At 43.9% G+C, this 144,179-nt stretch overlaps 1 protein-coding gene and 1 long non-coding RNA gene across 3 annotated transcripts; one reads left to right on the top strand and one right to left on the bottom strand.

The window, feature by feature from the left end:
- Positions 1-79,331: 79,331 nt before the first annotated feature.
- On the bottom strand, positions 79,332-120,290 carry LOC125358448. Its single transcript, XR_007212306.1, has 8 exons — positions 119,960-120,290; positions 114,991-115,052; positions 97,921-97,964; positions 97,497-97,545; positions 97,228-97,414; positions 95,402-96,052; positions 87,153-87,303; positions 79,332-80,092 (listed from the first exon to the last, which is right to left on the bottom strand). It is a non-coding gene; the product is annotated as an uncharacterized LOC125358448 (long non-coding RNA).
- Positions 120,291-121,947: 1,657 nt separating this feature from the next.
- Irx5 (iroquois homeobox 5) lies at positions 121,948-125,697 on the top strand. 2 transcript variants are annotated; one of them, XM_048355578.1, is made up of 3 exons: positions 121,948-122,646; positions 123,734-124,139; positions 124,325-125,697. In XM_048355578.1, exons 1-3 carry the CDS (start codon positions 122,398-122,400, stop codon positions 125,119-125,121), a joined length of 1,452 nt encoding a protein of 483 aa, XP_048211535.1. In that variant the 5' UTR covers positions 121,948-122,397; the 3' UTR covers positions 125,122-125,697. The 2 variants fall into 2 exon arrangements, with proteins under 2 accessions (XP_048211535.1, XP_048211536.1); XM_048355579.1 differs by having other exon boundaries at positions 122,635-122,639.
- Positions 125,698-144,179: the final 18,482 nt, after the last annotated feature.

Here is a 144,179-nt window from a genome sequence, read left to right as displayed (position 1 = left end):
CATCTGTTCCCAGAGCCCAGCTAATGGGTCGGAGGCGAGGCTCAGATCTAAAGTGCCTGAAAACCCATCCTGCTTGAAGAGGAGCTGGAGAAATGACCTCTAGCGAGATCTGGCCCTTGTTCTATGCAGCAACGAGATTTTTCTTACAGAAAATAAATTAAAAAGGCGTGACCTTGCTGAAGGCTCGGGGAGAAAATGAGGTGCATGTTGTCACCAGCGAGGAAGCTATTTGTTCAATTTGAAAGGCTGCTGCTTTGCTCCGATTAGAAGTTAAGATAAAGGCCCAGGATAAAAGGAGGAGAAAGATTTCCAAGCAAGGAAATTAAAGAGCTACATTGGAGACCCTTTCAGCACTACAGAGGGCTTTTTGTGGGGGGTTTATCGGGTCCTATCAGCCACACCTTGTCTCTGTGCCTGCAGTTTCCCCCTCCTGCAGGACACAAAAGGCTGCCTTGTCCAGAGAAGATGAGAAGCTCTCGGGCAAGGAAGGCCTCCTCCCTCCCCCCCAGCCCACCCCACTGCTCCCCTTTGCAGGTCATGGCTACAGAAAGTGACCCACCCGAATTTTAATCTCTGTGTGAAAAGATTCAAAAATTATTTCATGTCCACTCAAGCTTCAGACCTAGTCTAGAAGCTTCCTATCTTCTCCAGTAGTACACCTATCACATCGTGGAGGATTTCTTGAAATAATGTCCTCCCCCAAATTGTCATAGAAATGCCTTTGTTTCCATAAAAGTTTCAGGTTCACATAAATTCTTACCCAAAGGCCTGACAGCAAATATGCTTTCTTTCAACTCCCGGGTCTATTTTCCAGGTGTCTTTTATATTCCAGAATGTCTTTCAACTTTTAAAGCAATAGTTCATGCAGGAAAGGAAAGGCAAAGAGAAAATGCTGGGCTTTTGTACATACTCTCGATTGATGCCCAACATATTGGTGCCCTGGTTCTCTTTCTACAAGGAGAATCAAAAGAATAGCTGGGCAGGGCTGGCCTGACTTTGGGTATATGAGACCAGGTCTCTATTCCAGCATCATCTATCTCTGATGAGTCCCTCTTCCACCCCACAGCAAACATATTTTCTACCTTTCTCCCTCCCTGCCTCTAATCAAGTTGGTAACACTGCTAGAACGTTATTCCTCCTTGTAGGATCGTCCTTTCCAACACCTGCTTGTCTATACTATCCTTTGCTTATTTGTTCTAAAGTCTTTTCAGACAAGCTCCGGTGGCTCAGGCCTGTCAGCCTAGCTACTCTGGAATCTGAGATCTGAGGATAGTGGTTTGAAGCTAGCCTGAGCAGAAAAGTCTGTGAGACTCTTATCTCTAATTAACCAGCAAAAAATGGAAGTAGAGTTGTGGTTCAAGTGATAGAGTGGCAGCCTTAAAGGGAAAAGCCAGGGCCTGAGTTCAAGCCCCACTACCGGCATAAAAATAAATAAATGGAAGGAAGGAGGGAGGCAAGAAAGGAAGGAAGTCTTCTTCATAGATCTGCAAAATCTACTTTTTTGGGGAAATACCACCTTAGAGGCATTGCTAGAAGGAAGGCATCCAACCCTAACCCACTAGGAAAGCTACAAGGACAAGATTTTCCCTCTCCTGCTCCTGGCTGTGCATTTGTGGGCATGGGACTCACACTGCCCAATCAAAAGGCTCCATTTGGGACTTAATTTTATTTTTTACAGGAGCCAATCAAAGATGCAGGACACCAGGGAGCCACTTTGAGCTCTAGCACTACCTCTTAGGATGGCCTTGCAGAGGCATGCCATTGGGCTGTCCCACTCAGGTTGTACACTGGATGTCCTTGGCCATGGTCCTCATTGCATGGTCTCCTGCCATTTCTGCCTATTTTTTTCTGGCCTAGTCAACATGAAAGTTTGAGTCTGTACATTGTTGTTAATAAATTCATTTCTCTTTTAAAGTGAACTGCAACTCGTTTCTATCACTTGTCACCAGGAACATCAGTTAATGCACCTTCTTTCAGGGCACCACTGTACTCCTGCTATGGCCACAAAATGGTGGCTGGTGGATGGAATCTAATGTAATCTAAGCTACGTAGGAGGCTGGTAATGGGGAATCGTGATTTGAGGCCAGTCGAGTTTTAGAAACCCCTTCTCAACCAATATCTAAGTTCACTAGTGTGTGCCTGTCATCCTAAACTATTTGCGAGGTTTGGATAGAAAGCCTCCACACTAGTCTTAGAAGAAAAGTCTTTGAGACTGACTAGGGAGGAAAGCTGGGCACAGTGACATGTCATCCTAGCAACTACGGGAACCCTAAAAGTTCTGTAGGTGAGCTGAGGAATCTGGGGACACACAGAAGTCTGGTGAGAGAGAATCAAAAGAATAGAGAAAACAAAGCAGAAAGTAGAGTCAAATGGAATGAAAAACAAACAATGAAACCAAACCAAGCCATCAGCTACTCTCTCCCTGACCTCTGGAGTCCCTGAAAGATTAGAATGGTCCTAGGGCTCTCTCCAAGCTGGGATTGAGCCAGACCAATCTCTTTTGATTCTTAGGAGACATTCTTCAGCTGACATCTGGATTAGAGTTTTTTTTTTAAAGCCACAATTGAAGGGATGGATCTTTCTGGATTCTTCCAACACTGACATTCCAAGATTTAAACAATAATTACCTAACACTGTGAGTTTTGAGACCATCTTTTTAGAAAAGAACTTTGTCTCTCAGCATATTTCTCTCCCCAAAATATTCTCTTTAGATAAATGTATCGTACTACAAAGCTTGTTCTGAAAAGCAATTTGTCTACTGAATGAAGCCCCCAAGTCCTCTATCAGCAAAACATCTCTGGGCCTGACCTTACTATGTTTCTATTACTTAGCATTTTGGCTGCCTGGCTAGCTGCAAGATCCAGGGGAAAACGCTACCAATTACTGAAAAATATCTGCTCCTGGAAACTACTGAGGGAGAATTTCATCTCCTCAGAAGACCACTAGCCATTGTCAAGAATATATCACAGGGTCCTACAGGCCATTAAACAGCCATGATGAGGGACAGTGTCACTGATCCCGAATGACTTGCCATATTTGAGTCTATGTCTCATGGATGCCTAAGGACCCAGCTGTCTTACTCTTGGCTTCTCCTGACTGACAACAACAGCAGTACAGGTTGAGCGTTCTTCATCCAAAATGCCTGAGATATTTTGGAGATGAGAACCAGGTCTAAACATGAAGTCCATTTATAATTCGTGTATGTCTTATTCACAGAGGCCAAAGGCAATTTTATACAATACTTTTTAGCATACCTGTGTCTTGATTGTGATCTATCACAAGAGGTCAGGTGTGGAACTTCCCACTGAGGGTGCCATTTGGCACTCAAAAAGTTTCAGATTTTAAGCTGAGCACAATAGTACACACTTACAGAAGTTGGGAGTTTGAGGCAGGAAGATTGAGAATTCATGGCCAATCAAGGCTTCTTAAGTGCTTAACCATATTCTAATCACATTGTATGCTTTATGTATTTCAAGCCTGGTTTAGAAGGATCCTATGAGTTTAATATTGTTACTTCTCCGTTTTTTACTTGCAGACAAGGAAGCTGAAAGGCACTAAGTGTCTTTCCATAGCTAGGAAGAAAGGCTGAGAAGAGTCCGATCTGCAGTATGGGCTTTTCTCCCTTTTAGCACACTCCCATATTGCTGATGTAGGCGAAGCATGGAGTGGCCACTCCCAGTCTATGCTCATAGCTTCTGGACTTCGACTCAAACCTGCTTATATCTTTCATGGTCAACCACAGCCAGCACCAGGCCAGGGTGGGTTCTGGCATGCACTCGCACCTGCCTTCCTGTACTTCCTTAGAACAGGGTGAACTGGAACCATAGGTATTGAACAAGCGTTGGTCTCAGGGTATAGTGTAGCATGTGCATTGGAAATACGAGTGTCAGAATGGGTCAGAACTCTTGTCTTACCAAATAAGTACTTCTTATTTGAAAAAAGAAGGAGAATTTTTTGGTCACAGAACCAGAATAGCTGCTTCATAGGGACAACTGTGAAGGGTCTCAGAAGTGGACACCCGGGCCTGATAGGGGCAGCAGGCAAAGCCAACACAGGGAAATTACCTTGATAAAAACAAATGGTAGACCCAGGCACTGTTGGCTCACACCTGTAATCCTGGCTACTCAGGAGGCTGAGATCTGAGGATTATTGTTCGAAGTCAGCCTGGGCAGGAATGTCTATGAGATTCTTACTTCCAATTAATCATCAGAAAAGCAGAAATGGCGCTGTGGCTCAAAGTGGTAGAGCAATAGCCTTGAGTAAAAAAGCTCAGGGATAGTGCCCAGAACTGACAAAAAAAAATCCCACAACAGAAAAAAGAAAGCGTTCAAGTCACACACACAAACATACACACACACACACACACACACACACACACACACACACACACACACACACCAGGAGTGGTGCTGTGAAAATCCAAGAGAATGAGTCAGTAATGCATCAGACAGGACTAGACACCAGAAAACAAGGAAGCACACAGAGAAAATGTGACCCTAGCCAAAATAACCTGAGCCTCACTCCCATGTAAAAAGCATAGTGTTCTAGAGAGTGTATTTTGCTAAATGTTCTTATTTCTAGATTGTGTTTTGTTTTTCAGTAATGCCCAACCGATGTGACTAAATTTTTGTTGTCTTATTATAAAGCCTTGGTTATCAATAAGGGGAAAGCAGATATTGTAAAGCTTTTTGTAATGTTAAAAAAAGAACAAAATAAAGCAACCAAGTTAAAAAAAAAAAAAAAAAAAGCATAGTACAGAGGTGGCCCCAGTCTCAGTCCTCATGATAACTTTGCTAAAAGGGGACTTTGCAGCTTTTGCTTTTCTGCCTTTTTTTCTTTACAGTTTCCCTTCAGATCCAACTTATATTCTAATTTCAAATTTTAGTTTAGGTCTCTAGAATACTCTCTCATAATCATTGCCAAGCAAATGCATTGATTCCACAAAGCCCAAACATGTGTCACATTAATTCTCTCAACTAAAACACTTTTTAAATTTTGTCTTGGACTCTAAGCAAAAGGGACCAGACGCAAAGCGTTTGATAAAATGACAGGTGGAATTCCATCCAATTAAGACATAAATATTTTTCCAGAGGCTAACTTCACTGCAAATAATAATCTTCACTCAGCACATCCTTACATGTCTTTGGCAACACACCTGTCTAAAACTGTTAACACTAAATATTTTGGGAGCTCTGTACTTCAAAGACATCCCCTAGTAGATCAGGCATTGTTAAAAAATGTTGGAGTAATTTTGATTAAATGCTTCTGTGACAACTGTCGGACTTGATTTGTTTTAACTGAATACATTCTGAATATGATTTGGAATCAATGAATCAGTCATTTGCCAAAAAAATGAGAAACTGGAAGAAGATTGCAGCATTATATGCATCAAAGAAATGAGTAGAAATGGGGTGGGGGTGGGATCTTCGGGTATTTAAAAAATGCAATTTATCTTCTAGGTTGGAAACTTCAAAAGAACATTCTTATACCCGTTGATAGCATTTGTGGTAAAACTACAAAGTGTCCAGTAATATATTATATTCTTAGTCAAATTTATACATACAGAATCACACTACAGTTCTTTATGGAGGGGAAGAAAACATACTTTAAAGTACTTTAGAAAAAAAAAAAGATGAAGCAATGTAAAATTGAGATGTCTTCCAAGAATTTTTACTAAGTTGCTCACCAAGTGCTGTAGAGTCACAGAAGAAATGTGAAGGAATCCCGTGTTCTTCTTCTCCCATGCCCAACTTTTCTTTTCAAATTGGTAAATTAAGGCCCAGAGACTTAAGTCCATTCACAGCTAATGAACAAAGGGTCTACTGCAAAGAGTTTAAAAGTTGCCAGGTGCCAATGACTCACACCTGTAATCCTATCTTAGGATCACAGTTTGAAGCCAGCCTGGGCAGAAAAGTCCCCGTGAGACTCTTATTTCTAATTAACCCCAGAAACAGGAAGTGGAGCTGTGGCTCTAAGTGGTAGAGTGCTAGCCTTGAGCAAAAAAAGCTCAGGGACGGTACCCAAGCCTTGAGTTCAAGCCCCATGATCAGAAAAAGAAAAAAAAAATAGGACAAAGAGAAGGTGAAGGAAGATGTTTTAGGATGAAGCATGGGAGATGGGAAGATACTTGTAAAGCACATCAACCTAGGGTTAAGTGGGACACAAATGTCAAAGAAGTATCACAAGATCCCTAAGATGAAACAGTGTTAATTGGGTAATCACCATGGCAACTATCATGCTAAGTACTTTACATTTGTTATCTCATTCATTTTTGTAGTTACCAATGCACAGTTGCTGTCATTACCATATTACAGATAGAGTCTCTTAGCAACTGATCCAGATTAGCAACTGACAGAATCAAGACTTGCAGTCTAGTCTCTTCAACTTCAGTCTTTGTTATTGAGTGTGCATTGGACTTTGTTGCTGTGTTTATGACTGTAGCTTGCTTCTTTTCCATGACTGCAAGTGAGCCCCATTATAGCTTGTGAACTCTAGTGTGCTAATGGTTTAGGGAGTCTGGTCTAGCTACAGGTCACACCTAAGCTGTGACACCTGAGGAGACAGTATTATAAATTCATGTTAAACAGGTAGAAGCAGGAAGGGGATGCAGTATCTTGGTGATATAAAAACTCTCAAGGCAGGCCTGTCTTCAGATATAACTGGACTCAGGGACTCCATTCCAGCCCACAGGACTTCATTCCAGCTCAGGTTTGCTTGGGTTGGGGACTTTGCCTCCTTCCAGAAGTTCTAGGCTTACACTATTCCTGATGGCAGCAGTCCTGGCCAAAAGAGTGTCTCTCCCTCAGCTTTACTAGGTTGGCTCTCAGAACAGCTGGTGATGTGCACACTACTGAACCAGTCACTGGAAAGGCAGGAAATAGAACATGCTGATTGGCTGATCCTGGATCACATGTCCACCCCTAGAAGTGTGAGGATGTTGGTCTGATCTCAAAATCAAGAGCAGACTGGTTTCTCAGAGGAAGATCTGGGACCAAGCAGAGATCAATGGCCCCTGAAACAGGTAAATTCAGCAGAAGCTCACATCTGAACCATCTGTGGCTGGGAAACTAAAGGAGAAGATTCTTGAACTCCTGTGGCTCTAAAATCACAGGGTGAATTTTGTTAGAGGTGAAGAGCCCTGCTGTTCCCTGCCGAAGAGTCATGAGAGTTTGCATTTTTAACAAAGTCGCCTACAAGACTGAGATACCGGTGGATGCCTATGACCTGTTTTTTTCCAGAGAAATTGGCTTAGATCTTAGATGGGTGCACTGGTTATTGAGTATTAAATGAGTCTCACTAAGTCCCAAACAACAGCCAGGGGGGCGGAGGCGGGGGGGGGGGGGGGGGGGGCCGGGAAAGAATGGATGTTGACAGTCATGGTCTGGGAATTCCCTCACTCTGTATCTGCACCTCTTATTACCTGTGGACACTGCCAGGTACCTAAATGTGTCTGGGAAGGGCAGAATCTACACCCAGGTACCTTGCTGAGGGCTGGCTTGTAGGCCAATAACAGGAAGATAGATACGCCTTTCAAATTGCTCTGAATACCAGCTCAGACATGCTATGGCTTGTTATCAAAGACACTGGGCCTGATCATGGGAATGTAGGATTTTATCAAAATAAGCAGGATTGTAAAGCTTTCAGAGAAAGGGAAGGAAAGGGCACCTCTACCATTTGAGAAATACTTAGAAAGGAGAAAAGCAGAAACAAAGAATTGTCATTTAAATCCTCTCTCCTCCTCCTTGCCTCTCCCCTTTTTTAAAGGCATTGTGGGTAGATTTCCAAGCCCAGAGCAATCTGGGAAGCCAAGAATCTTTTTCAAGTGTTCCCTACCAGGGTGATGGGATAGGAATCCCAGGAAGAGTCCAGAAAGCTCCTTCCAAAGAGACTCTGTTCCCTGAAACCTGACACGTGGGGAGTGCTATCACTTCAAGGCACACAGACTAAGAGGATTAAGGTAAAAGAGTCCCTTCCAAGAGCCTGAAAAAACAAAGCTTAGTTTTTAGCATTACAAAGGAACATTCATTTATCCAGGTTCTGAAGGACTGGAAGTATTTTAAGACTTTCTGGGGTGGTAGAGCTGAGGAAGGACTGGCCTGCCAAAAAGGCCAATCATCCCTAGGCAAAGCAAAGAACATTCCTACAAGATTATCCACTGTTTACAAAGAAATAGATTGTAATTGAGATTTATAACAAAGAAGGCTTAGACAGTGGAACCTCATATAATTTAACTTAAGTGTGCAGTCGATTGGACCAAACAGTAACCCCATACACACCCACATTAGATCAGAAGGGAGATGGGAATTATTAGGATAATTAATAATTAAGTACAAGGAAGAACTTAGTCATCTTCCAGACAAAACAAACTTAGTATGTTATGTGTGGTACTGGAGTTTGAACTCAAGGTGTTTGTAAGGCAGGAAATCTACCACTCCAGTCCTTACTTTCATTGTTTTGGGTTTGTTTGTTTGTTTGTTTGTTGGCAGTCCTAGGGCTTGAGCTCAGGACCTGAGCACTCTCTCTGGCTTCTGTTTGCTCAAGCCTAGCACTCTACCACTTGAGCCACAGTGCCACTTCTGTCTTTTTTCTATATATGTGGTGCTGGGGAATTAAACCCAGGGCTTCATTTATGCAAGGCATGCAGTCTACCACTAGGCCATATTTCCAGCCCCTTCATTGCTGTTTTGAATACGATATTGCTTTTTTGTTCAGACTAATGCTTCTTTTTACTATTTCTGTGTAGTTGAGATGACAGATGTACACCACTGTCCCCAGCTATTAATTGAGTTGGGGTCTTAAAACTTTTACCCAGGGCTGGCCTGGAACTGCTAACCTGATCTTGGCCTCAGAAACCAACTTCATTCAATAACTTCAAAAATAAGCAGACTATACATTCACAGTGAAGTAAATGAATTAAGCCTAGGGCTTCAAAGGAACTAGACTAACTCAATCATTAAAAATAAATTGGAGGGCTGGGAATATGGCCTAGTGATAGAGTGCTTGCCTCGTATACATGAAGCCCTGGGTTCCATTCCTCAGCACCACATATATAGAAAAAGCCAGAAGTGGCACTGTGGCCCAAGTGACAGAGAGCTAGCCTTGAGCAAAAAGAAGCCAGGGACAGTGCTTAGGCCCTGAGTTCAAGCCCCAGGGCTGGCTAAATAAACAAATAAATTGGACACTGCAAATTGATTTGAAAATCTAGTGGGCTCTCTAAACTTTAGGAAACGCGCACAGATACCTCACGTATTGTATTGGGCTGATATATTTATATAGCCTTAATAAAATAAATCTATTCCCATTAACTTTTTCAACCCAAATTCTCCTCCCTAACAAAAGTTCCCTCAAAAGAAACTAGAAACAGATTGCATAAATAACACAAAAAATAAACTAATTCTGTTCTTTTGATTGGATTAGAAGTTAAATCTGTGGAGTGACCTTCTGCGTGAGAGAAGGTGTTCCCACTGACATCATTCCATCTCTTGTTTGTACTGAGCATGACAAGTGCTGACAAAGCCCCTCACAAATGAGGACATGCAGGGGTGGGGAGAGTTCTGGCCTCTGGGGCCTCCTGTGGGTGTGGAGAGGCTCCAGGCTCACCAAGACTTCACCCAGGTGCATTTAGATGGGCTCCTTTGCCAGCTTGAGAGCTCATCTGTGGCTGAATCTGCATGGCTGACACCTGTGGAGCAGAAGGTGGCCCATGTCCAGCTGAAGACCGTGCAGAGCCAGGTACCGGCGGCTCATGCCTGTCATCCTAGTTGCTCAGGAGGCTGAGATCTGAGCATGGAGGTTTGAAGGCACCCCACGCATAAAAGTCTGTCACTCGTACCTCTCATTTTGCCCAAAAAACTAGAAGTAGAAGTGTGACTAAAGTGGTAGAGTGCTAATCTTGAGTAAAAAAAAAAAAAAGAAAAACCTAAGGGACAGCACCCAAACCTTGAGTAAACCTCAGAACTGCTCCCCCACACACAAATCAAGAAATAGGCAACTGATGTCCTGCTGATTTCCTCATCCACAGCACGAGCACAATGGCTTAGAATTTTATTTCATTTTTGCAACAGTTTTCAAAGCAGGGATGGCAATGTCTTGGATTAAAAGATTTACCTTGTTCATGTGGATTATCAAATCTGGTAAGAATGCTAAGAGATCCAGGCTTTTTTTTTTTTTTTTTTTTTTTTGCTTTGAGAAGGAGCACTTCTCTTGTGCCTGAAGGTCAGGCAAGCACACTGAGACTTGCCCCTGGAAACCTGGGAACTTGAGAAGATTAGAGGAAACTTCCCCAGTCCGTTTCCATTTCCACTTCCTGACAAGCTTACAGGATTGAAGGGCTGAAGTGGGTCCCTCCCCCAGTATCATGGATATTCTCCCCTGAGGTGGGCTGACTGTAAATGAAACAACAATGAAGAATAATGTATTTCCATACCAACTAGTGAAAGCTTTGTAGATGCGTGATATATATGGGGTTTTTGCCCCTGCCTCCCCAGAGGACACAAAGTAGCATTCTTATCACCCATGTTTTCTTGGAGTAAAAAAATGCCTTAGTGCAGTTTGATCCAACTCCACCCTCTAAAGAAGTTAATTTTTTCAAAATTGCAGGGAAGGACATTGAAGGGAATATATTCTTTTTAATATGTTTTATTCTCAATTCTGCCCAGACCTCTATGATCTGTGAGAACTAGCGTGCTACCTCTTCCTCTTTTTCTCCTCCTGCTCCTTTTTCTCCTTTCCTTCCCTTTCCTCTCCCTCTTCCCCTTTCTTCTCTTTCCTCCTCTGCTTCTTCTCCTGGATCTTCTTCTCCTTTTCCTCCTCCTTCTTTCCCTTCCTCCTTTCCTTCCCTCCCTTGTCTCTTCTTCCTCCCTTTCTTCTTTTTCTTCCTCATCTTCTTCCTCTTCCTCTATGTCTCTCATACTCATTCTCTCTTTCATCAGTACTAATTAACAATCTATTCCCGTGTCATTTCCCCATTGATGTCTTTTGAAGTGAACCTTTTTTTTTAAACAACTTCTGTCACCTGTTTTTTATAACCTTGCAACTTCTCAGTGTCAGTTTAATTTGTAATGAAAATTATGAACTAATGAAATAACACAAGGCTTGTTTTAATAGGGTGATTTGCTTGTTTGTTTTAAAAAGGATACCAATTTGCCAATTTACCAAATTCACATTTTTTTAATGAAAGCTACATCTTCACTATCACAATTTGAAATGAGACACTTCTCGGACTTGTTGCCTACAATTAAACCACAACAAAAGGAAGCTTAGGACATTTCACTTTTCATAGGCTGTAATTATTCTTTAACCGATGGAACAGAACATCCCCCAGGAGCTAATTATGGAAAAGCTCTCGTCACACATAGGAAACACACAAACAAATCCTTCAAGCACAAAGCAAATGTTCAGTGTTGAAGAGCAGCGTCCAGAAAGTCAGACCAATGGCGGGGGGAGGGGGCAGCTAATTGCTAATCTGAGTTTTGGAGAAGTTGCATTAGATAATTATGACGCCTATCTGTGACATGAAAACCACAGTCTTTGAATGACTCTAATCAAGATCTAGCTACAAGAAAAAAAATGTACTAAGAACCATAATTTTAATTTTACATGATAACAGAACCTATGAAAATGGAATCAACATTTTTTAGTGAAAAACATTTTATTATCGAGTGATATAAATTTAACATACCTTATTGCATATTAATCACACTGAGCTATGACAGTGAGCTATTACATTGTTAGGATTTTTTTCATTGTTATTATAAATGTTACCACTACATAAGTCAGGAAATGAATACATTCCTTTCTGGACAATATCACCCTTTCTCTCATTCTCTCCCAGTTTTTCTCTCCCAACCTCACCACAAGTTGTATAATTCATTTCCAACGTAGTATCTATCTAGTGAGTACCACTGCTGCAGTTGTTCACCCTTTATCCTTTCATTTCTGTGCCTACTTACCCTGCCAAAGACAGATAAATGAACAAATAATACAAACAGAAAAGAAAATGAAAACAACAACAAAGAAATCTCCTGCTTCCAAATCCTGAAGTTCATTTCAATAAATGTTATTTTATAGGATTAGAGGTACATAGCCATTGTGCCTTTGTGTTCCTCCCCTAAGAGTATCCTCCTTGGGTTACATTGATATGATTTTACACGAGCCATGCAGTACTGCTTTAACCCAAGTTAGATATTTAAGATATGTATCAGGAACTGCTTAAATCAAATGAGATATGTAGCAAAGAGATATAAGAGACTTAAGAGAGATATAAGAGACTTAAGTATAGGTAAAGGAATCAAAGTCAATGTCATATATACAATACATGACTATCCTGTTCCTTCTTAAACATATTTCTGTATCAGCATACTTAAAACCCTCTTAGATTTTAATTGGTTCTAAAGCTAATAAACACTCTCATGTAGTGCTGTGGCGTGTGTATGGTTACAACATTTTCAGAGGGTGATGGAGCAACAATTATTTGAACAAAAAGACAGATGTGCAAGCCTTTGACTTCAGTTTATTTCTCAGGATTTTTATCTTTAGATAGGCTTGTATTATATTAGTGCTTGAAAATAATGCATAAAAATGTCATTATAATATCTGAACAATTAAAATTAAAATGGATAGTTAGTAATCGAATTGACAATTGATATGAGGCTATTCTTTGGTAAACCCATACAAAATGACAGTATGTAGCTGGTGACATCAGAAAGAGTCAGAGAGAGAGAAAGAGAGAGAGAGAAGCAAGTTATATGCCTCATTATGTAAAGATGAAATGGTAAATGTAAATAAGAAACCAAATATGAGACAATATGTATGGTAGGATCTCATTTTATTTTATTTTATTTTTGCCAGTCCTGGAGCTTGAACTCAGGGCCTGAGCACTGTCCCTGGCTTCTTTTTGCTCAAGGTTAGCACTCTACCACTTGAGCCACAGCGCCACTTCTGGCCTTTTCTATATATGTGGTGCTGAGGAATGGAACCTGGGGCTTCGTGTATACAAGACAAGCACTTTACCACTAGGCCATATTCCCCAGCCCTAGGGTCTCATTTTGGTTGTCTTAAAAGGTTAACTTTATATCCAGATAAATATTTTTTCTTCTCTATTGTCAAAGTAAAGAACAGAGGGGTTACAGTTTCATATGTAAGGCAAGTACATTTCTTATCCAACTTATTACCTCCTCCTTCACTTTTCCCCTGCCTCCCCCCTCCCCATTTCCCTCTCCCCCCATGAATTGTACAGTTGGTTTACACCAAATAGTTTTACAAGTATTGCTGTTGCAATGGTTTGTCTTTTTGTCTTTTGTCTCTCCATTTTGGTATTCCCTTTCCCTTCCCTAGTTCTAATACACGTATATACAATATTCAGGGTACTAAAATTGGTTACAGTGATAATAGGGGTAAAACCACAGGAAGGGAATACAAAAAAAGGGGTATGGTTTCACATGGCATGTTGAAAATAACTACAACAATGATCAATGTGTATGCATATCACATAGCCAGGTGTATACCTAACTACAGAGGTACTGAGAAATGTGCTGTTGGTAACTCAATCACACAGACTCCTTACTTCCCATCTCCAGGCCCCATCTTGTCTCTGACTGTCATCATTGCAGTCTACCTGGCCATCAACGTTTTCACTGTGGCATTGTGGCAAGGAGGGCTTACCATTCAAAACTCACACGACTGCTTTGGTAGTATCTATGTGTCTAGGATATTTCTAGCTCCCTTTCTGACACATCAGCCGCCTTGCACGAAGGTGAGGCTATGTAAGGAATTCTTTCCCAGTGTGTCTAGTCCACTTTTCTCATTTGTAGGTGCACTGGAGCCCTGAGAGAGGGCAGAGCCACAAGATGGAAGGATCCTGGGTCCTTGAGTCACTATATGGAAGCCCCCATCATCAATAAAGAGTATCTGCATTGGCTTATTCATTACATGTGAGAAATGAGCTTCATTTAACCCACATAAACATGGAAATCAATATTACACTACCTAGCATCTCTCTGTCTAGCAAATATGTCTAATGGCCACTTCAAACTTAATGCATTCCAAACTGAACACTCACCTTCTAACCCTGCTTTGCAATTTTCCCAGGAAATGTCACCCACCTGTCTTTATCTATTTTCTAAGCTACTAACTTTTATTTTTATTATCACTGTTGAGTTCTCTCTTTCTGTCATATACAGACTATTGACAAATACCTTAAAATATATGAAATAAATACCTTAAAATATAGGACCATCTAATTGCTTCCACACCTGACACCATGAAGTCACCATAATGGATCACCTGGGATATTACAATAGCTTTCTTGAGTCTCCAACTTCTACACAACCTTTCTCTCTGCCCATTTCTACATCACTTCTGATGTGATCTTTCCAATATAAACATCAGATCAAATCTCTCCCTTGGACAAAATCCATAGAGTAGTTTCTACTTACAAATAGAAAGAAGTCCAAGTTTGAAATCCTCTTTCAAGATGCTGCACAATCTGCTCTGTGACTGTCCCTTCAGTCTGTTCTTCCACATCTGCTTCCCTCCTCCTTTGCCACACCCTTCTGGTATCCTCCCTTCTCCTGGCCTTTCATGTTCTGCTTTCCTGGCTGTTTTGCTCTTTTATTGATTCTCTGTACACTTTAGAGAAGTCCTCTTTGTAAGCCGCTACCTTGGCTTGAGGCCCTTTCTGGACCCAGGGGGTTGTAGTGCTGGGATCTACTCATAATGTCTATGAGAGGCAGCCATGACCAGTGAGAACCAACCATCCTGACACTTGGTAAAGTAGTTTCAGACTGTGTACCTTTGGAAGGAAAAACAGCCAGTCTATTTTCCAGGACTCTGCTGTTTAATCTGTCACCTTACAAAGCAGATCAAACTAGCAAACATTAATAAGATTTTCAAGCCTTTTCCAAATGTCAGGAACTAGAACAAAATACAAATAAATTAATCCACTGAGAGCCTTTTCTATTCCTTCCACTGTCTCAATGAAAATACAGGACCAAAACTTGGAAAGTTTTAACAATCCCTTGCATACACAAGAGAACCCACCAGCCAAGCAAAGGATTCAAATGTGTTTGCTTGAGATTGGGTGACGCACTCCAAGGCTGCTTGGTGAGTAGGTAAGGACCACACGAGAAATCCAGGCCTTTAATGATAAGCCAAAGTCCCAGAGAGAAGCAAGGAATCTCTGCGTAGTGAAGCGGACCATGTGACCAGGGCAAAGCACTCTCTTATAAGACCTATTCAGGCCTTGAGCTACTCCGCTGTCTTCCAAGTGCTGTAAGAGCATATTTGTATCTCTAATTAAGGTCAAGGGCAAACCCCCCTCAACCATTGTTTTCTACATGACCAAGATGGGCCCTGGGTACTTGATTTCTCTTTAGAGTGCTTGATAGAATAGGTTTTAGTATTTGAAAGCCATGAGGATTCCTGGCTCTCTTTTAGTGAGTATGACACAGTAGACGACTTTTGGGAAGATACTCATTCTGACTCCCAAGGCCCTTTTACCTCCTCCACTAAGAGTGAGCTCAGCCATACTATTTGCTATGGACTTCTGGGAGGCTGGTGTAGCTCTGTCCACTGATGGCAGGCATGGCCATATGACTGCCATTGGCCAATGGATGTTGGTGGGTGGGGTTAGTATGATCAGAGGCTTTCCTTCTTGATCTCTGCCTTCATCATGACCAGAATGCTTCCAGACTTGGAATCGGGCCTGAGTCTAGCCTGCAGCTTGGAGCCACAACCACTAGAGACCAGATGAGGTTAAGAAGCCATGTAGCCAACAGATGTGTCAGCGAGAACAATTGGTTATTTTTTTAAGCCCACTGGGTTTTGAAGTGGTTTTTCTTTCTTTGTGGTGATAACAGATGCCTGGTAGAATAGACATGAGGCCCTGGGCTAGATACATCCTCAGTCCTTTTGGTTCTTCCTAAAGTGAGAGGATCCGGGAGCAGTGATTTCTTTACTAGATTGCTGTGAGGATCAGTAGAGACATCATCATAGTGACTGGCACAGAATAAACACTGAACAAGTACCTGTCATCATCAGAGTTAAGAGCACTGACTCTGGTTCCAATTTTCTTGGGCTCAACTCCTAGCTTTTGCTCTGTGGAAATATTTGCTACAGGCTGCTACAGAGTCAAGTGTTAGAGTAATTTCAAAACCAAGTTCGGTCTGCTCCACCAAAGGCACCTAGACCTGGACCTCCCCATTCAGGCACTTATGCCACAGTCATCACTAAGCATGGCTGGGCACAATGTCCTGGAATAGTGTGCAGGAAAGAGATCCATACGATCTCTAACCTTAGAGGAGCAGGCAAGTTGTGTGTGGGGCGGGGGAGCTGGAGACATAGGTGAGGTGCTGGGAACTCGGGGGTGCTAGGGGTCCTATGGCCGAGGAGGAGCCACAGATCTGGGGCTCACTTGGCAACCAGTTTCAGTACTGGGCTGCAAGAGGCAGGCTGCATCCTCTAGGGCTGTGGAGGCGAGGAACTGAGGGGTACTCAGTGGCTTCTCAGGGAATCAAAAGTAGCAACTCAGCTGCTTAGAGGAGTGCAACTAGAGGGACGAAATGGGGTGCTACTCTTTGAGCCAATCATTCAGTTAGAAGAAGCAAAATCATTCTGGCTACTTGGGTGGCAGAGATCCGGAGGATTATGATTTAAAGCCAGCCCAGAGCAAAAGTGAGCAAAGTACCCAGCCAACAAGCTGGGTGTGGTGGCGTGGGACTTTAATCCTAGCTATTCAGGAGACAGAAATAGGTCATGACCTGATGCCAGCTGGAGCAAATAGTGCAAGACCCTCTCTGAAAAATAACGAGAGTAAAATCAGGGCTGGAGATGTGGTTCAAGTAGTAGTGCACCTATCTAGCAAGCACAAAGTCCTGAGTTCAAACCCAGATATAACCTGCCTCATGCAAAAAAGGGGCAGGTTTCTCAAGAGAGAATGCAGGGAAAAGCCAGGCTTTGCTCAAGCCTGAAAAGTCCAGGCTGAGTGCTGGAACATTGGACACTTAATATACATATGTATCTATACATACAAGAAGCATGCTTATACATTTACATACATGCACATATACACACATATATACATTCACTCGTATATATACACATATGCAGATACATTTACTAAATGCATATGCATGCATATCTATACACTTACATACATACATATATAACTATACACTTATAGACATATATGCTTATGCATTTACATACATGCAGATAGGCATATGCATTCACACACATGCATATACGTATGCACTTATACATTTACATACAAGAACATACACACTTATATATTTGCACACATAACGTATATTCTTATACATTTACATATATATTCATACATTTACATGCATGCATATACATATGTACTTATACAGTTACATACATGCATATATGCTTATACATTTACACACACGTATACATACTTATACAGTTACATGCATGTATATGCATATATACCTATACATTTACATGCACACAGATATACTTGTACATTTACATGCATACATATGCACAAGAAGCACAGCAAAGAAAATGGGAACTTGGATTCTGCTAGGCTCCTATGTGTTCAAACTCCAGGGCAGCCACTTCCTAGCTGTGTGCTCTTGGGCAAGTTACAGGCATCTCTGAATCTTCCTTGCCAAACGAGCATGAAGAACACAGAAACTAACCTTACTGGGTTCTCATGAGACTTAAAACGATAAAATATGTAAACTAATATGAACTAATATTATTATTAGAGACTCACAACCCCATAACTGAATCCCTTGGGCCAGATGTGTTTTATAATTCAGAATTGTTCAGCTCCTAGAAGAGAAATATGGTGCACAGATCATTTATTATATAAAATCTCAGCAGGGGCTGGGACTACGTTCTGTAACTAATGATGAATATTTATGTAGTGCAATGTATGAATATTTAGATCAAATAAAAACTATAAATAACTCTGTGTCACTTTAGGTCAGGTTTTGTTACCTCCTAAGATTAAAAAAAAATCAAAACAAATAAACCAATGAAAACAGAAACAAAATTCTTAGACTTCCTGGAGCTTTGGGGATTTGGGAAACATCTAGAATGGATTGTTTGCTTGCTGGCAGTGACTACAGCCTGCTGAAGTGAGCTGGGCCAGGCAGAGCCAGGAGCAGCGCAGGGTTTTCTCTGGCCTAGCTGGTAGGAAGTGGTGGGTGGTGGAGGGGGCTTGAAGCCGTTACTGCCATTATTGACAGGGCCTCAAAGGCAGGACTCCAGGCAGCACTACAAAACAGTGACAATGGCAGAAATAGGAGCCCAAGATGGGTTGATAAGGACCTGTCAAGGCATAAGTGGTGGCTGGACAGTGAAGAGCTGTGAATGGCGAGACAGGGGTGTAGGGTGTGTATGGCAGGAAAATGGATTTCATTCTCCTTGCATTTTGTGTGTCCCAGGAGATTTCTGCCTGTGGTACAGAGCCGGGCAGTCCCTTTGAATAGAGACGGCCCCAGAGTTATTCCCCACGCTGGAGGTGCTCATCCAGCGTCCTCTCCTTCGCCTTTCCAGTCTTACTCAGCAAAGCACAACATGTAAATGTGTCTGTGACATATTTTGCTTATTCCCGTTGGGGGTCTATCTTTGAAGTATTCACATTTCCTTGGTACTCACAGGTCGACACAACTCTGCTCCTTTGCTTCTTCCTAATGCTACTGTGCCCTGGGGCACTTGCACAGGGCAAGCTGGGCATGCACAGCTAATGTAGCCCCAGATCGGTGATGGGCAGAGGGTGGAGAAAATATCCCCCATCCCTCACCATTGGTAGGGATAAGACCTTCCCGAGGAATGGACCCATGTGTCCTCTGCTGCTGTAACTGTCCCTGCTGTTGGCATCTTACTCCTTACCCCGTGTCTATGTGTCTCATGATCCCCACCCAAATAAATTAGTTACATTGAAATCTTTGGCTCCTGGGGAAAGCAGATGAGCCTCCTCTTCCTCAGAATGCCCACGCCATGCCTTGTTTTATGGATTTCTCTGGATGATGCCAACCTTTATTTGAAGACAGCATAAGGTAAGCAGCCCAAGCTTGTCTTCTGTCCCAGCTTCCTCCCCTGTGCTGGGACTGTAGGTAGGTCTGTACAACACACCTGTGATCTTTCTTTCTTTCTTTCTTTCTTTCTTTCTTTCTTTCTTTCTTTCTTTCTTTCTTTCTTTCTTTCTCTACCTTCCTTCCTGCCTGCCTTCCTTCTGTCCTTCCTTCCTTCTTTCTCTTCCTCCCTCCCTCCCTCCCTTCTCTTCCTCCCTCCTTTCTGCCCTCCCTCCCTCTCTTGCTCTCTCTTTCTTTCTTTCTTTTTTTCGTTCTTTTTTTTTTTTTTTTTTTTTTTGGCCAGTCCTGGGGCTTGGACTCAGGGCCTGAGCACTGTCCCTGGCTTCTTTTTGCATAAGGCTAGCACTCTACCACTTGAACCACAGCACCACTTCTGGCCCTTTTCTATATATGTGTTGCTGGCGAATTGAACCCAGGGCTTCATGTATAGGAGGCAAGCACTCTTGCCTCTAGGCCATATTCACAGCCCCCTCTTTCTTTTCTTTCTTTTTCTCTCTCTTTCTTCCTTCTTTCCCTCCCTCCCTCCCTCCTCCTGCCCTCTTCCCTCCCTCCCTACAGCTCCCTTTCTTTCTTTCTTTCTTTCTTTTCTTTTCTTTCTTTCTTTCTTCCTTTCTCTTCCTTCCTTCCTTCTTTCCTCCCTCTTTCTTTCTTTCTCTTTCTCTCTTTTCCTTCTTTTTTTCTTTCTCTCTTTTTTTCCTCTCTCTCTTTCTCCATAAAAGAACATCCAACTGAAAACTGATTTGTTAAAAGATATCTGTGCCATTTCCCCCCAGGGAGCTGTCTTTATGAACTGGGGTAAAGAGGAGACATTTATTTAAAAGTTAATACATGACAGTGTGTCTAGGCTTCCTGTAAGCTCTCTCCTTTAAATTCAACATTTTGAATGGGTTAGAAACTAACACATCAGAATTTGACCAAAGGTGCATTCATATGTCAGTTTAATGCTCCAGCTGTTTCATCAAAATATGAATAAAGAGTCTAAAGCTCAACAAGCCAAACTATCCTAGTTGTGGGATTCAGCGTTGACTTCCTCTTTGTGAGCCAATTACTGCGTAATTTTTCCCTGGGACTGAATAAGTAGCTGTTGGCAAATAATGAAAAGGCAATTATAGCGGTGCTTTGTTCCTATTACCCCTTCTCTTTATTCTAGCTATAATTATTGTCGGAGCTGGAGGTTTACTGTACCATGGGAGCCGCACCAGGCAAGAAAATGGAATGGACTGGTGCATGGAAAATTGCAAATGTCACAGCTACCTTCATCAGCTCTGTTGGACTTCAGAGATTAAAGAAATCAGAGGAAATAGCTCTCCCGTGTGTTTTTGCAAATTCCCGACCTCAAGCCGCTGGAGGCTGGTGGAGTGAGGGGGCAGGGAAGCAGTGTGGGGTCTGCTCTGTTTCCATGTGCGCAGTGCCCAAAGGGCTGGGCACTGCCACCAGTGCACCCAGAGCTGACTCGGGGAACTCTGGCTCTGGTCTGTGTTTATGAATGGCCTCCATGCTGTTTCAAAATGTGAAATGGTGTGTCAACGAGGTGTCTTACGGGGCTTGAACTATGCCACATACAAACAGATGCTGGAAACGCACACTCCATGTAATTGCCGGGACCCAGTTTTACAGGTTTGGCTTTTATTAACTATGTATTAGATCCCTTCCTTTCTAAAATTTCATTTACTTATATTTTGCTGGTCCTGGGGCTTGAGTGCTATCCCCGAGCTTCTTTTGCTCAAGGCTAGGGCCCTACCACTTGGACCAGAGCAGCACTTCTGGCTTTTTCTGAGTAGTTTATTGAAGATAAAAGTTTCATGGACTTTGCTGCCTGGGCTGGCTTCTAACCACCATCCTTATATCTCAGCCTCCTGAGTAACTAGGATTACAGGCCAGGCATGAGCCACCAGTACCTGGCTTAAATTTTTATTTTTATTATCTAGAAACTGTAAGGTATATGGCCAAAAGAGAAAGCCACATTTCTAACATTTTTGTCTTTTATTTATTTGATAAACATTTCCTGAGTACATACTGTGCACAAGGTATATATTAGACTAAGAGGCATGCCTCTTCCATAGAAAAGGCTCATGCTTAAAGTATTTGCACATACAAGTAAATGTATTTCTGCATGCAAAGCAACTTAGCATGGATAAAAATACATAAAACAAAAATATCAGGTTCTATTTCTGGCTCTGTCACTTACTAGCTGTTTTGTGGTAAATATGTCAGTCAGCTGCTGCTGTATAACAAGCATTTCTCAAATTGTGGTTTAAACCAATCACATATAATTAAAACTTATGGACCTGCAGGTCAGATAGGCTCATGTTGGATATGGCTGGGACATCATATCTGGGTCAGATTTGCTATTGATGTGTCTCATCTTTCTCATTCTTGTAACAATGCCTGAGATCAAGAAATGAAGCAGAGGGGCTGGGGATATAACCTAGTGGCAAGAGTGCTTGACTCGTATACATGAAGCCCTGGGTTCGATTCCCCAGCACCACATATATAGAAAATGGCCAGAAGTGGCGCTGTGGCTCAAGTGGCAGAGTGCTAGCCTTGAGCAAAAAGAAGCCAGGGACAGTGCTCAGGCCCTGAGTCCAAGGCCCAGGACTGGCAAAAAAAAAGAAATGAAGCAGAAACATTCAGGCACACATGCACAAACACACACACACACACACACACACACACACACACACACACACACCCCTCAGCATTCATCATGTCTGAAAATACTCTATTGGCCCAAACCAGTTAAACTGGACAGATCTGGAATGAAAGGTCTATTTCTCAGTGGAAGAGAAAGAAACTCTCAGCAGATAACACAATGATGTGTGTGTGTGTGTGTGTGTGTGTGTGTGTGTGTGTGTTAGTACTGGAGTTTGAACTAAGGGCTTAATGCTCTTGCTAAGCTTTTATGCTCAAGGCTGGTGCCCTCACATTTGAGCCATACCTCCAATTCCAGCTTTTTGCTGGTTAACTGGAGATAGTCTCACAGACTTTCCTGCCTGGACTGGTTTTGCATCTAGATCTTCAGATCTCAGACTATTGAGTAGCTATGATTACAGGCATGCTACAAGCACCCAGCTGACGTAAGGCTTTACATACAACTGAAGTCAACATGAGATTGCCTGAAGAGAACAGCTGCATAATGCATACACAGGAATTTAAATTTTTCATCTAAAATTTTTCTTTCTGCTGGGCACTGGTAGCTCATGCCTGTAATCCTATCTACTCAGAAGGCTGAGATCTGAGGATCACAGTTCAAAGCCAGCCTAGACAGGAGAGTCTTTGAGACTCTTATTTCCAATATATTACTCAGAAATGGCACTTATCTCCAATAAACTACTACTGGAAGTAGCGCTCTGGCCCAAGTGGTAGAGTGTTATCCTTGAACACAGAGAGGCTCAGGGATAGCGCCCAGGTGCTGCATTCAAGCCCTAGAACTGACAAAAAAAATTTTTTTTCAATTCTATTTATTTGTCCATTTCTGGTGAGGACTAAGGATAATAAATCCATACATAAGATAGGCTAACTACAGAGATTTTCTTTGGACTTCAAATTTCTGTAAGTTGAGCCATCAGAATATGTAAAAGTGGAAAATAGAAATTATACACTTATATCGTGTGTGTGTGTGTGTGTGTGTGTGCGTGTGATCCATGAAATAGGTCACTTTTCTAAGATCCTGAGCAGATTTGAAGACTCTCAGCAACTCAAAGCTATTGTTCCTGATTCCTGTGGCGGCCAGCCCCGAGATTCCCCTGTGTCTAAGACAGAAGAAGAAAACATTTACAGGCTCACTCTGCTTCTTGGGCAACTGGTACTCATGGGTTATTTCCATAGCAAAGGGAAAGCAGATGAAGAGGGGTGGGCTGGCCATACATAAATAAGCAAGATCTGACACTTCCAAGGACAAGAGAAGGTCAGATTTGTAATAGCAAAGACAAGGGTCTGAAAAACAAAACTCAGGGAATGAGACAGCTCTAGGGGGCCCTGCCTCTAGCACTTACTGGTTGGCTTGTCTAGCTTCTAGGAGCTTCAGTTTCCTTTTCTGCAAATTGAAGATGCAGTATCTATCCAATTGGGTTCTAGTGATAGCTAAACAAGACATAATATATAAAACTTTTAACATGGCAGCTGGTACCAAATAGATGGGAAATTATTTCTTCCTTCCCATTCTGATGTTTTCTTGAAGTTTCATTTCTCCCAAAATATGTCAGGTCACAAGTATCACTGCTAAAGCCAAAGAGCATGAAACACCAGTTTTTTTCATTTACCACATTTCAAGCTAGGATGAAATGACAATGTTAGTAATATCAAAGAAAAAATTTGATAAAATACAAAAAAAAGTGCAAAGTGTTCTGAGAAATGCTCAACCTCTATAGATGTCAGAGACACAAAGATCTATTTTTCTTCAGTTTCTTGACCCCAAGCCTCTGTTATTTGTATTTCCCATATCTTATTTGTATGTAGATTATCCATATTCTTCCTCCCGGCTCCCAGCTATTTCAGACTTCTCTCCCTCCCTTCACTTCCCTTCCCCTTCTTCCTCTCTCTTTCTCCTTCTTTCTTTTACTTGATTTTTTTTCTTTCTTCTTCCTCTCTTCCCCCCCCCCCCTCATTCTCTCACACATAAACACAGAATCAGTGTCTCCTGGCACAGTTAGACACATAAAGTACAAAGAAAAAAAATGAAGTTTACTTAAGAATAAAGGCATTATCACAGGAAACATAACTCCTTCAGTTTAATAGTACACTTTGAAAATACCACATAGGATCAAAATTAGGATACATTTGAAGACTTTAAGCACATTAAAAATCAGGAAAAAAAAATCAATGTAATTATCCGTACTAAGGAGCTGAATGAGAACAATTACATGACCATCTCAGTAAAAAACAGAAATTTTTATAACATTAATATTTGACTTTTTTTAAGTTCTATTTTTTACACAGGATTAGCAGAGAATTTCCACAATCTGATAAGAAACCTTAAAGCAAAAGGAAACCTTAACTGTATAAATCTGAATGTGCTCATTTTTAAGACAAGTGTAAACCAGCAGGAACATTGTATTAGCAAGCTAGAAAATGGTCATAAATATGTGATGTATTTAGAATAGCAAGTGCAATACAAAGCAGCAAGCATGTAGAGATTCTAAGAAGGAGAAAGGAAGACATCATACATCATTAAAGGGCATAAAGGAAATCTTGTGTTCAGGGAGAGAGGTACCATGTTCATGGATGGAATGGCCTAACAAATATTATAAAGATATAACATCTTCCCAAATACATCCGCAACAGGGTGGGGAGAGTTACGCTTGTTCTAAATGACCTTAGGCTGCTCTTTCTGCTAGAATTGTGTCCTCTTCTAATACATTCTTGCAACACTTTTCTGAAAGTCTTGCTTCTATTTTGCTTAGGAAACACTGCTTCTAATACAGTTAGTTATGTTACAGAGTAAGAATAACAAGGATTCCAACTCTCTGAGAGCCTCCCCTATACATATAAATGTTGTATTATGGACTTTAGTGGTTCAGATTGTGTGTGTGTGTGTGTGTGTGTGTGTGTGTGTGTGTGTGTGTGTTATGAGAGATTGAAGAGTGCTAGTCGTACTCTTCCACCAGCCTTTTTGTTTGTCTGTGTGTATGTGTGTGTGTGTGTGTGTGTGTGTGTGTGTGTGAGAGAGAGAGAGAGAGAGAGAGAGAGAGAGAGAGAGAGAGAGAGAAAGTCCTGGGGCTTGATTTCAGGGCCTGAGTGCTGTCTGTGAGCGTTTGTGCTCAAGGCTAGTGCTCTACCACTTGAGCCATAGCTCCACTTCTGGCTTTTTGCTGGTACATTAGAGATAAGAGTCTCATGGACTTTCCTGCCTGGACAGGCTTTGAATGGCGATCCTCAGATCATAGACTCTCGAGTGGCTAGGATTACAGATGTGAGACATCAGCACCTAGCTATATTTTGAGATAAAGTCCCAATGCCTTACTCATAATCCTTCTGCCTCCACCTTCTTAGGTTGTTCTTCATTTCTTTCCATTTTTCTGTGTGCTGGGCAGAGGGTTTACTTAGCTCATATTGGATATACCTATTCCAAAAAGCTTGATACCACAAGTGCTTCAAATTTTGAAGATTTTAGGGTTTGGGAATATTTACATAGATTTTGTTGAGTAAGGTTCCCTAACCTGAAAACACAAAATCTGAAATCATTCAAATTATGAAAGTTTTGAGACTACTAGTCTTTCCCACCCAGATCTAGCTTTGCTCTTCTTTGCCTTGCTTGTATCTTGGAAAAGTGATCCCTAAATTCATATAGTGTCCTGCCAGTTGAATTCTATGTCAGTTTAATGAAAGAGAGGCACCATGAGAATTTTGGAGAGTGAGAGGAAAGGGAACTTGAGGTTCGAAACTCTAGTTTTCCTTTATTAAGGCTGCCTTCCTCAAAGGAGTTGCCACCTTGGAAAACCAAGTCCTTCCTGTCTCATTGGCTCAGGAGATTCAAGATCTCATTGGCTCTGATAAAAATCATTCCTTCCCTTTGTCCTTTCAAGCTCTAACAGATTGCTGGGATCAGGGGCTTCAGCATCCCTTCTTCATTCCCATAATGCTACCTGCCTGTGTGAAGTTACCTTGAGCCACCTGAGTCTTCAGAGGCTATAGATTCAACACTAACTATTGAACCTAAAGCTGCAAACAGACCAATATGGTCCTTGTCCAGACAGCCTGAGTCTAGCAGAGGATAATGAGCAAGTGGTTTTGTGGCACATATTTATAAGAGGGAGTCTGGGGGACTATAATGGTGGTTTCTGGGTAGGAAAATGGAGCCCCCAGCAAATGTGACTAAACCAAAGCTCTTCTCCTCCATTTTCATCTAGATGTTTCTATCATCAAGGTCAAAAACCAACACAGGGAAGTGATCATCCCAGTTTCCAGAGTCTCAGGGAGATAGATGGCCGTAGGTCTCAAGGGGACAGTGAGAGGGGAGCCCAGGTCACATGTGCCCAGAAGGGAGGAGAGAAGGCCGAGTTGCACTGAAGGAACAAATCCCTTGACCTTTTCCCACTATACATTATGTGTCCTCTATTCCTCTAGACTTTTCCTGGATGCCTTCTCAGCTCCCTAGGGGACACTGCATGCAACATAAAATAATGATGCGCAATCCTGAGGTAAGAGGAAAGACATCATTACCAGATTAATACATCATGAAAAAAACTCACATTTCTGATAAATACTTAACGGGGCATTGGTGATTAAATTAATTGTACGTGGTGAACAGAAAGATAGCTCTTTAATGCCTGTTAACGATGAGCAATTTGAGATAATAAGAGTCTACACGTCTCCTCTTTGTAGCTTTCTTTGTCAATGAAATGTACTTTTGTGTGGAAGAAAGAGATAGTTTGGAATGTGATCATCTTACTCAATGAGGTGCCCCCGTGCCGCTCCCCCGCTATCCAAGAAACACCAGAAATCAGCCTAATTATAAATGACCGGAACCAAATGGATTCAGGCAGCCCTGCTGACTACTGAGCTTAAGAGTTTTATATATCAAGAGTCTGAATGCCAACTAAATCAAAACCTTTCCAGGCAAATCAAAGGGCCAGCAGCCCTCTCCATGCTTCTGTCAAAGGCTTATTATTATTTTTTTTGCATGGTCAATATGTGGTGGCCATTGTGGTAGAGTAGAATCTTGTCTAGGGACAGCCATATCTCACTGTCCTCCAGAACTGTCCCATCACTTTTTGCTTTGGGAAGGGGGAGGGGCCCCAAAGAAGCAAAACACAGGGATGGATGGCAAAGCCAGCTATGATGTCAGCGTGAATTAATGTTTCTCACAGGCATGCTAATCAGCTCCATGACATAATAACGGCATCTATTACACCCCAGGGACTTCAAAGTTATTCCAAAGATAACATAACACAACCCTTGAAACCCCAGGAAACTTCCCCGTGCTCTCTGATGTTTTATAAAGTTACCAATCTCTTCCTAGCTGGGGAAACAATTTTTTAAGGGGGGAAAAAGGCTGAAAGGAAACTCAATATTGAATTTGGGATAAATCAGGGCTGGAAAGTGATTTCATTACAAATTCCAAATGTTCAAAGAGATACTGGTAATTAGAAAGCTCCAAGTGGTCATCCCTGCTTAAAAGCTGCCTTGTGGCAAACTTGTCCAGCAAGTGGGTACATGGGCATGGTCTCTAACTGTGGAGGTAGAGGAAAGTCCAAGTTTGAATAAAAAAAAATTGCTATCTTGGATGGCAGATGAAACAGAAAATTGAAAACACAAAAAGTGTGCTAAGAGGAGGATGTGGAGACCAAGGGTGGTTCCTCTGCTCTCATCACTCCCAGGTATTTGTCTTGACTCCAGTGATTTCCTGTCACTGGGTCTTGACAACTAGCTCAAGAAATGGAAATGGTGGTGTCCATATATCTTTGGCAGAGCTGGGAGTTGTAAACCAGAGAACACCTCAAAGCACTGTGTCACAATGCTCCTATTTTCAGCTAGGCACTAGTGGCTCACATCCGTAATCCTAGCTGTTTAGGAGGCTGAGATCTTAAGATTCCAGACTGGAGCCACGCTGAGCAGACAAACATGAGAGATTCTTACCTTCAATTAAAACCAGTAAAAAAAAAAAAAAAATCCAGAAGTGGAGATGTGGCTCAAATGGTCGAGCACCAGCCTTGAATGAAAAAGCTAAGCCTTATAATGCAAGGTTCCAAGTGTAAACGCCAGTCCTGGAATACATACATACACACACACACACACACACACACACACACACACACACACACATAAACGACCTACCCCTGTTACTATCTGTAAGCATCCAGTATTGTTGAGTACTGTTACCACGCTTGGGCTTATGCATGTGCTGTCCCGAGGACGTTTTTGTAAACTCTTCTGTCACATTCTCCTGACCTTGTGTGTTAGGTACAATTGTGCAGAGGAGGAAGTTGAAGCAGAGATGTTCCAGCTTCCGGTCTAGGTTCACAGAGGATGGAGCTCCAGCCTATACCACCAGTACTTTAAATCTCTGCTTACCCCATGTGTGCACACACAAAAAGGACACATGCCCTCCCACAAGCACATGACACACTCCCAGACATCCACTTTTGCACACAGACATGCACATGAACATTCACATACCCACGGCCAGCCTGGAACAGACCCTGCCGTTCTCTAACCATGGTTACACACTGGGTCTGCACTCTCCTCTGCTGGATGGGGCTCGGGTGAGGCCACAGAACTCAGGATGGCTTTGGATGAGTCATTTAACCTCTGACCTGCACCCTTAACCTGTGCCATGGAAAAATTCGTAGAACTTTCCCCTCACAATGTTGTAACAGCTCAAGATCCGCAAAGCATCTAACAGAATGCCTGAAACAGGGAAAATGCTAGCTGAATTTTACCATCGTATTTATTAGAAATGATTAAGTAATGAACACTGAAATGATCTACGTATTGAGCATTGAAACAGTCTCTCTGTGTGTCTTTGTCTCTCTTCTCTGTCTCTCTCCCCCACATTCATGCGCACACACACACACACACACACACACACACACACACACACACACACACACACACAGATCTCAGCATCATTCAGTCTCAGGCAGGTGTGGGGTGGCCACTTCCATAAGCAGCTGTGCTGGGTATAGCTGTCAGTGCCAGTGGGGACTCCCTCAAAGCATCTGACAGTTACAGAGGAGAGAGGAAGGGAGGCTGTCACCAACCTCCTGGAGTCCCTTCGGCTCTCACCCCTCCTGTCCCTCTCTCAGCACCTCTGCCCTACCCACCAGTGTGAGCAGAATGGCAGATGTCCCCCAGGCAGATCCCAGCAAGGAACTACAGCCTTTGCCTCAGGTCCCATCTGGAGGCCCAACTTCCATGGCCTAGGGCCTCACAGGGACCCTCAAAAATAGGTGTGGCCAGGAAGCTGCCAACCTCTGGTGTGGCACCGCTGACTGCACAGCTTCTGCTCAGATATGGCAGCCTGATCTGGGATTTTCTGGGAGGGAGCCGTGGACACTTGGCCCCTTTAACCTCTTACTTGATAAAGCACGTGTACAGCCCATAGTAACAGAGGCCCTCTCCTGTTTGTCTCCCATTGGTACTTCTGTTGGTGTCCGAGGGAGGTGGTGAGTGAGCTGTGCCCTGCCCTGTAAGGCCTCACCCTTCACAGCTGCGCACTGGGCCTCCAGGGCCCAGGGCCCTGAGGTGCCTGGAAACCCCAAAGTGTCAATGTGGGAAAAGGGTCAAGAGTGGAGGAGGGGAGCAAAGGAAAGGAAGTCCAGGAAAGGAAGCAAAGGGGCAGTGGAAAGCCAGAAATGCCCTTGCCTCAAATCACGGCCATGTCTGGCACCCAGCTAGCTGGCTTCTTCAAGGAGATTTCTCTGAAAGAAGTCAATTGTCAGCCATAGTTTGGCCTCAGAATCTGTTGGTACCATCAAATGAAGATTTTCCACTCCATCTGATTTTCCATTGTTCCTGGAAACTTTAGAATGTATGTGCCTGTAAGGACTTTTCCTTGATGAGGTTGCTTTCTTAGAACATTCTAGAATGGGTCAAAGTGAGGAGAACAAAAGGCTCCATTGAGGACACCATCCCACCCACAGCACTCCTCAGCTTGGCAGAAGTCAGCCTTCCTGTGGCTGAGACTAGATTGGACGTGACCCACACTGAGGAGAAGGACCTGCACAGCCATTCCATGGAAATGGTGTAACACTGTATCTGGCTTAAGCACCTGTCTTCAAACCGCTTGCCATATAGGGGAGGAAGGAAATGGAAGTGACGAGTGCAGCTCCAGACACCCCTGGTAACCAGCTCATACCTGCTCATTCTGACCTTTGATCCCAAGTATGTGATCCCTGAGTGTCACACAACTGCACCATCAGCCCAGCACTGCAGGAAGTGCAGAGAGCTTGCTTAGACCATGCCACTGCCCAGCTGCCCAGCACTTGAGTGCCCAGCCCCTCACCCTTCGGTGGACATGCATTCTATGTGTCTTGCAAGAAGGTCCAGAAGAACCGACACCCTGAGCGGTCATCTCCTCAATGCACCTGTCAGTGCTTTGCTTCCTTCTTTGTTTGGCCCCCTCATTCTTGCACCCCACATTTATTGCTCTAGTAATCCATTTACACCCAAGTCCTTGTCTCCAGGTTTTGCTTTCATGAATAAACAAGTAAAGCAGAATCACATAGAAGGTCTGCTTAGGGCATTTGAACTCGTGGTTGGTGGCATCTTGGTAATGCATAAACAGATGCTACTCAGAAGGCAGAGTCAAGTAGAGCTGTAGAGAGAAGTGAGGCTGGCAAAAAATTAGCCCACGCAGAAGACATAGCTAGGAGCTAAAGAAAACAATAGCATTCTGGGGGAAAGATAATTATTTTGGATGGAAAATGAGGTCACTCAAAATTAGACAAATCTGATTATGGAATCCAATGGGAGAATTTATTCTCAGCCTCAATGACCAACTCCATGGTATGTCTTTGATACCACAGACAATCATGGTGGAAATGGCAGATGGTGTTCTTTTTAAAAGCACACCTGCAGGCTGTGAAAGATGTACAAGTGGACTTTTGTGTGGTAGGTGCCTTTGGGAGACTGAGGCTGACGAAGCAAGTGAAGCCCACTATGCACCAACAGAAACCCCTCTGAAGCATAGCCTCAGTTTTCTCATCTGTAAAATGAGTGCTGTATGTTTCAAGTACAGCATGTTGTCAGGAAGCAGTCAGTACAACCAACCTGGTGGGAAAAATAAACAGGTTTGGCCAAGAAGACAGACTGTACCCCTCCCAATCATCTCTTGGAAACCTATTCATAAACAGCTCTTCCAACAAAGCAGGTATTCCAATTTAACCCAACAGGGCGAGGGAAGGGCATGAGAGGAAAAGGCAGAGGGGCTTGGAAACGTTACCTACATTCTGACATTAAATGAATTACATGGAAATTATATGCAAACCATTATGTAAATGTGGCATATGTTGTTTTGATTTAACAGCTTGGACACTTTCAATAATTACAGTATTTTTCAGGGTGAATTAAGAGCCCCAATAAACAGTGTTTAGGCCCTACTTCAGATGAACAGGATTTAATGGTCTTTGTTTTTCATTTTAAGTGGCTGCAGTTAAGATGGAAACTTGAAATTTTCTCCCCAAGTCTTACAATATATTATGCAGTATTCTGTTGATCATGATGACAATCTATGACAATTAATAAGCACGTTAATACCTAAAGCCTTTGAAAATATGGACTTCTCAAGAGAGGCCTGGTTTATCTTATTTTATCCTTCTGTACCTTGTGAACAGATGTAAAAGATTAAAATGAAATATCCCTCTCTTTATTGCATTTTTCTCTCATAAAGAAAGAAATCATATATCACCTAATAAGAGGTGCTACCTTTCATTCCATTGCTCTTCTGTCTACACAGTTGCCTGGACACATCTCAAAGTAAGATAGACTTTTTTATTCTCTTCTCCCTGAGAAAACGTAGCCAAGGCCCATGTAAGCTGGGTTTACCATGTCCTTTGCAGATGTCCACTTGTGGGGATATCTTGGACATTGTGGGGATGTATTGAGTTGGGTGACCCTGAATGAGCATCCTTTCAAAATGTAAAAACAAGCTTGGGTAAAAAAACAAACCAAGAAAATGAAGACACATGCCGCAAGCTCACACCTGTAAACCTACCAACCTGACTGGGTAGGTAGGCTGAGATCTGAGGATGATGGTACAAAGCCAGCCCAGGCAGAAAAATCCATAAGACTTTTATCTCCAATCGATCAGTAGAAAGCTGGAAGTGGAGGCAGGGTTCAAATGGAGGAATTCCAGAATTAAGTGAAAAAGCCAAGCAAGAGTGGAAGGCCAGAAAGTAAGAAAGAGAAAGAAAAGACAGGATGGGACAGGAGGGGAAGGGAGGGGGGAGGAAGCAAAGGAAAGGGAAGGGGAGGGGGAGGGGAAGAGCAAGGGGAAGAGGAAAGGGGAAAGATAAAAGGAAAGAAAGGCCCATAGGCTTAAGGTAAAGAAGAAAGATTGGAAGACTTGAAGGTTATCTGTTCCCAGTATGGGCTCACAGTTGCCCAGCCAGGCAAAGTAGAAGCTTCAGCTCTAGAGTCTGAGCTCTGTGAATCCACAAAGCCAGGACACCAAGAGCCACACCTTCAGAAACAGAATGAAGTAGGAAAGCTCTCCAGTGTAGAAAGAAACAGCCAGGCACTGGTGGCTCACACCTGTAGTCCTAGTTACTCAGAAGGCTGAGATTTGAGACTCATTATTCAAAGCCATCTAGGCAGTGAAATTTGAGAGTCTCTTATCTCCAATTAGCCACTAAAAGGCCAGACATGGTAGTGCTCAAGTGGTAGAACACTAGCCTTGGGCAAACAAAAAGCAAAACGTTCAGACCCTCAGTTCAAGCCCCCAGGATCAGCACACACAAAAAAAGAAAGATTAAAAAAGCTTGACTGTCTAGATTCCAGCCTAGGTGGGAAAAATTGTAAATGTCTCTATGGAATTCATAGCAACAAGATTGCTTTTACTGTAGTTGGGGTTCAACTGGTTTTGAGGCACTATGCAAGGAGGGATAGAAGCACACATATGAGAAGGATATAGTCACAGATTAGGCCCTGCAAAGTTCCTACACATCAAGCTTCACCCATGATGAGATCACAGTGCAAAATTACAACACATAGGAATGAAAAAATCAACATCTCATGAACACAAAAATTTGAGCCTTAAAGCTTTTTCCTCTAGCAACCAGAACTAAAAAGGCTATGGCTGGAGGACATTTGTCTTTATCTTTCCACTGGCTGGATATACAAATCTGCCAGCTTTTTGTTGCTCTCATGAACATAACTTCCAAACCAGGACCCTTCATAAACTCTCTGTGAAAAACCAGCAAAACCAGGGGAGAAAAAGAAAGTCTCATGGTCATGAGTTCCCAGTCCCCTGATCTCACCAATCCTAGGTTCTTGTCCACTGGAAGTCCACCTCTCTCTACTTGGGACAGGTTCTGGCACTGAATATGCTGCCTCTTGCAGCCACCATACTAAAATGTAGAGCTCCAGAGGGCATGGATTCAGACTGATGGAATTTCAAACACTGTAAGGGGTATTCCGGACACATTTCTGGGCCTGACAATAAAGCCACCAAAATAGCTGGCCAAAGCTAGGAGGAAAGAACTAGTTTGGGAAAACACAAATTCCTATCCAACTCACAACCGCTCGCGTGTCTTACATATGGTTAGATATTTTTACTTCATACAGAAACGAATCAAGCCAGGTAATGATGGCTCATGGCTGCAATCCAAGCTGAGATCTGAGGATCACCATTTCAAACCAGCCCTGAGTTTAAAACCCCAAGACCAAACAGCAAACAATCAAAAAATGTTCTGAAACAGTCAGATTAGTTATTTGCCACATAACTATACACACATATGCACATGTGCGACCGTGTGTGTGTGTGTGTGTGTGTGTGTGTGTGTTGCTATTCAGAAATCCTGAATGGATCTCTTGATAACTTCATTGTAATGATTGTTTAAAAAAATAATAGAAGCAAAAAGGAGAAAGAAATTAATGCAGAAACAGACCCTATCCTGAGCAGCCTAGCCTGGTTTTATAAAGATCACTCCAAGAGATTTTTTTTTTTTTAACCTGACAAAGTTGAAAATGTCTCAAGTGTGGACGATCAAAGCTCTTCCTGTGGGATAGTGCTTCATAATTGAATCATGCAAACTGCCTAGGAGCTTCTACCAGCCTGCATTTTCTGTGATGTTAACCTATTATTCCCGGCCCCCTTGTGTACTTATATTATCCTCAAAGATATCTAAATAGTCCCTTACCTTCTATTTTACCAGTCAAACAAACATGTACAGGAGAAGCTGAATGCATAAATAGTCTCAGCTCATCTATTTGCAGTTCAAAAGACTGGTCTACAAAGGGGGAAAAGCAGACTTGAAATGTTCTCTTTAGAAATGTTTAGATATTCACAGAAGAGACAAAAACATTAATTTCTAGGAAAGACAGCTACTCTCTATGTACACACTCTGGACAAAGAATACATACAGGTTGTTTTATATTTTTAATTTTTAAAGACAGGTCATTATTTAGCTAGATCTTACTAATTCATTTTTGTTACAATCTTGTCAGAGGTGAAAAAAGCCAGATTCTCATTTAGGGCATATGATAATCTCCTCATGAAAGTCTTTCATCCTTAAGTCTGAATGGATCCCATATCTGAGTCAATCTCTTCTCCCAGACACAAGGGGAAACAGAGTCCTAAAGATATGAATGTACTCTTCCAAGTTCAAACACCAGGAGAGTAAAAAATGGGATTTGAAATCAGAATATCCTTCTTTTTTTCTCCTTCCTTCCTTCTTTCCTTCTTCTCTCTTTCCTCCCTCTCCCCCTCTCTCTCTCTCACCCAGCCTAGCCTTGCCTCAGCCTCCCAAGTGGAAGCCAGAGGTCTTAATTTGAGCTATCTCTATAGCTTCCAGATACAAGTGAGCTGAGGCATATTTTCCAGAGTCCCCCGGACTGGTGCAAGGATGGCCATGTCTAGTCAGAAGCTGGCTATAAGACATGAGTAACACCTGGCCATAAGACATGCAATCCCCCTGTGTGAGGGACTCTCAGCCTCCCTGGACTTTCCCAGGGGAGAGTAAGTCTAGGAAACACATTTTCAGAAAGGATTCAAGAGTTCTTTTAGTAATGAGACCCCCCTAGAAGCTGGGGTCCACAACACCCCTGAGAAACCAATGTTCTGTTTAAGTTAAGGACTGCAATCAGGCAAGAAGAGATAGGGCTGATAATGAGCCATGTCAGCACCAATCCCATCCCCAGGATGGACCTGAATCCCCTGAGGTTCCTGCTGGCCATGGCCGCACTGGGGTGGTCCTGCCGCCAGTTTGAATCACAGGAATGAAGATCTCTCACCAGGCCCCTGTGGCTTACTACTATGTGCTGTACAATTATGGCATGTTTCTGAGACCACAAAGGGAACACTTCATCCATAGAGTAAAAGCTGGGTACTGGTGGCACATGCCTGTAATCCTAACTACTTGAGATCTAAAGATCATGGTTCAAAACCAGCCTAGGGAAGAAAATTCCATGAGACTCTTACATCCAGCTCCACAACAAAAATCAGGAAATTGTGGGATGTGTCAAGTGGTAGAACAGCAGCCTTGAGCGAAAAATCCAAGCAAGAGTACAAGGCCCTGAGTTTAGAGCCCCAGTACTGACACTAGTTCAATACATAGATAGATAGATAGATAGATAGATAGATAGATAGATAGATAGATAGATAGATATAGAGATAGATAGATGAGAGAGAGCAAGAGTGAGAGAGAGATGTAAAATGTTCCTTCTACACTTAGGTATCTAGAAGGTAAAATGTTATCAGTGGAAAAATTGCACATATTCAAATCTTTCCAACTTTGATACTGTTCCAAAGGAAATGACATCATTTATTTCCCTTTGGAAGCAGCCAAAATCTCTCTAGGTCAGAAGCAGTTGCAATTAGTCAACTAATATGGACAAATGAGAGAGGGCCTGTTTGCCCAAATTATACAAATAATTGGATGTTGATAGGCAGGTCCCCCAAAATAACATCATCAGCTAAAGTCTGAATCTTGCTGGTGACTGTACTGAGGGAAATAACATATTACACTATCTTATTAGGAGAGGCTGTCTTTCCCCCCCTTTTTCTTCTTTCTTTCTCTGACATTAGATCGATTGGAAACCGTGGCGAGAGAATTCCATGTGGGGAAAAGAAAATGGGTTGCAATTAAGTTAGAAATGCTAACGAGCTTCCTAAGTGAGCTATGAAGCATGCCAGGAAAATACCATGTCCACAAAGAAAATATTAATTTTAAGCTCAAAGAAAAAATATCACAATGAGAATTTAAGTAGGGAAGAGAATAAGAAAAAGTGTCAGGATAGTTATATAAAGTGTCAGCCTGTGTTTTCATGAAACCTCTTGCCTCGAAGCAGTCAGTCAGCGCTCTCTATGATCTCAGCCTTCACCCTGATTGAGTGGGGAGCTGTCAGTCGAAGAGAAAAACATGTGGAAAAATCTGTTAACCACGTGTGTCATTCCGGATGTCAACACGGAAGGAAAGTCAGGAGAGGCCCTGCATTGGTGTGTTTCCATGCCAGCCCCGAGCATGTGAAGGAGCACTATTAGCCTTCTAAAATATCTATTTGTTAATAGGGCCTGGAACTACCTAAGACTTGTTTTGTTTTTGCATTTCTTGCAATGGAGTTCTAGGGACCAGATCTTTTCTTGGAATCAGTAGGAATTCTTTTCCATTCCCTGGTCTTGCTTTAGAACTGTTTTCCCAATGGGGCAGGGCATAGAACTCAAGACAGCTCCGGTGAGAGTCTTTGCAATAGTGATGTTCAACAGCTGTGCTGGGTGCCAGGGAGACCAGAAATGGGTACTCAGAGCTGAGCTCTGGTAGAGGCTGCAATAATACCTCGTCTTTGTGATCCTGAACCCTCTGAGCCTTGGTTTCCTACAGCACTTATCACACCATCATATATGTGTGTGTGTGTGTGTGTGTGTGTGTGTGTGTGTATGTATATGTATATGTATATATATATACACATATATGTATATATATGCATGTATATATGTAAATCACCTGGGCATCTTTCTTGTCCAATGAACTTTTTAATGTTTTTTTTTTTCCAGTAGTAGGAATTGAACTCAGGTCAGGGTTTGTTGCTTGAGTTATACCTCACATCCTTTTCCTTTAGGTGTGTTTTTGAGATGGGGGTCTCTTAACTTGGATTTTTTTTTTTGCTTGAATTGTGCTTCTCCTATCTCTGCCTCTCAAGTAGTTTTGAATTATACGTGTACACCCTGGACCCAATGTAGATTGTTGTTCACTAGGCCTGGGATGGCACCCATGACTAGGTACCCACGTGGCTGCCCTGGCTATGAGGAATAGATGGGTATCTGCAGTGCACACCTGCTGCTCGTGGCTGCCCAGCATCATATTGGAGAGCCACGCTCTCTCCTTTAGGGCACTGAGGTATGCTTGATGCTTATTTTTACCCCCAGCTCCAGGGAGGCTCCCATGTGTTGGACTGAGCCAATCACTTTAACTCTGTGATTAGCACACACGTAGGATCATGGTTTATGCAGTTGAAGACAGCATAGGTCTTTCATTGCTCTGACTAGAGCAAATATAATGTTGTGTTAGCTACAGTTCCTAAACTATAGCTAAGATATTAGGGATATGAAGACATCTTTAAAAAAGAAAGAAAGAGAGAGAGAGAGAAAGAAAGACTCATCAGGATAAAGATGCGCGAAAATAAATTAGAGAAGAAAGCAAAGCAGAGTAATCCAATGCAAATCTGAACCTTTAGCTACAGCCATTCCTGAAGACACCTATTCAAGCTAACCTGAAGTGTCATAGTTACAGACCTGATACTTATACATTTCATCTGTATTTCCAACATTACCACCTTCAGGTAGATCAGAAATCAGTGACTATTCTGCAATAGTGCCTATTTCAGGCTGGCAGCACATACAACCTGGGCAGAAATTACTTAGTTTTGCTAGGATAGCTTTAAAGTAACTGTAGACAAATGTTCCAACAATCTTTCTGCACTAACATAGACATCCAGACTGGAGACCAGAGTTTGCCAGACCTTGATCTAGATAATCAACAAAGCTCCCATTTGTAGTGCCTGCTCATTTTCCTGGTGCTTCTCCCCGACTCCCCGACTCCTTGCATGGCCGAAATCATCCTACCAGTGAATGCAACATTGCTGAGCACAGAACATGCAAAGCATAAGAACATTTGGCTGGGTGCCAGTGGCTCACACCTGTAGTCCTAGCAATTCAGGAGGCTGAGATCTGAGGATTGCTATTTGAAGCCAGCCTAGACAAGAAAGTCCATGAGACACTTAAAGCCCTAAGTAGAGGTGTAGCCCAAGTGGCAGAGCACCAGACTTGAGCACAAAATCCAAGTGAGTACTCTGGGCCTTAAGTTTAAGCTCCAGTCCCAGCACATGTACACACACACACACACACACACACACACACACACACACACACTTCACCATAGAGATAAAATAGCTAAATTTCAGAAATGAATATAATAGAAAAATACTTTTCAGTATTTTTGTTTTGACATAATGTGTTTAATTATAAGTTTATGACATTCTCTCCCCCACCCCCCGTGTGTGTGTGTGCCAGTACTGGGTCTTGAACTTAAGGCCTAGGCATTGTCCCTTAGCTTTTTCTGCTCAAGGTTGGCACTATACCACTTTAACCACACCTCTCCTTCAGGATTTTACTAATCAATTAGAAATGAAAGTCTCACAGACTCTCCTTCCCAGTGGCCAGGCTAGGTTCAAACCAGAATCCTCAGCTCTCAATCTTCTAAGTAGCTAGGATTGCTAGTACCCAAGTACATGGCTAAAGTTTGCTTCTTTTATTTGCTTATTCTTTTTGTTAGCCGTGGGTCTTGAACTGAGGGACGCAGGCTGCCCCTGAGCTTTTCTGCTCAAGGCTAGTGCTCTAACACTTTGAGCCCAGAACCACTTCTGGTTTTTCTGGTGGTTAACTGGACTTTCCTGCCTGGGCTGGCTCTGAACCACGATCTTCAGATTTCAGCCTCCTGAGTAGCTAGGATTACAGGCTTGAGCCACTGGTGCCCTGGTGTTAAGTTTGCTTTTTATTAATCACTTTATCTAAGCCAAATTCAAAATTTTCTGCAACTTTAGCAGTGAGCTCTTGTGAGTGGTATGGCCATCTCCAAGCCCCCTTCCCCCCATGTCACCCTCTGCACCTTTATGAAATAGTTCAAAAGTGAAACTAAGCCAGGGTCCAAAGATATCACGATAGCAGATCAAAGTTTGGAAAGGGATTACGACCATCTTCAGGAATTGCAGTTTAAAATTCCACTGTCTTACCCAAGGCCTTTTTGAAATGGTAATGTCTCCTACCTGAGTAGAAAAGACAATTAAGATAATGTGTTAATTTTCCCCTCGAATCTGACAGTAATATTTTGATCCTGTTAATTATCCAGAGAACAGAAACTCTATGTGATGTGATAGCTGTGTTCAGAGTTGACATGCTGGCTGCCTAGTTAAGCAGGCATGCTTAGCCCATAATTAACTGGTTGGAATGCAATTGCCATTCTTCCCTAAATACACATCCACTGAAAAATAAGCCTGCGTGGTGTTTCCGAGTGACTCCAAGCTGGCTTTTCCCCCACCCCAGAAGGCAGCCAAATGATTATTTACTAGAAGTTAGTCCTCTTTCAAAACTATCAGAAAATAGCAATCCATTTGCTAATGATTTCTGGCAGGTGAGGGTTAGTCGATGCCTTAAGCACACCATGAGACCATGTCATTATAACACCAGCAAGCTCGCCTTCTCCCAAGGATAAACTTATCGATGTCACTAACTGGGCATTTTAATGAGCGTTCATTACAGAAGGGCAACCTCTGCAGTGGGCAAATAAATCCATAAGAGGGTTAAACGTGGATGCCGAGTTATTTTTGTAAACTGAGAAATCGGGCCTTCTGCATAAGATTATGGGGTTCAGGACTTACCTGTTCTGATTAGAAATCCTGGCTGGTTTGGTTGTGCATTTCTCAAGATGCATCATATTTACTCTTCTTTAAAAGAAAAAGACAACACATTCCCTGTATTTGTGAGCATTTTTCTGAGAGCCAGAACCCGTAGGCTATGGATAGATATAAAGAAAGAGACTTATTATGGGCATCAGCTCACATGATTGTGGAGGCTGAGGGCTCATGATTTGTCATCTGCAGACTGGAAGAAAGCTAATGGTGAGGTTTCAGGTCCAGCTGTGCAGGCTGAGGATCCAGGAAGTCAATGGTGTAATCCCAATTACAACCCACATAAAGGCCAGGAACCTGGAGAGCTAGGCCTGTGGAATGGGAGCAAGGTGAATGCCTCGGCTCAAGCCGAGAGGGTGTGTTCAGCTTACTTCCCCCTCCTTGTGCTATTAGGCAGATTAAACAATACCCAGTTGAGTGCATCTTCTTTACTAACAACATCTTCTGGGAACATCCTCACAGACACACCAGAAATAATGTTTTATTTTATTGGAGTTTGAACTCAAGGTGGTACACGTGCTAGGCTGGTACCACTTGAAACATGCATCTAGCCCAGCTTTTGGCTGGTAGTGTAGAGATGGAACCTATCAAACTTTTCTGCCCTAGCTACTTTCAAACCATGATCTGCCAAATCTCAGCCTCCTGAGTATCTAGAATCACAATCACAAGCTACTAAGGATCCCCCTTAAGTCTATTTCTAATTGCAAAACTAAAGTTCTCATCTTCTGATAGAGGGTTCAGGTGACAGCATGTTTTCAAGACAAAGAGACCTTGCAGGTATCCCTAAATCACAGACATTCTGTACTTCTTTATTCTGCCTTTATTCATTAATCCAAGAAACATCTGTCAGGTTCTGCTCTATGTCCAGTATTGTTAAGTCTTCCAGGTGTAGAATGATAAAGAAAACCAAGTCCCTGCATGGAGTCCGGGGGGCGGGGGGGGGGGGGGCGGTCCTGGCTGCCCGGGGATACCCGAGGATCCAGGTAAGATTCAGGGGACTCTGTGGCTGGCTGTAGGCCCACTGAGGTTTACTGCCACTTTGGGGCCTGTCAGCTGGACTTGGTGATGCCTATTACGGAAAACCAACATTAATGACACAACAACTTTTCCTGCTCATATTCCTATCAGTCAGCCATGCTCTCAACATGGATCTGTGGAGTCCTGATGGCTCACATCTGTAATCCTAGCTACTTAGGAAGGCGACGTATGAGAATCCCAGCTCAAAGCCAGCCTGGGTAGAAAAGTCCATGGAACTCTTATCTCCAATTCAAGTAGTATAGCACCAGCTGTGAGTGAAATAGCCAAGTGGGAATGCAAGGCCCTAAGTTCAGGGTTTGTGCCCCAGTACTGGCACAAAAACTAAAATAAAATAACCAAACCCACAAAATTCTGTGTTGTCGTAAAGGCAGTCTTGTTTATATCTTGAAATCCAAGGGTGTTAAGGAATTTGGCAGATCTCATTACAAAGTGGCATTTGTTTGGAAGCCCAAGTCTCCAAAGGTAATTTTCTTGAAGGATGGTCAGTGATACAAGCTGTTACCAATGATTATAAACATAGCTCTGGGTTATTGAGAAATGGCTGAAATAAACCCAGAAGGACTGGGAAACTACCAAAAAGTATTCTAATAATGATAATTAAAAAAAAAAAAACCTGCAGCAATTAGATTTAACTGTCTAAGGTTTAGATCTCTTGACTTTTTCTTTATGTGAAACCTCTTACTCTTATTGATAGCAGATTAATGGTCTTCTCTGTGTATGCTCTACTGAATTAAGCCTCGCTCACAGTTTCTTAAAACATTTGTAAGAGCGTGGTGACAGAGGAAATGTCTGGATTTGAAAGGAAGTCTTTAGGGGTTGTGAAGTCTCAGGAAGGTTCTTAAATGACCTAACCAGACGTTTTGGAGTCTGATATGTCCTTATCCCCACTTGAAATTCATAACAAAGTCAAAAGCAATTGAGTCAAATAGATTCCAAGTTGCCTGTTATAACTAATCTGACTGTTGACACCAACTGACTTTAACACAGCCCAAGGACCACAAAACAGTGAAAGGCATAATAAAGTTTGAGTATGAATAAAACTTAAGTCCTGGGGCGGGGAGGGGGAGGGCGACTGAAAGAAGAATCCACAGTTTCAAGGCTCTGGGAAATCAAGCTGAAGAGCCAGGCTGCTTGTTTTACAGTCCTAGTTCTGCCATTTGTTGGCAGGGTGACCTTGGGCAAGTTGCTTGACCCTTAGGCCCCTGGGTTTCCTCATCTGCTGAGTTGGGATAAAAGTGGTATACACCCTATTGGGACCTTGTGGGAGGTAATGGAGACTGAAGTGATTAGAACACAGTAAGTAGATTTTATCAATTGTTATGATTTTATTTTCTTGAATGTTAGTGCTTATCAAAACAGTGATATTATGGACAAGTCTGGTATTTGTCACTTTATATTTAAATAGCAAATGTATTTAATTTTTTTCATGGTTATTTAAAAAACAAGAAATAAAAGGCTCCTTCAGTGAAGTGATTGGTCTTGTGGATTGGGAGGGGCTTTTGTTATTGCTTAGGCTTTCACAAACTTGTTTATTTATTTTTTAAAAGATAGATACCCTAATAGAAAAGAAAAACAATATGAATAGGCAAATTACAAAATAAAAATAGCTTATAAACTCATGGAAGATGCTTATTTTCATTACTAATGTATATAAATTAAGTTAAGGTAAAAACAAGAAATCAGTATTTTCTCCATATCTAGCTATAATTAACAAAAGAATTAAAGTACCACTGCTCTATCAATTAAAATTCTTACTTTCTCATTTTTGTAAACCTAAAATAATATAAGAGCCTAAAATAATACAAGAAAGTTCTAATAAAAATATTTCCTGAGCTCATGCGTATAATCCTAGCTACTCGGAAGGCTGAGATCTGAGGATTAAGGATTTCAAGCCAGCCTGGACAGAAAAGTATATAAGACTGTTATCTCCACCAAAAAGTCAAAATTGGAGCTGTGGCTCAAGTGATAAAGTGTTAATCTTGAGCATAGCAGGTCAGTGCCAGTCCCCAGGCCCTGAGTTCAAATCCTTGGCCTGGCACACATGTGATTTTCTGTGGTTTAAAAAAATACTGTTTATAAAGCCAGTTATATATACCAAATACTGTAAGTGCTTTGTACTTAAAAAAATTATTCCAACAGCTTTAGGTAATTTCCAAGGACTTTTGCATGTGTATATGTGTGCGTACTCCCGTGTGTACACAGATGATACTGGGGCTTGAACTCAGGACCTTCTAGCAGCTGATGCTCTGTACTTGAGCTATGCCTCCAACCTGGATATTATATTTTTCTTTGATGTTTATTCATTTGTTCATTTTTGTACTCTTCCTGGTGCTTGAACTCAGGACCTGGGTATTGTCACTTAGCTTTTTTGCTCAAATCTATTGTTCTACCACTTGAGCCACAACTCCACTTCCAGGTTTTTGGAGGTTAATTGGAGATAAGAGTTTCCTGACAGACCTTTTTGCCTGGGCTGGCTTCAAAACTCTATCCTCAGATGTCAGCTTCCTGAGTAGCTGGGATTACAGGCATGAGCCATCAGTGTCAGGTGGCTTATGCAACTTTGAAAACCTTTGCATTTCTAACCAATGAGTCCACATAACTCCTCTGCTGTCCACAAGGAAGGAAAGGAATGAAGAGAAGGCACTCTCAGTTTGGAAGGCACTGCTTCACTTTCTTTTTTGCTTGAACTCCTGACCTAACCTCTGGCTCGTGTTGTACAGCACTTGCTGTAGCACTCAAACTTCTCTTTTGTACATTTGCCAGATCAACTACATAGTTCATTGAAATTTGGCACTATGGAATGTGCTTTATCATTCTTGAGAGAAAATGATCTTAAGGCCATTTGGGAACACCAAGGGTATTGTCTCGGTCACTCTTCACTCTGGAGCTCATATCTCTAGATTTCAACTTTTCTGTAGCCCTCAATTCTACAGAGGTGAGGACTTCCAGAAAGAAGGATTCCTCACCCCATTTACACTCCACATTGAGGAGGCTCGGGTCCAGAAAACCTCAGTGACATTCACAGGAGCTCATGGCGGGATCTGCAGGACTGAAAGTCATAATGGTCACCCCACATGTCACCCCACGTGGGCTCATGGTGTATAGAGGCTCTGGTGGTTTTAGACACCAAAATGCATAGACAGTCAAACAAAATGGTATGGAGCCAGGTCCACTCCAGATTCAAAGCTAGGCTAAAAGATTTGTGCAAGGTGGAAGGCACTGAGGGGTCTGCAGACCTGATTTGCATCGTGGAATTTTCCCCAACTTGATGGGTGACCTTCCAGGCAAGTCACTTCTGGTCACCAGGACTCAGCTTCCTCTTCCAGAAAGCAAATGGCAGGGGCTAAATGTCCCTGCAAGTTCTTCAGGCTCTCCATGCTCCTGAGAGGCTGCTTGTCTATGAGTTCAAGTGACAGACTTGACCTTGGACTTGAGATTTTAGCGCTGTGATTGGTCGGGTCCACAGCCCATAGTGCACTTGAGCTGGCTTCTCACATCTCCCAGGAGTGTGAGAAATGATGGATCCCAAGTCCTCAAGCACCCCTGAGCAGCAGCTCAGAACACATGTCCTGCTGACTTGAGTTCAAGTGGTGTTATGGTCATAGGAAGCCCTGATGCCCCCCTGGTGAGAAGAGTGCAAACCACTTGACTTAAGTCAAGCTGGAGAAATAAATATGCGATTAGCAATAGCTCATTCTCTTTAGAACTCCAGGATGAAAGTCCAAGGTAGAAAAACAACACAACAACCGGCAGCATTTGCACACTGAATAGACATGAGCTGCCAGGAGCTCTGAAATGAAGATAGTGTCATCCTTTCTTTATTCTTTCTCTTTAAAACCTGCATTAATTCTGATTTCTATTTAAATAAGAATGATTAAATTTTATCAGCTGAGATGGAAATATTGTGATAAACACTGGCTCTTGGCCAAACTAATCTCCCAAGCCCACAGCTTAGGGCCATTGTCTTGTATAGATATTTGAATGGCAATGGGCTTTTATCAGTATTTCTAAAGGCACTCATTTAATTACGTGGTTGTAAGGATTTGCAAAACCCCAAAGAATACCATCAATACATATTCATTTCTTGGATTAATTCAACATTAACATCAGAAAAATATTGTTATTTAAAGGATGCTCTTACTTGTTTTGTTTGTTTTTTACAAAAATGGACGTGAGGAGGGGCTCCAATTCTGATCACAATGACATTTGAACATTTTTCTGTTTAACTGAAATTACGGAAGTACAGCTGGGATTTAGACATGTTGGGAGGAGTAAAATTCCACAAGTCTTTAACAAAGATGTATACTTTACTGAGGTGGGACAATGGCAGTGTCTGAAGGAGGAACTTTCCACCTGTATGTGGATCTTATCAAGGAAATAGAACATTTTTGAAAGGCTCAGAAGAGGAGTAAAAGTGTTTAAGTGTACAGACAAGCTTGGTCCAAATTTCCATGCCCAGAAATCTGAATGGTCCCTATGTTTGTCATCACTGAAGGGGATGTGACCTTTTCTCAAGAGCGTCTGAAAGACACAGAAGTCTATCTGATAGGCTTAGCAGGAATTTAGGTTTCTCAAAAGCTGATGTTACTTTGTACCATTACATGAAATCTCTTCCTGAAGCTGAGACTCACCAAGACTGTCTTCAGCCAGAAGTTTTCATGTATCAGATCAAGTGATGGGGACAAATCCATTCACTGGCCCAGCAGCCCACGGGACCGATGCCTGCAAAGTCTGCCCTTTCCATTTGCCCAAACTGCCAGTCAAGCCACCTGTACTCATGGTTAGAAGGTGGAGAGAAGATGCAAACCCAACAGGAAGGGGAGGTGAGGAGGAAATGCATGCTGAACCATGTCATTTTTGATGATGTTATATGGTAAATTATCAGAGAAGCCATATAATGAAGGATCAATTCTTGTAGTCTTTATTATTAGAGCATTAGCTGTCTACAGGTAGCCAGTTGTTACAAAGGCTTAAGCCCACAAACACACTTAACACTGTCAGGAAACAGGCCAGAGAGGAAAGATATAACAAAAACAATACCAACAAACCAATTCATCTCCAATAGAGAGCTGAAGTGGGACGCCATGGTGACTGGAGACAAGCCAGGAAACGGGACACAGGACATGAACACGGAGACATGTGGCATGGCATGGTGGCGCCAGAGCTGGTCTGACCCTAATTAGGGTCAAGTTTGCTGGAGGGGTCACAGGAAGCTCCCTCGCTGGCGGGGTCACAGGAAGCTCCCAGTCCCAAGCACTTGACTGACAGGTTCAGTAACCAATAAGCCAAGTACACACCCGAGATTTGAGAACACCCATCACCTAGGGGTGGGACTTCCTTTCCTCTAGGAATTCAGGTACATCCATGGAGACAAGATGCCAGACCCTACAGTTCACCGTGAGGCCAATGATGGCACTGGACAGATCTGACCTCCTTACTTCAATGACATTAATACATTTTTAGAGTGACTAACTGTCCTAACTTGCTTAGAGCTGAGGGGTAGAACAACTGTTCAGGTTAATATCAAGTTCCCCAGGCAAATAGGGAAGGTTAGCTACTCTATTCAGTTTTTCTTTTGCCCTAGGTTTCCAGGGCAAGCTTTCTATAGGCTCCCTGAGTTCACAAAAAAGACATTCAGATTTTCTTTAAGATAACAGAACAGTGGGACTCCTAGCAACACAAATGCTATCTAAAATCCATGGAAGAAGATTACTTTATAGTATCATGGAGATGAAAGAAATTTAAAAGACCGTTTCCGTTGGGTGCTGGTGGCTCATGCCTATAATCCTAGCTTCTCAAGAGGCTGAGATCTAGAGAAGTGAGGTTTAAATCCAGCTTGGGCAGAAAAGTCCATCTACAATTAACCTGTAAAAAAACTGGACTGGAAGCATGACTCAAATAGTAGAGCACAGCTGTGAGCAAGAATGAAAAGCAAGAGCAAGAAGCCCTGAGTTCAAGTCCTGGTACCAACAAAAAGAGACCATTTCCTTCAGAGTGAACTCAGTGAAACATGAATTGTACACCACAGTATTCAATTTTATGTAAAAAAAAAAAAAAGACAGAGCTCAAATTAGTTTGTGCTAGTTGAAACAGTTTCTTTATTGCAGAACTTACTGGAACCTTCAAATACCTCATAGACATGTTAATTAATAGTATATATTGTTAAATATCTTACCCCAGAATCCTTTTTATTCCAAGAAGCACATTAGCTTCATAAGCTTTGGGGGAAGCTACTTTAGGGCATACTGCTCTAAGCTGAATTCTTCATTTTAAAGTAGGAAGAAAATTCAGGTGTGACCAATTCCAGGTAAGTTTGGAATAACAGCCATTCCAGACTGCAGTGTACATAGGCATTGCCTGGGCATCTTATAGACTCCAGAGGTCTGGCCTGGAACTTCTGCATTTCTCACAACCTCCCAGGCAGTGTGACTACTGCGGGTCTACTCGCTGCCTTTTGACTTAGTGAAGTAAGACCCCAGCAGGCAAGTCCTGGCTTTGGCCTTGTCCCTCCCTCCCACCACCCATTACCTCTTTGTAAGAAACCCAACCACCTGTGCTTTTGTCAATGCAGGAAGGATGCTCGCTCTGGCTTTCTTTGCTGAGCTCACATTTCCAGTTCTTCAAAGCCAGTCCCTACAACAGAAAAAAGATCACATTGGGGTGAAGGAATTAATTACCAGGTCCTATTTTGTTTTCTTTTTGGTGGTACTGGGATTTGAACTCAGGGCTTGGAGCTCACTAAGCAGGTACTCTACCACCTGAGCCACAACACCTTCCTCTCCACCTCTTTAGTCTGGTTTTAGGTACACAAGAGCTGGCCTTGGGCCGCTTTCCTATGTCTATCTCCCAAGTAGCTGGAATTATAGGCATGTATCTCCATATTCAGCCCTTACAATAAAAAATATTTTTGCTATATTATAAATTTAAGACAGCCTAAAGCTTTGAAGCAAAGTGGTATATTCTAAGGCTCTATATTGAAATTTAGGTTAAAGCTAGGAATGGTGGCACATCCTTATGGTCCTGTCTACTCAGAGGCAGAGATAAGAGGACTGTGGTATGAGGCTAGATTGGGGAAAGTTAGTATAAGACCTTCAACTAAAATCAAAAGGGCTGGAGGTATGTCTCAAATAGTAGAGCCCTTGTCTAGCAATGGAGATACCCTGAATTTAATACCCAGTCCTGAGGGGAGGAAGGGAAGAGAGTAAAGACTTTAGATAAAAATCAATCATTCAAGATAATTACTTGACTGAATCGAATCGATAAAAGGACACATTATGGCCATTTTCACATAATTTTGGATTCTGGAAAAGCATGGCACCCAACTATGCAACCACTTGAATATTGCCAAAATCAGAATTGACAATGACCACCAGATGTGCCTTCATCTTGAAGAGCATGTCCTGCAAAGAGAACGCATCCACTCTTGACTCTGGGGGCGCTTTGTCCCTGCATGTGTCATCTGCGGACTTTGTTCTTCTTGGTGTTGCTAGGAAACATCAGTTGATGGAACCTCAGCCGCTTGAGGGGATGGGGGTGGCGGGAGACTGGTTAAGGAGAATGATCCAACGTGTCTGCTTACTGTCTCAATGTTTTTCTTTCCAAGCAATTTTTGTGGCAAAATTCAAAACATGGATGAGGTCCATGTCTCCATTTCACTGAAACCAACCAAAAATAAGCAAAGTTGCCACCAAACAGGCTGGGTGGGTCATGGATAGAATGTTATTCTTGCTTACAGGCCAGCCTCACCCTACAAAATGCTACACTCAGCTATTTCAGCCAAGGTCCATGGCAATGCAAATTTGCTTGTCACCCTACAGAGTCAGTAAAAGGGAGTGAATTTCCCAAGTAGCTGGTGGGGGAAGGAAGACAGAGTCTGCCACCGATCTGCAGGTACAGATCCTGAACACTAGCAGCAGAATTCAAACCCAGGGCCAATGGTAGTGGTACATACCTGTAAGCCCAGTTGTTCTGGAGGCAGAAACAGGAGGTATCTGCCTGCTATGTTCCAGGCAAAAGTGTAAGGCCCTACTTTGAAGGCAAAAGAGCTAAGGTGTGGTTCAAGCGATAAGAGTATCTGCTTACCAAGTGGGAAACCCTGAGTTCAAACCCTAGCATTACAAAATAACAATAATGATAATAATAACAACAATAATCCAATCAAACTCCAGCCAGGAAGTTCAAGATGCCTTCATTTATTTTATCTGTGGTACTCAGGGAGTCCAACAGCTTGTATCCTGGCTCTAGCTCTAACACTTCCTAGTCACTGCATCTTTTTTTTTCTCACTCTAAAATTGGAAATTGTGCTATCTCACCAGAATTAGAAGAGGGTTGAGTGGGGAAGTTTACAGACATCCCTGAGAGCTCATAGGTCAAACCTCCCTTCCCCTCTTAGCAGATTTCATGCTTGTTCATTGTCCATTTGTTCAAACCAGCCAGAAGTCAATGCTGATTGAACCCCAGCTGTGTCTTCAAGGATCTCCCTTGGATTCTGAAGGGAGGCTGACGAGGAGGCCAGCAAACTGAGGCAAAGAAGTAAGGACACATTGGATGGAACTGGCTGCCGGCCCTTCCTACTTATTCCAAACCAGAATATACCACTTTGCTCCAGAGTTTAACTCTGCTTGTTAGTTTATACCAGAGCAAAAAGGAGATTTCTTTTAGGAGGCAAGAAATACTGTCTTAATCTTCCTTGAGTTTCTGTCTCTGTAGGAATGGACTTTGAAAAACTGGAGGGAGGTGCAGAAGGTGGGAAAATGGTCTGGAGGAGGGGCTTTCTCCATCTTGTCCCAATCTCAAGATTTCTTGAGAGTAATGTCTGTGAACAATAGGAGTAGGGGTCTTATTTAGCCAACAGTAGTAAGAACTTCTGTTGTTTCTCTTACAAGGCTGCAGTCAAGCATCTGCTAAAGCTCTGGTCTCATCTCATATCTCACTTGAAGAAGGAATTACTTCTGGATCATGTGGGTGATCGTTGGCAGATTATAGAGCCTCGGGTCACCATCAGCTGCTGGTCAGAGTCTGCCCTGTGTGTCTGCAGCCTGTTTCATGAGAGGGAGCACACAGGAATAAAGCCAAGAGTATGCCAGGAAAACCAGTCAGTCTTCTGCTACCGAACCTCAGCAGTACCATCCCATCACTTCTGCTGGCTTCTGTCTGTTAGATGTGAATCACCAGGCTTGGTGACTCGGAGTGGAAGGGCTTGAATACTGGGGGGATCTTTGGGGGTCATCTTAGTAGGCAGCATAGGATGAGGGAAGAAGCAGTGCTGTCCAGGGAAAGTGTTTTATCCTGACACAGATCTGACTCTTGTGGAAGGAAAAGGAGGAGGAAGTGGGAATGAAAAGAGAATCTGAGACATGGTACTCATCTGATAAAGTCTTAGCCAACTCAACAAGAACTCCCAGAACAAAGGTCACCCACTGGAAGAGCACAGAACTACATGAGCAAAAATGACTAGGATTTGGTCTTTGGCTGAAGATGGCCCAGGAAGAGCCCTGGTCTGGCCAATGCTGAGGTGGATCCTGAAGACCAATTGTTAACTACCAAATACTGTGTGATTGAAGAGTAGTATAACTTCAGGGCTGCCATTCAGAAAATGCTTCCACTACATACATACTTGACAAATGCACAACTTACTGACAATGCTTATTCAGCAGCCAGTATTTATTATCTACATGGGATGAATATTCATAATCGCATCAAGATAAGTAGCCAATTGATGAGCCATGAGCTATGGAGACAGCCAATGTTGTTTCTCAGATCTATTTTGGTACATCCTCAAAAGCTAACCTCTTTACCATTCCTTCACATGAACTTGACATTGGCCTACAAACTAGAAATGGTGACTTGTGTGAACCAAGGCAGAATTTGATCTGATGAGCTATTGGACCTACCAACTTTTTTCCTGAGCATAGAAACTCCCCAGAGTGCTGCTGGTTGGATGAGAACGGAGCATCCTTCTCGTGGCAAGCATGTCAGACATCCTTGCACCCCAGGAGCAGGTGAAATGACCCATGTGTAGCCCAAACTGGCCTCCCTGAGAGCTGCATGGAAGTTTGGCTACCGCAAGCATCATGGAGGCAGGTACATCTCACCTCCCGCATCTTGTGGTGCATTCCACTGTGGAGTATAACTGTGCTGTCATAGTTGGGGATCATCCGTCAGACACAAGTTGTTTCTCTAGACTTCAAATGGAGGACAGGAAGAGCTCAAGGACAGTGCCCAGGCCCTGAGTTTAAGACCCATGACTGACAGGAAAAAAAAAAGTAGGGTTTTGATGTAGAGTTGTGAGATGTGATAGTCTTTGGTTTGGATTTTCATGTGTCAGAGCCTGGGTAAGGAGATGTTCTTTTTTCCCAGAATCCCCTAAGCATTGACATAAAACTCTTGTCTAACTCTAGGGCTCTGAGATAATTCACTTTTTTTTTTTTTTTTGGTGCTGGTCCTGAGGCTTGAACTCAGGGCCTGGGTGGCTATCCCTGAGATTTTATATTCAAGACTAGTATGCTAACATTTGGACCACAGCTCCACTTTCAGCTTTTTGATGTTTAGTTGGAGATAAGAGTCTCAGGGATTTTCCTGCCCTGGCTGGCTGTGAATTTAAATCCTCAGATCTCAGTAGCTAGGATTACAGGCATGAGCCACCAGCACCCAGCTATTGTAAGAATTTGATTAAGTTAATGATCATGCAATAGTTTGTTTCCATTTTGCATACTGACAAGCATCCTGATTTGCACCGTGTACCAATCTGAAAAGGGCGAGTGATTAGAAGTGCTTATGTCTCTTTTACCCTATTTAGTCATTTTCTCTCTTCATTTTTTGCACATTTCTGTGTCCATTCATATGTCCATTTGTTTATTTATGAACACCATACTTTATTCCAATTGGGATTAAAGGTTGATTCATAAAATATGTAACTATAGCATAAATTACAAGTAGGTTAGAAATGTAAAGGAAAAGCATGAGCTGAATAGATTGGGGCTGAGTCACTGATAAACTGACACACGACTCTAATAATGTGGACTCTAGCAATCACTGCAGACATTCACTTACTGTAAAATCCCTGTTCCCAATTTTCTTCATTGAACCATCAGGATACATCTCTTTTCTCCTTGTATTCTGGGTGTATTTCAGGGGCTTTTCACATTCCAAAGATCTCATTCAATAATGTATTCATTCATTCACTGGCAAGCATGCTTGTATTTACGAAGCATTTAATAAGAGCCAGGCACTGTGCTGCTAAGGAAAAGGTCAGATGATCACAGCCCAAGAGATGTCGTCAGTGTCTCCTGTAAGTATATGAGTGCTAACAACTCCTCAAGCATTATTACCTATTGAACCCTTTGAAAATGGGGTGGTGTTACATGTCTATAATCCCAGCACTTGGGAGCCTGGGGTAGGAGGATCATGAGTTCAAGGCCAACCTGGGCAACACAGGAAAATCTTACCTCAAGAAAAACAAAACAGTTCAGAGCCATGTTCTACCTACTCAGGAGGCTGAGATCTAAGGATTGAGGTTCAAAACCAGCCCAGGCAGAAAAGTCTATGGGACACTTATCTCCAGCTAACCAGCAAAAAGCCAGAAGTGGAGCTGTGTTTCAAGTGGTAGAACATCAGCATTGAGGAAAAAAGCCAAATGAGAGCATGTGGCCCTGAGTTGAAGCTGAAGAGCCAGTAGCAGCGTGTGTGCGCACATGCGTGTGCACATGCGTGCGCACACACGCACACAGAGTTCAGGACTAAAAGAGGTGCTTCTGTGATGGGAATTTATTCTTAAATTGGTAAGGATTTAAATGCAGTCATTGTATTTAAGTAGGCACCGTAATGATAGCACTCATGGAGCTTAGCAAAGTCTAGGCACTCTTTGAGATATTTTACATGCATCATTTCACTTTGACAGCTGCCCTATGGGACACTAATCCATCCCATCATCGCCTCATTTTACTGACAAAGACTTCTCACAGAGAAGTTAAGAGCCCATCTCACAAGGCAGACCTGGGATTTGAACCCAGAAACTGCCTCTTTTCCCATTAGCCCGCTGCCCTCCCTCCAGCGTCAGACCAATGGCTCTCTAGGCATTTTGGTTGGTTGTGGCTTTGCCTAGAGTTTGGTTATCATGAAAACCCATGCTCCAGAGAATAAAACAAGACCAAAGGTCACCCAGCTACAGGAACAACTTCTTACCGCTGATATTGACCCCCAACAATATAACTTTGATTCTCAATCAAAAAGTACACAAAGATACTTTCACTCTAACCTTTAGGTTGGTGACTTTATTAGTATTTTTTTTTTTTTTTTTTTTTTTAGTAAAAGGCCAATTGGCAAAGGTCTTAGGCTTCAGGACAGAAGATTATTGGTATAACACTTCAACTGCCATGATGGGGGAGATAAAATTTTAATTTTATGTGACTCTAATATGTCATAAAGTAATACTCTTCTTTTGACATTGTGTGCATGCGTGTGTGTGTGTGTATGTTGTGTGTGTGTGTGTGTGTGTGTTGTGTGTGCTGGAATTAGAGCTTGAACTCAGGGCCTTATATTCTCTCTTTGCTTTTCCACTCAAGGCTGGTGCTCTACCACTTGAGTCACACCTCTAGCACCAATTCTTTTAGTTTTTTTTTAAAGCCTTTTATAAATGTAAATAAAAAAAAATTCCTCCCTTGTAGAATGAACCCAATGGACAACTTTGGCCCTGGCTGGAATCAGCCTTCTCTGCTCTGTACCTTGTTTGCAATTGAAGAGAGAAGTAAGAACACTTCAGTCAATTCCCTAATCCCTTTGCAATATGAATCTACATTCTCTTAGCCACAAGTCCTTGTCTTTTCCCAGAGATATGAAATGTCATGGGGCTAAATACTTAACCATCAAAAAGGTTAAATTTCTTTTGAGCCAATCAGCACAAGTCAGGCTTTGTTGTCGATGCTTTTTAATTTTTTTTCAAAATTCAAACTGAAGACCAAGTAAAATATATTCCCAAATATCTCCTGACACACACATGAAATAGAGGTGTATTTTAAAGAATAACCTAGCAGAAAGTGCTTTAAATTTCCTCGGCTAATGCAGGCAGCTAATCCTATTTACATTCATATTAGTCTTGGTATCTTTTTCCCCTAAGATTTACCTATTTGTATGCTTGCATGAGTTAAACTGCCTTTTGCATGATATCAGTACTTTTGTAATTTAAATCTATAAAAGGCAATTTCTTTTAAATATACTTCCTAACAGTGAGTGAAAGCAGCCCCCCGAAGTTATTTGAGAGCTGTACACCCCAGTAAACATGTGCACAGAACTCGCAGCAATGCGGAGAGCAGGAATTAATCTCAGACGATAGAAGTGGAACGGAGAATAAAATCGAGGCTCCAAAGACACAGCCTTTGAAAAGAGGTCACCGGACGTGTTGTTGAAGGGAATGATGTGCTATAGAGTTGCTATTTTGGCAGAGGAAAACTTTCTCTCCTTCTGTGAAAGTGTTCAAGACTGTCTTCTTCTTTTCACAATGATAGATGTTTTTAAATTTTTTATATTTTTTGCAGGTCCTAGGACTTGAACTCAGGGCCTGGGAGCTGTTCCTGAGTCTTTTTGTGCCCAAGGCTAGTGCTCTACCACTTCAGCCACAGTGCCACTTCTGCCTTTTTCTCAGTAGTTTACTGGAGATAAGCGTCTCACTGGCTTTCCTGCCCAGGCTGGCTTCAAACTGCAATCCTCAGATCTCAGCCTCCTGAGTAACTAGGACTATAGGCAGGAGTCACCAGCTCCTATCTATCTATCTATCTATCTATCTATCTATTTATAAACATCCCAAATAACTTTACTCATATGATAAACAAGTTTGATAATTGAACGTAGGTGTTAGCTGACAGTGGCTGGCCCTGGGTGGCCAGAGTACCATTGGAAATGTCCATGACAGCCCAGTGAGAGGGAGTATAGGTGGGTATGCGCTTAATGTCCTGGGAGAGGGGGAAGAGGAAGGAAAAGTGGGAGGGTTCAAACCTACAGCACAGAGTTACATTTTCCTCACATAGAATTCCTATTACATGTTCGTCCTGGCCATCTCCAGTTGACATAAATGAGATGTAAATAGGTTAATGTATAATCTTGCTGCTGAAGAAATAGCATCTTCCTGGTATGTAGGATACACACCTCAGTTCTAAGCAGGGCCTGGATTTTCCTAGCAAAGGGCCGGAAGTATGGAATCCAAGGGGAGGGACTTCCAGATGCTGCTGTGGGTCTTCTGGCTCAATGACCATTGTTCTCTCAAAAGACTCAGCCCTGAGGCTCTTGACTGGTTCCTCAGGCCACAACATGGTGCTGGGGGTGGGGGGTGGGGGGGCTGGACAGGACTGCTTTGGCCTTAGAGGAACCAACCAGGAAGCTAGGAAAATAGTGTCCTAAGCTGGACATCACAGCACGACCTGCCTGAAAGGCACTCAGAGCCCAGGAAGGAAGATCCGCCTTCTAATCTCCAAACTTTGTCCCATCCCTTCCCCTCTGGGATGCTGTCCTCACAGCACTGAATAGCTAAAGGAAGTGGGACATTTTTTCTCTCTACCATGTGAGTTAAACAAAGCTTTAGTTACTCGTTCATGCCTACTGGACACACACACACACACACACACACACACACACACACACACACACACACCAAAAAGTCATCGTAAAGGTTTCATGTGGAATTTTCACAACCTGTCAGACTCACCAGAGTTTTAAAATTAACTCCCTTTCTACCCAAGGGGGGTGGGGTGGGGAGGGATCACTCTCTAAAAGATTTCTCAGCCTCCAACCTCCTCCTCCTCAAAAAAAAAAAAAAAAAAAAGGAAAAGAAAAAAATTCTGAATTTGAAACAGCATGCAAATAATGCATTTTGACTCCCTAATCAACAAATGGGATCAACTTGAATTGATTAAGAACCTTTGAAATGAGCTGTCTTTAATTCTCTCCAAGGCCTGCTGCTGGTGCTCTGAAGATAGGAGTGTGTGTGTTTGTGTGTGTGTGTGTGTGTGTGTGTGTGTGTGTGTGTGTGTGTGTGTGTGTGTGGTATTGGTCTCATTTTTTTTTTTTTCAGAACTCACATCATGGCCTTTGACAAAACCCTTTTTTTTTTTAATAATAATGGTAACACTATACTACGAACAAGCATTCACCTGGTGTAATTATGTGGCTTTTTTTGGGCTATGTTTCCAAGTTACTTGGCTTCAGTAAACCAACACAACTTTCGTGAAAAGTAAAAAAAAAAAAAAAAAACTATAAAAATCTGAAATGAATGCATAAATAATATGCAGCTGTCTAGACAGTATAGGTCACTTGCAAAGAGAACAGGTCGGGGGAAAAATTGTCCATCAGTCAGACAAGCATAACTGATTCTGATGCTAAATAATGGTGGAGATAGTCTGCTTTCTCTCTATGCCGAAGGCTCCACTGAGCACGCGCTCTTCTCAGGCCAGTGCTTCGCTACTTATCTGGCGCTTTATGCGGCCTTTGGAAAATGCACTTGCTATTTAAACATTAAAATTAATGCCCAAAGAATAGCAGTTGAGCAAGGAAGTGCCACTGGCTTATGCGATGGGCCTTTGGTGAAGCAAAAATAACCTTCCCTATCAACAGCTGGAGCTTCACGACGAATGCACAGAATCTTAAGCAGAGGTAGTTAATGTGAACTTAAGGCTAGCAAAGGACCAACACACACACACACACATGCACACACACACACTTCAAGAAATCTTTTTTGCTTTCTAGTAATAACCTCTAATGACATGTTCAGGCATATTAATGTTGCATTTTTAAAATATAATGATTTTTGTAGATAGCAAAAGAAAGATGCTTGCAAAAGAAAAAAAGCTACCTTAAACACATTAAATAATTCACAGAGAAACACAGTGGCTGCTTTGGTCCCTGCCCTCCAAGATGGCAGCATGAACAAGACTCAGCAGCTTGTGCCCACACAGCTCCCTGCATCCATCCTGACTGTCCTTGCTCACTTCTGAGAGAGGACTCAAAGCTTTAGTGCTGCGACTTAGGCCCCCACATCCTCAGGAAGAGGAAGGAAGTGAGAACAGGAGTTTCTGTCTCCCCACTCTGACCCCAGCCAGCCTCACTTCCCAAACTGCGCAGACTCTTACCGAAGTTGTAGATAATCCTAAGTAGAATAGCAGCTGTTATGTATTGTCCACTTTCATAGCAATAGACACAGAGCTAAATAAGTCTGTGATGGGGGTAGAGTCCCATGGAGCCCTTGCAGAAAACAGGAAGAATTGTATGATTTATTATTTTCATCTTATATTTGAGAAAGTTGGGGATCAGCAAGGTTAAATATCTTGCTTGAGGCCAAACAGCGAGTAAGTGGCTGGACACAAGTTTGACTGCAGGTTCATCAAGCTGAGCTCCCACTCTTAACCCCACGGTAATTCTTTCCTCTCCTGGCTGCCCAGAACTGCTCCTTCCCACACAGGACCAATCCCTCCCTGGGCTCAGTAGACCTGGGGCCACAAGAATGTGCTGCCTCTTGCAATAAACCAATTATACTTCGACTGTATTGGTATAAAAAAAAATGTCCAGTCACTGGTGGCTCACATCTGTAATCCTAGCTACTCAGGAGGCTGAGATCTGGAGGATCAAGGTTCAAAGCCATTCCAGGCAGGGAAAAAATATGCAGAAAAATATGCAATGAACCAGAGAAAAGCTAAGCTGGAAGTTTGGTTCAAGTGGTAGTGAGCCCGCAGTGAGGAAGAAACCCAAGTGAGAACGACACCATGAGTTCAAACCCATATCAAAAAAATCCTACATAGAACCCAAACTCATGCCCGATGCCTCTTCTATTACAGCAGTCATAAAGAATAATAATGTTTTTATTTATATTTTAGTGGTACAATGTCTGAGGACAAAAATACAAGACTCCTATGCAGTCCTGAGCCCCAGAGATCACTTGGATTCAGTCTTCTCACATTTCCCTGAGGGGAAACTGAGGCTCAGGGAGAGTACAGGATATGTCCTAGCTTACTGAGCAGGTGAGTGATACACTGTGTCTACACCGTTTGGCCTCCACCTCATTTCTGACCCATTTCCATTCCAGCTCAGTGAGTCAGAAACTGGGTCTGGTTTCCTGCCCCAGGCCTTCTCGTGATTTTCACTCTATGCTAGTTAGGAGTGGCTAGAATGACATTTGATCAGCTTTTGTTTTCTGTAATTTTTATTTTATTTTAAGTAGTTATACAAAGGGGTTTCAGTTGCACAAGTCAGAATATAGTACAATGCATGCATCTTGGTCAGTATCACCCCTTCTTGTTCTCCCATTTTTCCCGGTGTATTCTGTCATTTTATGGCTCACAACTTTGTCTGTAATTTAAATAATAATAATAATGATGATAGTAGAAAATGATGAATGAGGAATAAGTTGACTCCAGGTGTTTCTCCTCTTAAGTTTCCCCTTTGATATGAAATCCAATCCTGAAAGAGAAAGGCACAGAGAGGGCTACAAAGCCCTTAGGGCCATGAATGGGATTATCATGAGACAGTATTTACTAGGTTGCATGCTTAGAACCGAGAGATGAATGTGTTTTTCTTTAAACGCTGCCAGTGGATATTCTGGAATGCTAGCTTCTTTGGGTGTTACATTTATTAGGCATGCTGAGGTCTTCCTCAGCCATTTCTCCCTGCCTCCACTAGGCCTGTCCTGGAACCAGGCCCTTCTCCCCTCCCCACCCTCCCTCAGAATACCTCTGATCTGTTCTGCTCTTGTTTTGACCAGGCAAACAGCACACTTGTGCTGCCACCAGGAGGAGGAGGCCGTGGTTGGTTGATAGCATTCTATTTGTATTTCCCAAACCTATGGGGGGGTGGGGGGAGGTGTCGGATTCCCCAAAGCCTCAAAGCTTTATGCTGAGCTCTGGGCATTAAAGATTCACAGGCTGAATGCTAGCTTTCCTTGTTAGGGGAGGCACCATTATAAGGCAAATCATGTCCTTTCTTGGTTAGACAGATGGACTCTTATAATTCTTTCTCTCCCCCCCCTCTCTCTATCCCTCTCTCTCACTTGCTAAAAGCTAATTATATCAGTATCACCTGAGACCCTCTAACCACTAAGCCAAAAGCCCCACTTCAAAGCAGCCAGTTACCTACTGCCCTTTAAGGATTAACTTTCCACCAGCCAATGCCATTCCTCTCACGGGTCAGTTACACCTTTGCTTCTAACCTCTGCTGGTTTCCTGATGCTCCCAAAAGAAGTGTCCACTCCTCGCTGGGTTTTGTAAAGCCATTCATAGGTGGGTCTCAGCTGACCTTCCTCATTCCAAAGGCATTTCCCGTTCTTGATGCCAAGGGAGATCGGGCCTGACCCAAAGCATCAGCTTTTTGTACAAGAAGCACCTTCATGTTGCAATCTCTCTTTAGTCCTTAGATCAGATGATCCCCAAATGTCACTCAACCTAGGGTGGACAGTTTCCACAGGAATCTGGGGGCTTCAGGAATTCAGCATATCCAGCCACACCGTGTCCTCAGAGACAGTGGCTATATCTTACAATTTGTCACCAGAGGGTTAGGCACAGTCAGAAAAGATTAGCAAGTGAGTGAATGAATGAAGTTGCACAAAGTCAAGGGCATTGTGACCAACACAACAGAATTGTCAGTAACAATCCTGGCTAAGCCAGGCATGGTGGTATTCTCCCATAATCCCAGCACTTGGGGAACTGAGATCAATTTGGACTAAATTAATGAGATACTGTCAAAAAAGAAAAAACCAAATAAACCAATCATTGTTGCCAAAGACAGGGGCTCCGAGCCTTCGGATTCTCATATTCAGTAAGTATAGCAAAGCCTGCACATGTTCAAGGAATGTTAAAATTCCCTAGGAAAGCTTTTAATAGGGCTGTGACCACAGTTAGTGTCCCCCAAATACTGAGTCTATATGTACATTGACCTAATATATATATATATATATATATATATATATATATATATATATATATATATGTACATAGACCTCTTAGGTCTATGCTATGAAGAGGGGAGGGATCTAGGGATGGGAGGAGATAGGGGTGACCTGTCTTTAGTCTACATGAGTCACAGCCCTTTGGGCTTCTGTAAGTGTTAAAGTGTTAAACTTCTAGTTCTTAGGAAGAAGAAACATGACATAGACAAAAGCCATAGGAAAGTCAAGGCATAATGCAAAGGAAAGTCTGCCAGTCATGTTAGCAAAGGTATATAAATAATCTTAGCACTTGGGAGGCTGAGGCAGGAGGATCAAGAGTTCAAGGCCAACAAAGGAAAGTTTGTAAAGAAACAAGTCAGACAGGGCCAGGGTCTGGTAGCTCATGCCTATAATCCCAGTCACTTGGGAGGATTGAGAGGATCCCCCTTCTCCACTGAGAGCTGGGCACAGTGGCACACACCTGGAACTTGCACCATGATAGGAAGCCTAATATAGGCAGATGGGTGGCCTGGGCATGGGACCAGGCAGAAAAAAAAGGCCAGTCTCAAAAATAACCAATTCCCCAAAGGCTGGAGGCATGGTCCAAGTGGTAGAGTACCTGCCATAAGCAAGCAAGCAGAACTGGAACTTGAGGCCCTGAGTTCAAACCCCATACAGCACACGCGCGCACATGCACACATACACACACACACGTCATTTTCATTGGGAGATTCTGATCACTTGTGCAGTTGATCAAAAGGGGTGCGCTTTCTGAAGGAAGTCCAGGAAAGATAGGGACTGGGGGGTTAAGCCCAAGGGAGGCAAGGGAGGGAACCCCAGAACCCAAGCCCCAGACTCTAGGCCGTGTTTTCTTTCCTTTTCTTTTTTGTTTTTAAATATAACTTTATTGTTCATATCAAAGTGTTGTACAGAGGGGCTACCACTTCACAAGTCAGGTAATGAGTACATTTCTTTTCCTTTTTTTGGTCAATGTCACCCCTTCCTTTTCTTTTTCCCATTTTCCTCTCCCATCCCTGCCCTCAAGAATCATATGTGGTCACATGATCACATGTGTCCACCCTTCCTCCCTCCCTTTCTGCATCAAATAGAGAAAGGTTTTTTGTTTTTGTTTTTGTTTTTTTTTTTTGCCAGTCCTGGGGCTTGGACTCAGGGTCTGAGCACTGTCCCTGGCTTCTTCTTGCTCAAGGCTAGCACTCTGCCACTTGAGCCACAGCGCCACTTCTGGCCATTTTCTGTATATGTGGTGCTGGGGAATTGAACCTAGGGCCTCATGTATACGAGGCAAGCACTCTTGCCACTAGGCCATATCCCCAGCCTAAATAGAGAAAGTTTAAAAGACATAAAATAAGTCCAAATTCTCCAGGGGGATTCTAGCAAAGATACTGAGATCCCCGGGTCTAGTGAAACCCCTCAAAATCCTAGACTCCATTGTTTTCGTCTCTAAGGGTCCTAGTGTGAATTTGACACTCGCTACTTATCCCGGGAGTAACGTTCATCAGGAAGGGAGCCCAAGGGAACAACCATGTGATTAAAAGGCTTCTGTCACTTAACATGTGTTTCCTTTCTCGGTGATAATCACTGTCCTTAGCTTCTTGAATGTCCTTCTAAAGGTACCTAGACATGTCAAACTAAAATGCACTTTGTCTGCATTATCCTTTCTCAGGTGTCCTGATGCTCTGGCCTTCCCACCCCTGCAGACTTTATTGTGTCTACCCTGTTGGGATTTGAACGCATGGTCGGTAGCAGATAAGCCTTTTGGAATTGGACTGTGGCTTCTACCCATGTACTATAACCTATGCCCAATGTCTATGTTTGCCCTTTCTTGCAGGTATCTACAGATATCTTCTTCCCTTGATTTAGACCCATGTGCCTCCCTCGTAGTGATGTAGCCTGTTGATCAGTTGAGCCATGGGACTTCCTTTGGGCCAGTGTCTTTCTTGAAGGGCTGTAACATTAGAGCTATCAGCCAGTGGCCGGCAGGCCACGTTTTCTAACTAAGCTGTTACATCTGTGATGTATATAGTTTGATCTCCATCGGTTCCATTCTTGTGACTCTTTCCTGACTCTGATGTAGGGGGAAGGATTTCAATTGGCCACTTACCAATGTGTCACTGGCATTCGTTTAGCTTGAGTCAAATGACTGGCCTTTGGGCCACAACTAGAAGGCATGGAATATTCTCTTAGTAGAGCAAACATTTTGGATTTAAGGGGCCTTTTCCATTGGGCCCCACTTGGGAGCTCTGTTTGTGGTATTTGAAGAGACCTTGAGCCTTACCTAAGGGCCAGAAATCTGAACTAAATCAACATGTGGATGGCTTCCTCACTCCCACCACCACCCACCCCATACCCACACACAACAAACCATGTTACCACGGTGAGCTGTGAACCAAACTGGATTGAGCTTGAAATCAGTCAAGTTCCACGAACCAGAAATCGACATTAAAAGGTTACCGAACACAATCTAACCTAGGTATTCTCTTTTTTAAAAAACTGCAAAAAATAATCCAAGCTTTAAAGTATTTTTCTTAATTAAAGTGATATTTTACTTAGTTCAGTATCTAATACACAGAAGGGAAAATATTTTCCATTCATAGAAGCACTGGTCAATGACTTCAGCCATGCTTATTGCTTTTTTCCCCTCTCTCATTCTGTTAATTCCCTAAATTAAATCATGTTCCCTTTTGGGGATCGACTCTCAATTCTTTTCATTTTTGGCTGGACATATGTAAATGGCCAACTAGATTAGTGAAAAGATTTCTATCTAAGTTGGTATAATAAGTCATGTTTTCTCAAAGAAGAAATTTCGAAATTCATGGCTAAAGCCCATATCTTGATGGAATTTCTTCTTTTTAAGAAGCTTTAAAGCGTTTTTGAAGAATGATCTTTTGATAGATTCCAAAAGAGATGAATCTTGCACCACTGCCATCCATGCGGCTCGCCTGGGGGCTTCCAGTTCTGACACACACACACACTGCTCAAACCAGGAGGGAGAGGCTACGAGAGCAATTAGGTAGTGGGAGTGGGGGGAATGTCCCACTCCTGCTTGGCCCTTTGTTCATTTGCTGCTTCATTCATTCATTTGGAAATAATCAGCAAAGTGGAACAGGCCTGAGGAGATCCAGGGAACTCGGCAATGAGTTTTCTAACAGAAAAGGAGAAGAATTGATGCATAACTCACAGGTGTAAAGAAGAACTCTTCGAAATCATCATGTTTCTGGTTAATGATACTGATCATTTACTAGCCATTGATGAAATACCTATTTCTAGGGAATTCTAGTTCAAGGAAAAAAGTTTATCATCTCCAAAAATATCTCCACTCAGGAGATATTTTTAACCCCTTTAAAGCTCTGAGAGCGTTATCAGGTTACAGAAGACAGACAGCAAAGGAGCCCATGGTTAGAAATGACATAAACTAACAGTTGTAGCCAACTCACTATACACTTACTTTGAGCCAGATAGTTCACAGCTCTCTAATTCACTCACCCCTGAGAACACACTGAACAGTAGGTACTATTCAAATCCCCAGCACAGATGCTAAACCTGAGACAGAGACAAATGTTCCTGTTCTCAATGCAGTACCACTCACAGGGGCTCTCTTGCGTGAACACTTTGCTACCGTTCTCTTCTCAGTCATAAAAATAATCTTTGCCAGGCAATGGTGATTTACACCTATAAATCCTCTAGCTACTCAGCAAGTTGAGATCTTGAGGATCATGGTTCTAGACAAGCCCAGGCAGAAAAGTTATCAAAAATTCCATATCCAAAATAACCAGAAAATAGTAATAATAAATAATAATAAGAAGAAGAACAAGAACAACCAGGCACTGATGGCTCATGTCCGTAATCCTAGCTACTTAGAAGGCTGAGATCTGAGGATTGTGGTTTGAAACCAGACCAGAAATGAAAGTCCCTGAGACTTTGATCTCCAATTAACCACCAAAAAGCCAGGAGTGGAGCTGTGTTTCAAGTGGTAGAATACCAGCATGAGTGAAAGGGGTGCCCAGGCCCTGAGTTCAAGCCCCAGAACTAGCACACACACACACACACACACACACACACACACACACACACACACACAAAATAGAAAAAGAAAAAAGGTTTATCAGAATCAAATAATTACCACCACCATCACAACAACAACAACAATTCTACATAATTGTGTTTCAAAGATTTGATGTTTCTAAGTTAATAGAACATTTTTATTTTCTCCAAAAAAGTAAGCTTTTCACCTCTGAATACTTTCATGTGGGTATAAAATACACAGCATATATATATATATATATATATATATATATATATATATATATTTTTTTTTTTTTTTTTTTGGCCAGTCCTGGGCCTTGGACTCAGGGCCTGAGCACTGTCCCTGGCTTCTTCCCGCTCAAGGCTAGCACTCTGCCACTTGAGCCACAGCGCCGCTTCTGGCCGTTTTCTGTATATGTGGTGCTGGGGAATCGAACCTAGGGCCTCGTGTATCCGAGGCAGGCACTCTTGCCACTAGGCTATATCCCCAGCCCAACACAGCTTATATTTTTAAGAAGGAGTAACTTAGAATGAAAGAGTAAGAAATTATAAGTCATAAAACTTTGTGTAAAACATATAAAAGCAAAATCCTAATTTTCCCTTGAGGAGACAATTTGAGATAAAAATCAGTAAAGTTCAGATCCCTCAATTCATTTAAAAAATATGCACATTACGTAACTATATAAAATTCTAGGCTCTTCAAGAAGAACCTGTGAACAAGGCCCTTCTATACTTCATAGAAATGAAAAAAGAAAGGTTCATTGAATTCATGAAATAAAGATTTCAAGCTTCATCCAGCCTGGAGGACTGAATCGTACCCATCCTGCCCCAGATTCTCTGCATTGAAGACTCGACTTTAAATTACAACATCAACTCCCAGTCATGTGTTCGGCACACCTCTCCAGTGAGAGAAGATGATTCCCACAATGCATTAGTGACTAGTCGTAGTGATTACAGCTTCATTTGTCAAATTATCAAACTCCACTTTGGAAAGTGTTTAACAGATGTAAAAGAATGAAAGGGGCAAAGTCCATGTTTATCATCGGTGAATCGTCATAGCTTTTCGTGATCTTTTTTGAGAACATTACTTCTTGCTGATTTGTGGGAGCTCTTTATATATGTTAGGAGCATTTTGCTGGTTTTATTAGCTTTCCTTCTCCTTTCTTCTGGTAAGAGAATCTCTCTATATAATGAGAAATACTTACCAGGGTTTGCAAATGTACAGCTCTTAATTGTTACATTTGGATAAGTTCTAAGGTATCCATGTAGCTGGGCAACTCATTTCTGCTTCCCAGAAAGTTCCTTCCTGTCTTCTCAGTCAGTTGTTATCGGCAACCCTGCTCTAATATCACTATTGTTCAGATATCTGTCACTAAAGACTCAGGGTTTTCTTTTTGTTGTTGAGATAAATTCACATACCATAAAATTCAAACTCAGAGTGAAGAATTTAGTGGTATTTATTCTGTTCACAAATTACCACTTTCTGATTCCAGGACAGTTCCATCATCCCTCAAAGAATCCATATAACCCCCCCCACCCCACCCCATCTCCAAGTCCTTCCCCATCTCTGCCTCCTCTCATCCCGGCAGCCACTAACTTACCCACCCTCGTGCTGTCTCTCTGGATTGGCCTAGTCTGGACATCTCATGTAAAGGAGTCACATGATAAGTAGTATTCTGCGTTTGGCAGTTTACCATGCTTGTAAGTTTCTCTGTATAATGTGTATCAACCCTTCGGGTCTTTTTTCTTTTTTTGTGTGTGGAATATTTTGTGGTATGGAAAAAATGCATTTTGTTGAAGCCTCTCCATTGGTAGATACTTAGGTTGTTTCCACTGTTTGGTGATTATCATTAATTCAGTTATGAATGCAGGTTTACACACTTTTCTGTAACCACATGTTTTCAATTCTCTTGAGTGTGTACCTAGCATCAAAGGTGAATGTCGCCTGTTATAAAACTTGATATAAATGCAGTTATACCCCTGTGTCCCGATTCTTAGCTTGGGTTTCAGCTTGTTTTTGAGACAGAATTTTACTGTGTAGTCTAGGTTGACCTCAAACTCAAAATCCTCTTGTCTCAGCCTCCCTAGGGTTGGAATTACAGGCTTACACTGCCACAAGCTGTGGCAAAGACTGAAACACAAAGGGAGGTCAAGTAGGGGTGATCAGTTCAAGGACACACAACTCATCTAGTTGGTCCTACTTTTTAAAACTGAAATTTTGGGGTGCTTCTTTGGACAAATAGTCAGTCAAAATATTAGTCCTGTGTTATCCTTTGTGTGGTACTGATTTCCCCAAGACTTCAGTAAAATCTCGTTAGATGTCTCCACTCCCTCTTAGCCAAGATGTGGACCTGCATTGTGTGTGGGGGGGGGGAGCAGAAGTCTGGGAAAGAATATGGTAAGTAAAAGAGGAAAGGACAGAGCAACATTCACCAACCTTTGGTTCAAGCTTCAAGCCAGCTGAGGGGTTCCCATAGAAAGATGGGGAGCCATAGGAACAAAAGGCTGGACTTTCTAGGATAGAAGGAAGGAGGCTTAGAGTGCTGTTTGAATATTAAGGAAGGTCTGCCCTAGAGCAAGTGAACAAAGTGGCCCCTGGGCTACATATATTTCTAGGTATTCTACATTCTATGGAAAAACAAATGCCAGCCTGAGACTTGAATTCATTTCTCCGGTACTAATTTTCATTCCTAACCCCAGGTGCTCAATGTGAGAATTGCTTATGCTTAAGCTCTTCTTCAAGGGAAGGACTTACACAATAGGCCCCAGACCTGAATCCAACGTTTCCTAGGCAGAGCAGCCCAGGAAGCTGCCTTACATGTTCTGAAGCATGGCTCCCCCCAGGACTTCTGTAATGATGAGGGAGAATCCAGAGAGATGCTTTCCATCAAGAAGGCTGCCTATGACTTTTTCTGGGCTCTTGGCACTTTCCTCCATACAAAGGACTAAAAGCCTATAATCCAGAAAAAAAAAAAAAGTCTCTATAATCCAGATGGGATTCATTATTACAGTCATCATGATTGCCTTCATTCTTATATATAACATTAATTTTCCATTCATTTTATAATTCTTTTCATTGACTTTAGAAATGATCTTTAAAGAAGTTAAAAAAAATTGTCACCCCTGGCACAGAGTAAGTGCCCACGAGGTACCCTCGCCATTTTCTTTTCTTCCCCTTTCTCCTCCATCCCTTGTCTAAAGAGAAATGTTCAAAAACTTTCTAGTGGCAAATTAAAATTCAAGGAATAAAGTGGAAAGGAAAGGTTGCCCACGCCAGTGGGTATCTGTAACAGCAGGTTTCACTTAGAGTGAATATCGCTTTACTGCTTTTAACAAACTTCAAAGAAAATCTTGTAAGGCCATTCATTGTACATGTCTGTTTCACATCACTCACTATTATGTCCCAGCTCCAACTCTCTCCCCTGTTGTACCTCATAAATCCCACAACTCCGGTGGATGCGGAGGGCATGGATTGCATTAGGAATTGTCAGAAGTAGGCTGATAATAAGCATTCGCTGTCACTTCCCCCCTTCTGCCACATCCAAACCCCTGTGAAAGTACCTTAATCCATGGCACCCATGCAGCTCGGGGAAAGAGACCCCGTGTGCCCTTTTCAACCGTCCCTTCCCGACATGTGAACTTGCCAGTGCCGCATGTCAACAGTAGTACAGATGTGTGTGGACCTGTTGAATGGTCAGAGGAGAATGGAAGTGAAATTCCAGTTGCTTCTGAGACCAGAACGCTCATGGTAGTAAGGGAGAGAACGTTCGAGCTTCAGCACGTGAGTAGAGCCCCAAAGATGGCCTTCTGGAAAAATATTGTAGGATGATAAATGCCTCTACCAAAGGCTCTCAATGAAAGAGACTTCTGGAATTGCAAACCTCACTGTTCTCTGATTTTCCCTTTGTCTGCTTTTCTCTGAGTGTCAGCAAGTACCCCACTCATACAAACACAGCTACAGAGATGGGATCCTTGAATCTGCCTCTTCCTGCCTTTCTCTCCTTCCCTTTCTCCCTCTTTCCTTCACACTTTCTCTCTCTCCTTCCTGCTCTGGGACCTTTCCTTCCCACTGTAAAGAACCAAGGAAGTTACTCATCAATGGAAAACAATCGTTTTTCCTGTTTAAATGACGCTCTTTTATTTTTTTAAAGTTATACAGTTAAAGAGTACAGATTCTGTGTCCTAAGTAAAAGAGCTTAATGAATTTCTCCTTATTGAAATTCGACACAATCATATTAATCTGACAGTGTGAGGGAGAGAACTGTTTCCCACATGTGTTCTTTTTCTCCTTCTTTTTCTGATACCCCAAGCTTTAATCCTTTTTTTTTTTTGCACAGGAAAATTTTCCAAAATGTCACATGCTTTATTCCAGCCTTTTAAAAGATCCCTGGTATGGGAATCTTTCTTGTGGGTCATGGGATGGTTTTCTATGAATGCATGGGAGCCATGATAGGAGAAAGTTCTGGAACCAGCCAGAAGAAATTCACACAAGACCCCATGCTGCTATACTGGCCATGGGATCTCGGGTAGTCACAACTCTCTGGGTACTGCCACAGTCCTGTCCACAGAGATGGGACAAAAGATCTCACCCTAGAAACATATCCTGAGGGTTAATGGACCTGTTAAATACTTATGGTGTTTAGCATAATGCTCAGAAGATAGTCAACATTTGCGGAAACAATGTTGTAAAAATAAATGCACAGTAAAGTAAAATTAATAAGCAAAATGCAAGTGCAACAAAACTGAAATGAGTCGAGCAGTGCTGACATATAAAGAAGCCTTCAAAGGCTTTTCAGTAAGCAGTTAATTCCCCTTCCCTTCGTGGCTCCTGATCATGGTGCTTCTGGAGTTGCTTGTCTCCTTTCACATTTTCCTAACTTTTCTTGGCACAATCTGGCAGCCTCCCCTTCTGTGGTGGCATCTATTCTAGTATTTTGCTTCTAATATTCTGTAAGATGGGAAATGCTATAAGCAAGGCACATAGAAGTATTTGTAAGGGCTAAGGGAGCTCTCGGGTGTACCTTTAGAGATTTTTTTTCCCCCTAATGGGAGGCATGTGATGTTGAATGCATGTTACTAGTCAGGATGGGCAAGTTTTGCTACTGTAACAAGAAACCATGAAATCTCAGGGGGCTGGGCAGAGCCAAAGCTTGTTTCCCATATATTTGATGTGTCTGCTTGCATTTTAGGAGGGTCACTTGGCTACCCAGGCTGACAGAGGCTCCATCTCAACTTTGGCTACCATAATGCACAGGACAGGGGAAGAGGAAATAGCCCTTACAACTTTCATAGGAACACATGTGTCTTCACTCTGACCTATTGACTAACATAAATAGCATGACAACACCTAACTTCTAGAGGAGGAAAAATGCGACTCTACCATGGAATGGCAATGGAAAGGGGAGAGCACTAGGTTAAGTTGTGAATGGCTTTGGGTTCATACACTTTAGCTAATAAGTAAGCCCGGCCTCTACTTACTGAGTGCTTTTTACTATGTGCTATTGTTATAGTCTGAGTCAAAGATGCCACCCACAGGCCAGGTAGTAGGTTGTTAGCTAACAGTTTTGACTTATCTCCTCTCATGATTTCTCTAACTTTCCTTTGTATAGTCTTGGAGCATGAGTACTGATCTTATTGATGGGTTAGTCTATTGGCGGGTTCATCAATGGATGGACTATTGGAAGGTGCATGAGTCAGACTTACACTGCAATGAAATGCCTGACACTAACAACACAAGGAGAAATATCTGTTCTAGCTCATGATCGCTTTGATAGCAGGGGAGGTAGAGCATCGTGGCAGCAGGAGCCTGAGGTGGGAGAGGCAACTAGGAAGCAGAGGGAAGGGCTGGCTGGGGACAAGACCAGTCCCACAAAAGCATTCTTCCAAGGACCCACTCCCATGGGGACCCATTCCCCAAAGACTGAAATCTATGTACCTGTAAGCCGAAGTCTTTCCTTCCTTGGGTTGTTTGTGTCAGATTCCAATTTCCCTGTTTTATACATGGGGAATTAGACAAGTCAAATCACTCATCCACCATCATACAGACGACACCAGCACCTAAACCAAGATCATCTCACCTTTAGCTAGTCAAATGAGCTAGACTCAGGTCACACAAAAGGCCACGTTCTTAACCAGTATTTTCAGCAAATCTGTTCCAGATTACTAAGGTTGATAAGTAATCTGGAGGTGAGTAGATTATATTATTCTATGGGTTATGTAATTTACCCACCAAAGAATAATCAAAACTTCCTTTGTTCACTCTCTTTTCCTTGTTGCCCTGCCCTGCCTCTACTGGGACTGCTTTCAATTTAACACACGTACCCAGCTCACCTGACTTTTCTGCTGATCATGAGACATAATCAACACCAGCTCTTGACCTCTGAGATTCTCAAATCTTTTTACAGGAAATATACTGAATAAAAAAAATGATTAGAGGTGAGAGATCCGGTATGAAATAGTTAATACAAGAAACAGCCAGGATATAATTAGGCTCCTTGTGATATACAGACAGCTCTGTTTGCAGTTGGTACTGTTGGTTGGGAAACTGGCAGGGTCTGAATAATGAAGGCACAAATCCTAAAATCAGCAAGATACGTAGAAAAAAAGGAGGAGACTGCCTCACCTAGATGGAAAAGAGTGTCAGGAGGAAGACAGGGCAGAGAGCTGGCTGCGAAGTATAGAGCCGTGTCATGAGTATCTGTCATCAGATGGGCATGCTGGGCCCTGTCACAAATATTTCAGATCAATCTGAAATTTCCTTCAACTCCCATCCCCATTCCTTTATACAAATGTCTGTCCTTTCTTCTAAGAAGAATCTACTATTGTGATAGCTCATGTATGCAAATAATACATTCTGTTTTAATCCTTTTGGGGGGAGGAGCAACTAGGATTTGAACTTAGGGCCTTGCACTGGCTCAGCTTGCTTGCTTAGCTCTTCCACTTATGCCATATCTCCCATTAATGGGAGATACAATCTCATGGACTTTTCTGCCTTGGCTGGTTTGAACCATGTAACTGAGCCTCCTAAGTGTCTAGTATTACAGGCATGAGCCACCAGTGCCTCTCCTATTGTCCTTTTACATATACCCTAAATTCATATGCATACCTAGACCAAATTTATGTTTTTCCTTCAAAATATCATATATCCTAATTCTGATTTCCTACTTCATCCTTCCATGGTTTTATTACTTAGAAATGCATTTCTATTGCTCACAAATGAGCTGTTTTTAATTAATACTGGGGATTATTTAATTTGTTAACATTGTATTCAATTTTTAAATGCTTTTTACATAGTTGTCCTTTTCACTTTGCCAAAGTACATCTTGACTTCCTGCCAAAGTAGCCTCCTGGTGTCTGAAATTGGTTTTATATTACTTTTATTCAGGATTGTTTTTATTTTTTTTTCACCGAGCAGCTGAAATGCTTTTTCCACTTTGTTCAATGCCAGCCATTGCTGCTTCCTAAAACATTGTCCTCAGAAATTGTCTGTCGTTCATTTATAGATCATTTGTTTTTCTCTCATAGTTTTAAAGATTGATACTTTGAAGTTAACTATTGCATTTTAAAATGGCTTTGTTTTTAAATCACATTTAATGGGATCTGATGTTCATCTTTAATGTAGCAGAAATATGTGTCCTAGTATCTCTCCGCCTCTTATTCTTTTTATTTGGAAGACAATAGACAAAAATGGAGTTCTCCCTTGTTAATTCTACCTCCTCTTTGGTGGTGTATTCTGGGTGATTTCCTCAGCTTTGTCTTCCAATTTGTTTATTCTCTCACCAGCCACATCCTCTTTATAGTCCAACTGATCTAGTGAAGGTATAATTTTCAATTAGTAGAGTTTTCCTTTTAGATCATTTTCCCCATCTTCTTGTTATTTTCAAATAATTTTAATTCTTTGATAATAATCTTTTTAGTTTTCTTCTTGTCTGAAAATGCTTGAACAAACCTATCTTTTTAGATTGCTGTTACTCTCTATTCTAGAGATGAAAATTCTCCATTGTTTTTCCATCCATTAAATCTGATTCACTGGGGTTTGCTTTATTTACCCTGATTTTGTTTGGTTTTGATGTCTTATAGACATCCTTACAGAGATGAGGGTAAAAGGGCGCCCCTGGCAGTTCCACGTTTTAGAGCATCCTTGTTGAATACTCTTATGTTTACCAATTCTGGACAAGATATTAGGTGAATTCCTTATTTTCAGTCCATGTAGCATGAGTGATGGGACCCAGGCTTATATCACTGGTGGCACAAATTTATGTTCTTTGAGGTGATCCTTATCACTGATTTGGCTCAGGCAAATTACAAGCTTCCTTGATGTTTCTCTGGGCTAATGGATGGTCTGCTTGGTCTTCAATACAGAAGATATTAGGTCAGCAACCCCAAGCCCCTTGCTTTATCGAGGTAACCTTGCTTTTCCTCTTGAGGTTCATGCTCTGGCCTCGATGGTGCTGTGAACAGGACCTTCCGAGCTTTAGCTGTTGAGATCTCTCTCCATCTGTGTGAACATGTTTATCTCACCCATGTCCTCATCACCTCCCTAACTTTGAGTCTCTTCCTCGCATCTGGCACTAGAGAACGTTTCCTTTCTTGGTTGTGAGTCTGAAAATGTATTAAAATGGGAGTTGGGATTTACATATTTGCGAAGTGGGAGGAGTTTCTTGTTCTTTGTTTTGCATAAGCTCTGATTAGTATGATTAGTATTGTTGAGTCTGAGCTATTGAGAAGAATATTCGGAAAAATACACAGACCTTGGCAACTGATCCCACAGAGGTAGCTTATTTAAATTTGTGCTCTCCCTTCCTCCCTTAAAGTCTTAAAAGCAAGTAACTGACATGGGAGCTGAAGGAAACATAGAAGGGACATGAGGAAGTTAGACAAGGAAGGGAAGAGAACCAGTAAGGGTGTTCTTACCCCAGTTACTATTCTAAAAAGCGGGCCCTCATTCCCCTGGGGAGCTCCAGGAGTGTGCTGTCCTATCCCAGGGGTGAGGAGACTGGTATTTGCATGAAGTATGACAGGCGATGGATACTTGCTGAGGTCATTGGCTAATGTGCATAGCCTGACATGTGGATGAGCTTAGTTCTATATTGATGGGCTATAAGTTACACAATAATCAATATTAATCACCTTATGCTATTTGGGAGGATTGGAAATCTGGGGCTAGCTACTTGGTTTGGCTTGGGGCTCCTCATGAGATTGAAGAGAAGGAATGAGCAGAGCTATAGCATCTCAAGGTTCAGCCAGGGCTGGCTGAGCTGCCTTACATGGCTGGCCAGGGACAGGCTGGCTGTTGGTTAAGGGCTCAAGTTTCTTAGCAAGTAGAACTTGCAATTTAACTGCATGAGCCTTTGCAAGAGGGAAGGGTAGGGGGAGGGATAGAAAGTGAGAGAGGGAGAGAGAGCAAGAGAGACAGAGCAAGCGAGAGAGAGCAGGGCCTTTTATGACATAGCCTTGAAAGTCAGTCATTTCCATCACATTTTGTTTGATAGAAGCCAGCCAGTAATGAAGTGTGATCCATATTCAATAAGTGAGCCAGGAGGAATATGTGAAAGTAAACATATTTTTTAGCCATCACAGTAGGCAAGTGGTGTGCAGGTGATATGTGGAAGTGGGGCAGGTTGAGGGGTGGAGGAGAGCCTCAACAGCGCCCTCTACAGGAACAGGTGCATATCAGGCCAGGGCATTGCCCAGGTGAGGGAGAGAAACAGATCTGGCAGGGGAAGGTGCAGTGTCCATTGCAAGAGGTATTAGGATAAAAGGGTGAAGACTTGGGGACATTTTAGGGCCAATTCCTGCAATCACTAAGAATAAAAAGCTGCTAACAATTAGATTCAGATAGTTCACTGATTATAGAGTGTGTCCCGTGTTCATTAAATAAAAAGGCACATCTTAGAGTCAACAAGGATGGTACAAAGAATTCTAGAGCTTTACACAGACTTGCTATATAACAAGGATCTATAATTTTTATGATCCATCTTACAGAGATGCCAGTAACAGGAATCCTAAGAAGAAATTTGATACAGAGTCCGAGGGCTTGGTCCTTACCACATCCAGGACTCTGATTCTCAATTTTCACATTTGTAAAGTGGGTATAAAGTACGGCCTTCATTCTCCCACAATCAATTTAAAAAATGAATGCCAAATAGGCTTAAAATTTAAATGTAGCTGGGTGCCAGTGGTTCACACCTGTAATCTTAGCTACTCAGGAGGCTGAGATCTGAAGATCGTAGTTCAAAGCCAGCCCTGGCAGGAAAGTCTCTGAGACTCTTAATCTCAGAACTACTCAGGAAAAGCTGGAAGTGACATTGTGGCTCAAGTGGTAGAGTGCTAGCCTTGAGCAAAATGAAGCTTGTGGGCAGTGTCCAGGCCCAGAGTTCAAGCCCAGGACCAGGAAATAACTAACTAAATAAAATGTGATTGGATATGAGGTTTCAGCTAGGTACCAATGGACCATAGCAGTAATCCTAGCTACTCAGGAGGCAAGATGATCGTTCTTTGATGACCACCCAGGCAGAAAAGTCTAAGAGATTCCATCTTCAATGAACCAGCACAAAACAGGACTAGAGGCATGGATTAGATGGTAGAGGACCAGCCAAGCAAGCTGGCTGAGGAAGTGCAAGTTCCTGAGTTGAAACCCAAGTACTACAAGAGGAAAGAAAGAAAGAAGGGAGGGAGGGAAGGAAGGAAGGAAGGAAGGAAGGAAGGAAGGAAGGAAGGAAGGAAGGAAGGAAGGAAGGAAGGAAGGTAGGTCAGAGAAGGCAAGGTGTAGTGTGTCAAAAATATTCAGAAGCAAGTATAAAGATCACACTTAGTACATACACAGTATGAAAGCCAAAAATCTGTCCTCTTTGGAAGTTCAAGAAAGATAGTTTCCAACTATGCATGCTTAGTCAAATGATTCTTGCCTTTAAAGACATATCTTTGTGCTGGTAGTAGGGCTTGAACTCAAGGTCTGGACATTGTACTTTAGCTTTTTTTCTCAAAGCTACCTCTTTACAACTTGAACCAAAATGCCACTTCCATTAAAGACCTACCTTTGTCAAGAGACAAAATGGGGAAAACAGAAGAAAGCAGTTGGAGAATTAGGCATAACTCTATACAACAAGATCCTGCTAGCAAATGCATGGAGGAAGAAATCCAATAGCTATTTTGTTTTCTCCTTTCTTTTCTTTTCCTTATTTTTTTTTCCTGGGGCCAGTACTGGGGTTTGATCTTGGAGCCTGGGCATTGTCCCAGAGCTCCTTAGCTCAAGCCGAGGATGATGCCCCAGACATGGGAGACACATATGCCTCACAGGCTGAGCGAGCAAGTCTGTTTACTGTTCCCACATGGTCATTCATGGTGGTGTTCATGTGAACCAAAACAGAGATGTGACCGGGAGATTTCAGCCAGAAAGCTCAGGCTGTCACCTGGGCAGTGGAGAGAGCTCCCAGGATAAAGGATGCCACACACCTGAGCAGGTCTGATAGATTTCCCTTCTGCTGGGGGCAGTGGGATCCAGTCCCGGGCTATTCATCATGTTGCTAAAATTAGATCCTGCTTAGGTAAAATGATACATTACTGATTACATAATAAAGATAGCTATATTTCTCATGAGAAACAGAAGGGAGAGATATATTTAGGTGTAGGGCAAATACATCCTTGATATGAAAAATGGATTCATTAAGTATTTAATCTTTATACCATTCCTATGAAATAAATGCACACATACATCACACATGTTTTAAAGTGACTTGATAATTAATATTGTTACACTTGAGAAAAATCCTGGCTCTCCATCCACGGAGAAGTCACATGCATGAGTTGGAGACGGCAGGCTGGGGCATGCCCTCTGCCTAGCTCTGAGTTCAAAGCCTAGATGTGTAGGACTCCAGATGAGCTGTCCCAGGACCCATCTTAAGGGAGAGGGCGAGGCACAGATTTGCATTTCAATCTTGTCCCATGTTACTGGGCCCCTGGGAGAGTCACTGCAGCCTCTGTGGAGGAGAGCAGACATCATACGTTTCTCAGGACAGTAGCTGCAAGTATCCCCTATACCAGAGGTCTGTGTAAACTGAGTCTGTGTCCATTGGGCTTTGTCACTCGATTTCTCCACCATTGCTACTGTACAGGGAAGGACACATACTTTATAAAACCTGTGTCTGTAGTGAGGAGACTTCCAGATATCCTGGCCTCCAGACTTAAGGGAGGGTGTTTCATTGTTGGTGTTTAAACAAACACACTGACTTGTAGCACCTCCAGTGTTAAAGGGCAGGAAAAGCAAATCTAAGTGACACAAAAGAGCAACACAACAACAGCTCTAAGCTGCAGATTGATGTACTCGCATTCTCAAGGGAAGAGGGCTAGTAGGAAGATGACACTAAGCTCCAGGGGTTGGGGAATTGTTCCTTATATATCTGGGTTTCAGGAAAAGCAATATAGGCTGCAAGGTCAGCCTTGGTGTGTAATGGGATGATGAACGGAAGCTTATTTCGGATCTACTTTTTCCTCGGTAGTACAAAAATCAAAGCACTCTGACTCTCAGGTTCAAGGTCATTTGCATGCCCAGCGGCTAGCACAGTGCCAGATGCGGAGCAGAAAGTCAGTGAGTCACAGGTTCCATCCATCTTGTCTACTCTGGTCTACTGACTTAGACTGCAGGAAGTGTGTTCCTAGAATGGGCTGTTCATGGAGCACCTGGCAGCATGTAATAGGTATGATAGTACATGCAGTCCATGGTATAGTATGAGGATGCACTACAGTAGACATTACTACAGCCCTAGTGCATATAAAACATATATAGCATAGATCCTATTAGATGCATACTCATAAAGCATATATTCTATATAAAGCATATATTCTACATTACAAGATAATAATAGATAACATTACACATAATGTAATATGGTTTAAGTACTGTTTTATGTAATACAGTATATATAATAAATATAAGACAGTATAATATAGTGTAATATAGTATAATAGGTAAAGAATTAAAAACAATATAGCATAAGACTATACTTTAAAATGTATACATAGGGGGCTGGGAATATGGCCTAGTGGCAAGAGTGCTTGATTCATATACATGAAGCCCTGGGTTCGATTCCCCAGCACCACATATATAGAAAATGGCCAGAGGTGGTGCTGTGGCTCAAGTGGCAGAGTGCTATCCTTGAGCAAAAAGAAGCCAGGGACAGTGCTCAGGCCCTGAGTCCAAGGCCCAGGACTGGCAAAAAGAAAGAAAAAAAATGTATACATAGTACAATGTACAATACAACAATCTACATTGTATTATATAGTACATGTACACTATACTCTCTATGTATTATATGGGAAAGAAATGCCAGTCTTCACACATGTTCATGATAAGAAACAGCAATGAATTGCTTCTTCCTCCTTTACCAGGCTGTAAATTACATTTCTAGAGGGCTCACGGGAGTACATTCATGAGAAAGTCCCCCAAGCAGTCAGTCTAAGCCAGGCTCTGCTGCAGTAACTAACAGTCCCGGGCTCAGTGGCTCCCTGACGCTTTCATGTTCCCTGTGCTGTGAGGGTCAGCTGAGCGCAGTGCTCAGTTGGGTCCCGAGAGGCCCACAGTTTCACCAGGTCCCTGGGTGAGGCTCACAGTGCACAGGGAGAAGGAAACAGCACCAGAAGCAAGTGGTGGCTTTCGTCTATTTGCTCCAGGAGGTGTTACGGGACCTTCTACTTATATTTCTCTTTATTGTTGTTTGTTTGTTGTAGGTCATGGGGCTTGAACTCTGGGCCTGGACATTGTCCCTGAGCTCTTCAAGGCTAGCGCTCTACCACTTGAGCCACAGTGCCCACTTCCGGGCTTCTGATTTTATAAGTCTCACCGACTTTCCTGCCCTGGCTGGCTTTGAATTGCGATCCTCAGATCTCAGCCTCCTGAGTAGATAGGATTATGGGCGTGAGCCAAGGAAGCCTGGCCTACTTACATTTCAGAGAAGCAGGAAAATACAGTCCACCCATTGCCTGGAAAAGAGGTGGCTGTGAGGAAGCTCCTGCCAGAGCAGAAATTGAATGTACCCTGAACCAAGGCCCAGGAAGCTCCTGAGGGGGATGGAAAAGGGCCCCTGGCAGTTGCTGCAGGGTCCAGTCCTCTGCTTGCCCCCTGGGAGAACCTAGATCTGCCTGGGCAAAGTGTGGGGGGAACCCCTGCAGTGACTGCCAGTGCCTAGTCCATGCCTCTTCCCTCCCTGTGGAGATTTAGGGGTGTAGTCCACTCTTGAGTCTCCATGACTAACATTTACCTTTCACGAGTCAGGGCTGAGTTGCTGACCTCTTGGTGTATCCTAGCTCCATGATTTCTGTGTCATCCCCAGATAACTTATTTTTATTTCAGAAGAAAGTATCCCTTAGGTCCTTCCCATGTCCCTAAATGTTTTTCCCTTGGCAGCGAGGCTCAGAGGCTCAGACAACACTGTCCTCCTTGCTTGCCAGCTATGGGTGCCTGACTGCCTTAATGGCCCACCTTGTTCACCCCCCTCTAAGTTCAGGTCTCTTGCTGAAGAGGAAGAGTTCATTTCTCCATGAGTCAAGGAGGTGAGCAGATGCTTCCTCGAAGGGAAGATGGATCCATGGGGGAGGGGGGGCAGCAGGAATAGTTGCAGGCTGCCATGACTGAGGAGAAGATCTACTGTGGCTCAGCCTGTCAGAGCAGGGCCCTGTGGCCACTCAGAAGAAGGGAAATGAGCCCTTCCTTCTGAAGGCCTCAAAGGAGCTAAACCAACTGCTCTGGATGAGCTGGCAAAGGTTTGGGTCAAGGGTTCAAGATGGCATATGAAGCTGAGACAAGACACAAACCAGTGCTATGTTTAGCTGGGGGTGGTGGGACTCCCGTGCCTGCAGCCTGGAGAAAGGGAGGGAGGCAAACAACTGCCTCCAGGGTCACCCAGGTTTCTCTGAAGTGGGAGCCTAGGAGCCTCGGATGCTCTGGTTCTCATCCCTGGCTGCACTCCAGATTCTGATCCAATCGTTCCCATGGGTAAGGTTGTGCTAGAAGCAACATGCAGTCTGGGTTGGGAAACATTTGACCCCCTTTGCCTCACCTTCCTCCTGGGACAGGCCTCACACTTAACTCTCTCCACCTGTGTTGTTAGGTGCCTTTTGGGCTCAAATGAAGGCAAGAGCTAACTTGTAACCATGTAGGAAGAGAGTTCCAGGAAGGGGAAAAGATTCATTGCTGAGTAAGCAAGGAAGAAGGTAGTAAAGGCTGTGTGTCGGGGTACATGCCTGTAATCCCAGTGCTTAGGTGGCAGAGGTGGGAGGATCAGGTATTCTAGCCAGCCTTGTTACAGGCCAGCCTAAGCCACAGGGCTCATCCTCTCTCAGAAAGAAAGAGACAGAGACAGGAAAAAGGAAGAGAGGGAAAGGAAATAAAGGAAGGAAGTAGAGAAGGAAAAGAGAGAAGGAGAGAAGGAAGGAAAGGTAGGAGGGAGGGAGGGAGGGAGGGAAGGAGGGAGGGAGGGGGGAAGGAAAGAAGGAAGGAAGAAAGGGAGGGAGGGAGGGAGGGAGGAAGGAAGGGAATTAGAATATTCATTTCAATTAATTACCCCAAATGTTGAGCACCTCAACTTCCTGAAGAGAAGAAAGACTAGGAAGTAAATATAGGTAAATATGTTTCGAATCTAACACAGCTAAAGTTATGAACACTATTCTGGTGGCAATATGTTCTCTTGAATAATATTTATGAAGAACAGAGTCAGATTTCTCTATGAGTGATACAAAGTAATCTTTTATTAATACTATTCTAAATGTGTTACCATTGTGCATGATCTCAGAAGACCAAGTGGAGAAGGCATTATAGAAATCAAAGGAATAAATGAATATGTAAGAAAAGACAATTATATGCCCAAACTGGTGCCCATTCTGTTATACTGATACACATTTTGTAAATGTAAATATTGCACATGAATGTTACATAAATATATAAATATAACCTTCCTCTGGGTTTTTTAAAATAAGCATCTCAGTAGGCAGATCCAGTGTTTCATATTTACATGTTTTCTCAGATCCACGTTTTCCAGCCACTAACAATTGCCTCAGGGGTGACAAGACTGATGGCTGGAGCTCTGGGCTAAAGGAAGAGAGAAGGAGGTATAAGTCCTTGCATTGTCACTAGGTGGTGGGGACAAGGGATATGGCCTCCAAACTTTGAATGTGTAAAATGGGATGATTCTTCCCACTTTAAATGACTGTAGTTGGAACAAATGAGGTGATCTTCTCATAGGTTGTCATTACCAGCATCGCCTTTCCAAAGGCCATACTCACACACGTGGCCACGAAGACAGACACAGGCAGGCTGAGGGAGGAATGGGTCCTTCACATGGCTCCTGCCCTCAGACCAGAAGAGTTGAAAGCCCCGCCTCCAGTGATGTCAATCAGCCTTGAGCAGAACAAAGCTCCGGACGTTGTAGAGCAGATTGTTGTCAACTGATCACCTGTGCATTCAGCCTCCAGGCTTGGACTTCCATTTCTGTATTAAAGAATTCGACAGTATTGGAGAAGATCTTCAATAGCCATACAACAGACAAGAGTCTCATAACTCAAAAAAATTAAATACCCCCAAAACAAATCCTCAAAAAAACAACTGCCCCACTTATATGTGGGCTATACTTAAAGAGAAATTTCTCTGAAGAGGAACTAAAAATGGCCAATAGACATGTGAAGAAATGCTCAACATCTCTGGCCATAAAAGAAATGCAAATCAAAACAACACTGAGATTTCACCTTACCTCAGTAAGAATGGCCATTATCAAGAAATCTAATAACAGATGCTGGCGGGAATGTGATGCAGTCAAAAGAGAACCCTACTACACTGTCGGTGGGAGTGTGAACTTGTTCAACCACTCTGGAAAGCAATATGGAGGTGCCTCAAAAGACTAAAACAGAGAGCTCCCCTATGACCCAGCAATCCCACTTCTGGGCATTTACCCAAAGGATCACAAACAAGGCCATAGTAAAGCTACCAGCACAACCATATTCATTGCAGCATTATTTACTATAGCTAAGATATGGAACCAACCCAGATGTCCCTCAGTAGATGACTGGATCAAGAAAATGTAGTATAAATATACATACAGTGGAATTCTATGCTTCCACCAGAAAGAATGGCTTTGCTCCATTTGTAAGTAAGGAAATGGAAAGACTTAGAAAAAAAGAATCCTATTAAGTGAAGTAAGCCAGACCCAAAGAAACATAGAGTCCATGTTTCCCTTATTGGTAGCAATTAGTATATATTTAGGATGGTCCTAGCAGATGATCACAGTAGCTCAATAGCTATGTACCTATGATTATAAGTGAAATTAACTCGAGGATATGGAAACAGAAATTTTTTCATTGTTGTTGTTATTTTTAATGTACTACATGAAATTGTGTCTTTTTTTTTTCTTTCCTATGTTTTATCCCCTGTTGTAACTGTATTTGATTTTGGTATCCTAGGTATTGTATATATGTTCATCTCAATTAGGGAAGGGAAGAGGAACACTAAAATGGTGAGACAAAGGACAAAGCGTGAAGCAATGCAACAGTGAAACTTATAAGACAATATGTTGGAAATTAACTGTACTACTTGGGGGGGAGGGAAAGTGGGGAAAAATGAAGGAGGGGGGTAACAAGTTTGACAAGAAATGTACTCACTACCTTACTCCTCTGTACATCACCTTGACAATAAAATTAAATTTAAAAAGAACGAAGAGAATTTGACAATCTTAAGAATTGTTTCTGGAGAGAATTCTTCATGAAACAAGATGTCAACTGAAAAATCACACAGAATTACACTAATCCATGCTAATAGGAGGCCAGCTATAGCACATTCATTATGTAGTAGAGATCTTAAGAAAAGTAGAGATCAAGTGTACTCATGATGGAGAAGGCTTCTCTGTGATTGGCAGCAGAGATATCAACACATTTTCCCCTTTGTTTTCCAAACAAAGTTGATTTGTGCATTAATGACTTTAAGTATATAGGGAAGGATTTATTCTAGGTAACAGTCTGGAACACAAGTGAACGGACCAGGATCTAGTGGCTCATGTCTGTAATCCTAGCTACTCAGGATACATGAGGATCATGGTTTGAAGCCAGCCAGGGCAAAAAAGTCTATGAGACTCATCTCCAATTAACCATCAAAAAGCCAGAAGTGGGGGCTGGGGATATAGCCTAGTGGCCAGAGTGCCTGCCTCGGATACACGAGGCCCTAGGTTCGATTCCCCAGCACCACATATACAGAAAACGGCCAGAAGCGGCTCTGTGGCTCAAGTGGCAGAGTACTAGCCTTGAGCGGGAAGAAGCCAGGGACGGTGCTCGGGCCCTGAGTCCAAGGCCCAGGACTGGCCAAAAAAAAAAAAAAGCCAGAAGTGGAGGTGTGGTTCAAGTAGTAGAGCACCAGCATGGAGCTTTAAAAAGTCAGGTGAGAACACCAGACTCTAGTTCAAGCAATAATATTGGCACAAAAAATGGGGGAGTGGCTAGGAAGGACCCTATAATGAGGGAGTACCCATCAACACCTCATCAGATGGTGACAGCAGGGACAGTAGTCCTGAGATATACCGACTCCACAGTTCTGGGCCCCTGTGGTGTGGCTGAGGTAACCACAGCTGAAACCGGGCTTCTGCTGAAAGCCCAGAGACCTTAAAGCCTGAGATTAGATTAACCTAAGAAGTTGTACATGTCTCCAGAGTATCTGTGTGACAAACTTTGTTCCCTGTTGGACCAAAAAGGAACACTGGAAAGGAGGTCACTGGAAAACAACAACAACAACAACAACAACAACAATAACAAACCAACATAATGAACCAGAGTGAGGACCTAGGTTCAAGTCCCCAGTCAATTGATTACTAAGTAGCCCAGTGACCTTTGGACATGATCATTTCACTTCACAGAATACACCTGCCCTCTATAAAATCAGAACAGTAATAATTATTTCAATCTCCTCTCAAGACTGAAGATTCAAATACAGCCAGAGGCCAGTGGGTCACGCCTGCAATCCTAAATATTCCTGAGGCTGAGGAGGATACAGGCTCCAAGACAGCATGTGCATAAAAGTCTACAAGATTTCATGCCCCATCAACCAGCAATAAGGCTGGAGGCATGGCTCAAGTGGTAGAGTGCCAACTGTGAGCAACAGTGAGAGTGTGAAGCCTTGAGTTCAAGTTGCAGCTGGCACACACATACGCACACAAACACATGTGCACACATACACATACACACAGATTTAGACAGTGTGTGTGGAGTGTGTGGAGGTAGTAGGAAAAGGGAAAGGCACTATCCTTAAGTGCTATCCTTATCACCCATTTCTAAGACTTGCAATAAGCAGCTTACACCTGCAAGGGAGAACTCATTCCCTAAGTTTGAAGCCCACTGGCCCTGGCTGCCCTCTTTCTCAGGGGGTGGGTGCTGCCCCAGGGGCTTCCTCTTACCTCTTTCTACCCACCCAAACAGCCATCACTCCAAATCCCTGAAGCAAAATAGAGGAGCACCTGAAGCAGACAAACACCTGTCTCTGTCTTCCCTATTTTTGTCAACATTTTTTTAATAGGTCAAGTGGCCATATCCTCCCTCAGCCTGTGCAGTCTCTCAACGGCAGTACTCCCTGTGCAGTCTCTCAACAGCAGTAGTCATTTGCCACTATGTATGTACCAGCATTTACTAGTGAGCATCAAGATACATTCATTCATTCATTTTATTAGTTTATATTAGTCATACAGGGGGCATTTCACTGTACATTCCCAGACATATTTACATTGTACTCCAGGCAATCTCACCCCTCCATTGCTCTCCCCTCTTCTCAAAACAATTTCACAGGTTTTATTGTCCTACTTTCATAGTTGTAGATAATCTATCGTAATCATGTTCAACCTCCTTCGTTCTCCTTGTTAGCCAGACTCCTCCATTGGTTATCCCTCCCCACAGGGCCTGCTCTCTTCCCCTAGTGATCAGCAGCTTTCAACTCATGGTGTTTATGCTGTTTGCATAAATAACTTGTAAGGTATTAACACAATTACTTACCCTCTCGCTTTTCCCTTTCTCCTAAGCAGTCCCTTAGCTAGCTTCACATTTTATGTTTATCCAATATTTATGTATATGTGTGTGTGTGCATCTCCAAGAACATGTAGGTCTTTTATGTTCAGCTTCTATATAAGTGAAAACATACTGTCTCTCTCTATATGTATAAAACAGATTTACATATATATTTGAGTTTGGCTTGTCTTGCTCATTATGACGACTTCCAATTGCATCCATTTTCCTGCAAATGACACAATTTCATTTTTCTTTTTCATTATGGTTGTGTAATATTCCATAGTGTGTGTGTATGTGTGTGTGTGTGTAAGGTCGTGTGGAACAATTTCTTTAATCATCACAACAAATGCATGAAGAAATATTACTGCTCCGGCTTTGACAACTTCCCTGAGGTGACACAGAAGTAGGTGGCAGAGATGGCCCTGGACCCCAGCTCTGCATAGCCCCAAAGCACATGGTCTGGCCACTAAATTGTGAAGTCATTCCCGAGAAACTGCTCTCCTGTTACTGTTAGTTTTGTCTGGAATGCTCATTTGAGATAGATTTTTACACAGTCACTAGAATTCTCTCAGCATCAATCTAGGTACAGTGAAATGATTCTCTTTTCCAGCCAATAAATATTTATGAGGTGTCTTCTGTCTGTCAGGGGATGGATGGGGAGGACATGGTCACCAGACACAGATTTCTACCTCAGCTGGAACTCTAGTGGCATTAAAAATAAGTGAATAAAAACAATAATAAAATGATACATTAAAAAAGTCTGTGAATTCTACGGTATGCAAATTATACTTTTTTCTTAAAAAAATAAAAGGTAAGGATTTCTTAATGTTAAGTAAAAGCAATTCACACCAATGTGATGCCATTTATATAATATTCAAAACTAGGCAAGAGCAGGCTGGGTCTCCAGCACCCAACACACAGGCACAATGCACAGAAAACAGTGAACAGATATATTCCTTGCTGGGAAATTATTTTCTAATGGGATGGAAACTGGAGACACTTAGTTTTTTCCTTGTAAAACTAAAAAACAAAATCCTTACCCTTTGACAACTTAAAAAAATCTGTGCATTATGACCAATAAAAACAAAGAGCAGGACAACATGCCAGCTGCTGAGTTCAGTTTCCTTAGGGGATGGTTGACATGTATTTCCAATTCAAAGTTATTTGTGGTGGGTGAATCTGGAAGAAAATCAGCCCAGGGACAGAGTCCACTTGCTGCTGGTTGTAATCCCAGCCACCTTGTTACCAGCCAAGCATAAGAATGAGAGAAAGTACTGGAAAAAATGACATTAAATTAGAGAGGGAGCAGATTGTGACAGAATGCTCATCTGCGCTTCCTAATTACTAAGTCCCCCTTCCACCCGGCTGACACCATGTGACGTGGAATTAGATATCGTCTAATTAAGCAAACCTTGAAGGCCAAGACTAGAGACGAGGGGGTAGATGCAGAGAGCCATGGCTTGCCAGGCCCCTCTCACCCTGATCTGCCTGGTCAGCCCCCAGCTCCCAGGCTTCCACACATCTTCCTCTCAGGCTCTGCCAGAGTATTTACAGAAAAAGACACTGTTGGTACACAGGCTCACACAGTGAGGTGTGAGAATCGATGGGGTTCAAGCCCTGATGTCCCCTGACGAGCTGCCAAAAGTTGTTAGGAATGGCCGAGTGACAGGGTGATGGGAGATAGGGAACACAAATAGCCCGGGCAGCTCAGGAAAACACAGCACGGACAGACGAGGCCGAGCGGCCAGCCGTGAGAGTGACAGTTCAGATAATGGACTTTTGGAAGCTTTTCATAAGGGGTCCCCTCTACACAGCTACCTCTGTTAATTCATTCTTCCTGAATATACTGAAATTGTCAACTTATTTTGACCCAAAACAATTTCTTTATGGCGGTCTGATGGGGAGGGGCTAGCCTTGGGCTTGAGGACGCTGGTCAGTTTTCCATACTGGTGGCTTTTCCCAGAACCCTCAGGATCTTCATGGATAGAGACCTAGAAATAAAACACCCTCTTCCCAGACCTATTACTGGAAATGTTTTGAAGTATTCATTCTTCATTTCTTTCATTTGTAAACCATTTGCCGCAACCTTTGATTAGAAAATAAATATTGGCTTGCACACACAACTGCTAATATTTTAAAAGAGAACAGCTTAACTGTAGCTGAAGTCAATTTCCAATTCTCATAGCTCATTTCCAGTTTATTTCCTTAAATCAGGCATGACTACGCAAGAAAGTATCAATTTGTTAATGTTTTGCTTTTGTACCCAATGGATTTTCATGAAGCACATTGTGTTCTCTGTAGAAAGGACCTGTTTCTTAATTAGTGTTTTAGGAAGTAGAAAGACACATATAAACCCTCTCATAAATCCCACCCTAACAAGTGCCAAGAGGAAGAAAAGGAAGGAACTAGAAGAAAGAGGGCAGGGGAAACTCTCAGCCCCCCGCCCCCCCGTTGGGGGAATCTTGGTCCTCGCAAACCCCAGCCCAAATCAGAACTTGCATTTTAATGACTTTCCATGAAATTTGCATTCAGGTCCGGGTTTGGGGAAGCTGTGAAATTCAGATGATCAATTTCCCTTCATAGTTTGAGTTTTTCCATAGCTGTAAAAGCTTACATGTTTGCTTCATGCTTTACAAATATTTGAAACTGTGTCATAAATTATTTCAAGTTCTCTCAAAGTAAAATGGAGTATCTTCATTCACACTTCATATTTCCTTCTCCTCCTGAAGGAATCTTAAAAAGAGTGCTCTTTCAGGGCTGGGTGTGGTGGCTCATGACAGTAACCCCAGCTACTCAGAAAGCAAAGATGGGAGGGTGATGGCCCTAGGCCAGCTTAAGCAAATCCTAGACACCACCTGAAAAACAAAACAAAAATGAGACAGGGGTGGAATTCAAGTGGTAGCATGCTTGCCTAGCAAGTGCAAGGTCCTGAGTTCAAATCCTTGCAACACCATTTAAAAACCAAAGGCCAAAAACTGTCCTGAACTTCCTATGCCTTCTAAGGAGATTTATCTCTTCCTCAGTCTTTTTATTTTTATCCCAAACATACAGAGATTCATTCAACACATTTCAGACAGCAAGCAACGTGTGACTGCCTAGATTTTAACCAAGGTGGTAAAGCTTAGAGTTCTCAAGACATCCTAAGAGATCTGTTAAGTCTTGTTTTCATTGTAGGACCAACTGCTCTGCACTATAGTAGAGGAGAGGGGCCTTGGCCTTCCCACCAGGAGACGCCATCTCTTTATCTACCATGCTTATGCATAGGGACTTGGCAGGAACTTGAGAAACTTGAGGTCTAAGCCAACAACTTCCTGAGCATTGGTCAACTTACATAGGTATAAAATTGGAAACCATGGCCTGAAATAATAGGAACAATGACAAAAGACCAAAGTTAAATCAGAGAAAATAGTTGCAATACATATTTCTTAATTGAATAGAGTCTGTGATTTGACTGGAAAGAGACACATTCACTGGAAAAAGAAAAATCCCCGAGAATGGATGAACAGAGGACTGCTTACCTTCTCTCCTAATTATAGACGTACCAATGAATGCACTACAGTTTGCTGTCAGGTTGACACAGAAATGATGACATCTGATGACACTAATTATGGGGAGAAGGGGACCTTCCCACCCCCATCCTGGTGGGGAGAATGAGTTGTTTTAGCAGATCTGAAGAGCAATGAATAAAAATCTATCATAACCGGGAACACACACACACACACACACACACACACACACACACACACACACACACAATTTCCCCAGCAAGTCCAAGCTAGGACTTCATTAAAGAAAACGCGGAACAGCTTTTCATGGCCTGGGGATCTGCAGGCAGCCTGGCTGTACAAGGACATCTGGAGGCGGCCTCAGGGAGCATCAAGGGCAGGGGCTGAGCACCCTGAGGCAGGCAGGATGACCCATTTGGGGAAGCCACCTCCACCACTAGGTCCCCATCTAGACCAGCACATGCTCTTCCAGAAAGTCCTCAGCAACTGCTCAGAAACACAGAGTAGAAAAGCAGGGGAAATCATATATACCATGTTATCCCTGTGAGTCAGGTAAAAATACATGTTGCGGGGTACGGTGGTATGTGCCTATAATCCCAGCACTTGTGAAGATCACAAGTTAAAGGCTAGACTCAAAGTTTCCTGGACCTGTGGCTGTGCACATAGAAGGTGACAGGGAGGGGGGCACTGTGACTGTGAGCCACCCTGTCCTAAGTCCTAGGGTGACAGCACCAGGGAACACTATGGGGTGAAATGATTCTCCCCAGGTCTGTCTTCCCATGGCATTGCCTCACGCCAGCAGATTTCTCTCAAGCACCCAACAGCCAGACTCCAACTCCTGCCTCCTCTGGCATGATGCAGGTAATGATTTTGGAGCTTATGAAAATCTCTGAGAATCTGAGAAAATGAATGGCCAGAAAAATTTAGCTGCATATAAACTCCTGGATCCAATTTCAGGAATTCTGTAGAATGTGGGGCTCTGTATCTCAGGGAGAGACGGGCTGCCCTGGAGAGTGACCAGGGTGAACACCACTTTACCCTGGCTCCAGAGCCTCTGCTGCACCGGCTGCCACGTGTCCTGTGGACAGCCCTGCCTGACTCCTCCCACTCGACACAGCACCGCTCTGGAAAAGCCCAAAGTCTTCCCCCTGCAGGACTCAACTTGTATCCTTGCAGTGGGAATAGACAACTGGGACCTCTGTGTTCTGAACATAGGGTGCCTGGGGCATGGAGCATGTTTTTAAGCAACATGCAAGAAGTATTTTAGATAAAACCTGTGTGCTTCATTTGAACAAATTATGATTATAGCTCTATTCAACTGGTTGGAGAAAACTGGTCTATCCAGAAGGCTTTCATACTGCATTAAAATTTCTGCCAAAACTTTGTAAATTAAAAAAAAATATTTTAGAGGGAAGGAGAGTGGAAGGGAAGGGAGGAGAATGCAAACGTCAGACGGGCTAGGCACTATGAATGTGCCACAGTAGTTGAGCACTGTGCAGCCAGCCTATATGTTATTCCAGCTTGATTTCCTGCAACACATGGTGAGGGTTTGGAAATGGCACATTTCCTGAGCTGCTCTGTAAGCGGTGCCTTCGTGGGTTGGGTTCTCCTGCCTCCAGCAGAGTTGTCATATAGTGCAAGGAAAAGGCTCTGAGTGGCTACTTCTTCCTGTGAGATAGAGAGAGCTTCTCAGATTCAGCATGGCTAGTGTGTAGACCAATCCAAATAAAATTAGTTAGTTACACTTTAAGAAAATGTTGCTACCAGGCAAAAACAATCTGTCATTCAAATATCATTCAGAGTTTCTAGAACCCTATCAAGGGACACCCCTCCAATTCCTCGCCCCTCAGCTCCTGTAAGCAGAGGGTAGGGGTGTAGGTCCTCTCCTCTACCGGCACAGCAGGCCTTTTGAAGTCCTATACCATGAGAGGTGAGGACTGACTTGGCTGTCAGCAAGCAAAGAGGTTCTGCGAATTAACAGCGGGCTGAGTGTGACAGCTATGAAAGTTGGAAGACATCAGCAGAAGGTGAAATGCGTGTTCTTCCAGGGTCTCCCCTCTGCCCTCCTATCTTCCCAAGCCCCAGAAAGCAGGGGTGCAGATGGGGGAGGGGGCCTGAACTGCAAATGTGCACCACCGTGTAGGTCCTGCAGGCGGCCCTTCTGCTTTCATTCCATGTGCTCCAGAGCAGGCGCAATGGGCAGCAAGCAGTGTGTCTAACTTTATGTTATGCTTTACCTTATACGCAGGGGCATGGGGTATGGGGAGGAGGGCTGAGAAACAACCTCTAAAATATCAGGAGGCTTCTGCTGATTTTAAGTGAGAAGAAAATGCATAAAGTCAGCCGGTGTGTTCCTCAAGCTAAAGTAAGTACACTAACAAATACAATTAAGCAGACTCAGGATACTTTTCCTATGTTTCATTATAAAGGAAATCTCAATATACTATCCAAAGTGGGAATCATACAGATTTCACTCATGAGCAACATTGGTGGGGAGAAGAGAGGAGACAAGAGATGAACAGTAAATAACAGCCTTCCCCAAGAAATACTACTCCACTCATTTCCTTTTTTTAAATCTTTCTTTCTTTTCCTTTCCTTTCAGGACTGAGGACTGAATACAGGACCTTACACATACTAGGAAAGCACTCTATAACTTAGGACATGTTCCTAGTCAAAGTTAAATTTTTTTTTTTCAAGATAACTCTCTGAAGCTGGTTAAGGGGATACACACCTGTAATCTAGCACTTGGGAAGCTGAGGCAGGAAAAACCTCTAATCCCAGCAGTTTGTGATATGTAACCTGGGTTACCTACTGAGATTCTGTCTTACATACATACATACATACATGCATGCATGCATACATGTATACATACATACATATATACATACATACATACTGTACTTGGATAAAAAAGAATAAAAGTATAGATTTAACAAACTAGTTGAGAAAGAAAATGAAATCAGTACATACAAACACTACTAGACACAGCCAAAACTAAAGTTAGAGGATAATTCATAGCCAAAGAATATTAGTTAAGAATCAACAGAGACGAAAAACAAAAACTAAACAAGTAGGCATTCAGACCCAGGACAGGTCAGTCAAAAAACTAAAACAAAGTGGAAGGAGGCCAGCATGGTGGTACTTGTCCTCAGCAGACTGAGATGGGGAAATCTAAGCTTGAGGCCAGCTTGAGCTCTGTAGTGAGGCTCTGAAAGGAAGAAGAAATAAGGTGTGGTGGAGTTCTGATACATTACAACATAAACCTTGAAAAAGGTGAGCACAGTGGAAGCGAAGGCCAAGCTCACCTTCTCTCACCACAAAAACCAGGAAAGCCTCTATGACCTTCTGCCCCATCTTCCTGAAAGCCTTTGGGACACTGGTGTCCTGCCTACACCCAGAGGGCTTCACTAAGTCCCCTTGTTCATTTCTGGTAGGTCTTCTGATCACAGTTCTGCAGGTGTGGACATTTTTCTTCAAATCTAAGAGTAAACGCCTACAGTTCCGTGTACGTCAATTCTTTACTTATGAAAGCTTAACTCGAATTAAATGAATGCATGTGGTAATCTCTTTCTCTCCTACTGACAAAAGGGAGTCCAGGTAATTGATTTACAAAAAGGCATTAATAAAACCAAAACCTTTTTTAAAATGTAATATCAATAAAATAAAACTTTGGCAATGGAGGTAAAGAAAAATAGTGGAGAAGCCAAATTCAACCATATTTGAATTGAGCCATTATGCCCAATTATGGATATATGAAAATATGTAGAAGTCTGTAAGGAAAAGTTGAAAATCTAAATAAAATGAATCATTTTGAGAAAATACAAAATATTTAGAAAGCAAAATAAAACACACATTCATTAACTCAAGGAGTGTGTATTACCCATTCCTGTGGGGAGCCAGAAAGAGTCCTCTTCTCCAAATTAGCCTACCATCCCTTCCTCCAATTTGTTTACCATCCTCCCTAATTATTCAATCATCTCCCCAAAATTAATCTCAACACATTTCCAGTCAGAATCCTAAAGGAATCTTAAAATGAATTTGAGAACTGATTCTCCTTTGCAAACAGAAGGGGTGAGGGTTGCTTTAATAAATAACCAGACTCCACTGTAAAAGTTTCTGTCATCAGAAACTCTGACAAACTGTTCAGTGGTTACCATTGGGAGATGGCTGGCAGGGGGTGAGGAGGCCAAGATGAGTAGAAAATGGGGGAAAAAGTTGTTCCCTCCAACCTGCATTGGATTTCTGAGGCTGCTGGGCACAGGAGCCCAAGTTTATTATATACTCAGAAGACTAAGCTGAGGAACGGAGGAGCCACAGAGCCTGGTTCTCTTCAGAACCTCCAGAGGGGCCAGTGCTTTCTTGACCTTTCCAGAGCCCAGTGGCACTCCCTTCTTGGGTTCTTGTCTCTGTTCCTACCAGTGTGAAGCCATTAGGTCTCTGGGCTGAGTCTTCTTGCCTTGCATCTCTTTCAGGCAGACCCTCCTGACTCCCTTTCCGCATTTAAGATCTGACCAGATAATCTAGCATAATCCCCTCTCTCAAAGTCAGCCAGTCAGAGACTCTAATTCCACCTGCAACCTTAATTCCCCTCTGCAGTGTGACACCACCACAGACTGGGAATTCGGACATGGAGGAGTGTTACTGTTCCGCTACCATGTTTCTATCTTTCTAAATGAGGGGTGTCTGCTAATTTACACCTTTATAATTCAACAGGAGTACCTGCTAGGCAATGTGTCTTTGAAAGTTAAAAAAATTAATTTTATGGTGATAAAAAAAGATGGTATGCTGCAGGATTAGACTTAAGCATTCCATAAGAGGAACTGGCCACACAGAGACCTGTAGGTGGTATTCGGTAGAGGCCTGAAGTCTCTCCTGCCAGTTTACAAGAGGACGATGTATATGCTTCTGGAAAGAAGAGGGTTGATCTTCATCCACACAGTGCACACACATAAAAAAACCATATGTAACTTAAAGATATCTCCTTGAACACAAGGAAAAATAGTATAGAAAGATGTAGGTAAACATACTGGTCACCTTGGGGGTGCTGGATGGCTTCCTCGTGTCCCAATCCATAAAGCAAACCCTGACGACATTACAATAAAACAAAGTGGAAACACAGGTAACAGGCTGAAAGAAAGACCTGAAAACACATAATCAATAAAGACTTCTCTGTACTGTGACAGGATAGCACTGAATGGAAATGAGCCAAGGAACATGAACAGGCAAATTCTCTGAAGAAGCACAAAGGCAACGAGCACATTCACACTCACTTATAAGGAAAGGCAAATTACAAGAAAAAAAATCAGTGAATGTCTTGGTTGAGAGCTGACTCTGATGTGCCAAACTTCACAGGTTCCAAGCCAGGCCCTGTTGGTTTCTCTCCTTGTGGCCTTGGGGAAGTTACTCTTATGACTGGATTTCCCTATGTGGAAAATATGGATCATAATCTTTCTTTCTTAGCAGTATTAGTGTTTTAACTCAGGACCTTGAACTTCCTAGGCACACACTCTAATGCCAGAGCTATGCCTCCGGCTATTTTCTGTACTAGACATTTTGAGATAGGGTCTCATTTTCTGCAGAGGCCCACCTGGATCTGTCTATTTTAGGCTTCCTGTTGGTGCTGGAATGATAGGCAAGCACCACCACAAGCAATTTCTTCCACTGAGCTGGGGTCTTAGTGGACTTTTCTGGGCTGGTCTGGAACACAATCCTATCAATATCAACCTCCCATGTAGCTTAGGACAACAGGCTACCACCTATCAGTTGAGAATGGGGTCTTGTGAACTCTTTTTGCTGGGCTGGCCTTGAACTCTGATCCTCCTGTTCTCAGCCTCCCAAACAGCTAGGATTATAGGTGTGAGCTACTGTTACCTGGCTGCTAAAGGCAGTACTGTTTAACTCATTTACTTATTGTAAAGATGAAATAAGAAATATTTCAAATAATATCAAGCACAGAAAAATCACTTAATACATGGTTGTCCAAAGTTCTATTCTAATATACACATGGAAATACATGCCCACACTTAAGCCCAGACAGCCTAGGCAAAATACTAGCAAGACTCCCATCTCAACAAAGAAGGCATAGTAGTAGAACCCCTTATATACCACTTCCAGCTATGCAGGAAGCATAGGTAGTAAGAGGATCAAATAAGTAGGAGGATCACATTCTGAAGCTGGCCCAGGGCAAAAATGTGAGACTGTATCTAAAAAAAGAACTAGGGGCCTGGCTCAAGTGGCAGAAAACCTGCCTAACAAGCACAAAGTCCTGAGTTCAAACCTTAGTAATAGATACGGTGGAGGGCGGAGAGGGAGAGAGAGAGAAAAAAAAAATGGGTGGATGGATGATAGCACAAGAGCACAAGGATGCTCTAGAGCACCAATACAGAAAGCTGACTATGCATAGCAAGTCACAGGCCTGTATGGAATTACCTGATTATATTCTCCACATATACTACACACTCTACAGTATATGCCAAGCAAAGTATGCTCAGAAAAATGTCACAGAAGGGCTCCTTCAGACTGTTAGTGCAGATGACAGCAGGTGGGGGAAGAGAATGGGTGAACAGAGTCCAAAGGAGAGTTTATCAAATTTTTTTAATAAACTTTTTTTTTTTTGCCATTCCTGGGCCTTGAACTCAGGGCCTGAGCACTGTCCCTGGCTTCTTTTTGGTCAAGGGTAGCACTCTGCCACTTGAGCCACAGTGCCACTTCTTGCCGTTTTCTATGTATGTGGTGCTGGGGAATCAAACCTTGGGTTTCATGTATAGAAGGCAAGTACTCTTGCCACTAGGCCATATTCCCAGCCCCCAAACCTTTTTTATTTCTCTTTTCGAGTAAGTGATTTTGAAAACTGTTTCAAAATAAGAAATCATGATCAATTACAATAAACAATTTAAAAATAGACACAGGGAAAATAGGAAGCAAAAGGAATTTACACAATTATCTTACAACTTTCTCTTCACAAGAACTAATGATTTGCAACGGAATTAATCTAGTCATGCTTCAAAGAATTTGTTCGAATATGAGGTTCTCACGTACTTTGAATGTGGCCTAAGAAGGCCAGCCACACATCTCTCAACAGCAATCTGGGATAGTAGGGCCTTGCTTCTATGGTATGCAGTATTTCGTAAGTTTACATCCCCAGGAAGTAATGTTTGCAAATTCAAGCCGTGCACTTTCCATATTACTTAGATGACATAAACAAATTAAAATAAGGCCAACCTAAGCCAGTTGTGTTTATCAACCTGATCCCTTCTGAAAACGAGAAGTGAAGGCAAATACCCTTTAATACTATTTATTAGTGGAGTAATATAATACATTTTGACAAGTTGAACAGTTTTAACAGGCGGCTGTTAAGGTCTCTACAGAGGCTGCTTGGAATGAAAACAGGAATGAGAGACAGCTCTATAACTGGGTTTTAAGAGCAGCTCAGCCATCAGCTATATCCTCAGCAAGTACTTTTATCCAGTTAATTTACCGAGTGAATCCCTCAGGGTCTCCAGCCGTCTACCCCTGTAGCTCATTAGAGCCAATATCCAACTTTTCTCACTGTAGTACTGAATGCATGGATGCTTAAAATGTAATTAAACTTAAAACAAACAAGATCTTTATTCCCTGACAGTCCTGCTATTTTTAAATTGACAAAGGCATGAACTTATATGGGATTATTTAGAAAGCATTATACATTTCAGCCTCTTACGGCAAGACATTTGCCCAACTGTTCACCCTGCACGCAATTAGAAATCTAAATACTTGGGCAACGGGTTTCTACTGGGAATTAAACTTGCAGATCTCTTACAAACGAGTAATGTGGTAAGACTCGCTGTCCAATGAGGTGTCTTATTGAAATATCTCCGGCCGTTGCGTTTGTCACAGCTGTCCTCGCAGCGGCTCACACTCTCAGTGTACAGCTTTCATGACGAAAATAGAAATTTGTGTCCTAAGTACTGTTACATTACTAATGCTAAATATTTAATTCCCTGGGGTTCCAATTATGGTTGAGCACTGGCAACACTGATTCCACTTTTTAATAACAACTGTAAAAGCAATTTGAGCATTTTTCAATTAATTAAATACATAGTGAACGAGTAACTTCTTGTCATTTTGCCCTCCAGGACCTGAGCTAATTGGTGTAGAATAAAATGTTTTGAAATTAACTGATATTCTAGTCTATCCACTGTTACACTATTAAATTACTGTTTGCAAAATGAAATTTGTCTTTGATAGCTACATTCCACATAGTCCTGGGTGGGAGCCAGTACCTGCATGTTAAGTACTTAATGGGCCTCCAATTAGGGCCAAGGTGAAAGTCCAGAGCTTTCTCTACACAGTATTCAGCATCAATCTCACTGATAAAGGGAATAGACTTCAACAGCTCACGTTCCTCCCATTGCATGACGTGTGTTTACAGCAGAGCTGAAAGGTTTGGAAAGCTTACTCGATAAACAAAGCAAAACAAAAACCCTCCTTCCAATCTTTAATGATATTCACCTAGAAAAGCTCAAACAGGAATTTTTAGATGCTTTTCTTCACAAGAGAAAGTTACGAATCAAATGCCTGGGCAGGGCCTCACTTTTCCAGTTTCTCCTTTCAGCACAGACGACGTCATGAACACACTGCCGAGTGGCATCTGGGCTGAAAAGGATGAGTCATAGAGCAGAGCCACATTTCAAAGGGGCCTTCTTCTGAAGTGCAGTGAAATGCGATTAGAGTCATCTCTTTTGGAAAAGCAGCACTGACAGGTGCTCGTCCAGCGCCTGGCCTTGGTTGGCCATAATCGAAAAGCCATGCTTGGAAAGGGAAAGCTCTGGGCAGCTGTCTGTCGAACAGAGATGATCCCTAAACAGGCTGCACTGAATTAGGAGACTCGGCAGAGGGAGCGAGACGAGACGCAGAAAGTGAAATTAATCATTCTGGGAGAGAGGGGAGAAGAATAAGGAAAATGTAATCACTTCCATACCAATCTTCAGGGTTTAAATCTTTAATATTTCTAAGATTACAGCAACATTTTTGAGAAATGAATCTTAATTACAGGATTAACGTGGTAGCACTAGTCAGTTAATATAAATACATCAGCCTAGATTTCCCACTCTTTTTAAAACTAAACTGAAGATGTTTTAAATTCTGGGGTTGAGTCGATTTCCTGGGATCATCAGCAAGTACACATATTGTACACTCATAAAATGAAAAGAAAAACACAAATTGGTGGAAGGTTTATTTAAATGTTAACCTATGTAGAATGTAGCATTTTAATAGACCATCAACAACACTGGCTTGATAAGCTCTATCATTAACAGTTATTTCTTTTTCATTGAGATGTTTCTTTAAGGAAACCAAAGTCAAATTCAAACATTATTAGAGCACTAAGATGCTTGGGCTCTTTTTCCTTGTTCTCATCATCTAGTCCCCACGCTTGTCAACTTTAGTGAGGATAGTCATTGAACAATTCTTAAACAATTTGTAAATGACATAGCAAATCACGTTATACAAATTATTTTTGCCAAAAACATTTTTCCAGACCAAAGAATAGCAGTATTTTAAAATGTAAAAGTAAAAATGAAGAGAAGTTTCACTTTCAATACAAGTGCTAGAGATTTTACTTGTATTAAGAATTAGATTAGAACTGATTCCTAAACACTTAGGTACCTAGTTTTAGAAAATAGTAATTTCATTGTCTGACTACTAACATATAACCAAGGCTGGATACGGTTTACAGCAACATAATATGGAAGGCAGACACAGGAAGACTTCGAGGCAAAGTATAACCTAGCCTCATAATTAATAATAATAATCAATTAAATATTAATAAATAATAATTAACAAAACATAGCTAAACAAAACACTATCTAGCTCTCCAAAAACACTGGACCATTAGCCACAGCAATAATTAAAACCACTATATTTAGTTCCAGTGTCCCCAAATTATTGTACCCAGCTGGTCAGCTTCAGTGGGTCCTCAGCTCCCAGAGGCAGGGAGACATCTCCACCGAGAATCACATGCCCAGTTTCCTACCCTTCCCTGTCTGGGTAACCTGAAACTCCATGTGCTCCAGCCCACAGTCAGAGCTAGGTCTTCCTTGTTACTCACCATAAGTGTGTTGGACTGGCTGGACAACTCCATTCCACTGGATTTGAGTGTAGGCAGGCAGATGATCTGGGCCCAAACCAGAGTGTGCTCACAGTGATGCGACCTTGGACAAGTCACTTGAAGCCTGGGCACCTGTGAACTCCTGGCTCTGATACTTCAGAAAATATAATTCTTTGTAGCTGAGGACCTGAGGAGAAAGAACACTGGTGATGTGGGAGGAGTCAGCAGCAGGAAACAGAAGACCCCAGGGTCTCCAGTCTAAGGCTCACTTGACTTAGACTTCAACAAAGCCTTTCTCCTTGTTACTGTGCTGAAAACCTAGAAAAGGGCACATAACGTACCTATCATGATAGGCACAACAAAAAGAACAGCTACAATTATTATTAACAGGACACATATCATAGAATGAAGGCTCTAGCCCCAAAAGAATATATTTAGCGGGGCTGGGAATACGCCTATTGGCAAGAGTGCTTGCCTCATATACATGAAGCCCTGGGTTCAATTCTCTAGCACCACATATATAGAAAATGGCCAGAAGTGGCGCTGTGGCTCAAGTGCAGAGTGCTAGCCTTGAGCAAAAGAGAAGCCAGTGACAATACTCAGGCCCTGAGTCCAAGGCCCAGGACTGGCAAAAAAAAAAAAAAAAAAGGAGAGGGAACTAGAGGCTGGGAAAGAATCTCAGTGGTAGAGTACCTGTTTGCTTTGCATGTGCAAGGCCCTGGCTTCCATCCCAAACACTGAAAAAACAACAAAAATAGAGAGGGAAGAGGAATTAGCAAGACATTATTACAGTACAGGAGTCATTTAATGTGCTACAAAATTCAAATAAGTCTTGTTTACAACCTGATTTTTATTTCAGGGTGTGTTCAACTAGCTAGGCAGGTCCAAGTGGAGGCCCAACGACCACAGCTCCCCTCTCTTGGCTAGAATCTGCCCCATCAGAGTTCTGGAATGCCTTGAGGACCAGAAGGGAGTTGTTAGGACAGAGCTCCCTGTCTTACACCCAAATGATAAGATGCACGGAGCCCACACACCAGCCTGAAAGGCTTTCGAGAGAATACACCACTGCGGTCTGCAGGGTGTGGCCTCTGCAGGCCTTGCTCACACTGGTTAGGCTGGATCTTACAGTTCCACCCCTGCTCTCCAAGTCTGCAGAGTATGGAGGCAGCAATGAGAAAGAAAGGGAGAGATTTGGGTAGGGATGGTTGGAAACACAGCTGGCAGTCATCGAGGAAACACAAGGTCTTAAGAAATGCCCACTAGCACTAAAACAAGAGTCCTTTAGTGAGAACGGAGTCCAATTCTTACTGCTTCCCATGGGTTATAATCAGAGCTAAATGAGACTCCTTATATTGTTTTTAAGAGGTAAAAAAGACACAACAGTTAACTTTAATTCCTAGATCCTGGCTATCTGGAATAGCCCACTCCCCAGGGGCTCCAGATTATGGTGGTTTTACTGTAGCTAGATAGTTTTATAGTTAATGTACTGTGGTATAAATAAATATAGCTTAGCCTAAGCGTCTCCACTGAAAATATGTAGGCCATAAAATGACATATAAAATAAGTCAATAACTGAAACCATGGTAAATGACTCAAACATAAAAGCACGTAACATTAGAATGAACTAAGATATGCCTACCTATCCTCTTCAAAATTATAATAAATTGATTCAAAATAGACTTTTCAAAATGAAAAAAAACTAGATGAGCCAAGTAAAATGGTGAGAAAAGAGATAAAACTATGAATGTATATAACACTTAGGTAAGAAGAGGCTGGAGGAAACCCAAAGTTTGCTCACATATCTGTGTGATGACCAATTAAATATACACCAGTTTGGCCTATCTTGTCAAAAAGAGGTAGTAGATGCTCAGTAAAGTGTCACTGAACCACAGTGTAGCTGAAAGGTGGTTTGAGTATTGGGTAAGTAAGGGCTGAGAGCCATCAGAGGCATCGTCTGCTTTCCTCAGGGGTGTTTGGGGATTTAAAACATAGGAGAGAGTATGAACTTGTAAAGGCAAGCACCCCACTGACATGTCCAATGCACACGCTGACTTTGCATCTGGAGCAATGGCTGCTGGGTGATGCCTCACTCTGGGTGGCTTTTGGCACCAAAGACAGTGGCTCACCTGAGACCACTCACTCAGAACGGGGCTAGGCAGTAGCAAAGTCAGAGACCCAGCTTCCCAGCACCCTACCAGAGCTTCACTACTAGGTGGTGGCTTTCCATCAGGCTGACAAAGGATGTCCTGGTGTGGCTTTGGGGAGAAGGGCGACAGGGTGACCTCCATGGAGCCCTAGAGGAACTGGTGGAGGAGAAAGGAGCGGGGTGTTATGTGTGATAAGCAAGCCTACCTCTCCTCCTAGTCAGGCCTTTAGTGCCACTGTTGTCCTGCACTTTAATTTGCGTGGTGCTGGAGTTTGAATCTGGAGTATCCCCACAGGCACATGTGTTAGAGGCCTCATTCCTACAATGGGGTGTTGGGAGCTAATGGAGGTTCAGTGGGAGGTGTATGTCCTTTGGGGTGTGTCCTGAAAGGGGATGGAGCACTCCAGCCTCTTTTCTCTTTTATTTCCCAGACGGAACAGTGAGGACTGTGCTTAATCCTGTGTTTCCTTCCACAATGTGTTGTTTCACCATAGACCCAAAACAACAACAGATCACAGACTGAAACCTCCTGAGCTGTGAGCTAGTCCTCTTTCTTCAGAGGTTCTCTTTTTTTTTTTTTTTTTGGCCAGTCCTGGGCCTTGAACTCAGGGCCTGAGCACTGTCCCTGGCTTCTTCCCGCTCAAGGCTAGCACTCTGCCACTTAAGCCACAGCGCCACTTCTGGCCATTTTCTGTATATGTGGTGCTGGGGAATCGAACCCAGGGCCTCATGTATACGAGGCAAGCTCTCTTGCCACTAGGCCATATCCCCAGCCCCAGAGGTTCTCTTTAGTACTCTCTACAGTCACAGAGCGCTGACTAACATACCTAGCTAGCTCTTCGGTCTGTGGAGATCAGATCACCACAGAAGCTGGTACACTTGCTTTCAGTGTCTCCTGTCTTGGGTTGGGCATTGCTATACTGTCTATCCTCTACAGACTAAAAGATATAAGTAACCTTGCATTTCCCCGTAGACTAGGAGGTATCGCTAGCAGCATACCATAGACACGGCATCCTCAACCTAGTTCTGGCCTCACCTCATTTTACAACCAGCCAATCTCTTATCTCCAGGTTTAAAACACAGGCAGGCACTGCTGTGATGCAGAGCCATGTTATGGCACAGTTTAGTTCTCAGATGACATCATCCTGACAATCCCTGGTCTGACCAACCCCACATTACAGATTTCACAAGAGCAGGGTGCCTGGGATGTGCCACTTGCCAGCCCTTCACCCTCCTCTGGGAACATTTGGGTCTCTGCAGCTAATTGCTCTTGGGGAAGACCAGTCACGGTTAATGTTACTTAGGTGAGAAAAGTTGTAGGGATTTTGGAATTCAAAATATACATGTAGAGCAGCCTGACAGACAGTTAAGAGGCAGGGTAGAATCTGCTAGAATCCAGTCTGCAGCCTGTCTGTTAGTAGTGCTGCAACACTTCTGAAGAAAGGGATGTCACTGGAACACAGGTGTACCCCTTATCTATGGCTGCTTTTGTACTGTAGCACGAGAGAGTGCCTGCTCCAGAAAGATAATTTGCAGCAAAAGTTGGCCAGGTTCTGCTCCGGAGTGTCTCCTAAGGAGGCTGTCATTGCTAGCAAAGAATCCTCCATCCTGGAAGGTCCTCCACCCAGCCCTCAGATGGTGGTGTGTTGACAAAAGTCTTTTGCTAATGACTCCTGCCTAAGAGTTGAAGACGTGTCCTTCTTTCCAAGTGTGAAGAGCCTCAAAAAGAGGCATGCTGGGTGGGTGGAACACAGTGGTAGAGTGTGCTTAGCATGAGCAAAGGTCTAGGTTCTATCCTTAGCATCAAAAAGAAGTTTGAGCAAAAAGAAAGAAAAAGCACCTGTTGGCATGTGGGGTTTAGCTGGGAGAGGGGGCAAAGGGGAGAGGGTCCTGGGAGGGGAAGAGGTGGCCCAAGTGCAGGCCAGATGGAGGTGACAGTGCAGTGTCCACTCACGAAACTGGAGAGGAGGAGGCAGATGGAGAAGGAAACTGGACAGCTCCACCTCACCCAGTGGGTGGTAAGGGACCTGGGAATGGCACTAAGAGACTGGGATGTGTCAGTCATGGGTGTGCTAGAATGGGATGGAACCAGAAGCAGGAGTGAAGTCATGCGGAGTGGGGGTGATTGACCTTGCATGGCAGAGAGATCCTGGGCACCTTTTGGAACACTGCACAAATGGGATGGCCTATCTGATCTCCTGTAGGCCCCATGCTGCTTCCATCTGCAGTGGAGGCCCAGCTGCTGCATGTCCCGACTCTGCTTTATTTCTGATTGCTGATCTGCTGTGGTGTTCGTCAGCTCCCTGTCACTACAACAAAGTGAGAGAGATAATGAAGTCCTAAGGAGAGAAGGCTCACTTTGGCTCACAGTTGGAGAGGTTCTGGCGCATGATCAGTGGGGCCCTGGTCTGGTGCTGTAGAGAAGCCACACTTCACTTTATGGTGGGAGGGTGTGGAGGACTAACCCATGTATATCACAAGCCAGGGAGCAGTGTTTCCTCCTAATACTACTCTCCCTACCCCATGGGTGCTCCAGCACCTCCCTATGGCATTTCCCCAGGCACAAACCCTTTTAACACACTCATAGCCTTTCGAGGACGTTCGTTCAAGATCTGTCACAACTCCTGTTTTGTTGTTATTGTTTTCAGTCATAAACATATCTTCTAAAAATGTTTATAGATTTCTGGTTTCCAGTCTGGCACATAGAGATTGGAAGCTGCCCCTCCATCCTACCAAGTAAAAAGCTGAACTGATTCAAAACACTGAAGAGTTTCCTTAAATCTGCAAAGGTAGGGCCACAGGGGAACAGCTACCTCCAAGCTGGAGAGACGGACAGGTAGATAGCACAGCAATCAACCCAGCAGACACTGCCCAGGGACCCCTGAGCCCCAGTGACCTATGTCATGAGCACAAATCTGACAGGTGACATCTCAGGAGAACCTAGTCACTGAGGCTCCTCTACTTTTTTTCCTAGGTTAATCTCCTAGAGTTTTACTGGGCTATCACAATGAATCTGGAGAAAACTTCCCATATAAGATTTTAAAATATGCCAGAACATTTTAGTTCATCTGATTAAGAGCAACTACACAAACAGAGCTAACTCAATGGGGCTTTATCCAGCTCCACTAACCTGAAGGCAGACAACCCCCCCACTGCAGGCCTTTCTTGACTTCCACATAACCACTGATAAGGACCCAGCCTCTGGCACTGGAGTCTCAGGTTCATGGTCCTGAGATGCTGCATTAGTTTGGAGTGCATCCCTCTCCCCACACCTGGCCACCACACTGCTCAAGGTGTACTGATAGCTATTAAATAGGTAAGAACAATTTGAACAGAGGTAGATCAGAACCAAATTCAAATGTGGCAAGGGTGTTGGAATTACCAGACTGGAAATACAAAGCAACAAGGACTGCTATGGCTTGGATGGTTTTGAAACTTCCTCCTTGGTGCAACTGTGTTCAGAGGTGGATGACAATGGGAAAGTGTCACAAAAGCCTCGATGCTGCCATGACAGAATAAGCTCTTCTGGGCCATGGAAGGGCCCAGTACCATAACCAGCACTGCCATCTTAGACTGTCAGCCTCTGGACTATGGGAATATATTTTTTTATCTTCCTCTGAAATGGGTCAGTCTGTGGTTTTCTATTACACAAACACAAAACATCTAAGACAATCACTGAAACCTTAACAATTCCAATGGATAGGGTAGGTAGCATGTGAGGACAGATGAAGAATGGAGATAGGACAATTAAAAACAAAGGAATGAAAAATAAATGTGTGAGAACCAAAGTCATACAGAAAAGAAGGGCACCTTGGATGGTGGATTACACTGAAGACAGAAGATATCCAAAAGAAACTGCCCAAACTGAAGTAGAGAGAAAAATGACTGAAAAACCAAACAAAAAGCAGACTAGAATACCCAAGAACTGTGGGACAGCTACCAGATGTAAGGCACGTACAAGGGGTGCAGTAGGGCAAGAAAAAAACAGAGCAAGGAACAGAGAAATATCTGAAGCCACAAAGGAGAATTTCCCAAAATCAATGTCAGATCCCAAACCACATATCCAAGAAGCTCTGAGAATGCCACACAGGATAAATACTAAATAAACAAACAAAAAATGTAGACCAAAGCATATCACAGTGAAATTACAAAGATGTCAAAACCCAAAGATAAAAATCTAACAAGAAGACAAAACATCCTATGGAAAAAAAAGCGAAGATAGGAATTATCGTCTCAGAAAACATGCAGGCAAGAAAAAAGTGAATTTAAAATTTCACTGGGTGCTGGTACCTCATATCTGTAATCCTAGCTTCTCAGGAGACTGAGATCTGAAAATCATGGTTTGAAGTCAAACTAGGCAGAAAAGTCTATGAGATGCTTACATCCAATTAAGTGCAAACACAAACATCAAAAGTCAAAAGTGGATCAATCTGTGGCTCAGGTGGTACAGCACTGGCTTTGAGCAAAAAAAGCTCAAGGACAATGCCCAGGCCTTGAGTTCAAGTCCAGGACTAGTACAAAATAATAAATAAATAAATAAGTAAAATGTTAAAGTTGAAAAACCAACTTTGAATTCTGTACCCTACAAAATTATCCTTCAGAGTAAAGGATAAGGACTTCTCTTTGGGGCCCTTCTCTGAACAGTCTCACTGTTTCCTTTCACTTCTGTAAACTTAATCTATTTACTTAAAAAAAAAGACAATGCAAAGGAGAAATAAAGACTTTCTTAGAAAGGCTTTATGCAAGCAATAGATGACCTTATGAGAAATGTTAAAATTCTTCAGAGAAAAGAAAAATTACATAGGACAAACATTTAGATCTACATTTTTAAAGGAATGTTACAGAGGAATAAATGAAAGTAAAAGTCCTTATTCTTTCTCTTTATGTCTTTTTTTAGGGGCGCATACTAGGGTTTCAACTCAGGACGCTTATTTGCTAGGCTGGCACCTAGCTGGCACCATGAGTTATGAGCCATAACTCCTGGTTCTGGTTGTTGTTGATATAGTATCGCACCTCCTGCATGGGAATATGCCTGTGCTACCTGTCAAGCTCTCAACTGAGAAGGCAGTCAATAACGTCTACTACGTAATTCTGGAGGAATTCTTTTTCTTTCATTCCTTCATACACTGAATCCCCTCTTTAAGTAGAAATTGTCCAAAAAGATTAAACAGTTTGTCTTGAAACTTTGTGTACACACATTACAGCTGGATTATGCATAAAAACAGCAAAAATAATGAAAATGTATATGAGAAATTCACACCTTGATTGGCAAAACTAGTATACAAAAACTATCAATACGAAAGAACCAATTGTGAGTTTTCAGCATGTGGGATACTCTACCATTGGCAGAGACCAACTTCAGGACTCACTGAGCAGACCCTGGCTTCCACACCTGTCCCTCGTGGGTTTTCTCTCCAAACATCACCATCACACCTTATCCCTGCATCCTCGGGATGCCTTAGGAGATCACTTTCTTCTCTGACCGGAATCTATCACTAAGTCCTTGTTTTTCTAGCCCCTGAGTGTCTGCTGTCCATCTGGGCACATCTTTTCCTATTACCTCTCCTAGACTTACAAAACTATCTTACAAAACCCTAAGCAGTTTCTCAACACGCAACTTCCTTGCTTTCAATGCACTCCCTTTCCCTTATCAAGGGCAAATGGATAGTTTTAAAGCAGACCTGGTCAGGTAAACACTTTGCAAGATGAAGTCCAAGCTCTTCAGCCAGGTACATGCAGCCCCCTCCTTTCCCCCTTCCCACCTTGCCTACCCTTCTCTTTTTTTCCAGCTCTGCAAACTCACCTTACATTCCGCCCAAGAGGAACCTCTCAGAAGCTCCCAAACTTGACATGCTCCCCTGGCCTGGAGCCCTCTTCCCCTTCCCTTCAGGGCTTAACCCAATGACCCCTTCCCTTCTCCTCCAGGAAGTATTCCTTGACCGCTCCCACTCTTCACGAGGTTGGGCCAAGGACTGCACTCCTGAGCTTCCTGGTGCCTGGCCTTGCTGAGCTGAAGTGGTCTATTTACAGCTGTCTCCACAGGAGAGACGCTAAGCTCTGGGCAGTAGCACAGCAAGGCAAGGGCGAATACTGCCTTCTAATCACCATTTTATCCCCTGGCTCCATTATTCAGAATCAGAAGGTGTCTTCAAAGTTGATTTTCTGGACTTATCATAATATAAGAACACAGTAGGTATGCACAAATAACAATGGGCAAAAGGAATATTATATTGGCTGAAATCCAGTTCTGAGTTAGATATATTCAGGCCTGCTACTTGTACCCACACTTAAATTTGGTGCCACAAATGTGACTACAAGTTAGTGACTAGCCACTGGATATTTATTCTCACTGTTTACACAATAAGCATGAGAGAGAGTGGGGCCTTAGGTCTAGAGGTGAGGCTCAGTGGTCTCTAGCCAGCCTAGCAAATGCAAGGCCCCAAGTTGAAATTCCAGAACCCCAAAAGCAAACAACAACAACAACAACAACAACAACAACAACAACAACAACACACACACACACAAACAAAAACAGAAATAAAGCACTGTGGTACAAACATGTGCAAAGTGAATTTCCTGCAGCTAAGACAGAGCCTCTCCAGCTGGCAGTATTGGCTTGGAGTTAGGGTCAAGTCACTTACCAAAGAGGAAACAGTTCACCTTCTTGGGACTCTGTTTCCTCATCTGAGAAACAAATGTCCACTTTTAAAAGCCCATAAGCCGGAATGGTCTGTCTGCTATTTTTATGCACTGAGTTTGAAGAAGGTTTGAATAAGAAGGGTCCTGGAAAAAAATAGTCTACCAGTACACTAAATATACTGTAGTATATTTATACATAAAGTTGAAAGATGGCAAATGGGTTAAAGTAATTTAGCAATAGGTTGTTCTAAAAACATTCTGTGGCCAAAATATACATAAACAATTATAGACAAAATTATAAAGTCTCTGGTGTTTTAAAAGAATACACAGAGCCTACAGCAATCACTTCAGAGTCAGGAAGTCTACTGCTACCCAACCTATGATTTACACTATTTGTAAGTTTAAAAAAAATGGTCTAAAATTGCACTGTTTTCTTTCCCTTTCATTTTTTTTAACTGCTACATAAACAGTATGACAAGATGATTCCACAGTGCTTTGTCATTATATACACTGAGAATTGTTAAGTCAGTGGCTTAATGCAGCAGCCTTGTTATAAAACAGTTCATTTTGACCTCATGGAGGGGTAGTAGCTGATGATATGGGAATCGATATACTTGCATATCAAATCACGAGAATCTTAACTTTCATGTCTTTTATAACCACATTGACTCAATCTATGATTGATATAAATCACAAGAAAACTTGTAGAAATTCCTTTGGTTTTCCAAATTCTTGTCAGTAGGCAACCTCAGAGTCCCTAGAATGGGACGTACATTAACAAGGGCTCTTACTTCTCTCTTGCTATCCATACACTTGTAGGACACTGTGCAGCAATATTTGCATTTTCATCACTTGCTCAAAGAAATTTTTTAGTAAAGCCCCCAGCACTATGTTTAGCCTTATGAATATGGTCTTTTAACCTATGTAGTTTTAATTTCAAAGTTCTTCCAACAGGATTTAAAGGTTCTTTTACTACTGAAGTTCTTTTTTTAATAATAAAAAAACTAAATAAATGAAAAAGCATTATAGTCCTATAGACTGGGCCTATAAGATGCCAGAAAAGTATCTTATTATTCCAAACTATCTTATTCCTTTTTATCATACATAAAAGGAGCAAAATATACTGAATCTCATAACCTAAAGGATTCTTCCAAAACCTGCCTTCATGAGAAAGTACTCATTTGATTTTCACTCAAACCCACAGATGCATTGTTTAATTAGTTAATTAATTACCTTGCAGAGCTGAGGATCAAGCTCAGGGCCTCGCACATGCTAGGCAAACATCCTACTATTGGATAGAGCTATACCTCCAGCCCACAAACCCACATAATTAAAATAAAGAAAAACAGGTTACTTTTTTTAAAAGAAGAATGCCTCATTTTATGGCCATGTGTAATAAAAAAATATTATGTTTTTTCTTTCTTTTTTATGGGCTATGTATAAGAAAAATAAATGCTTTTGTTTCTTTTTTCCAGGAAAGTGCATATAGTTGAATTAAATGAGCATTTTCTATAGTAACAATGAACTGAGCATAGTGCACATGAGATAATTCTATAAGAAAAGTTTCCAGGGACAGTTTCATACACATAATCTCAGCTATTTAGAAGATTAATATTGGGTAGACTGTAGGTTGAGGCCAACCAGGACAAAACACTTAGCTAGACTTCATCTCAACAAACCAGGTGCATTGGCCTACACCTGCAATCCCAACTACAGAGCTAGGAGGATCAAAGTTCAAGGTCCCTCTAGGAAGAGAAGTGAAAGATCCTATATGAAGTAGGGATTGTTTTGTTTTTTGGCCAGTCCTGGGGCTTGAACTCAGGGCCTGAGCACTGTCCTTGAGCTTCTTTTTGCTCAAGGCTAGCACTCTGCCACTTGAGCCACAAGGCCACTTCCGGCGCCACAAGGCCACTTCCGGCTTTTCCTATATATGTGGTGCTGAGGAATCAAACCTAGGGCTTCATGTATAGGAGGCAAGCACTCTTGCCACTAAGCCATATTCTCAGCCCAAGATCCTATATGAAAAATAACTAAAGTTAAAAAAATGGCTGGGGACATGACTCAAGTGGTAGAGTATCTTCCTAGCAAGTACCAAAGCCAGAGTTCCCACACCAGTAACTCCAGAACGAAAGAGAGAAAAGGGAAGAAAGAAAGTAAAGGTAAAAGGAAACAGAGAAAAAGAAAGGAGAGGAAAGGAAAAGGAAAAAAAGAGACTATAAAAACTTAGCTTACACTACAATTCAAGGCCAAAGTGGGCAGAAAAGTCTTGAGACCTATTCTGGACCCCAGGCTGGGGGCAGTGGCATGCACCTGTCATTCCAGTTTACATGGGAGACTGAAAATGGGAGGAATGGAGTTCCAGGCCAGTTTGGCAGAAATTCCCCTACACTCTCTCAACAGAGGAAAGCTGAACACAGTGGCATGTGGCTATGATCCCAGAAACAATACGAGGCCTAAAATAGATGGATCATGGCTCAGGTGCGTGCCAGACTGGAACTGAGATCCTATCCTAAAAATAACCAGTGAAAAGCAGAGCCAGAGGCATGGCTCAGCAGTACAGCACCAGTCTAGTGAGCAAGAGCCTGCGTTCAAACCCTAATACTGCCAAAAATAAAATAGAAAAAAAGAAGAAAAACTTCAGCAAGATGGTAGTGACAAAAGCTAGAGTCTATTGGTACAGAAATGATCACAATACAGGTTAACTTTTCCCATACAGTGGATGTCAAGTCTCTATTAAACTTGGAAAACTGGCCACATATTTCCTCAAATAACCTAAAAGCTTTAGAGTATATTGCTGCCTGTTTTTGTTTACACAGTTATTGACCATCAAGAAGTAATTTTTTTCAACAGTGTTTCTCTAAAGTAACAAAATCCAGATTCTGAAAATTATTTTCTTATATCTGACTATAAGTGATTCAAGATAATCTGCATATTTAAAATCATAAGCAGAGCTGGAGGTGTGGCTCGGTGGTGGTACAAGTCCCAGGTCCAACCCCTCACTACCATAATAAAAGAAACAGAAGCAGAACACTTAAAAGCAGAAACAAATCTAGGTAATGCAAAATGTAGTGTTTTGCCCTCCATGTTACCCTTTACCTCTAATCAATTCTAGTCTTAAAAAGAAATACTCCATGTAATTAACATATGACCCATAATTTCCCTCCTGGGCATTTGTCCCAGGAAAATGAAAACTTGGGATTCAAAAAATGTGCTTCATGAGTGTTTGCAGTTTTATTTGTAATAGTTGAAACCTAGAACCAGTGCTGACTACTGAGCTTCCAGAAGACAGAGAGGCACAAAAGCAGCCAATCATGACTCCACTTCTATAACAGTCCACAGGGCAAAATCAGAGAGGGCTGTGGAGGGCACAAGGCTGGGAAAGTAGACATGTGAAAGGAGGGCAACAGGAGGCTCCTCCTGGTGATAGAAGTGCTCCCGATCAAAACCTAGGCCTTTCAAAGTTAAATCCCTCTCTACAGTTTTCCAGTTTGATTGTGTGGGAACTCACTACTGTAATAGCTATTATTAGCTTAGGTTTTTCATTTTTGTATTTGACCTGAGCTTTACCTTTTTATCCTACTCAAGTGAGTTCAATTACTTACATTTCTTTTTCTGTAAATCAGTTCAAAGTTACCTTAGAAGTAAGGAGGTGCCAAACAATAAATATATTTTTGAAGAAAAAAAACTGGGGCCTTGATAGTAAACTATATATTGCAAAATAGCTCAAGGACCTCTCTTTGTTATTCCATGCAACTGCATGTGAATTTATAATTATTTCAAAACATAAAATAAAACCTCAAAGGATAACATTGTAGCCTACTAAATTGTCTTTGCAATACTGAGATCTAAACTGCACAACTCATCAGGGCACTTGGATTCTTTGTAAGAACTGTGGAAGTAGATGATGTACAAAGTGGGCTGCCTACCCAATAACTCCTGGCAGTTTCTGTAAGCATCTCAGGCATCTGTGAATCTCCCCAATTCCCACTAGGGGCAACCTCTGACTGGACACACACCTTTCAGAGTTCACATTAACAGGCTGGGAGTCTGCTTTCCTTCCCTTAACTGCTACAAAGAATTCCCCAATGAGGAGGGAGTCAGTCAACTCCGGGTCCACCCAAGGTAGGAGCTCTTCAGGAGACCAGGATGTCAGCTTCCTCGGACAGCAAAGGCTCTGCCAGTTAAAGGAACTTTTTCTACTGTCTGTACTGCTTTAATTCATTGTTCCAGGAGGAAATATTCTATTCCAGGGGGACTAAAGTATACACATAGATACTTGTTGAATCTTTTTCTTCCATAAATATAACAGATCATATTAGAAACTGATTTTAACCCACTTTAATGATGTCTGATTACTAGAATTGTATGATAGATTTCAAAATCCTCTTTTCCAAGATGAATTCAAATGCATTAATATGCATTAAATAAAAGCATTTTAGAAAAAAAAGAGTAAGCATATAAAATGCATTTGTTTTCCTATACTGGGGTTAGAGACAACACTGCTCAGCAGTTGTCTGTAACATCAAGCATTTTCAATGAAGCTGGTGATGGAGAGGAACTTGACCTGCCACATGACAGCTGGGGACTTTAATTGGAAACATACTGTAGTCGATAACTGGGGACACTTGATTCTCCTACATCCTTTGCATGGAGTCTAGAACAGATAACAGGAAATTTCAAAGACCAATGACTGAATATAAATGAGCAAAGCATCTTTTAGTAGTCACAGTTAGTCACCTCCACTCCTATCTGCACTGCGTTGACTCTGCCTCACTTTGCCCCATCTTATCATTTCTGTGCACTAATTACAAATGCTACCTCTAAGAGGCCTTCAAATAACTTAGCAGTGGGGTGGAGGTTTGCTCTAGCTGCCCACTACAAAACACTTACATACCAAGAACTCAAACAAGAGGCACTGAACACTTGCAAATACTGAAGGCTGCCCAACTACCCACTCAGAGTAGAGATGCAATTCTCCAACTACCTCAGGTCACATGGAAAATAGAATGATATGCTAATTTGTTCCTATATTAAGTTATCATAGAAGGTCAGATGAAACACAGTAAAATGAATTCTGGAAAAAAAATTAACTAAATAGATTGGTATGCACCGTATCAGAGTAAACTGTTTATCTTAATAGATATAAATACTAGAAGGATTTTTAAAACAGGGTACATTCTCCTTTTCAAAACTAAATGCTTTAACCAACCCCAGGCAATGACTTGCATGATTTAAAAATATTTTATATAAATAATTTTTCCCTAAAGGAGAAGAGAGGCAGGCTCATTTTTTTCAAGGGGAGGAAAAAAATAGATATGGGCATAGTATCCAAAACTAATTTCCTCAGAAAAGCTTCATTTAATCTATGTATTTCTTAAATTTAATTCACATAAATAGTTCTGCATAAGCTGTAAAATGAACCCTCAGCTTCAAAGTGTTGATTATAATGTATTTTCTTTTTCACTCCAGAATAAGCTCATAAATAACCTACGTATTTTCTGGAGAGAATATGCTTTCTTTTAAAAATAAAAAATTTCCATTTTTTTCTGGAAGGCAGAAGTAATTTGGTGGATACTCCACTGACTTAAAAAATGTACAAATAAAATTAATGGTTGGAGAATTTAGCTTTCACCTTTCTGTATTTCTTGACAAGAAAAGGGGCCCGGGATGGGCGATTATAGAAGAGTAACATCACAGGTAGTTTGCAAAGCAAACAGGACACAACAAAGAAAAGTAACTGAGGGCATTTGTCTCCGACCCTTAGGCAAATTCCCAGGAAAAAATAAATAAAATAATAATTTGTATTTTAGAGCCCTAGCTTCATCTTCTTAAGAGGTATTTATATTTTCTATTTCATTTCACTTTTTCCTGTTCTATGCACTAAGAGCTAGCTAGCACTCACTGAGTCAGAGTCATCTGAATTTCCATGAAATCACAACTCATTTTTCATTTCTACAGGGTTTGCCTATTGATTGTAATGATTTAATAACTACTAGTTACCATAAAACGAGCTAGGTTCCCATGGAACATCAGTTTGACATCTTGTTCAAATACTTACTTTTCTGCTATCCACTCCCAGCACTATTTACTTGATTTTCTCCTTACCAGGTTAGATATGGAGACACTAACACAGATGTAAAACCTTCAGACACCTTGATATGTAAATACACGGGTATCTAAAAGGCTGAGAATTATACTTAAAGGAGGAGAAAAGGTCTGACAAAAATGAAAACATGAAGGGTCCTGATAAAAATCAGGACTTAAGTAAATTAATCTTCATTTCCAGTGAAAGCAATCTGATATGCGGAGACTGAGAGTTAGTCTACCATAAAATACGGCACATTAAATACTACAATAACCCACTTGAAATGTCTTAATATAATTATGTTGTCATCTATAAATGGTTGTAAGTATAGTTATATTTTAGTATTCATTACCAGTGATTCCAATGCAAAATATATTGAAACTGTAAAGATATTGAGCCAGTTTGGGATAACATCAAACAAATTAGTAGCTATTCTATGACTAAAAATGAGGCTCAAAATCTTTAAACACAAGCCATTTGGACCATGGTTATCATTTGGTGACAGTCATTCCTGCTGGCCTGCTTATATTCTTGATGGTATTCCCCTAGCTAGCTGAGAAGAATGAGAATCTTCTTACACCCAGCTAAAAGGAAAGTCTTTACCATGCCCCTTGAAAAAGCTCATTTTCACATTACTCAGGCTTCATTATGCTAAATCAATATTCGTTTAGTCACTAGGGTTATTGACATATTTTAAAATAAAAGTATACCCTTCAGCTACTGCACTCATTACAGGTAATTTGTCTTGTCAGAGAGCAGGGAATATTACCCTAGTCTTTCAGGGGCTGACAGCCCATGGAAATACCTCCCCATGGTTACAACTGTAAATAATTTTAAGGTAAAATATTGAAAAATCAATGACTGTTTCCTGCAATCTGTCACAAACAAATCAATCATAATCTGCACTGCCAGAGAGTATGATTTGAGGGAGATGGGAGCAGATGTAATTCTTGGCTGGAATCTCTCATTTCAAAATCACTTCACATAATGGTGTCATCATTTAAACACTTAACAGTCTAAGCGACTGCCACTGTAACGTGGCATTGGACACAGCCACAGGAGGAGGAGGAGAAAATGCCACCGCCATTATGTTAACAAACATTTCATTTCAATGGCTGGCGCATTAGTGAATTTGCCTGCAAACAGTTTTACCTGCCCCTTTCACAGTCCTAAATTAATCAAGGCTGGTTTCCTGTGTTCTGATGTCTAGGAAATAGCGCACAACCCAAATTATACTCTCTAAAGCACATGTGCATTTTAATTTAAAAGCCCATTATAGAGAATAAAATTTGGAATTAACAAATAAGACATTTGGGTTACAGCATATTGATAACTCTATGTAACAATGACGAAATAGTGTCATCCATGCCAAGATCATATTTTTATGAGTTAAAAGTAGGTTTAAAGGTCTCCGTTGCTGATGTTCCATTTTACATTTTTCTATTAATAAATAATGTTTTCAACTATGTAATATTATAACATATTCTAAAATAACTGGTAAACCTTTGTCAATTTAGAAAATTGAATTCCATACACAGGCCATACCACAGACTGCTATTTTAAAAGTCAAAGTAATAATGACCCAAATATACCAAGTGTAAAGTCTTGATCAAGGTCATAATATTAAATTGTTTCACAATGTAAACTGCTTTCCAAATATCACTTGAACATCAGCATTTTTTTCTAGGCTACATTTTAATGGCTTCTCTAGCTCCTTACACCTTCTATAGAGGGAAGAGTAAAAGAATCTGAGATGGATATATTTTCTCTTTCTAAAGATTAACCCCAAACACTGTTTGATGTAGAGTCCTCTCTAAAGATCTGCATGCTTAAATGGAGCCTAGTTTCTTTCATGGACGAAATCAACTTGAACTATCACATTTCTTACCAACTGCCTCCTTATATAATTAGACACCATGAAGCTTTTTATTGTCATATTAATAATCTTCCCTGGATATAGGTCAGAGGATGGATTTTTAATGACTAGAAATTTCCTGCATATCATTTGCCTTAAAAGGAAAACAAATAGATACAAATACTGTTATACAATTTAAACTTGTACAAACATTCTTAGACAAGTAATCAATTCTGATTTAGACCAATTTCTAATTTATCCTGCATCATCAACTGGCATCATGGCATCAGAACACAAACCTTCTCTGATAAACACAAACGGAATCCTAATTCTTCTTCAAGAAGCTTAGATTTTGTTAATATCAACAATTTTAAAATGGAAACACATAGTAAATTATCAAAGACATTGTGCAGAAGAAAATAGAACCCACCGTTCCCTGTGAAACTTTGCAAGAGCTACACATTAAGGAGTAAGCTATCCTAGAGAGTGGAAGGGGAAAGCACTGCCTATGACCTAGAACTGCAGGAAAATTGGAAAGGGACCCCAGGTCTGAAGTTGGAAAAGAACACATGCTAATCTCCCCAGCACCAGAAACTTGCACTAGATCACCCCAGGCTGGGCCTAAAGAACTGCCCAGCAGAGCCTGGGAACAAGCTGCCAACCAGCAAGTCTTGTACTCGGAGCCTGGACAACCCCCAGATAAATACCACAAAGAGCAGGGAGGTAACCGAGGACAGTTCCACATGCTCAACGCATGCCCGTCAACCACCAAGTGAAATGTCACCTACCAGAGCTGTGCAGGACAGCACCTTCCAGAAAGAAGCTATTTTAAGGGTGCTGAGCATGCCGAAATGATATTTCTCAGCTCTCCAACACAGCCCACAACCGGAGTGACAGAGCTCAGAAACTCAGCAGAGGAAGTTTATGATAATTTACATACCTAAATTTAAAGAAACTGCTATCTACTGGTCATATCTTATGTGTAGGAAAGGTTTGCAATTACACAGAAAAGTATTCTTGCAAAAGAGATAATATTACCTCCAGGTCCTTAGAATCTTCTCCCAAGAAGTCAGTACAAGAGGCTCCATTAACTGCGGAAGCTCGAAGAGAAAAACAGCAATAGTTAGCTTCATCTCTCCTCACTTCCTTCCTTCAAGCAATTACAATTTAATTACCAATACTTCAATTGATTTTATTCCTGGATGATACATTTCTCAAAAAGCATACTCTTCAGCTATTTCCACTAAGGAACATTTAGTAGAACCGTCTCAATTAATCAAGCATAACCCATTATTACTAAAAGGATGTTTTTCCATAATCTCAGAACAGTGGTGGACCCCCCCATCTATGTCCTATATATACTACATTTGAGTAGCTTTCATGTAATGAAATATGGATCTTAACAGATCTAGCCAACAACAACTGTGAAGCTGGACAAATCTGCAAACATATTTTTCCTATATTTATCCATAGAAGGTAAAAGCCCCCAATTCCTGGGTGATTTAGTTTCAACAACTCTATGTATGCTTTAAAAGCAAAACACACAACTAAGATTAAAGGTAAACAAAGAGAAGCCAGGTTTCTGGTTGCTTAACATTTTCTTCCGGTCTCTATCACACGTGTATTCTAACTTGTATATACTGTCATAGATGAAGCCCATGTTTGTGAGCCGCAATCATTGCATAGGGACACCACAATGGAATATTACTTCACATCACAGTCAAACCACTTCTATGCCTTTCAAAGTATATAAGAAGCATGTGGCTTCAGTAAAATTAGCCTTGTGTTTCATGAAATAATCTTTATTGCTTAATAAAATGTCCTGCATCACTAATCTAGCTCCCCTTGCTCTGCCTACAAAATACAAATACCCTTCTAAATAATTCTTTCCAACAGCACTTCTCTTCTACCTACACGTACACATTTTTTCTTTTTCTTATCTTTAAGTAGTTGTACAAAGGAGTTACCATTTAACCGAGCAGTTTATGAATACAATGCATCTTGATCAAGGTCATCCCTTTCAACATCCTCACCCATCCCTCTCAACCTTCCCCTTCTCCTACTTTTCTCAGTTTTGCAGGATACCCATTGAATTCCTGACTGCATTATCCCCTCTTTCTCCTCTCCATTCTCACAAACCTATTTTTGACAAGAAATGACAAGATGGGGGACAGATCTCGGAACCCCTGACTGGAGCTGATACTTCCACTAAATTTATTCTTAAAAGAATTATGTAATTAAGACAGTCCCAAGCTGTGATTTTGTATAAAAGGACTCTTTCCTTTAAATAATAATTCTACTTGTATAAACTATCACAATGTTGGTATGAGTTTTACAGTGACTTTATAAATCTCACTAGCTGATAATATTAAAATAAATTATTCAATGAAATTCCAAGATAATAAATAAAATTAAATTACTTAATAACATTCCATGAATCAAAGAAAATTATTTACTGACCTCTTGTTTACTGCATTAATAGAATTTTAATCATCAGAGGCCTACAGTAGCCTTCCCCACATTCTGTACTTGGCCCTGTTACCCTTTACCTATGCTTGGGTGAAGCCAGCAGACACTATGTGAGGCTGTTTCACTCTCAGACACAGCATGGTTTGAAGATGAGCCTTAGCTGTGCAAAGACAGATTTCCGCCACCATGTGAGGGAAGCCCTCAGCTCAGGAGAGAACTTAGCTGGAAACATGAGGCACACTTAGCACCTGCCAGAAACACAGTAGACCAGGAATTCTTTGGGGATATTAGATGTGAATATCTAATCTAATTTTCTCCAAGGTATCACTCTGTATTACGGCAAATAAACAAGTGAAAGCTATATCAAGATGCAGAATATCATTAGTCTAAGAAAAAGCTAGAAAAATGGATTACATAAATGACAACCGTAGGAGAAAATTATATTCTCTTCTCCTGAACAAATGTTAAGAGCATCCTCACTAATAAAAACTTAAACTCAAACTACATTAGAATATACTGTTTTTCAATTTTGAAGGGTCTAAGTTAATTTGCCAAGCTAAATTGGTGCTTAGGTATACCACAGCCATAAAAACACTGTAGATTCATGCAGAAATAAGTCATCAGGTTCACGCCTTAGAGTAAAGCTGTGAAACTGCCTGAATAGGGGAGGGAAAAAGTATTAGATTTTACATGTGCTCAGGGTGCACCAACTGCTATTCTATTAAGAAAAAGTACTCACCAACGAACAGCTAAAGACCAAAACAATAAATACACAAGCCAACACAATGTAGAAATGGGGGAGAAATAGACAAAGATATTGAGATACCACTACTCAAAATAGGCTGTGCTATTTCAGAATTAAAACAGTATTCCAACGTATGACAGTGTGTTTATAATCTATCTTAATTCACTCAGGATTACATTTCATTTATCCCCATCGAATCATCTAAAGAACAGTTCAATTTTTCCTCAGATTTCTAGAATGTGTAAACATACTGAGAAGTATGTGGTATTAATTAAAAACAGATGACAATTAATTAGTTCTTGCATCGTCCCATCTCTTAAAACACAATATATCAAATTTAAAAATAATTCATGGACAACAGCATAAGCTTAGAGATTGTAACTGCCAGAGGGAGGAAAAATTGATGGTGGAAGGGAGGTTAAGAGATAGTAATCATCTTAAAATTAATGCTCTTGTTTTAGTTTCAGCAAACAAATCTAAATAAGTCTTCCTTTGATTTTAGTTTACCATGTAATTTTAACCAGCTAATTATCCTTGGAGTGAGTCAAGAATGAACTGGGACTCTCCACCTGGCTTTTCTCATCATGTGCCTACGGTCTCCTTCACTTTCATTTCCTTTTTCTACAATGGGGTTTAATATTAAAGGAAAACACATGCTTACACTGATGGACAGCCAGCATCCAGGAGCTACAAAGAGAGGGAGGACTGGTAATGTGATACTTATGTTAAAGGTGCTGGGTTAGCCAAGGGTGACAGCCTCCATACCATCCTTCATGCCACTGATTTTGCATTCAGATATTCTAAATGAAGTATTATTTTCATGATTGCCCAGGTTAAGTTTCAGCTTCTTCAACTCACCCGTTAGCTGTACTTGCTCAATTAATTTAAATTTGCATAACAATATTTTGGAAGAAAAGTTTTCATCCATTTCTAGGCATAAAAATGAGGTATTTCATAATCACCAGAGCCAGGTACTTGATATTAAAAAAAAGAAATAGTTTTAGATCAGTGAGACATTCTAGAGACTATTATTTCTTTTTCAAAAAAAAAAAGTCAAGTGGTATAAATTTCTCATACATTTAACTTTCCATTATGTTCCTGATCCTGCCCATTAAGCATGTTCTTTCTCTATAAATTTATTCTGAAACACTAATACACGTTCGCTTCATAACAGGCTGCTCTGCTTTTTCTGCTTTTCTTTGGAAATTAGACACCATCATTCCACAAAGGTAGAGTACAAAGAAAGCCGACACAAGGTACTGCCAAAAAGCCACAAGTACATGCCAGAGCACTTAACAGTAAACTACCATTCTCTCTAAAACTTCTGCTGCCAGGCTGCTCCCCAAATCTGGAAGCTTGGAGACAGGTTTCAAGTGCAATTAAATTCTCCCAAAGCAAAACTGTACAAAAATATGCCACCCCTTTTTTTCTGTCTCCATTTATAGACAACATTTTCTCGGGATCTTAATTAAGATAACGATGCACACCTGTGTCAACATTCTCTGGCAAGACAGCCTTATCAATCATAATCCTTTAAGTACACTGAAAACAGCAAAGCTATATGAAGGAAGCAATCTGTTGCCTTTCTTGGGGTTGGTGCTGTCTCTCTCCCACAAGGAAGATGAGATCTCTAAATATACAGGCAGACCTACTTTTATGAGTCTTTAAAGTTTTAACTGTAAACAGCTATTACACTAAACAAACAGGAGTCACCTCCTCTGTACTTGATTGAAACAATGACAACCGTGCTTGTCTAAAACTTGAAGAGCAAGCCCCCTTGGCCCGTGTCTTGGCCGTACAATTTGTGGGTCATGCTTAAAAGCTCTCCGACGTATGAGTTATGTGTATCTGGATCGGTGCAGACATGACAGACCGATAATAAAGCCTTGGGAAGTTTTAAAAGGACGTTTGGTGGCCCTACATGAAAAGCGATCGCAGCAGACCTATCCGAGTGCAGGTGAACATGTTCAGGAAAACACAAGACACAATAGTGAGAAAGCAAAAATGATTGATATCCGGGGATGAGGGGGAGGCCGATCCCACTTCTGCCTGGGCCGCCGCCGGATGGGATGGGGGAGGAGGGGGCCGGGGGGGGGGGGCGGCCACCGCCATCCAGACCGAAAACTAAAGCCGTGGCGGCACTCATCGGCGAACACGTGAAAGCTTGCATGTAAACCGGGGCATCCCCGCCGGATGCCACCTGAACCCCGTCCGCCCGCTGCCGCTCGGAGCGAGTCTGTCTCCGACGCCCGGGCGGCCCCGGCCCATCGAGCAGCCCGGCCATCAATGTGCAAATAAAGCAGAAAATAGAGACATCCTCCAGAAATGAGCCTTAAATTTGACGCGGAGCGAAGGTGACAGCCGGGGCGACGGAACCGCGCATCCTGCACGCTTCAGTGTCCTGCGGGGTTCCCCCCCCGCTCCTGGCCACAAAGAGAAACAGGAAGGAAGAGGGAAGAGGAAGAGGAAAAAGGAAGAGGAAAAAGGAAGAAGAGGAAAAGCAGGCGTGTGGGTGGCGGGAAGGACCGGCCCGGCGGGCCCCCGCCCCCCCAGTGGCCGATTATGTAACCAGGCGGTCTGCGTGACGGACTCGGATCCTCGCGGGCACAAACCTCCGCGGCCTGGTTTCCGAAGACGCCAGTCCTGGGCCAGAGCCGAGGGGGACGCGGGGCGGACGCGCGTGGCCGGAAGGGACACGCCCCCGCCCGGGGACCGCGACCCCCGGAGAGGCGGGGCCCCGTGGTGTCCACTGCGCTCCGGCCCGCACCGAGGCCCGGCGGGGCGGGGACTCACCTCTCCGCCCGCTGCCGCCGCGGCGCGGACGCGCGGGCCGCGGACGCTCCCTCGTGGCCGGCGCGAGTCCCCGTCGGGCGGCGCACGCGGGCCGCCACCGACCGTTAGCGCGAAGGACAGCGGCGGCGGCGGCGGGGCGGGCGGAGCGGGGGGTGGGGGGGTGGCGAGGCTGCGGGGAGGCGGGAGCCACCTCAGCAGCAGGGGCGGGGGACGCTCCCGGACGCCCCCAGCAACCGCCCGGGCCTAGGAGAGCCACCGGAGAGGCCGCGCCGGCCAGTCAGCGCTCCCGCAGGCTCGGCCCGTCTGATCCCCCTCCGCTCAGTCTAGGCGGGCTCGCTAGTCCCGGCGGCCAGGAGAACCCCGCCAACAGAAGCAGCTGCTGGCTTCTGGTCTCCATGACAATAGCGCAGCCGAAGCCCCGCCCCGCCCCGCCCCTCCAGCGCCGGGACTCTAAGGGAACGGGGTTACGTCATTACTGGGCGGGGCCTGTGGAGGCACTGTCCAATTCGAAGCGAAAGCAATGTAAGGGAAGGGGCGGAGCTAACGAGAGGTTCTCGGTGAATGTAGTCTGGAAGCGCCGGGGGAGGAGGGGGGAACGGGGCGGGGGTCAATCAGCTTTGGAGGCGGAACCTGGATCTGAAGCAGGCGAAGGGGAGGAGTCGGCGCGCGTGCGTGAAGGCGCGCCGCCGAGTGGGTGCCCAGTGTCTGGGGTGGGTTGGTGAGAGTGTGTGCCCAGGCTGGAGCACCGCAAACAAAGTGTGCCTCGCTCACCCAAGTCACTGCGAGAAACTTTTGTATACAGTTTGTATAGTTATGCTTCGGTGGCCCCACTTGGCCAACAGGTCCATGAAATACCTAACTCCGGCGCAGTGCCAACACCGAGGCGGGCCGTGTCCCGGTTCACCAGCGCCCCTGTCTGTCCCAGAGCTCCAGTGCGTCGGTGACTTGTGGCAGGGGACGGAGGGGGAGACAAGGGGAGAGGGGCTGTTTTGTATTCTCACGGCGTGGCCGTGGTGGGCAAGGACTCTGCCTGTGACTCAATGGTGAGTGTTTGCCTTGCCAGCGCCTCGCTGAACAAACAGTGTTTGGGTTGGGCACTGCTCTACCGAGTGTTTGCAGTGGAGCTAGGGCGGGTTCAAGCGAAGGGGAAAGCTCCTCGGTTAAACAAAAGGGAAGGGGACACGCACCTTCCTCCTCCGCGAACCGGGGGACTGAGCTGCTGATGGAAACTCGGGAGAACAGAGTGTGCGGCTTGGGGTGGGCGGAGGGCGGGGGCAGGCGGGAGAGCCACTGGATTATAGCTGCTTCTTCGCCGGGCAGTTTTTACCCACCACCTCTCCCTTAGAGAAGGACCAACCCCCACCCCAGCCCCGTGGTGTCTCCAGGCTCGCTTTCGGTCCGGGGATTCTAAGAAGGGAGGCCGAGCCAGATCCAGGCCTGGCTCTCGCCCACCTGCTGCTGTGGCTGGCGTTTTGGGGTAGCCATCCTGAATTTCCTGCGCCCTGGGCTCAGACATCCACCGGCACTCCCAAGGACCTTAGTTGCGGATCCTTAGGAGTGGGAGACGATCTGCCTCCAAGCCCAGAACCAAGCCTGCGGAGAACCAGAAATCCGCCAAGTTTGCGATCTGTTGTGGCAAGAAGAGCGCCGAGCATTCGCCGGATCCCACAGTCCGTGGCCTCGTTCCCTTTGTGCTCGAGAGCGGCCGGACCCGCTATCTGGGCCCTCGACGCGACGAGCCTGCCGCGCCGCCCCGAGTTAGCCGGAGAGGAAAGTTGGAAGAGGTCGGCGCTCTTGGGATGTGAATTGTCATCCTGGGGCCGGCGCTCGAGAGTCTGAAAGAGAGAGGGAGATCTGGGGACGGGTGGGGGGAGGTAAGAGAGAGAGGGGAGAGGGGGGCGGCGGAGGAGAGGCGGGCGCTAGGGAGGGGCGAGGGGAGCGCCAGCGAGCGGGAGAGGGAGCCGGGAAGGAAGAGGGAGAGGGTGAGGCGCGCCTGGCGGCCGGGTTGGCTGTGGCTGCCCAGAGGTTCCTGCCAGTCCTCCCACTGACTACACCCCGGGAAGGAGGAGCTTCGGGCGCGCACAAGGCGTCAGAATCCTCAATTTCCAACTTAGCATCTTGGCAGGACCTTTGCGAAGCCAAAAGCAGAGCCCCCCGGTGCAAAGAGCAAGGGGGAAAAGAGAAAGCAGCAAGGGAAGGGAGGGGGGGGAGCCGAGCCCGGGCGAGTGGGGCGCGCAGAGGAGCGGGCGCGACGATCGCAGCCGGAGGCGCCCGGGAAGCTAAAGAGGAGGTGCTGCGGGCCGGAGTCCCGGAGCCCGGGCTCGAAGAGCGGCGGCCCAGGGCAGCCAGAGGCCAGGTGCCCGCCCGCTCGCCCTTGCAGGGCGCCGCCCGGCTCGTTGGCGGCCGGGGCGCGGCGCGCCCCATGCCCGTGTGTGGCCATGTCCTACCCGCAGGGCTACTTGTACCAGCCGTCCGCCTCGCTGGCGCTCTACTCGTGCCCGGCGTACAGCACCAGCGTTATTTCGGGGCCCCGCACGGATGAGCTCGGCCGATCGTCTTCGGGCTCCGCGTTCTCGCCCTACGCTGGCTCCACTGCCTTCACGGCGCCCTCGCCGGGCTACAACTCGCACCTCCAGTACGGCGCGGACCCCGCGGCAGCCGCCGCCGCCGCTTTCTCCTCGTACGTGGTGAGTGAGTGGGATCTGAGGCCAGCGGAGGGCGAGGGCAGACGAGGCCAGGCTTGCAGGCGGGGACTGCGGGGGACACGGGCCTAGGCGCCACCACCGATCTCCCCCGCCAAGCTTCTCGGGCCCCGGCAAACTTGCGCGATTGTCTCACTCGGCTTCGCCGGGGCCTCGAGCTCAGGAGTTGCTCGAGCCAGGATCAAGCCAGGATCGCAGAACTGGTGGGGTTTGGACGGGAGGCGTCGTTGCAATGAAAGGGTAACATTTGGCTTAAACCTAGGCACTGGCCCGCTCAGAGAATTGTGTGGGTTTTTTTTTTTTTTGCGGTAGTGGAAAAGTAGTTCAAAAGAAATACATCCGAAATCTGAACAGAAGCGTGCTAAATCTATGTAAATGTGGTTGCCCTCGCCTTTAATTAATCCTCCAAAATGTTGCAAATCCGTAATCCTATCTTCACAATCCGATTTGGAGGTATTAAATTTCTGAAAAGTCGTCCGAGCTGCGGTGCATCCGGGATTTTTCGGCCCGGCGCACTTTCTGGAAAAGCGCAGTGGCTTGAGTTCGGGGTAGCAGTTTTTGGAGGGTGGGCGTGGGAGTGAAGACTCTGCTTGTGGTTTGCGATTCTTTGAAGATTGAAAGAAAGAAATGAAGAAAGCCTTGACTTCTCTTGTTCTACCCCCTTGCGCCCAACATGCGCCGCCCCGGCGCTGAGCGTGGGTAGCGCGGAGTCGCCCAGGCCTGGCCTCTCTCTGGACAGTGGGCTGGGCCAGGGAGGCCCGACCTGCGCCCGGGGCATGGACCTTCCCCTGAAGAAAGGGGCCTCCAAGGTGGCGCCAAGGCCGGGACAGCTTCAGAGGTCCCCCCAAAGAACCACACTCTGGAGCTGAGCCCCCCCACCCCGGCCCCGCTGTCTCCTAGGAGGGGGGAGGGGCTGCTCTTGGGTGTGCATCAGCCAGCTCTGCCCAAGGGGAAGCTGAAATGCGGGCCTCTCTGGCCCGCAGACCCCGCGGCTCAGGGAACGTGTGCTTCAGCCTTCCCAGTGGTTGTGGAGACTGCGGTCCACACTCACCAAACTCTCTATTCCCTGCAGGGTTCTCCCTACGATCACACACCCAGCATGGCGGGATCCTTGGGGTACCACCCTTACGCGGCGCCCCTAGGGTCGTACCCATATGGGGACCCCGCGTACCGGAAGAACGCCACCCGGGACGCTACAGCTACCCTCAAAGCCTGGCTCAACGAGCACCGAAAGAACCCCTACCCCACCAAAGGCGAGAAGATCATGCTGGCCATCATCACCAAGATGACCCTCACCCAGGTGTCCACCTGGTTCGCCAACGCGCGCCGGCGCCTCAAGAAGGAGAACAAGATGACGTGGACGCCGCGGAACCGTAGCGAGGACGAGGAGGAAGAGGAGAACATCGACCTGGAGAAGAACGATGAGGACGAGCCCCAGAAACCCGAGGACAAGAGTGACCCCGAAGGCCCAGAAGCAGGTTGGTGGATACGGGACTGGGCGTGTTGGGCTGGATTGAGAAGGAAAAGGGGGCCTGGAGGGGGCGCGCACGGGTCCTGGAGGTTGGGAGCAGGGGGCTCGGACTCTGCCGGCGGAAGCCTGGGTCCCACCGCGTGGCTTCTGCCCCCCCCCCCCTCCCCCTGACAGTCTGGGTTTCGCTCACAGGAGGAGCGGAGCAGAAGGCGGCTGCAGGCTGCGAACGGCTGCAGGGGCCGCTCACCCCCGCCGGCAAGGAGACCGAAGGCAGCCTCAGCGATTCGGATTTTAAAGAGGTGCCTTCGGAGGGGCGCCACGATGCGCAGCCCGGGGCCCCTCGCGCCGGCGGGCCCTCCCCAGCTGGGCCAGCAGCGGCGCGGCTGGCCGAGGACCCAGCCTCTCACTACCCCGCAGGCGCTCCGGGGCCCGGCGCGCACCCATCCGCGGGAGAGCTGCCCCCTGGCCCCGGTGGGCCCTCGGTCATCCACTCGCCGCCACCCCCGCCGCAGCCAGTGGTGCTTGCCAAGCCCAAACTGTGGTCTCTGGCAGAGATCGCCACATCCTCGGACAAGGTCAAGGACGGGGGCGGCGGGAACGAGGCTTCTCCATGCCCACCGTGCCCGGGGCCCATAGCCGGGCAAGCCCTCGGAGGCAGCCGTGCGTCGCCATCCCCGGCGCCGTCGCGCTCGCCCTCGGCGCAGTGTCCTTTTCCCGGCGGGACGGTGCTGTCCCGGCCTCTTTACTACACGGCGCCCTTTTATCCCGGCTACACGAACTATGGTTCCTTCGGACACCTCCACGGCCACCCGGGGCCTGGGCCAGGCCCCACAACCGGTCCAGGCTCTCATTTCAATGGATTAAACCAGACCGTGTTGAACCGAGCGGACACTTTGGCTAAAGACCCGAAAATGTTGAGGAACCCGTCTCAACTAGACCTGTGCAAAGACTCTCCCTATGAGTTGAAGAAAGGTATGTCCGACATTTAACGCGGGCTGCGTCGGTCCCGGACTTCCCTAATTTATTAAAAACATGGCCTTGGCAGTTATTTTTCCCTCGTCACTGAGAGAGAGAGAGAGAGAGAGAGAGAGAGAGAAAGAGAGAAACTACCCCTCCTATTCAAAAGTTTATAATCAGTGGAGATGGATGGCATAAAAATGTAAAACATCTCCACATACACAAAAATGTCTTAACCAACTGAGAAGAAAAATTAAAAAGAGGATTTGTATTAAATCTTATTCTGTATATTTAATGTAGCATTTTTGTATTTAAATTGATAATTCAATATCTTTGAAGTAAATTATGAAATCAAGACACTTGTACAGGCATTTAATGTTTTTGTAATATAAATATATACATTTGTGTTTCCCCCCAAAACTGTTTCATAGTTTAAAAAATACAAGTTTAATTTAATTTTTTACACCTATTGATTTTTCTGGGTATGAGCTAAAGTATTATTACAGAAAGGAAACAGGTTATACACTTAGATTTAAAAGGTAAAACAAATCGCAGCCGCCTTTGTAAAAATGCAAAAAAATATTTAATTAAAAGAGATTTTAACATAATCAGAGCTACTCTTTACTTTTTAGAAGCCTCAATAAACTGTCCCTTGCCTTGGTCAAAAGCTGCAACTGTAACTTTTTTCGAAGTGGGGTGTGAACAGTACCACTTACCGTCCCTAAATATGCCACGGGAAAATGGCGCAGTAATTAGAATACAATCCCCAGGGGATAGCTCTGCTGGGGAATGCGGATTTGGGTCATTGATGCGGGCTACTTAGGGGAGATTGGACCCTGGAGAAAGGAGAAAGAGACACAAGTGTGTGCCCAGACGGGAGACAAGATGGCAAAGCTAGCCAGAGACACGCACCACCCGAGCGCCATCGCTTAACCTAATTACTTCCAATCAGTGTCGTGTTTTATGCAAAGCAATCAGCTGGTGAACTTTGCTAATGAGTTCGATTTTATGCCGGATTTAGCCCTTATTACTATTTCAAAGGTGCTGCTAGCTAATACGGGCGGGAGCGTTAGGAGATGCCAAAGAGAAAGCTTTCCCAAGTCACTGCCTGCTCTATCTCTTCAAAATTGGGCATTGATCTCTTCTTTGGGTTTGATTAAATCAGCGAACGCTCCATCCACGACCGTGAGGGTGGCGAGCCGCCGGGGGAGGGAGGGGGTGAGGGGGGGCGATGCCGGAGTGGCAAAACCTACCACGGGACGGTACCCCCCTTTCACAGGTAGGTGTCACACTTGTTCTGACTTTCGAGCTTGCCCTTTGCTGAATCGGAGATCCGAGAGGGCAGAAGAGGAGGGGAGGGGGAGCTGCAAAGCCCCTGGAGAGAGGAGGGGGAAAAAGCGGAGCCCCGAAAGGGTTCGGGAGAACTTTCCCCAAATGGGCCTCTTTTTGGACAAGTGACTTAAAAAGCCCGAGGCCATTGCCTAGATAAGGCCATCATGGGCTGGACGAGGGTTGTCGTCGCTTTAACACTTTTCCTAGTTGAGATTCAACAGTCTGGGTGGCTACAGAAGCATTTTTGAGATTTTGTTGTCTCGTTTTAGTCCCGTATATTTTCTTTCAAAATGCAAACTCCTGATGCCACCTCAGTTCTAAATCAGAGAGACACACCACCACCCTTCGCCTTGGGACCGGCCAACCCCGTGGGGTTGGGGCTTGGCTGCGGTGCTGGCGTCTCCATTTTACAGGGGAGATTTGGAGCTGCCATGTATTCGTGGGAAATTTTCAGTGGTAGGGGAGAGGCGGGGTGCATTGCAGCAAAAACACGCTGCCACGAGGGAATTAATTTGCTCTATTAAACCCAAGCTCCAGGATAGGGACAGAATGTGTTTGCTCATAACTCCAGTTTAATTAGGCTAAATCAAAATGCACATATTTGCATCTTTACTCACGATGACTTTAACACTAGGTTTTCTAAACACACCTCAAAGTTTCTCCGCAGTTGCTGCTCTTTGCTTTTTAAAAAATAAAAGAAAACCTTGTAACCGGGATTCTTTAGATTATTTGCATTTAAACAAGTTTAAAAGCTGCATTGTCTAGATGTTTTCCCAAACCTCCATCCTAACTCGGGGTTTAAATAAGTGACAAAATTTACGCTAGGAGAATGGTTTTAAAGCTGGAAATGCGAATGATTAAATATGCATGAGATTATTGCATTTTATTTTGTCCCTTTAATTATAAATGATTTTTTTTAACAATTGAATTCCAGAGATGACTTGCCCTCCCTGGCCCTGCGGGCAGTCCTTCTATCTCCCCTCCCCCCTCAGCAGGATTCACAGACACCCCACCCCCCACCCCTTGAATATGCAACCCCAGGAGTCACCTTGTTTAGAAAAATAAGAATAGGCCAGTCCCTAAAGAGAAAGTTGACTTCGTCAGCTTTTGGAAGCTTTGGCCCTAAACCCTGCCCAACGATTTTTAAAAGAAAGTTAGGGGCCTTCCAGTGTTCCCGGGAATATGCAAATGACGCGGCCCGCAGCGGGGGCTCGCGTCCGTGCGCCGAAAGTCCGCCCGGCTGCTTGGGAACTGGAAACGTGCGCCGGGGAGTGCGGGGCCTTTCTCCCGGAGGGGAGGCCGCGCTAAGAGGGCTCCCAGCTGGGGCGCACCACGCCCAGGAGCTCCGCGGCGGGTGATCCCTGTCCCAGTCCCGGGCCCGAATCACTCCCGCCCTTGGCCCCCGCAGGGTCTACGATTATTTTCTTTTTAAACATACTTCATCCAAAGCACAAACTCCTAATTAAATCTGTTTGGTTGTTTGTAGGGCGGGAGGTGGGAGGGTGTTTAGATCTGAGTTTCGGTGGCCAGCGGTTTGGAGACTTTCTAATTTGTAAGTAGCCTGCAGGGCTGGTCGAGTGCGGGGCTTTTAGGAAATTGTCCTCCACGTAGTCCCAGGAGAAGTCGTATCTCTGTGGAGTTCCAAGTACCTGCCCGAACCTCCGTTTTGTCGTCTCTCCGACCGTCTAGGAGACGACGCATTTTAAGAGTGGCGTGGGTTCGGATCTGCTCGCAGGCCAACTATCGAGAAGCAGTGCCCGCGAAACCTGCGCGCTGCGGCTGTGCGGGTGCTGGCCGCCTGCACCTGGCTGGGCCAGTTCCGAACCCCGGGAGCCAGGAGCGCCTGGCTTGACTTTTAAGGACAAGGACATGAGGGCGTTGAATTCGCAGCAACATGGATCCTGCGATCACTGCAGAGCAGTCTCCAGAGGCAGCGCCCATCTGGGAACAGGCTGGGTTCCTTCATTTCTCTGTTCTGGACAAAATCAGTTCAAGTCTTTGGGAGCGGGATGCGGGGGGGGGGGGGGTTATAGCCCAGTGAAGTCCCAAGAGCAAATACGGGGACCTTGCGAGGCTGCAAGGGAGGCCTTGCCCTCCCAGCTCCCAGATTCTGGGTTCCAGGGCCTTGCAAAATGTTGTGCTGTAACTCGGGTCCAGGGCCTGCTGCGAGGCCTCGGAGTTTGCAAACCCTTCTGGGCCGCTCCTTGCCTTAAGCAGGCGCAGCTCTAGGGTCTGAACGGAAGAGGGGGAAAGAAGGGCCGTGCGTGCGACTTTCACCAGAGCCCGGCCTCGCAGCCCACCTGTCCCCCACAAGCAGCAGCCAACTGGGGCAGAGGCCCAGGGCGCGCGCTACAAAGCGCTCACAGTGGAAAGATTGCCACCGCGCGCCCCAGAGGGAGCCCGGCGCGGATGCAGTTTGGGAAGCGCGCCGCCTACCGGTCCCCCGAAATGCCGGGGTTCGCAGTGGGAGAGAGGCCGGCGAAGCCCGGCCTGCCAGGCCCGCGCGCACCGCAAGGCTTAAGCTCTGAACTTTGAACTCATCTAACTTAAGTCGCCTTGGCCCTTTGGAGCCCAGGACCTGATTAGCATTGGGAATTTGGGGGAGCAGGGCCTTTGATTAAAACCGTTTTAACCCTACGGATTCCCGCCCTGGCTTTCTCACTGGTCCAAAAGCTAAGCTGGAGGCAAAGGAGAAATAAGCCGGCGACCACATAGCCAAGAGGGTGGGGACCTCAGGCGACGTCTCTGGGCGACCCAGGGCTTCAGGATCACCCACTTAGGCGGGCTCCTTGCCCTCTGCAGCTCCTCATGGCGGGTGCCGTGTGTCCGGTGTAATCTTGTTTAATTTGGGGTTTGCCGTCTCTGGGGTATGTCTACTACGCCATCTGCGACCCCAAAATACTGTTTTTGGTCAATAGTTTCTGGCCAGTAAGAACAAAAACACAACAGTACAAATTAAGATGAAGGAAAAGCAAATAAAACGAACTACCCTCCGTTGAGTGGAAACTTCGTATTTAGAAAGCACCTTTCCAGCTTCCAGGCAAATCACACAGTGCTTTCCCGGGCGGCTGCCCAACCCCCGGAAGTGCTAATGGGTGCTATGAACCAGGCTCCCTAAGGTGCGAGGAAATGGGGTACCCGCGCCTCTGGCCTGGAGGTTAGTACCCCTTTCTGCTTCCTGACGGAACAGGAGAGAAATCGGGTCCCGCTGGTACCCCGCCGCCTGCCTTCCCTTAAGCTAAGCAAAGCTTCGGAACCACCCCTAGATGCTCTCTGCAGGTCTCTCTTTGTGATCAGGCCAGGCCCCGTCTCCATTTCGTTTTCTCCATAAATGCGACTTGGACCCCCGACGCTAGGCGGGCCCGGACCTCGGCCTAACAGGAGAACGCATCAAGAGTAGGGCGGATGCTCCGACTCGACTCCCTGAGTGAGTCTGACCCTGGGGACCGGGTGAGAGGGGAGCAGAACGGGGTCTCCCGCCTAGTAGGGGCTGCACCCCTCAACCCTAGGTTCTCCAAGGCCGCCCGCCCAGCAGCGCTCCTTTCCGGAGCCCGAACGAGCCCCGCGCGCCCAGGACGTCGTTTTCCCAGTGAAATCTGCTTTTATTTGCTCCGAGCAAACCCCAGGCTCTCAGCGCTCCCCGCCTGATGGATGCAAATGCAAATGTGCACTTATTTAATTGGATCAGGCCCCAAGATAAAAGAGATAAACGGCTCCCCGTTTGCTAACTTATTTTCCGAGGCGTGCAGCGCCGCGTGGAGGGGAAGCTAATGAAGGGGCCGGGCGTCGCTCAGCGCTGCAGCTCTCCGCGGCAGGGGCGCGCGGACCCCGCGGCTCCGCTAGGGCCGCGCGGTCTCCCCGCGCTCCTTCACACTCGGCCTGGACGCCAGATGGGGTTCCCGCAAGAAGCTGGGTGCCACGGGCTGGAAGGTGAGACGGCTGAGCGCTTGCACCCCGCTTGCAAATACCCGATGTCGTCACAATGTGCTGCACTTTGTTTTGTCCCCATCTCCTTTCCCCTTCGTTCCCCCATGCTTGTGCTGGTGTCATGCCGTGTCCTAGGTCTTTCCTTCTACTCCAGACATCCTCTTCCACCCCAGATGGCGCTGGCCATGAGATAAGCCCAAGGGCCTTGGAAAAGACAAGACGTTCTTCTCTGTTCACCGGGGTCTGGTGGAGCTGCCCTCGGTATGAACGGGCAGGCCCACTCGTTTCTCTCTTCCCAGATGGCCCCCGTTTGGAGCCTGGGGTTTCGATTCCCACTAATTAACCCCTCCATCCCTCTCTCCTGTTAGTGCAGGCCTGCAATACACTGGACCCTCCATAATTTCAAGGGTTCGCAGAACCTGAATGAGCACACATAAGAAGAAAAAGGTCTCCCCGGTCCTTTTCTCCGAACGCAGTTAAGAACTTGAAGGCCGGGACATATTCCTGTGCCTCCAGTTCCTGTCCCAGTTTTGGACATTAGCTGTTTACCAAAAAGTTAAATTTCTTTCTGTTGAGAAGGGAGATAGAGATCGATCGATAGATAGATAGATAGAGAGAGAGAGAGAGAGAGAGAGAGAGAGAGAGAGAGAGAGAGAGAGAGAGAGAGAGAGGAGTCTGTGGAAGATGGGTGCAAAGGAGCCAAGAGAGCAAGAGAAGGTTGCTGCCCTGGGCGAAGTTCGCCCAGTAACACCCCCCCCCCCCACTCCCAAGCTGGGTTGGGCAGGCCATGAGAGCTGGACAGGACGTCCCGGGCCTCGCCCCTTCCCTGTGGGCTGATGGATGGGCTTGTCAGAAGAGCTCTGTGCCCGGAGCCCATCAGAAAGCACTTACCTCGCTAAACTGAAATTACTGTCTTTTCAGGGGCTAATTTGTGTAACTCCCATGGAGGGGCTTGGAGGGGGTTTGATGAGGCATAAAATGATGATTAATGAATTTATTGGCCGCTGTTCATCAAACAAGGGCTCAGAGCTCCAGTCCATATCAGCAGCCTGGCGGCGGCGCTCAAAAAACCTGGGTTCACCCTCTGGCATGAACCACCAAGTGCCCAGCTGTAAGCACCAGGGTGGCTTCCAGTGGGCGGTCCAGGTCCCCGTCTGGGTCTCAGTCCTGGAGCTGGTGGGGAGCACAGGTTGTAGCCACCTGCCATGGCCGCAGTGGGCACAAACCTGAGGGAGGCTGGGGCCTTTGTAGACCCACCAGTGGGCAGCCACCTCTCACCCAGCTGGAGCATGGGACCCAGAAGTATGGTGCAGTGACTGAGATTGTAGTCTAGAGTGCTGGGCCATGGTGGCTCAGCTTCTGAAATGTGTCCTTGGACAGGTCCAGTAACCAATCTAGGCCTCCACATCATCATCCATGGAAAGGGTACAGGGCATATGGAAGTGCTTCAGTACCATCGTTATTAAATGCATGCTACTTGGAGACAGAAGCCCAAGTTGGAGGTAAAGGTGGAGGTGGTGGTCCTGATCCTGTGAGAATGGCTGAACCTTCCTAGCACTTCTTCTGTCCCCCTTACTTCCCTTGGGGAACAGCACTTCCTAGGGCTTGGTGGGGGTTCCTCAGGGAGCTTAGGAAGTCAGTGATACCCATGAGTGACCGGCTCCAGGCTGAACATTAGGTTGTCTTGTGTCACCTTTACAGGGCAGAATCCAGCCTCAGGGCTGTGGCAGGAGAGTTCCAGGGGCTCCTTCTCTTCTTGGTTAGCCCTTTGATGGCAGGCTCCAGTCTTCTGGAATCTATGCACAAGGACCTTCCATCTCTTCTTGTTGATCTGTTAAGAACCAGCAGTCAGTAAGGCTTACTAGTTCATCTGGGGTTTCCTGTAGATGCAACACCTTCCCTCCTCCTCTCACACTGTCCCTTCCTGACCTAAGCATTCACCCTACTTCTGGTTCCACAGGACAACCTGCCTTGCTGGAACAGAAGACAGCAAAGACCTTGGCATGGTCTGATCTCCTTGTCAGGGCAGTGATGCTTCAACTCCCCTTCCCTCTCCTCCTTCTACTTCCCTTTCCTCCCCCCAGCTGGTGTTCATTGAGCATCTACCATATGCTGCCAGTGGAGCATGTACAAGATAAAGTCCCTGTCCTCCCGGAGCTTACACTTCAGAGGGAGAGACAGTATGATCACAGTGTGTCACAACCTTCATGTGATAAGGACTATAAAGGAAAATTAAGGAGTGGGCTCTTTCAGCCAGGACCCCTGGGAAGCATCCCTTTGGATGTGGTACTTGAGCAGAGAACAGAAATAAGACTGAGAGTAGGCCACACAGATAATTGCAGGAAGAGAGTTCTAGGACAAAGAACAATAAATTCAAAGATACTAGTGAGGTAGCAGTTCTGGGCAACAGGAAGGAGAGCTTTAATGAGGGGGCTGGGGGGAGGCAGGGAACAAGGGCAAGGCCAAGGCAGAGGTACATGATTAGAGGACTTGTGGGTCCTGAGCAGATGTTTGGAATTCATGATGATTGAGAGAAAGGGATAGGTGTTGAGGCCTCTAAGGGGAGTGGCAGGGTCTAATTTACGTGTTAAAAGCATCCCCAGAGGGTGGAGGTGAGAGTCTGGGCAGGCAAAGGGGGAAGTAGAGGAAGATGGTGCTACCTAGGACCAGCATCAGAGTCAGAGCGGTGGGGAGAAGCTGGCAGGTTGAGGCCATATTTTCAGGGAAGATGCTAAGGGCTTGGCTGTGGGAGATGAGAAAAGGGAGAGAGAGAGAGAGAGAGAGAGAGAGAGAGAGAGAGAGAGAGAGAGAGAGAGAGAGAGAGAGGAGGAGAGAGAGAGAGAGAGAGAGAGAGAGAGAGAGAGAGGGGCCTGGATACCTTCAAGAATTTGGAGAAGCAGAGCTGCCCTGGGTGGAGGTGTCCACCATTAAAGGAAGATCTGGTGTTGTTTTTCCCCCCAAAGGGAGGGAAGTATGATGATGTACGTGTGTATGACATGGCCCCCAGCCCTTTGGCTCACAGTAGCTGCTCGTGTGAGTATAAGACAGTCAGTGGCAAAGGACACCCAAGTCCAGTCTATGATAGCCATGCCTGGGCAGATTTTAAAGTGATCAGAATTCTCTCCCTGACACCTTAGATCTTAGCATTTTCTGACCATGGATCTCTTTTTATTTCTGTCATCCCTCCCCTTCCCACCCCCAACTCCAGTGAAGAAAGTAAAGTAAGTCTCAGGAAGTAAAAATGATGTGTCCAAGTTTCTATGGAGAGTTCACAGGCAGAGCCCAATCCCCAACCCAGGCCTCTCAACTCTGCCTCCTGTGAGCAAAGTTCTGCAGGAGATCTGTGTTTTCACTGAGAACTCCTGGAAACAAAACGCCTTAACAGAGAGGAATGAATTCATAATGGTGGCATCTCAGACACAGTGACAGGTTGTCAAGGGAGATATTTTGAGGCTGGGCGGGGGAACATCTGAGCCCTCCTCAAACACTGCTCACAGACCCACCTCGTCCTCAGGACTCTGCGTGTGAAGTACAGATGGGTAGCAGCTCAGAATGTGCCTTCTCTCTCTGAGACTCAACAACAAGGCAGAAAAGGGACTGCGTCCCTGCCAGGAAGCCTTGTCTGCCCTGAATAATTGCTGTCTGAAAGGATCTACTTACTTTTCTGATCTGAAGTGACTTCCGCCTGTCCACAATTATCCCATGTAACTTAAGTAAAAATGAATGTTCTTTTGCCCATCATTTTGCAAAACAAATTCCATCAAGCAAAGATTCCAGTTGGGGACAAGGCTGTAAATCATAGGTATTTTATGTATTTATTTTGAACTTCTTTTTGACATCTCAGTTTGACTGCTTTTTCCCCCCCTCTTTCTCCTGTTATTCCTTGACTTTCCATATTGTATAGCTTGGGGATATTTTTTTTTCTCACAGTAAACTATCAATGGCTTTGTCCTTTGGGGGACTCATAAGCCCTTAGGAATATCATCACAACATCTTTTCAGCAGAACAAGGTATCTGCCAGCCTCTTAATGTTGAATCCTCTCATGATTCTAGAATGTTTCAGAGACCTTCCTAGCTAACACAGTTTTACATCAGGGTCACTGTGCCGTTGTTTTGAACATTTTTTTTTTAAGATCCAAACCACAAGGGTTTAATTTTACTTGTTTGTTTGTTTTATTTGCCCTCTGTATCAACAATCTAAATCCAGATCCTGAGGTAGTAAGTAGCTCTTTTTTCTCAAATACATATAAGTAAAAATACCTTTACTAACAGTGGAGGGCTAATCACATTAAAGAGCCAGAGAAAAGGGGTTGTTTGGAATAAACACCACTTCTTTGCTTTTGTGAAGAGTGTGGCAGAAAGTCCATTGGCCTGGTTTATTTTGGTTGGTAGAGATTTTAGTTTCCTTCAAGTTTTCCCATTGAATCTGGTAACATCTTACCAAATCTTAGTGCACATGGGAGGAATGTCTGATATGGTTCTGCGGAGTTCAAGGCTGGATGGAAGTAGGTGTCCTTTGCTCAGAGCTCTTCTGCCTGCTCCTTCTGCTCTGTATTCCACGTCCTAGCCATGGCACAGGCCTGTACAGAATCAGATTCTTCACATTTTGCCACTGTTTACTGACTTTGAAAGGAATATTTATACTGCTGCGATGGCTGAAACCGAAGATGGAGATGACAAGAATTTAATTCAGCCAATGTCTTGGCCCCTGGCTTTGAAGGCAGCTGGCACCTTTTAGATCTCTCAGGGACTCTGACTGTTCCCAGAGCCCCCCCCCCCCCACCCCTTGTTCCTTTTCCCTTATAGGCTTTCCCAGATTTTGTGTGTGTGTGTGTGTGTGTGTGTGTGTGTGTGTGTGTGTGTGTTGTAGTGTGAGGGTTCAAACCCAGGGCCTTATGCATGCTAGGCAAATGCTCTGCAATTGGGCTACATCCCTGGGCCTTGCCTTTTCCTCATTGTCTCCCTCCCTTGCTGCCTCCTCTAGTCTCTCCCTTCCTTCCTTCCTTCCTTCCTTCCTTCCTTCCTTCCTTCCTTCCTTCCTTCCTTCCTTCCTTCCTTCTTTCTTTCCTTCTTTCTTTCCTTTCTCATTTCTTCCTTTCTCTCTTTGTCTTTATCTTTCTTTCTCCCTCCCTCCCTCCCTCCCTCTCTCTCTCTTTCAGCTGGCCTTTCTTTCAGCAGATCCTCCTGCTACCACAATCTCCTGTCCTGAGTCATAGGCATGTACCACCATGGCCATCTCAAAACATAGTTTACCACACTTGGGAAAACTGCACCTTATTCTTTTGTAGATAAGGAAACTGAGGGTCTGGGAGCTCAGGCATCTTGCTTAGGATCATGCAGCCTGTTGGTGATAGAGCAAGGGATGGCAGCTCCATCCATGCCCTCACTGGTTTCCTCTGGAAGCTCTTTCTTTACAAATCCCTTGCACACTGATTCTCATCTTGGGTATACTTCCATGAAGGACTTAAATGGGAAGGCTCCCACACACCTGCTGCACTTTGGCTCCCCCATCCTTGGGGGGTCCGCAATACGGGACCATTTCCTCTTGTCTGGGCTCACTCTCCTGGGCTGAAAGCCAACAGCCCCATATAATCATCTCCACTAGAAAGATGGTGGTTGCCTTCTCTGGGGAGGATAGTGGGGGGGGGTGTGGGCTGGACCCCCAGCTCTGAACCAAGTGTGGAAGTGGCTGGGAGGCAGTGAATCTGATGGACTCTGAGGCCAGATTGAATGGATGTCCATTCCATACTTGCTCACAAGTGGGGTCTCCCATTTCATGCTTCCCTTCTGTGGCTAAACACAGTGGCACACAGCACGCAGTCACTGTCACTGCAAGTCATGCCTCCCCTTGCCCTGTCCCCCTCTTTCCTCCATGTGTGGAGAACCAAGTTGGCCCTCCTCACCCTTGCCCTGCAGGTGGGCCTTGTTCTCTAGCCATGTCACACCTCGCTTAGTGTTCAGATTTGTCCCGCTCCGACTCTAAGCCATATACCCACTATTTCAAGCCAGAAGGGCCATATGCCCTTATCTTCAACATGTCCAACACAGAGCCCCCTCCTTCCCACTGTCACTCTCACCCCACCGCAGATTAGCATCAAAAGCCTTTGTTCAGTCCTCATGGGGAAACTTCTGGAGCCTGGCACTGCTGTCATATATCTCACACTCACCTTGGCCTCTGGGTCCTTTGATTCCCACTCCCCTGACCCAGCTGTGACCTGAGCCTCTCTCAAGTGTGGCACCAACTGTGTCACACTGTCCCCATGGTTATGTCTTCCCAGAAGTCCTTGGGTGTCCTTGGGGGGTAGAAATGTAAACACACATCAGTGACTTTGAAGACAACTTATAGGATGTGTCCATGAATTTAGGAAGAGCTCAGGAGTCATATGGAAGGGGGTTCAAATCCAGACAGTTCCTGCTTGTTATTCTGGGTGTGCTTGGATTCAAGTTAAACAACCTAAGGTTTGAGCCCAGAGCCTGTGGCGATGTGAGAAGCTCCAGAACTACTTGGGCCCCCTTAGCTGTGAAGGCGCACAGGTCCCTCCATCTCTGTGAACATCAGTGTCTTAATGTGCAAGATAGTAATAACAGCAGCCTCAGAGGACAAAGGAAAGCAGGGGTACAATGCCCAGGATTGACTCATAGTAAACATAAGTTTGAACCCTTACCACTCAATAAGTGCCATTTCCTACAATGGAGACTGACCAAATCGGGCAACTTCTCAGATTGTATTAAGTTTCCATACCCTACTCACATCTAGTTGTTTGTTTTGTTTTTGCTGACCTACAATGTTTCAGAGTTAAAAGATAAAAAGAAGAAACACTTATTTTAGGAATTATTCCTTGGAACATTATTTCATTAGTGAAACTTACTGCTGACTCATCTGTCACTTGGTAACTGAGTCTTTCTTTACCAATAACTTTAATTACATCAATCACTCATCCTCAAAACAGCTGAATAATGAAAACCCCAGAGGTGACACCACAGATTCTGTCACACAAGCAGGGGCTTGTGGCCAGAGAACTGGCTTTCCTTTCTTTAAATAGCAGATAGTACTTCAAATAGGAAGAATGTGTTATGTGTTCTGATTTACTGTCTGTGGCGCTCTGTGTCTCTAAAACTGGCAATCTCTATAGCAGGAGGAGATGACAATTCATGTCTTCTTCAATTTGCTTCATCCACTAGCATTTCCAAGTCCTCAGGCCCAAGGCTTTGCCTCCCAGGGTAAATAAATGGTATTTGCCATCAGCACCAACTTCCTTGGTAAAACCTTCTGTTCTCATAGTTCAAGGGGGTGAGATGTTACCTAAGCAATTGTTTCCTTACCAATAATAATAATAGGTACCATATTGAGCTCTTGTAGCATGGTTTTGTGTGTTTTTTTTTAGAAACGATGTCATTGGTTCTTGGTTGGTTGGTTTTCAGAGCTGAGGATTGAACCCAAGGCCTTGCACATGCTAGGCAAGCACTCTACTACTTGAGTTATGTCACCAGTATTTTTTTTACAAATATTATTCAGTTTATGAGACAGGGTCTTGGCCTTGCTGCTCACTTTGCTAGGACTGACCTTGGACATGTGATCCTCTTGCCTCTACCTGCTGAGTAGCTGGTTTAGTGAAGTTTTGTTTTGTTTTATGCTGGTACCTGGGCTTGAACTCAGGGCTTTGTTTATACTCTTGCTTGGTGTTTTTGCTCAAGGCTGGCACTCTACCACTTGAGCCACAACCCCACTTCTAGCTTTATGCTGGTTAATGGGAGACAAGTCTCACAAGGTTTTCTGCCCAGACTGGCTTTGAACTTTAATTCTCAGATCTCAGACTCTGGAGTAGCTAAGATGACAAGTAAGAGACACTAAACTGGGCTAGTAAAGATTTTATATACATGGTTTTCAAATTTACCCTCATGCTGGCCTGGGTCCATGTGTTTTTGATGAAGTTAATTTGGGCATGTGATTTAGACATGTTGTTCCACACAGAAATCGGTTCAGGAATGTGCACATGGCCCATAGTGGCACAGTGACACTGAGACCACGGACTGAACTTGAACCATGATGAAACCTAAGAACCATGTTCTAATGGAAGGGAATGGAGTTCAGGGGAAGGAGGTGTGACTCTCAGAGGTGTGACTCTGGGAGTCAATTTTACCTGAAGACTATTGGAGCTGCTCCTGCTTTCTGTTTTGGGGAGTCAGTATTTCCTTTTAAGTAGCTTAGATGTTTGTCTTTCATTACCTGCAACCCAAAGACTCTCAAGTTGAACAAAGAGATCTCTTCTGGATCCAGAATGCAGGGATCCTCAGAGAAATAAGTATTAGGGTTGGTCACAGAGTTTCCAGTTTGCCTGGGTATGTGCTGAAATCACTAGGCATGGCAGGGCTTTCTCTGCCAACCAAAATGGAAGTAGCAGCGACAAATGTCACTTCTCGGTGGGTTATTGAAAACTCACTGTGGGATTCACCCTCTGCTCTTTCCTTTCTATAATCATGTTCTAGATGGCAGAGCCTCCAGATTGAAGACAATGTGAAACAGTCCTCTGCTGATCTTGATGGATGTGTACAGTGAATGAGAAATAAACTTTCATTGATTGAAGCCATTGAGACTCTGGGTCATTTGTTACAGCATTGAACTTTAGCCCATCTTTAGTGTAAATGCAGAATTTATACTTTCCTTCTCTTCCTCTTTTTCTTTTTCTGCCAGTTCCTTCTTTCTTGTTATTCTTCTATTCCTCCTCATCTTCCTTCTCCTCCATTCTCCTCATGGCTCCTTTTTCCTCTTCTTCCCTTTCCTTTCTCCTGCTTCCATTTTCCTCTTCTTTCTCTTCCTCTTATCTCCTTCCTTTCTTCTTTCCTTCCCTTCCTCCTTTCTTCCTTCTCTCTCTCCTTCTCCCCTTCCTTCTCTGCTTTCTTGCTTCCTTGCTCTGCCCAACAGTTTTATAATTCTATTTCTTAACTTACTTCTGTCAACAGATCATTAAAAGTCTTCCATGATTGCTCATTTCCTGCATTCCCAGTGATAGCCAAGCGGACCTTGGCAGCAGATAAGCAGCCTGCCCTGACAAAGTCGTGCCCCTGGCATCTTCACCAGTGCCAATCAATTACAGCTGTCAGTCATCCATCCTCCCCAGCAGGGCCCCGGCTGGCCAACTTCCTAATCATATCACTGCACTCACAGGACTCTGAGTTCTGCAGTAAAACTTGCTCCAGAAATTCCCATTCGTTAGCTTATAAAATCCAACAAGGATATGAAGTTGGTGGTGCAGTCTTTATAACATACCATTCTTCAAGGTAAAAACCTAGACAACTAAAAACATAATATGCACCAAGACATCAGGTTTGGATGTTCATAAGCCACTTCTGCAGTTAGTTAATGCCATCAGTGCACAAGAGTCTATGATTGGGGTGGACTTTTGGAAACCGCCAAGTTCTTTTCAAAACAGCAAAGCAGAAATCAGTCATTCCTGAACTAAAATCATGGGTTCATCCTTAGGAAATCCAACTAACACTTGTAAGTTAGGGTTCTCAAACTCACCTGCCAGTGAGGGTCAGGCTGCCCCGGCCCATAGGGCAAAGCAGGCAAAGGCATGCTGGGAAGTTCACATCTTGGATTTGATATTGGAGATAAGGCAACACTTTATACTAGCTCTAGCTAGTTGTCACCACATAGGAATTTGGACCCATTCCTTTCTTTCAGGAGAACTGGAAAGCCCTATACATTTCCAATCCTATCAAAGTTTCCCTGAAATCTAAGTTTGAAACTAAGTTTCAGTTTCAAACTTAGTTGTTGACTGTACTGGAGCATATGATAACATGTAGCACACCATTACTCTTCGTCTCCTCCCTTTCTGCATGAGGTCCATTTTAGAGATTAGGAAGCCTTACCTGAGGAGACACAGCTGGACTGTGAAGCATGAGCCTGCCCTGTCAGACTCAGAGTCCATTGCTGAGGTATTCTCGTCCTCCTGTGACACAGCTGTCTCCTCATAGTACATGCAGTATGCACAGCAGGATTCCTACTCCCATTCCTGTGGTATAGAGATTGGCAGAGGGAAGCAGTTCTAAGCCAGGACCCACATTACTTATTTCCCTTCTGTGATTTCCTAGGGCTGACTGGCAAAGGACAATGCAACACCAGGGATGTGGCTTCATGGTACGAACATTTGCCTAGCATGTGCAAGGCCCTGGGCTCCATCCTCAGCACAGCTCTTCCCTACCAAAAAAAAAAAAAGTGCCAATTGCATATGACAGGAAGTGATCTGTGTTCTTCCCATCAGCAGAGCTATGAAGCAGGGCTGCTTTCTCCTCCCAGTTTGCGGCAGGCGAACACAGCCACCTTGGGAACCACTTGCTGCGAAGAAAGGACTTCAAGACAGAACAAAGCTGCCTCTCTGAGTCTTCACTTGGAGAAAGCCCATCTGCAATCAAGAGCATCCATTTTGGACTTGACCTCTGGAACAGATGCAACAATAGCCTTGCTTGTTATAGCAACTAGCATTATCTTAACCAATACCAATACACACAGATGGAAAACCTTTCCTTTTGGCAGAAGGTGTTTGTAATGAATGACCATCCACTTGGATCCATGGGGCTCAGGTGAGAACAGGATGCAAATCAAGTTTGGCTTCTGGAAGGTAGTAGGGGCACAGTGGCCTGATTGTCAGCATCCCTTTGTTTTTGCACCTACCCCAAACTTGGCTTTAGAAGGGCTTGTTCAAGTGTCGGCTGGAGGTGAACACATGAGGACCCAGGTCTCCTAGAGGAAGACAGCAGATTAAAGGAGCATTTGGCCTGTCCAGACCCTACACCCTTAACAGAGATAGGAGTCAACATGTTTGAGAACATCAAAGACATGGGTGATATCTTAAGCAGAGAGGAGATTAACATTTACAAAGGTTTGCCCCTCGGCTTGTTCCCAGGAATCCAGCAGACACAGCCAGAAGGGATACAATTATCCCCATCCATGCTAGGGTCTTTGGGCATCTCACATGAGATTTTTTTTTTTTTTTGAGCTTGCTGCTAGATTTGGGATGCCAGAGGTAAGGAAGGGAGGATGGGCTCAGACTTGAATGAGAATCATTTACACAGGAGAAGATTCTGCATTGCTGCACTGGGCAGAGTCTGCCCTATAACTGCAGACCAGAAAGACAGACAGAAAGACAGATACACATAGGGAGACAGAGAATCCAGCATCCTGCACTCAGATTCAGTGCCCTGCTACACCCACCCTGGGCACAGAAGGAGGGTGGGGGCAGCTTGCCTGATGGAGGAGGGTGAGGCACTGGCTTGTCTCTGCAGCAAGAGGCCAAGAATACCTCAACACACGCCAAGTACCGGCAACAGTAGGCAATGGATGGGGACCAAAATCCCTCACAGCTGTTGGAAACCTTACCCTATTCAGAGATAATTGGCAATTAGTTAAACAACTCCTGTTTAGAACACTTCTCCCCCCCCCCCCATCCAGACAGCTGTGTTTAAAATGGGGCGGGGCAAGGTTTCTCCAGAACTGTGGAAACCTAATCTGCCAGTCAATAAAACATAACAGAGCTCGTGGCGCAAACGAAGTTGGAGAATTGCAAGCTATGTCCAGGCAGGAGAATGTCTTTCTAAACCTCACTGCTTTGGTTTTGGTTTTTGTTCTTTTTTTTCCTTGCTCTATCACCTAGCAGCGCAGACTTTGGGGTCATAGAGACCTAAGTTTGAATACCTGCTCTGCCACTTACCAGCTCTGTGGATTTGGGTATGTTGTGGCTTAGACTTCCTGAGCCTCAGTTTTCTCATCTGTCAAATGGGAATGGTAGCACCTGTAATGTGAAGATTTGGTGAGGTTAGCAGGGGCTTGGCACACAGTAGGCCTGCAGAAGTGTCAGCTCTTAGCCATCTGGGCTTATTCTTTATACCTCATCTTCAAGGCATTCTTCCAAATTTCAACCCACTTTGCCTCCCGATGGTCTAGGGGCAGAAAGCACCAACGTCCCAGGCTTCAGTTTGCAAATCTGAGAAATGGGCCAACCTACCAGCTTTTCCCTAGGTCCCTGTCCCTGTCTCTAGTCTAGGCCTTAGAAAATGTCCCTCCTATGCCTTTGATTGCAAAGGTCCCTCAATCTAAAACCTTTCTTCCCACCTCTTCCTGCAAGTTGTACCAGGCCTTGGAGCTCAGGTTCCTGTGATGCCATCAGGCCCTCCGGTGAGGGGCTCATTCTGTTTTGTAAACTGGCTCCAGCTGGAGTGGTAAACCAGTAGCAATTTTGTTTGGATTTCATGGAGTATGGCTTTCAAGGGACTCAAGACATGAAGGTAGTGGTTTGATCTGCACTGTATTTTTTAACATCATAAAATAGCACCCATTGTTTGATTTCTTGCTTTTCTTATTCTTACAGTCAGAAGCCCCGGTGATAGGTGACTGCTGCCCCCTGCAGGCGGGGTGGCCTGCCACAATTTCTCCACCTCAGAGTCTTTCTGGATCAATGGCCTGGAGCTCAGCAGGCAATCCAGTGCTTCCTCCCCACCTTCCTAGCCTTCCCCCTCCTCCTCCTGCTCCTCTGTCTGTTCTTCCTACCCCTTTCTGTGGGTTGATTCTTCTTGTTTCCTTACTTCTGTTGGAGCTATGGTTGCCCAAAAGCTTCTCCATTCCCCTTGCTAGACTGTGATACCTACCCCTTAAAGACCAAACTCTTATTTACCTAGGAAGCCCAAAGGACATGCACCAGAATCTGATTGCCAAGAGCAAATGAACTTCATGAATGCGAATGTTACTTCCTGAAATGTGCAACTCACCCTGAGAGTGGATGATGGATGAGCAGAAGATAAACACACATCTATTTAGCACCTGCTCTGTACCAGACATTTACCAAGTACCTCCCAGATGTTAAGTGATTTATAAAATCAAGGAATTTAGGAATGAGTCGTGCATAGATGGGCCCCTCTGCTTGCTTGTTGCTCAAGGCTGTGTTCCTTCATTTTTGGGGGAGATACGATGTGTCTCTCCAGTTCAAGGACCTTCAAGGGTGGCTTGAAGTCACTGTCCCAAGGCTTAGGACCTGATCTTAGCAAATTCTCTCACATCAGTGGAATGGGGCAGAGACAGCGAATACTGAAATCATCTAACTCATTAAAGTTGTTGATAGGTCACTAGGCCAAGCAATAGGCCTGGCACACAGTAGACCTATGGAAGTGTCAGCTCTTAGGCATCCATTGTACAGGTGAGAAAACTGAGGCCAAAAGAGAGGAAACAATAGGTCTGGGGGAGAGAAGATAAGAAGATAATTTGAGCTTCCAGCTCAGGTCAATTTTTAAAAATGTTTCTTTGTAAAAGTTGACTTCACTGAGAAAACATGTCCATTCATTGGCCACTGATGTGACATGTGTAAAGAGCTGGGCCCAAGATTGTGTAGGCTGGGGCTGTGAGAGCCCAGGGAGCAGGGGCATGGTTAGACCTGGCTGGGGATCCGCTTGAGAAGGGAGTTGGGGCAGATACAGCAGAGGGACAATGATGAGAAAGACAGTGGGACACAGGGAACAAACTCTGACAGAATCAACGAAAGCCAGGCTCATGCCTGCAATCCTAGCTACTCAGGAGGCTGAGATCCTCTGATGTCAGTTTGAAGCCAGCTCAGGAAGACAAATCAGAGAGACTCATCTCTAATTAACCAGCAACAAGGCAGAAGTGGAGACATGGCTCACATGGTAGCACATCGGCCTTGAGTGAAAAGGCCAAATAAGAGCTGGAGGCCTTGAGTTTAAGCCGCAATACCAATACCAACACACACACACACACACACACACACACACACACACACACACACACACACACACACACACAGAAGGGGAAGACTCAAAGAGG

This window comes from Perognathus longimembris, chromosome 10 (assembly GCF_023159225.1).
Source record: "Perognathus longimembris pacificus isolate PPM17 chromosome 10, ASM2315922v1, whole genome shotgun sequence".
Classification (NCBI taxonomy): Eukaryota; Metazoa; Chordata; class Mammalia; order Rodentia; family Heteromyidae; genus Perognathus; species Perognathus longimembris.
Note: the sequence above shows the minus strand (reverse complement) of the source record. Positions and strands in the feature narration are given on the sequence as shown.

What these genes read in the sequence shown, in the direction of transcription:
- Irx5 (XM_048355578.1), top strand. Translation starts at nt 122,398, where the DNA reads ATGTCCTACCCGCAGGGCTACTTGTACCAGCCGTCCGCCTCGCTGGCG. An exon ending in CCGCTTTCTCCTCGTACGTG is followed by an intron (nt 122,647 to 123,733) that starts GTGAGTGAGTGG and finishes TATTCCCTGCAG; the next exon opens with GGTTCTCCCTACGATCACAC. An exon ending in CCCCGAAGGCCCAGAAGCAG is followed by an intron (nt 124,140 to 124,324) that starts GTTGGTGGATAC and finishes TTTCGCTCACAG; the next exon opens with GAGGAGCGGAGCAGAAGGCG.